General features: G+C 44.8%; 1 protein-coding gene across 1 annotated transcript; it reads left to right on the top strand.

The window, feature by feature from the left end:
* Positions 1-36084: 36084 nt before the first annotated feature.
* Positions 36085-133814, top strand: raph1a (Ras association (RalGDS/AF-6) and pleckstrin homology domains 1a). The gene is made up of 21 exons (XM_079733772.1): positions 36085-36218; positions 58350-58472; positions 58551-58659; positions 58980-59101; positions 70503-70679; positions 72407-72547; positions 91370-91549; positions 100620-100694; positions 105769-105846; positions 107351-107425; positions 108697-108781; positions 119024-119145; positions 120982-121047; positions 122803-122946; positions 123107-123217; positions 125849-125947; positions 126976-127096; positions 127387-127508; positions 128970-129101; positions 129153-129308; positions 129435-133814. Exons 1-21 carry the CDS (start codon positions 36114-36116, stop codon positions 131037-131039), a joined length of 3948 nt encoding a protein of 1315 aa, XP_079589898.1. The 5' UTR covers positions 36085-36113; the 3' UTR covers positions 131040-133814.
* Positions 133815-144179: the final 10365 nt, after the last annotated feature.

Raw genomic sequence — 144179 nt, 5'->3', positions numbered from 1 at the left:
CGATCAACATGACAATGAATTTGGCCGTGTGGAACCGAATGGACTGGCATTTAGGGATCACTTTGTGAATACACATTTTAGGTAAACACCTAAAATGTGTATCAGTCAACAAATCAGGCACAAATCAGTCAACACACATTTGTGTAGTTCATAACATTTATTTTCTTTCAATTTTTCAATTTTTCTATCTTAAGACTGTAATATTCTGTCTTCATTTTTATTAGCCACTCTTTCGCTTTGAGGACCTTTCTTTGCCTTTTTAAAACCCTCATTTCCATCCTCCATTTCTTCTCCAACAGTTAAGTGGCACCAGCAGCAGGAGGGAGAGGAGAAGCAGTGGGTGCACCGAGAGGGAGAGTTGGAAGAGGAAGAGCAGGGGGAGGAAGAGCTGTGAGAGGAGGTGCAGCTGGAAGAGGAAGAGCTGTGAGAGGAGGTGCAGCTGGAAGAGGAAGAGCTGTGAGAGGAGGTGCAGCTGGAAGAGGAAGAGCTGGCAGAGGAAGGGCTAGGAGGAGGAGAAGAGGAAGAGCTGTATGATGTGATGCTGCAGCTTCAGCTGGACTTTGATCTTCATTTCTCCTGTGGGGAATATATATATATATAATTTGTAACACAATTTTGGGAAGTGGGTTGACCAGTTGCACATTGTAATTCTTCTGTAAATATTAAACAGAAAGGTTTTTCATGTAGAAAATTGCAATCATTGCATGCATACCCCTCAATCTCTTTTAGCAACTCGACTGCAGGATCAGTTGCACCCTCAAGGCCAGTTATGCTTGTGTCCGAGCCTAGGACGGCGTACACCACCGATGCGACCGGGGACAACGGCTTTGGTGCAGATCCTCCTCCAACAAATTAAATTTCAGTTTCATTCACGTTTCATATCACTGTAGCCTTTGTTAATTGTAAATTTAAGACATGCAAATGCATTTCCCAAATGAATGCAAGCAATGTTAATAATGGACTTACCTGTAGCCACGACAGCTCTTTTATAGTCGGCAATCTCCAACCTACACTGTGATTGCAGGGCGTACCAACATTTTTCGCAATCGTCGGTAGAGCGACACACAGCAGGGAAGGAAGCATTTAGATTCACGCATATTTCTTCCCATGCCTCCCGCATCTTCTTACTGGTCACTCCAGCCCCGAATCTACCCTTTATTACCCCCCTCCGCTCCAGCACAAACTGGGCAAGTAGTAACAATTGGTCCTGGGACCAATTGGCCTTTCGCTTGTGTTTCACGTTTTCATCATCCATCATGATAGGGGGACTTGAACGGCGGTATGGGCTGTTATTTAAAGTGTTTAAGTGCTGAAATATGCTAATTGGATAATAGTTTTCAGGGTGCTTTTCATTGCCTCCTTGATTTAATGCAATTTACGTATTTTTATTGTTTGCTTTCTCTCTCTCTCTCTCTCTTGAACGTGCAGGCTACAAAGTCATTATCATGGTCTGCAAAAACTTGTCATCATACGTGTATTCTGCTAACTGCACTGTCCATAACTACTTAATAGGAATTCATTTCTAGCCTAGGCTATTTCCTTGTTTTTCGGGAGAATCGACGTAATCCATAGCAACGGCCACTCTTAGTTCACTCTTAGTGATTCATCCTTAGTAAGAGTAGGTCTCAGCGGCTTTGTGAATAACTTTTAAGAAAAAACTCCTATGTAAAATGTTTTAGCGCGAGTTAGGAGCACTCCTAGCGGTAAGATAAAATGCTTTGTGAATACGGCCGCTGGAATTATTTATTTCTATATATATTTCCATATATCCATATATATTGTAGCGGCGGCCAAGAAGCACACAGTCAGGCTTTAATAAATTGTAGTTCTGCGTCCCATACACCACACGACTGCAGACTACCTGTATTCATAACCAACCATACAGAAAACAGCACACCCAACAAACAAACATTCTCAGTGACAGGGGTGGCAACGATACACACATGTTAACATTCAACAACACACACAACCAATTAACACCCCAAACCCATTAACCCCACTTAACCTAACAATTACAATAGGGCGACAAAGCAACAGGCAACACGAGTTCCATAAGTCCAACAGTCAGTGTGATCCCTGACCCTGCTTGGCTTGGCTGAGCCTCAATATATAGCACTCTGAGGCACACATGCCTCAGAGTGCTCCGTCGTTAAACGACTGCGGGAGGGGCTGAGCACGTATTTCATGTGTGAGAATACCTGCTCACAGAGGTATGTCGACCCGAAGACTGACAGCAGAGCCATCGCAACGCTCCGGAGACAGCTGAACTTCTCAGGCAGGCAGGCGAGGATGCAGGCTCCGTGATCTTCGACTGCTGTGGTTTCCAGTTATTTCCGTAGCTCTGCAAACTTAGTCAACCAGAGTGTTGAGCTCTTCAGCTCAATCAGCTGCATTTCCATGTCCTGTGTATCCAACCAGTCTGTCAGGGATGAATCCAGTTCATGTCCATCAAAGCTTTCGGGCTTGATCAGGAAAGAGAGCATGGGTCCGAACCTCTTAAAGTCCCCAAATCTTGTTGTGAACTCCGATTCAAGCTCGTGCATATATGCGCATATATTTCAGCTTTGCTGATATTGCGCTGGGAGGACAGCTCTCTTAATTGTCGGAAGTAGCGGAAAGTGGAGGTAGCAATATCACTTGAAAATACTGCAAACTTGCTGACAAAAGCTGTCCATGTGTCGAACATGTCCAAAACAGTTTGCCCTGCACCTTGCAGTCGGAGATTGAGCTCGTTGAGGTGTCCCGTTATGTCCGTCAGAAACATGAGTTTCACCACCCACTGCTCGTCCGTCAGCTGTGGATAGTCTTGGCCTTTTTCGGACAGAAAGGCCCTGACAGCATCGAAGCAGCCGCCAAACCGCTCCAAAACCTTTCCGCAGCTTAGCCACCTGACAGCTGAGTGGAGAGGGAGATCGCTGTATGCGCTGTCCATCTCCTCGAGCAGGGACTGGAACTGTCAGTGCGTCAGTGCAGATCGCTTCACTATAAAGTTGATCACCTTCGCCACAGCAGCCATCACCTCATTGAGATCCAAATTGGACATTTTTGCACACAGGTTTTCTTGGTGTATAATGCAGTGCAGTTTCATTATGGGGTGGCCGACTTTTTCTTCAATCAACCTGACAGCTCCCCTGTGTCTCCTGACCATGGCGGGAGCGCCGTCCGTTGTTATTGCGAAGATTTTGCTAATGTTGATCCCCCGCTCGTTAAAATGATCCATAAACACCGTGGCTACGTCCTTGCCCTTTGTCGTGCCAGGCATTGGCTTAAGGCAGCAGAGTTCCTCTCTTACAGTTGAATCACAATATCTTGCCATGACTGCCAAACGTGGAATGTCATTCACGTCAACGCTCTCGTCAAGCGCAATGCTGAACACCACAGCATCTTTTAACCCCGCTGTTTGCTGCGCTGTGACATTTTCTGCCATTTCATCAATGCGTCACTGGACACTTCATGCTGACATGGGAATGCCCTTTATTCTTGCCTTAATACTTTCTTTGTTTGGCAAGCCTTCGAACAGGGCATCGGAGCAACCGAGAAAAGCTTCCATAATATACTCGCCATCCGTGAAGGGCTTCCCATGTTTTGCGATGCAATGAGCAATGCGATAGCAAGCTTCAGTGGCATGGTTTTTAGTGGTGACAAAGACTTTGAGGGCGTTTGCTTGCTTCCCATACCTAGACACTGCACGCTTAATTGATTCTGCCTTATCTGCATTATCTTTGAATGTTTTCTTGTGCTTGGTCTCAAAATGACGTTTCACACTGGAGGTTCGGCATACAACATTTTTGAAACATAAAGTGCACACAGCACGGTCTTTTTGAAAAACGAAACCAAAGTCTTCTGTCCATGATGGCTGAAATGCCCTCAATTTGATTTTCTTAGTTGGTGGCGCCATCATCTTAGACAAGTAGCCTACTGCTGCCGCTGAAATGTTAGCACTGAGGAAAGCGGCCATGCGCAGCGCAAAGCGTCCACCGTGGGAAATGTGCGGGGGAGGGCTCAGTTAAGACAGACATGTCTCGCTTAAAGCCGTTTCTTTTAATTGCAGGGGAGACGAGAAGAATATTAATTTATTTTTTGCAAGGTTGCAAATGATTATGCTTCCGTACTACGGAACCCGTAAAGGGACATGGGGTAAAAAAAAAAAAAATTGTTAACGTTTCTCTTGAGCACGAGAATTTATCTGGTGCTCACGAGAAAGTATCTGGTGCGCACGAGAAAGTATCTGGTGCGCACGAGAAAGTATCTCGTGCGCACGAGAAAGTATTGTACGCATTTCACTTATCAAGTATCACAGATACTTTCTCGTGCGCACCAGATGCTTTCTTGTGCGCACCAGATACTTTCTCGTGCTCACAAGAAACGTTAAAAAATATTTTTTTTTATGGGTTCCGTATTATGCTGCAAGAAATAAATAAAGAAATAAAGAGAAGAAAAAAAACATATATATATATATATAATATATATATTTATTTTTTGCAAGTGTGCCAATGATTATGCTGCTGCGTGCCAGTGGTGGCACGCGTGCCTAGGGTTGCCGACCCCTGCATTAGACTGATCAATGAAGCAGGATATTATAATCACACCAACCTCCTGTTTTTACAATCCCGTACCATAAAGTTCAATGACCTGGTTGACTATCAAGTGGCACAAATCATGTTAAAAGCAAGAAACAAACTGCTACCAGGTAACATTCCAAAAACTTTTTTTTGATAGAGAGGGGGGTTATAATTTGAGGGAACAGTTAAACGTTAAGACGCTAGCTGTTCGCAGGACTTTAAAATGTCAATGCATCTCAATTGGTGGTGTGAAACTGTGGAATGGTATGAGCACGGAGCTAAAGCAATGTCCAAACTTTATCCCGTTCAAAAAAAGGTTCAAAGCAATGGTTTTCAATAGGTACAGGGATGAGGGAGAGATTTAAAAAGGAAAATATATTTTAAAATAATAATAATAATTAAAAATCTCTCTCTCTCTCTCTCTCTCTCTCTCTCTCTCTCTCTCTCTCTCTCTCTCTCTCTCTCTCTATCTCTCTCTTTCTCTCTCTCTCTCTCTCTCTCTCTCTCTCTCTCTCTCTCCCTATTTTATCTTCTTCATCATTTTCACCAACACATTTTCAGAGTTAAATTTATTTCACAAACACATTTTCAAAGTTGACAATTTTTCACCAGCCCATTTGCAGGGTTTCAAATCTGGCACTGTTCTAACAGTGTATTACTTTGTTTCCCGGTTTTGAAACCTTGTAAACGGTATTCTGCAAACAGGTGTTCATACATTGAGAAATACGTTTTGAAAGGTTGAATATTTATTTTTTAAAACTTGTAAAGGTGTAAATTTACACCATTGCAATGTATTTTTTCAGAACTGACTTTTCAGCACTGACTTTTCAGAGATTTGACCACACAAGCGCAAGCTTGTGAGTCACGTGATTATTGGCAGTGTTCTGTCGCTGTTTCGTTCTGAAGCTCATGACAGTCAAAGGTCTGAAAACGTTGATCTGAAAAAAGGAAAAAAAAAACGTTCCTGGGGGCGGGATCATTTTGCTCCTAAGCCTATTGGTTGCCCAGTCGTACAGTCCAATCACATAGCCGTTGACCGGGCTGTGTGGGATTGACAGTGCTCTGCCGATGACAAGAATAACAAGCGACTTTGCGCGGTTGATTTTGTTGTCTATTTTCTGGAACCATGGCTGGGAGACAGGTGAATTTTTATTCTATATTGTATGTGTTCTAAATTGCCTTATTCACTATGTAGGCTAGTTATATAATACAGGGAACTTTACAGGGTATGCTGTTAAATTCGTTTGGCTTAAACGTTTTTGCAACTTAATGATACGTTGCCCAGTGCAGGCAAAAAAAAAACCCTTAAAGGTAAATATAAGGTGAGGAGCAAGATGACAGCAATATTTTTTTGACATTTACTGCCTTCTTGCTGTGCCATAGTTGTAGGTATAACAGGGAAATATTAGATTGCTAGTAGCCTAGTTTATTATATTTTTATTGTCAGGATTGCAAGTGCCCTGCCCCAGGTCAAGGCACAGAGGATGGCAGTCCAACAGCAGGGATATGGCGCTGGTTTGGCTTAATGGATGAGCTAATTGGCAGGTCAGCAGCCGTGTCACCACCAGTGGTAGTGGGCTCTCTCCCAACCAGGCCAGGCCAGGTTAGGGTCAGAGTGGAGGAGGAGGATGAGGAGGAGGTGAGAGGAGTGGGGGCAGGCACAGGAGCCAACACAGCGACAGCCGCAGCAGGAGCAAACCCAGCAGCAGGGGCAGTTGCAGCGGGCGCAGCAGGGGCAGTTGCAGCGGGAGCAGCAGGGGCAGTTGCAGCAGGTGAAGCAGTGGCCGGAGAAGAGGGAGGGAGGATCCCTTCCTGCTTCTGGTGAGTGAGGATATCCTTTACCATCGGCAGGCAGATGACAGAGGTGAAGTCAAGGGAGCGGTTTGACGGTTTCTTCTCTCTCCTTGAGCGTTTGGTTAAGAGGCGTGAATGAATGAAGGATGGTATGCATAAATGAATGAATCAAATCAGTTAAATAAAATATCCAAATAAATACATGTTTATCAACACTTTCTTTGTCTTCTTTCCCCTGCACAATAGTAATCAACCATACTGTAAATGTGATGCATAAATTAAGTTCTCAGACAATTTCACTTAGTTTTTCAAAAAATGAATGGAATTTCTTTTAATAAAGGCGATTCGGTCAACTGCAACAAAGCTTTTGTGACTTCCTCAAAGAGGCTCCATGCGAAGGTGACATGGCCGCATTCTTAACAGACAAAAGTGATTTAAAAATATCAAAAAAATGTATGTTGCAGGCAAATGTCTATTTGGTTCTTCCAATGTTTAAATGAGGTGGAATCTTGGTCCGGTCACAGGCTGTGAAAAGAAGGGAGATCTTCAGGTTAGTACTGAATCTGTGACACGGTCAGATGACATCCCTATGTTGGTTGTCATATTTATCGTATTTACCAGAACTAAGTAGTCGTGGTCCTGTGGAGCCACTTCAAGAGGCGTAATGGCATTGGCCAGGGCCGGACGCCAAGGAGCTCCACTCTGACTCCGTGCCACATTCTCCTTCAGGGGGAGGGTCATCTCCCTCCAAGGCCCCATCCTCCACTGTCTGGGACGTCATCGCCCACACCAACGCAAATGTTGTGTAGTACTGCACACACAGTCACCCCCTGCACAAGGAAAAGGTTTAAAGAGACAAACAGGAATGTTAATGTAAATGAAGGTGTAATAATTAATTAATCCATAAAAGTTTTACAATTATGATGTACAATAAGTAGACAAAGTTAATCAGACAAATATGGATAATTATGGAATTACATATACCTTTGGAACAAACTCACTATGTACTTCAAGTGCCTCAAAAAAGATGCACCTGAAGCGGGTTTTCATCATCCCAAAGGCATGCTCAACAATTGAGCGGGCCCGAGAGTGATAATTATTAAACCGTTGCTCTGCCATGCCTCTGAGTGGCCGCTTATATGGTGTGATAAGGGCCATCGGCTGTGTAAGGCATGGACAGCCACCATTACCCAAGATGAAATAGCCTGGTGGAGGCTAATTGCCAGCCAGGTAAATTAAACTATTTCGAAGGATGCGTGCATCATGCACGCTTCCTGGGAAGCCCACGAAGGTGTCAATGAAGCGACCCTGATGGTCACAGACTGCCTGCAGCACCATGGATGGATACAGCTTCCTGTTCAGGTAGTTTGACCATCAGGGCCGCCAGGACATTTAATTCGGATGTTGGACCTGTCGATGGCCCCAGCTGCTTTAGAGAAAGCAGGGTGCCCTGCAATCAGGGCAAACCCTTGCCCCATGGCCTTTGCCTTGAGCTTGATGAAACGGCCCCGGACAGCTACCCCCTCCTCTGCACTCGATGGACAGATGACATTGGTATGCCAAAAGCTCTGGACGCAACCCGATAGGCTGCGCCAGTAGCTATCCAAAACAAAAAGACCAGGGTCTCCATGGTCGGTCCCCATCCGTGCTGTCACTCTGTTTGGAGGGCCTTGAGGAGGGCCTGAATAGCCTGACGGCTAAGCCTGAAATCAGGGCGGGTGTCCTCTCCCTGGAAAAAGCGCTGCAGCACCGGCACGGTGGCATTCATTTGGAAGTAATGCCTGGCCTGCAACAACAGATAGAGTAATTATAGATAGATAGGTAAATAATATAGATATATTTTTCATACATGTAGTATTCTTTGAGATGTTTGTCATAAGAATAGGCTTGTCGTAAGAATAGCCTTCCCCCACCCCACTATGGCAATAAAAGTTGTATGGTTCTAACTCATCATGCCCAAAGAGAAGCAAGGGGGCGTTCACAGAGGGATTTAAACGTGTGACACTTGACGGGGCTAGCTGTCAGAAAAAATGTGCGCAAACTTATGAAGCTCAAACTCAGATTTTGATAAACCACCAGCTAGACCACCATGTTCAATTAGAATATGAGTTGGAATATGCGTTGCCCCAACAAAAACACATGAGAAGCAGCACTATTCTCAATGCAACAATTCAATACAATACAAGATTCAGAGTTTTCGGTTCAATAGATCATCAGTGAAACATCGTTGCGACACAAATGACACCTCTAGCTAAATGTAGTAACCTAGAGAACCAGCTACAACCTTGTTTTTCATCCAAACTAGCCGTCTTTAGAGAACGGTGAATTGCATTGGCTTCTATGAGCTGTCGGCTTTCAGCCGCGAGCTTAGGGACCATCTGCAAAGTGCAAAACAGAAAACGACCACAATGGTCAAATTTTAATAGCATCGCCATTATTGAATCTAGAGCCCCAAAACTTGCTCCATACAGGCATGGCTTCTACATGGTCTTACTACAACCTTACTTTGGAAAAATATATATCTTCTTATTTTTAAGGATTTTTTGTTTGCAATAATTTCAATAGCGTCGCCATTGTTAAATATAGAGCTCCTAAACTTTTTCCATATAGGCACGGCATCTATATGGTCGTACTACAACCTTTAGTTTTGAAAAATATATCTCCTCTTATTTTTTAGGAATTTTTATTTGGCAACACTTTCAATAGCATCGCCATTGTTGACTTTAGAGCCCCAAATCTTGTTCTACATAGGCATGGCCTCTATATGGTCTTACTGCAACCTTTACTTTGGAAAAATATATCTCCTCTTATTTTTAAAGATTTTTTGTTTGCGATAATTTCAATAGCGTTGCCATTGTTGAATTCAGAGCTCCAAAACTTGTTCTATATAGGCATGGCCTCAATATGGTCTTACTACAACCTTTACTTTTGAAAAATATTGCCTCTTATTTTTGAGGAATTCTTATTTGGCAACAATTTCAATAGCCTCGCCGTTGTTTACTTTAGCGCCCCAAATCTTGTTCTACATAGGCATGGCCTCTATGTGGTCCTACTACAACCTTTACTTTGGAAAAACATATCTCCTCTTATTTTTAAGGATTTTTTGTTTGCAATAATTTCAATAGCGTCGCCATTGTTTAATCTAGAGCTCCAAAACTTGTTCTATATAGGCAGGGCCTCTATAAGTTCTTACTACAACCTTTACTTTTGAAAAATATATCAACTAATATTTTTAAGGAATTTTTATTTAGCAACAATTTCAATAGCGTCGCCATTGTTGACTCTATAGATCCCCAAAACTTACTCCATTAAGGCATGGCCTCTATATGGTCTTACTACAACCTTTACTTTTGAAAAATATATCCTCTTTAATTTTTAAGGATTTTTTGTTTGCAATAATTTCAATAGCGTCGCCATTGTTGAATCTAGAGCTCCAAAACTTGTTCTATATAGGTAGGGCCTCTATATGTTCTTACTACAACCTTTACTTTTGAAAAATATATCTCCTCTTATTTTTAAGGAATTTTTATTTGGCAACAATTTCAATATCGTCGCCATTGTTGAATCTAGAGCTCCAAAACTTGTTCCATATTGGCCTCTATATGGTCTTACTACAACCTTTACTTTTGAAAAATATATCAACTAATATTTTTAAGGAATTTTTATTTAGCAACAATTTCAATAGCGTCGCCATTGTTGACTCTATAGAGCCCCAAAACTTACTCAATTAAGGCATGGCCTCTATATGGTCTTACTGCAACCTTTACTTTTGAAAAATATATCCCCTTTTATTTTTAAGGATTTTTTGTTTGCAATAATTTCAATAGCGTCGCCATTGTTGTATCTAGAGCTTCAAAACTTGTTCTCTATAGGCAGGGCCTCTATATGGTCTTACTACAACCTTTACTTTTGAAAAATATATCTCCTCTTATTTTTGAGTAATTTTTATTCGGCAACAATTTCAATAGCCTCGCCATTGTTGACTCTAGAGCCCCAAAACTTGCTCCATGAAGGCATGGCCTCTATATGGTCTTACTACAACCTTTACTTTGGAAGAATATATCTCCTCTTATTTTTAAGGATTTTTGGTTTGCAACAATTTCTATAGCATCGCCATTGTTGAATCTAGAACTCCAAAACTTGTTCCATTTAGGCAAGGCCTCTATATGGTCTTACAACAACCTTTAGTTTTGAAAAATATATCTCTTATTAGTCTTGAGGAATTTTTATTTGGCATTTTTTATTATATAGAGAGCTAGGTATGGGAGACAGAGGTAGGATATGCAGCAAATGACCATGGTTAGGATTCAAACCCGGATCACTTTGTTCAGGACTATGCCTACATGGTACATGCTTTAACCCAGTGCGCCAACCGGGGCTCCCAGATCCTGTGCCTTTTAAGGGTCATCAGCAATTATTTAAAATGGAAGGAGCAGCATGCTAGCCCAAAGATCTGATTGATTGGGGTCCAATTTGGGGCATGCTGCGTCTGTCGTATGACTTAATGATTTCAACTGGACTCATTGATGTCTGGACGAGAGGTCTTCCTGGGATGGTTGGATGAGAACAATCTCTGTATTTGGTAAATCATTATGCAAACAAGATATTTTTTAAAAAGTGGGCCTGATTGCAAACCGCAGTGCTACAACTTACTGAATGTACCATACCAGCAATATTGGCACTCCCTAAATCACAGTTGTTACTGCAATTAAATACATCAAACTTTACTCATTCTCTATTACACTATCAAATTTAAATGCGTAGATGTACATTCGCCTAACATGTTTTAACATAGATTATCCCCCCCCCCCCCCCGCCCCAAGAAAAAGCATGTTAGAAAACATGTCACAAAAATTACTAAAACATGCATTAACACATACATTCTATGTTCATATTCCTATAATACATTTACATGGAGTTGAACCGGCATAGTGTACCTTATAAGGCCCACTAGTTTGACTCCTACCTTCCTTCATCACTCCTGTGTGGGCTCTTTGTATTCAATGAACTATTCCCACCAGAATTTTTGGAAGACAACAGGCTGAAAGCAGTTAGGCGACACAACACTGCGTGATTGAAAGTTTATTGGCAAGTTCTTATTACAGTTACTCCAGTTCAGTCTGAGTATATTGTTGACATTACAGAATAACAAAAAAAAATGAAAATTCCATAAAAATAAGAGATATATTTTTCAAAAGAAAAGGTTGTAGTAAGACCATATAGAGGCCATGCCTATATGGAACTAGTCTTGGAGCTCTAGATTCCAAAATGGCGACGCTATTGAAATTGTTGCCAAATAAAAATTGCTCAAAAATAAGAGGAGATACATTTTTCAAAAGTAAAGATTGTGGTAAGACCATATAGAGGCCGTGCCTATATGGAGCAAGTTTTGGGGCTCTAGATTCAACAATGGCAACGCTATTGAAATTGTTGCAAACAAAAATTCCTCAAAAATAAGGAGATATTTTTTTCAAAACTAAAGGATGTAGTAAGACCATAGAGGCCATGCCTATATGGAACAAGTTTTGGAGCTCTAGATTCAACAATGGCGACGCTTTTGAAATTGTTGCCAAATAAAAATTCCTTAAAAATAAGAGGATATATTTTTCAAAAGCAAACTGCAACTGTCTGCACAGGATTTTGGGGTTTTCATGTCAACTCAAACATCACAGTTGTGCCAACTTAATTCTTACAGTTGTACCAACTAATTTCTTCTAATTATTATTCTCTTATTTTTCACAACAAATAACTTGTCTTTCATATCAAAGAAAGTTTCACAAATGTAGTTGTACACACTAAGAATTCTAAGTCAAAATTCACAAAAAGTAATTTCAAAGTTCAAAAAAGTTCAAAGGCTTTTATTCGCCATTTGTGCATAAACCAGACAGTCCAAACACATAGGAATTCTTGTGCAGGGCTTCCCAAGTCAAGTACAGTATTAACACACACACACGAACAGAGAGAGAGAGAGAGAGAGAGAGAGAGAGAGAGAGAGAGAGAGAGAGAGAGAGAGAGAGAGACACAATAAATAGTAATAATAAAAAATATGAAAAGTTGTAAAAATTGAGATAAGGACAATTAATTTAAATTAAATTTAAATTAAATTGAATTCAGCAGTGCAACCACAATGTATAACCACATGTAGCAGCATTATTGCACGTAGGAAGTGGGGGTAGAGTGGTGAGGGATATTGCACATTGTATTTTTTTCAGATGTTCTCTGTTAATGCCATCAGTCGCACTGTGGCAGGGAAGAAGCTGTTGAAGAATTCAAAGCTCAAAGTAAATTTCAGTACCTTTTATTGACAAAATGTCTATGTACTAAGACAATTTGTGTACAATATTTGCTATTCTTTGCTAGCCCATTTAATATCTAGATATACACATACACACACACTTTTAACAGGTATATTGTTGATGATAGGGGTGTATTGATTGATTGACTATAAATTCTGTGATCACAGTACAAGGTGGACAATGACTATGCAGTATTGAATGTTTGAAAAGGACATTCAGAACATGATGTTGGAGATTATGGTTCAATGTTTATATTATATGTTAAATATCTATCATTTAATATAAGGGTTATTAAATGGTTCGAGTACTGAGTTCACAATTTGTTAATGCAGTGTTATTTTGAATACACTTTGGCCTGCATGCTGACCTGGTAACGATAGTAAAAAGACAGAGTTGCTCTTTATGGAGTTAGGTAAACCCTATTCCAGAGATATGAGAGGTGGGGAAACTGCCTTTAGCCTACACCACAGACCTGTTGCTGACCACCAGGCTCAATCTTAAAGCAAACAGAGACCATTGCCATAGAAGACTCTACTGACAGTTGCGGTACCAACCTTGCATGTCCGGAAAAGCTCCTTTGAATTTTCACGGAGAAATATGGGAAGACCTTCTAGAGCCGCTTGTCTTCGATGAAGTGTCATATCAGATGTCTAGAATACAAAAAGGAAAAAATCAAACAGAAATGAAGTGATCAAAAGATACTTTCAGCATGTTTTAGGTTAGTCTGCAGTCAGTGGTTAGTTATGTTGCTTATTCGGAAACAAAACAATTATGCAGAATCAGTAGATATTTCTTTCATCACTTTCAATCCTTTCATGTCAAGAAATAGCCTCAGCTAAGTAAATATTCACTGCAACAACAAATCTACCTGTTTATCAAGCTTTCCCAAGAGGTCTTCCAGCTCTTGACCGAAGGCGCCCTTCCTAGCACAGTACAATTTCAGTAGTTGAGGGGAATACCTCTCGAGAGCAGCTCTGAAGGTCCCCAACAGGTCCTCCGTTGTGACACGTAGGAACTCATGACGAATCTGAATAACACAAATACAAAACAAAAAAACAGAAGCCTGAAAAGGTGTAATATTTGTGCTTTCAATCATTTGAACATTGTTTGACACATACACAAAGCACTTCCTGATAGATATAAGTCCATTAATGTCTAACTATTTGCATGACATGATTCCTGTTTAAAATGAGCCCGCAACTACATTTCATAAAGAAAGAAATTTCTTGCCTGTTCTTCAAGAAATAGACCTGGCCAGCTCTCCAGAACTTCTGCAACCATGGGCTCCATCTCCACAATCTCCTTCCTCCTAGGGCTGGGCGATATGGGCCAAAATGAATATCTCGATATTTTTTTTACTATATCTCGATACACGATATATATCTCGATATATTTTGAATCTCCTCTAGAGCACATCATAAATGCTCGAATCAACCATGTCTGGCATAATGTTACTACATGTTATAATAATTCGAGTATTCCTGAAACATAAGTCTGCATGTAGATTACATGAAACAACATATTGTTTAAACTCATTAGTGCTTTCTATTGGAAGAATTTAGAACTTGCACATAAGAAAAGGAAAATCACAGCAAGTTAGATTTACCAACACAGCATTTATTAAAACCGTTAATTATTTTCGAGCAAAAACAGAGCTCAAAGCCGTTTTTTGTTCCACATCTTCCTTTCGGTAGCCAAACCACTGCCAGACGACGGATTCTGTACTATTCTTTTTTTGAAACCAAATCCTCCGTTTCCATCATCTTTTCTCTCTTTCGCTGTTCTCACTCAACGGTAGGAAATGAGTGACCGGTCGCTGTTCTCACTCACCGGTCGCGTGTGTGACGTCACACACGCGACTGTCACACACGCGCGTAGAATCCTAGAATCTCGCGGGGGGAGTGAGTGTGTTTAATGCATATGAGTCTGTGAGGCAGAGAGCCACAGGAAAGAGCGAGAGAAGGGAACACAACGACTATGCCGGCGGCGGCAAAAAGAAAATTACGTGCCAATTTGTATTCGATGTTCGCGACAGGGGCATTTTATACATCGCCTGGAGAACATCTCGCGATACATCGCATATATTCGATATATCGCCCAGCCCTACTTCCTCCTAAGCGAGAATGTGAGGTCCATCTTCTCTTTGATGAAATCCATGTCCATGTTTTTCATGGCATCTACCAGGATACATCTAATGTCTTCCAGGGCATCATCGTCGTAGCTTTTGGGATGATCTGGCACATGGTTGACCTCACCACGCTTTGGTTTTTTCAAAGAGTACCTTCCCTCCGCATCACCATCCTCCTTGCTTCCTCTTTCCTTGTTGACACTAACCTCATTACATCCAGCCTGATGTAATTTATTCAGCATATCCAGTGCCGACACCACTTGAGGCATGGATGTTGTTTGACAAGCTCAGAGGCAACAGAATCAAATTCATACTTATCGGGGTAGGCTTTTAAAGCAAATATAGCTTGTGCCAATTTGTCCAGAATCTCCATTTTCCCATCTCTGGTTACATGTAATCCCGTTCCAGTTTTTTCAAACTGGTCATTCCCCTTGCAGAGTTCCAGCTCGACATGGTACGAGAATGTGGGTATTGGGAACGGCGTGGGCCACAGTGAAATGCTTCTCCTATAGGCACGAACAACTGAAGACGTACTGTGGCATGAATCTGGTGAGCCGATCCTGGCTGTATCAAGGGAAGAGATGGAGGATGCACAAGACTGAGGCAAGACAAGACTTTGTGATTTTGATGTCGATGGGGTCTCGTCATTGCTCCAAACAATATGTAAGACTGCCTTTTCCGAAGGCAACTATGTGATGTCTACTAAGTTGCAAACTGCATCGCCAAACTCTGGGTCTTCATACTGTATGCAGAATTCACCCTCAAGTGCAAGTTTCTCCCGTAGTCCGTCATGCAGTTCCTCTAAAGATTCAGGACCCCTGGTCAGCCGAATCTTCCATATTAGTTTGGGGTTTATGTGGATTAACAGTAAGAAAGCCTGTGAAAACAAAGATAAGAAAGAATGATTGCATAAGCATGTAAACTGTATTGGTACATGACGACGACAGAGTCATTTTAAAAAAGCACTGAATTCTGTACAACCATTCATAATTATTATGAATGGATGTTGCGACTTGTGTGAATTAAGAGAATTTTAAATGATGTCCAAGATGAGTGAAAAATGCACACTCTGTACAGATTTCTCTTAATTCACACAAGTCGCAAAAAAATGTCAATTTCTCTTGTCTTTTGGCAGTTTTGGGATGGGATCTAGTTAGGTGTGACTTTAAGGCACTTGATGTTTTGAAGGTACATACACAATTACTGTATACACAGGGCAAATGAGCTCCTCTTTTGTGCCTTAGTCGATGGTGCCTCAGCAAACTCTCTTGAGTGGCGCTGGCAAATCCACAGAAGCGGCACTTCATAGAAAAACTGCAATGAGAAGACAATACAAGAGCAACTGAACAGAGTAATTACCCCAGACACACAACAGTTCAACTTAACGCAACAGCATCACACGGTTCAAATATTGCACTGAAGCACTCTGAATAGTGGTAGCAATTAGGATATAAATTCCTTTATATGTTTATGGTTGTCGCCGTCGGAAAACGATTTAAAAAGGTGGCGAAGAAGCTGGAGGAAGCCGGTGTCGTGCCAAAGTAGTTACCCCCATAAGAAGTGTATCATCAACATGCATTCAGTACACACTACGCTTCTGTTAAGGTTCCCCCACACTGAACGCGTTAAGCGCGTAATCATTGTGTCACAAAATTGGTTCAACGCGCCTACGCAGCTAGATGAGCCCGCCCAGCGGAGGTGTCTTGCTTCGCCCTGAAGGAGCTTATTTTCGATAATGTCCGGCGACGTTCTATACATTATCCCAGCATTCGTAGTGTTGATTTGCAAAGAAATAGTCTGCCAAAGACGTTGACGTCGTTTAGCAATCGAAGACCCGAGTAATAAAGGCCTATAATATTTCTGTTTATGGCATAGATTTCTCCTCAGATTAGGCCAATAAAGCAATGATTTAAAAAAAACCCACAAACGCTCGATCAAAGGCCCGGCCCGACCTGGCCCGAGGATAGTGGTGGGAAATATCGGCTCGAGCTCGGGCAGAGAATCTAAACTCTAGTGCCTGACATCCTCCGTAGGCGCTCACAGCTGGGTGAGTTTCACCACCTCCTCATCGTTTAACCACACTGAAACGATGACTTGGTCGTCCATGTTCTTTCTGCTTCTGTGCGTCCTCCGTCTCTCTGCTAGTGACATCTCGTCAAACTCAATGCTGATTGACTATCGCGGCTAAGCGTCACGCGTAGGCGCGTCAAAAGTAAAAAAAATTGAACTCTGCGCGTTGGTGCGTTATTTAGGTGCGTAAAACACGTCACGCGCCGCTTTACCACGTGTAACGCATCTACGCGCCTAAACCAATGGTTCCCTATGCAAAAATGCCAATTTTTAAAGCCTCTAACGCGCGTAAAGCGTTCAGTGTGGCCGTACCTTTACGAGAGTAGCGTATGTGTGTGCGCGAGAATGGCAGTGTGTTTGAGTGACTTCAGCGAGTGAGTGAGTTGACGAGCGGGGAGAGCGAGCGGTTGCGCATGTCAGTTAAGTGACTGAACGAGTCCGGTTGTTTCTGTGCAAACATGTACTGTTAAGTCAGTGGAACTACGAATAAAGTACCCAGCCTGTCAATAATCGGAGGCCGCTTCATTCCGACCTGTAAGCAGACCCACTGCCGGTCAAAGTGAAGGGTGTTACCCCCAAAAGAACATCGGCCCTGGAGGGAACGTCTCTCCTGTGCTCCTCGACTACGGTCTGGGTACCGACAGCAGGAAAGGTGTAACACTTCGATACCAAAGGCTGAGTTTAAAATACATGCCTTTCTAAATGTTGGTCATCAACAAGGTTGTAAAGTAGTAACTTCGGGCACATCTGTCAAAATAAATGTTTTTTTTTTACGATCTTTATCCATTCACTGCGCCGCGGCCGAACTGACGGGGATATTCTCGAGTATACCCAATGAATCGATTTTCTCACTGCCACGAAAAACTCGGACAATAGGCCTTATGCGCAACATTCTTCCGGGTTCTACAAAACAGTGGTCTTGGCTTCCGGTCGTCCGCTGCTTAATAAGCTGAGTTTATTATGGCGACCTTCTACAGCCGGTGTTTACAGGAGCTACCCCGAACAACTATTAGCGATGTGCACAGTATTGCCAAACGGACGTCCAGAGCCCCGGGGACTCTGTTAGACAAGGGATTTAAGTTTTACGCCTCCTCATTTATTCATAATTATGAAGGTATTTACATTTGTAGCTTTTGCTAATAGCGCTCGTTAGCGTTAGTTAACTGTAAGTAGCCTAGTTGTGTACTTGTATGCTATCAGTTAGTTTAGCAGTATTTTTGCTCACAGACAATTAAGACAATCAGATGAAGACTGCATTTTAGCGATGGGTTTATACTACCAACAGTATAATTACTACGATGTCCTGTGTGTTTAAGCTGGTCTTTGTCGACGTGGTACGCTGGTCGTATGTGTCTAGTAGACGCATAAGACCAGACACTACTATCCTAGTAGACTCTACTAGGATAGCTGCTAGGTTTAATGTCGACTAGCTGCTACCGTTCTGGCAGGTGTTTCAGATTTCTAAAACATTGATTTGTATAAAGACAACTGTGATGAATGAATGAATGAAATGATGCTGTATCTTCTTTTCCACCAGTTTCAAACAAAGACAGGTTGAGAGGTACTGTCACTGTCAGAGCAGCTTGTCACAGGTCCATGCAGAAGAATGAAAAACCACACAGCTTGAGCGTAGGCTATGTTCAGGGATGGGTTTGTTAAATTGTCTGTTTCAGTTCAATGACTGTACAGAATGCGTTCATCAAGCCTCTCAGAATGAATATATTTACACTGCAACTGCTTTCATTTGGCCACCAGCATGTTCTCAACTATGTAAACACCATATTCACAAATACAACACATTCTTCTGAGACACTTGATAAATGGCTATAGTCTACCTGTTAGTGAAAGAAGGTAATTTGTGCAAAGTTGATTGACAGTAAATATTTCTATCGACACATATTTGGTATACCTCTACTCGTATGGTTAACAATTTTTGTATACTAAACACACACACACTATACCGATAACATCATTAGGACACTTGCCATGACATTACATTCGAAAGCTATATATATGGGTTTCCTCCCCTTTTGCAATTGCTACTACTTGCAACTATTGACACCCTGTAGTGGCAGGCATTCCAGTACTGAGCAATATATGTTTATTGTGGTAGACTTGTAGGAAGCCCCTTGTCTTAATTTAGTGGTATCTGTTCTGCCAACTGTCCAATTGTCTATTTGTGTATTGTATGCAGATAGTGCTTCGTGATTCAGATCCCGTCATCATGACCTCAAGTCAGTGTTCATGCAAAGCTGGCACAGCAGTATGCAATCACACTGCTGCACTGCTCTTTCAGACAGCTCATTACTCCGAGCTCAATATCCAGGTTGTCCCCCCTGTTCATGCCTGTACAGAAATGGAACAACAATGGCACAAGCCCAGAACTGCAGTAAGGGTTGAGGCAAATGCACTGTATAATATGTATGTAATAGTTAGGCTATGTGTGCTGCAATAAAATAGTAATTTGCTAAAATAAAGTATAGTGATCTAAGGTTAGAAGCATTAGAGGTGCAGCGTAATATAATGGCGACTCTTTACTTCATAAGGGAGTAAAACCCGGGCCTGTAAACAGCATGATTGTTACAAGACATCTTCTGGCATAAAATGCCGACTGCAGACAGTGGTGTGTCTCCTTATAACGAATTTATCACGCCTAATGTTTCGGACCCATATCGCCCTAACTGACTCATCCTTTGGAAACTGGTGGAAACTTACGCTAGAGTTAAATTTCCCCGACACAGAACAGCTCGGCACACAACAAAAACTGCTGTTCAGATGTTGCCGTTTCTGGTATTTTAACATTTTAACATTTGTGAAATTTTAATTTCACAAATGTTAAAATTAAATTTTAATCACACGAAATAGAAAACTAAATACTAAATAGAATACACTAAAGCGAAACTTAGAAGTTACCAGGAGATCACCTACCGCTGCAGTCAACCAGTGTACGGAAGTGAAAAGCGGAAATGATTAGACCCGTTTACACCTGTTTTCCGGTTCGAACGCTGGGCGCTCCGCATAACCTCTATTGCAGTTGTCCGATTGTGGATCATAGTCGAACTATGGTTTTAATCGGATTAAGCTGTGCATGTACACATACTGTCGGTCACATATCCATAGAACACCAGTTTGAGCACACTTCCACAAACAATCACAACAAACGCCGAAATTCAAAATGCTGTTGAACTTAAATGTATTGTAATTTACCTTTTAGGCACAATTCCGACACCTATGCTTGCGATGACACAAAATGGTGGAAGCAAATTCTCAACGAGGCCGAAAATAATCCCTGAGAAACTGCCCGGTAAACCGCGTGCCGCTCCTTGCAGAGCTTGTGCAACCAAGGAACCCAAATGCGCAGATTAGTTGACCCGCCTCAAGTAGGATCCAATTCATATTTGTTTATTTTGCCAACTCAGTTTATGTATTGAGATCAACTTTTAACAAGAAACGTTTGGAAGTTAGTTGAAACAGCTCAAAAAAAACAGTTTACAATGCAACTTGTAGTTTTATATTCACTTACTGTAAAACACCTTTTAAGACCAGCAATTTCAAGTTATCGTTTTTACAGTGTATAGAGGCCATGCCTATATGGAACAAGTTTTGGAGCTCTAGATTCAACAATGGCGACGCTATTGAAATTGTTGCAAACAAAAAATCCCTAAAAAATAAGAGGAGATATATTCTTCCAAAGTAAAGGTTGTAGTAAAACCATATAGAGGCCATGCCTTAATGGAGCAAGTTTTGGGGCTCTAGTCAACAATGGCGACACTATTGAACTTGTTGCCGAACATAAAGTCCTTAAAAATAAGAAGAGATATATTTCGCAAAAGTAAAGGTTGTAGTGAGAGCATATAGAGGCCGTGCCTATATGGAACAAGTTTTGGAGCTCTAGAGTCAACAATGGTGACGCTATTAAAATTCTTGCAAACAAAAATCCTTAAAAATAAGAGGAGATATATTTTTCCAAAGTAAAGGTTGTAGTAAGACCATACAGAGGCCATGGCTTTATAGAGCAAGTTTTGGGGCTCTAGAGTCAACAATGGTGACGCTATTGGAATTTGACCATCGTGATCGTTTTCAGTTTTGCACTTTACAGACGGTCTAAGCTCGCGGCTGAAAGCCGACAGCTCATAGAAGCAAATGCAATTCACCGTTCTCTAAAGACGGCTTGTTTGGGTGAAAACAAGGTAGGAGCTGGTTCTCTAGGTTACTACATTTAGCTAGAGGTGTCATTTGTTTCGCCACGATGTTTCAGCGATGATCTATTGAACCGCAAACTCCGAATTTGCTAATTTCTTTCCAACTTGACGGAAGTCCATAGAAGAGCATGACAGCGCGACGTGTTTTGGAACTATACAGGCTTACATGAACCACGTGACCACCCTGTCGGCGAGATCAGAGAGTGTCGCAACTCTTCTCTCTCTATGGCTCTGGGCCTGGCTCTCCCTGTGTTTGTAGATCTTCTTTCGTAGCCTCTTTGCTTCAGAGCTAGAAACATCACCGTTGAACCATTCTTCTGCAGGTGTAAACCCGGTCCCTTTTCTGAGAGTAGCAACGTTTTTGCTTTCCTACAAACTAAACCCGATTTTCCTGCCTTAATGTCAAGCCAAGTGTTGCAGTCTTTCTATTCGCCCACCTGCTTCGGTGTCCAACAAGCCGGCAAGTCACTTGTGCTAGCAGCAGTGGCAGTGTTGGGGCAAAATAACCTGCTGAGCACATCACATGTACATTATAAATATAGCTAACTCCTACCCTAGCTTAATGAGCACATCACATGGCAGTCACCTTATAATATAGTCAACTTTTAACACATAACACATACATGAGAATATAGTCAGGTCAGGGCCGGAGCCAGGGCCCCATATCTCCTCCCGGCAGATAGTAGACACTCAGACAATGCACCAGTCATCCTCAAGGACGGGAGGACCACAACGGATGATGCTCTGAAGCTCTCCCCCGTAAGGAGGAACACAAGAAGATATACATGCATACACTAGTGCCTGGGAACCAAGGTCAAGTAAAAACACACAGAACCACACACATCTCAAACGCACACACCTCATCACGAGGAGATACAGCATAAGACTGTATCACTCTGAGACTCTTCACCTTCTTCCGAAGCAGACCTTCCACGGAGGCGAAGCTCCGGACGAACCATCAGCGCTGATTAGGGACTTAGACATATTCGATTTCTCACGCTTATGACTCTGTATAACCGTTGCCACTTTACTTAATAAATCCAAGGTCCTCGTGCCGATAGACTTTATTACCTCTCCGTCTCATTTCATCTGGTCCAGTAACTAGACAGACCGTTTTTCCCAACAAATTGGTGACCCGACATGATTTTTTCTGAATTGGAGCGCAACTGGGAAACGAGAGACGGAGAGCGGCACGGCCTCGGGACCCCGGAGAACCGGACCGATTCCTGCAGTCTCACCTCGCGATCGCCCAACAAAAGGTAGGCAGAACCTGTTGATAAAATCCAAACTCTGCATAGTTATATAGGAACCACATTAGGAGATGAGACTGTGAGAACGGTTCGCTACGGGATATCTCGTGGGGACTAATAGGACTGCACCCCAGCATTTCCCCGTAAAACCCGATTGACCCCGAATGCGTGACACATCGAATATCGGCTCGTTGCATGGTGAAAGAATACCCTCGAGACCATAGGGCCTATAAGAATCGGTCAGTGATACAAGACTACCGATGGCCAAAATAATACATGCCTGAGCCATTGAGTGGACTCAGAGGGATGCCTGGGCCGGGTTCGGAACCCAGATGGAATATATGCCTGAGCCATTGAGTGGACTCAGAGGGATGCCTGGGCCGGGTTCGGAACCCAGATGGAATATATGCCTGAGCCATTGAGTGGACTCAGAGGGATGCCTGGGCCGGGTTCGGAACCCAGATGGAATATATGCCTGAGCCATTGAGTGGACTCAGAGGGATGCCTGGGCCGGGTTCGGAACCCAGATGGAATATATGCCTGAGCCATTGAGTGGACTCAGAGGGATGCCTGGGCCGGGTTCGGAACCCAGATGGAATATATGCCTGAGCCATTGAGTGGACTCAGAGGGATGCCTGGGCCGGGTTCGGAACCCAGATGGAATATATGCCTGAGCCATTGAGTGGACTCAGAGGGATGCCTGGGCCGGGTTCGGAACCCAGATGGAATATATGCCTGAGCCATTGAGTGGACTCAGAGGGATGCCTGGGCCGGGTTCGGAACCCAGATGGAATTAATGCCTGAGCCATTGAGTGGACTCAGAGGGATGCCTGGGCCGGGTTCGGAACCCAGATGGAATATATGCCTGAGCCATTGAGTGGACTCAGAGGGATGCCTGGGCCGGGTTCGGAACCCAGATGGAATAATCTGTGTATTAAATAATTCTATGTGGTGAGAAGTTTAGAGTCCTTTATCAGGGTTAAAGTCCCTTTGCAAAGGAAACAGTGTGTGTATGCGCGAGAATAAGAGAGAGAGAGACGGAGTGGCTGTGTGTGTGTGTGTGTGTGTAAGAGGCCCAGAGAGAGAGAAAGAAAGAGAGCGAGCGTATTTTTGGGCCGGCTAAAATATGGAAATATGTGTGCAACGCTTGCTTGCTTTGCTATGCTTAACGCTATTCTGCTGTGTCTGATGATTGTGGGTGCGGGACACAGAATGAGAAGTCTGTCGATATGTTTCTGGGTGCGTCTGCGAGAAAGAGGGAATCTGTGAGTGAATCAGTGGGTGTGTATGCGTGATAATCTGTGAGTGAATCAGTGGGTGTGTATGCGTGATCCGCTCTATCTTTGTCCGTTAAAACGGGTAAATGTAGGAATAGATAGATTGATAATAATGAATAAATGTCTCTCTGACGTATTGCGTTGCTCTATGGCGTAACCAGCGGAAATAGATAAATTGACAATGATAAATAACCTTTTTTACTGTGTCGCTTCAATTTACTGTTTGAACCGTTAAAACTAGACCTAGACAAGTTGACAAGGATAAATGATATCTCTTTTACTGTGTTTCTTTGAATTACTGCCGGACCTGTCGCATAGATAAACCACAATACTAAACAACATCTCTTTGCCGCGTTGGTTGACGGTTTAGTCTGATTGACGCAGATTAATCAATAAAGATAGATAACGATTATTGGCTATAAAGAATATCTGGATGTATTGAATAACGTCTATAGGCCCTGTTGTTGTTTTTTGCTTCCCTCCCCCCTGTTTTTTCCTCCTTTTTCTCGTTCTCCTCCTCCAAGAGTGACAAAAGTTACCCCCTAGTCTCTCATCCGCTCTTGTGTGTTAGACAGGCCACACAGAGTTATAGCATCAGGGCCGCCATTTTTTGAGTTCTCTCGCTCAGTCCGAAGCCACACCTCCCCCTCCGCCAAAAGTTTAGCCACTCCAACCTTACCCTTCCCCAACTAGACTGCCCCCTACTGGACCACTCAAACCTTACCCTTCCCCAACTAGACTGCCCCCTGCCGGACCACTCCAACCTTACCCTTCCCCAGCCACAGCGCCCCCCACTGGACAACTCCAACTCTACCCTTCCCCAACTACAGCGCCCCCTGCTGGACCACTCCAACCTTACCCTTCCCCAGCCACAGCGCCCCCCCACTGGACCACTCCAACCTTACCCTTCCCCAACTAGACTGCCCCCTGCCGGAACACTCCAACCTTACCCTTCCCAAGCCACAGCGCCCCCCACTGGACAACTCCAACCTTACCCTTCCCCAACTACAGCGCCCCTACCGGACCACTCCAACCTTACCCTTCCCCAACTAGACTGCCCCCTACTGGACCACTCCAACCTTACCCTTCCCCAACTAGACTGCCCCCTGCCGGAACACTCCAACCTTACCCTTCCCAAGCCACAGCGCCCCCCCACTGGACAACTCCAACTCTACCCTTCCCCAACTAGACTGCCCCCTGCTGGACCACTCCAACCTTACCCTTCCCCAACTAGACTGCCCCCTGCTGGACAACTCCAACTCTACCCTTCCCCAACTACAGCGCCCCCCACTGGACAACATCAATACCAATCCAACCCCGACTCTCGATCACCCCCTGCTAGAAGAATTATCCCGGTGAATAATAAAGATAAAAAGACAAACCTCCCCGCACCCGGCCTCCAGTGCAAAGGCGTCCACGACCCCGACCACCCCCACACCAGGCTGCTAAGGAACGGCGAACACACCCACCATGTCGGACGAGCAACGGACCAGAGCGCTGGGCTGGTTGTGCCTCAACGCTGAACCGGGAAAAATATTGAAAGGCCAAGACCGGAAGAAATGGGAGAACCGATGTGATGTCTACATTAAAACCTGGCAGAAAGAGGGCGTGATCCGAATGGGACCCCTCGACCACACCGGCCGGGCCGCCATACACGCGTACATTGGCAGCCAGTATGAGCGGGCAAAGGTCCGTCGCGACAACGCCGGAGCCATGATGGGACGAACGGATGCACTCGAAACCCAAGACCGGAAAAGACAAAAGAGAATCTTAGTATTAAAAGCATTGGCCTCTTGCCTCCCGCCCCACACCCTAAAACCAGCCCCCTCCTCCAGGAATCCCTTCCTAACGGACCAAGTAACCCCTACCCAACCGAGCCTGACAGCTTCACCTTATCCCTCCCTACCGAAGGCCGATGAGCAGGCCCGCCCACCTCCGTTCAACCACTCCCTCCCCTATGCCCCGACCGACTTCCAGGTTCCCGGGTCCCCCCCATCTCATGTGCCCAGTTATCGAAATAACCCACGCCACATCTCAGTCCCCGGTCACGGTGACCTGGCAAAGACCCCCCCCCCCGGAACCGGAACGAGCCAAAGAAGGGGTCCACTTCACAAGGACAAACCACCCACAAAGCAAGGAAAGCCCGAAGCTGACAACAGCTCCCTCCCCATGCCCGATGATACCAGGAAGGACCGGGCCATTGGGGCAAGAACCATCCAGCACCGAGAACTGGACACCCCCCTCCTCCAGCTACAGCCAAGCCCAGGCCCCCGAAACCAGGCCACCAACACCAGGGGAAGCCCAACCGGAAGCAGAAAGGATGCGTACGCGGATCGGCGTACCTGGCGCCAACACATTGGACTTGGCCTCCTTCCTGATCAACCTATCGTCTAAAGAAGAAGAAACGGAAGTGACAGTAGCAACAACAGAAATGAGAAGACACTCCGGGATTCCCCAGGGGAGATACGGAAGACACGAGGAAAGAGACGAAAGAGGTGAAGAAGACGCAGACACCGTGGAGTGGGACCCAGTGGGAACGAGATGGAAAGAAGAAGCGCTGGAAAGAATGTCCCTTGGCATCGAGACAGAAGTCCATCTCCTGTCTCGACAGCTGCGGGAAAGGAGCGAAGGCAGAGATCAGAGGTGGGGAAGAGGCGCAATCCACAGGACAATTGGCCCGGGCAGATTACAAGCCCGAAGTACCGCAACCCCGATCGCGACCCTGGCCATCACCAGCACTCCACAAGCTGGCCCCCCGACACAACGGAGCCAAGCCCTCGACCGCCGGACGAACCGCGACCTGGATGAGGGCCCAGGACTGATGTTCCCGCTAATGGACACCCCTGCAGGACGAGCGATGTACGTTCCCTGGACCCACCGCGACCTCAAGGGAGTAGTGGAAGACCTTCCCCCGATCAAACAGGGGGCGGGCAAGTGGATCAGAAACCTCGAGCGACTGACCACAGCTGACCGGCTCACCATGGGGGACATCCGAGCGGTCCTCATGAGAGGAGAAGGACCCCGGGCAGTCAACGACGTGGAAACCGCAGCCAGAACCACCAGAGAGCCGGACGACTCCCCTTTCGACCCCTTCCGCCCCATATGGTGGGAGGCCCTGAGGGGCCTATACCCCCCTCAGAACTCAGCAGCATGCATGACCGGCCTGAAAAGAAAACCCAGTGAATCAGCGGGCGAATACCTCACAAGAGCCACTGAACGATGGAAAGACGGATTCGGAACCCGACCAGGAGCCTCCGCCGCCACCGAGGCCATGTTCCGGATCGCGGTTGAGACGGGTCTCTGCACCAAGACCCGCGAAGGCCTCAAAACAGTGATTGGACTCGGAAGAATGAACGCCATGGACTGGGAGGAGGCCATTACACACCACGTGAACCTGGAGCAAGAACGGGAGGACGAGGACGTCAAAGAAGACCGCGACCTGAGGAAACGACTCTTGCGCATGGACGTCAAGAAAGCAACCCAGGAACACAACCGGGACAAGAAGGAGTCCAACAAAGACCACGCCTCCGAGATCATGCCCCTCGAAGTGGCCACGCCTCCGGCCCCGCTGCCTGCCCCCAACCCCTTGGTACAGCCCAGCGGACCCCCTCCGACCCAGATGCAAGCCCCTCCCGCTCAAGCATGGGGGCCCCAGCCCCCGCCGTACCCGTACCCGTACCCGTACCCATCGTATCCATACCCCACACACCCACCCTCGAACCCAGCAACACAGACGGGACCCGGGATGTACCAGAACCAACAGTCCAAACAAAGAGGCGGATTCAAATGGAGAGGAAGAGGCCGGACCCCAAACACAAACCCCCGGTCCTACCCCTGCTTCATTTGTGGGCTCATGGGACACTGGGCGAAGGAGTGCCCCCAAACGGGACAGCCAGCGATGCAACACGACCAACAGGATCATCAGCAGCAACCCGGCCCGACCCGCGGTAACCCTGGAAATGGACCGACACATGCCTCAAACCCCGGGACCCCGATGTACCCTCTCTGGGAGGACCCGGGATACAACGGCCAATATTGACGGGACCCGAGAGCCTCGAGAGGGACCCAGGTGGTGAACCTGGGAACGGGAGCCCCAATGGTGGACGGACTCGTAAACCAAACACCAATTCGTTTCATGGTCGACACCGGAGCCACAGTATCCACCATCGGGGACCTGAACCATGAAATCCCGCCCCTCTCCACTCGAACCCTGACTACCATGGGGTTCTCGGGAATAGAAAAGACCAACCCCTTCACCACCCCCTTGCCGCTCACCATCCTGGGACAAACCTTCTACCACTCCCTCCTATATGCCCCCAAGTGTCCCACCAACCTCATGGGTAGAGACATCCTGAGCAAAATCAACTGCCTCATCAGCTGTTCCCCCGCAGGGACTACAATGACGACAGAAGCCGACCAACCGCTCCAGATGATGCTGGTGCATGAACCCCCGCCCCGAAGCCCCCCGTCAGACGTATATTGGATCCGGAACATGACTACCCCGGACGGACTCAAGCCCCTAGAAGAAACATACCGAGAGTGGGCCCCCTGGATCCATCAACAGGGGGACTTCTACCCACCGCACGACCCCCTCCACACGACCCTCAATGTCCTTCGAGACCCAGACGAAAGCTACGACGAACAATGGAGACGCACCATGGAGGGAACTGGCCAGAAGTGCCTCTACGAAACAATGTTCATCGGACCTGAGGGGGTGGCGGCCCTCACCCTTCTCACCCCGGATCAAGAATATTGGTACCGCCTCAAACCCAAGTCCCGACCACACGTGACCCTGGCAGTAGCCAAGCACCACACGGCTATGAAGCTGGGGCCCATGGTCTGCCGAGCGACTCAAGTACGAGAGTGGGCCCCCACCGACAACCCACACATTCACCTAGCCCCTGACAAAGGCTTGATCCGGGTCTCCTTCCCCCAAACGGCCTCCTGGGGGTGGCAGAACGAGTGGAGTGCGACCGACCGCTCGCCCCTGAGGAGGTCGACACCCCCAGCCCCCTGGAAGCCGAAGACCCCGACGTAAAGATCATGCTAGACGGCCTCCCTCAGAATCTCTGGGCCACCGGCGCCTACGACATGGGGTTTACCCCCCAACACAACATCCAAATACCTCTCAAACCCGATCAAACCCCGATTCATCAGCCCCAATACAAGGTCAGACCCGAGGCAGAAGCAGGGATCACTGCCACCATACAGGGACTCAAAGAGGTAGGAGTGCTCCGGCCCTCTCAGTCCCTTTGGAACACCCCGATTCTCCCAGTAAAGAAGGCGGACGGACTCACGTGGAGGATGGCCCATGATCTCCGCCTAATAAACGACGCCACGGAAGGACCCCCCGAGAGGGTGCCAAACCCGCAGGTGGCGCTCCACGTGGTTAACCCCGACCACCTCTGGTTCTCTGCAATAGACCTGGCCAACGCCTTCTTCTGCATCCCCCTGAACAAAGACTCACAAGACATCTTCTCTTTTACCTGGAGGGGAGAAAAACTCACCTACACCCGAATGCCACAGGGGTACCGATCGACCCCCACCATATTCAACGACTGTGTGCGGAAGGACCTCAAGGACACTGTACTTCCCGACGGAGTGGTTATGGTTCAATATGTAGACGACATCCTGCTCGCCGCGCCTACCAGACAAACCTGTGTGGATGCTACCAAGACCCTGCTCGAAACCCTAGGGAAAGCAGGGTACAAGGTCAAGCGGCCCAAACTACAGGCTGTCCGGCCCAGGGTGAAATTCCTGGGGAGGCTGATCGGAGAAGATACCAGAGACATGACCCAGGATACCCGAGAAACCATCCTGAATTACCCAAAACCCGCCACGGTTCGGCAAATGTTGGCCTTCCTGGGCCTGTGCAACTACAGCCGCCAGTACCTCCCGGAATTCACAGAGCGAACGTCCGAACTCCGCCAGATGGTCACCACAGCCGGGGCCCGAAACCTACGGGCCCCGCTGGAGTGGGACTCAGGAAAAGACACCGCCTTCCATCAGCTGAAACAGGCCCTCCACTCAGCCGCCGCCCTCCAAGCCCCCGACTATACGGCCCCCTTCCATCTGGACGTCACACAGAGGAACGGAAATGTAGCGGCCACCCTCTGGCAGGCAAAGCCCGGCACCCGAAGGATCCTCCACTATCACAGCTCGGCCCTACCCACTCCGGGCCTAGGACTCCCTCACTGTGCCAGACATCTCATGGCCATCGCCATCGCCCTACGGAAGACACAGTTCCTCACCATGAACAACCCCACGGTAGTGCACACCACTCACGGAGTCAAGGCTGCAGTGGAGAGCTCACTCTTCACCCTGTCGGCTGCCATTACCCAGATCCGGTTGACCGAGGCCCTGACAGATCCCTCGGTGAGCTACTCAACAAAAGGAGTAAATATGACCGGAGAGTATCCCGCAGACACAGACGGCACCCCCCACAACTGCGCGCCTCGCATCCTGTCGGAACTCCGAGCACGACCAGACCTCCAAGGGACACCCCTAGAAACACCCAAAACAGTGTGGTACACCGATGGCTGCTGCTACAAGGATGCCCTGGGGACCAACATCGCCTCTTGGGCGGTGGTGGAACAGGGGCCGACAGGTGTCTGCCACACCAGACACTCGGGAATACTCCCGGAGTATCCCTCGGCCCAGAGGGCTGAACTCACAGCCATAGTCGTAGCCCTCGAAGCCGCGAAGGGCCTACGCCTCGACCTTTACACCGACAGCAACTACGTGTACGAGCTCTGCCACCTGAACGCTACCCAAGCAGAAAGGCGGGGTATGCTGACCTCTACAGGGGCGCCCCTGAAGCACAGGGACCTCGTCGTCCGCCTACTCCTCGCCATCCAGCTACCAGAGTCTGTGGCCATCATCAAGTGCCAGGGCCACACAAAAGGAGACTCCCTGACCACCCGCGGTAACAACGCCGCCGATGCCGCCGCCAAGAAGGGGGGGGGCTACGCACCGCCACTGGTCCTTTCCCTGATGGACCCCCTGGATGGGGAGCCATACCCGAGGAGCATGAGCGACTTCCTGATATACCTTGGTGAAATGCAAGGACACGCCGGTCCTTATGAGAAGAGCTGCTGGATCGCACGAGGATGCACTCAGGACGAATCCGAAATCTACCGCTACTCAGATGGCAAACCGGCACTCAGCTCCCGAGCTCTCTCTCTCATGGCTCGGTCACACCACTCCCGCACCCACCAGGGCACCACCGCGACAATGGAGACAATCCGGCGAGACTGGTGGCACCCCGAAATGAAAGCCAACATCCAGGAAGTGATCAAAGATTGTCACGCCTGCCAAATACACAACCCACGCCCAGCCCACAAACCCCCTAGAGGAATTTTCCCGGTTCCCCAACTACCCTTCCAAGAACTCTACATTGACTATACCGACATGGGGTTGGACAACCGCGCCCAGGGGAAGCGCTACCTCCTGGTGATCGTCGATAGATTTACCAAATGGGTAGAGGCCTTCCCCACCAAACGTGAAGACAGCGCGTCCGTGGTCAAAATCTTGCTAAATGACATCATTCCCCGTTGGGGCTACCCCAAGCTACTCTGCTCAGACAACGGGTCCCATTTCTCTACCGCCAAATTGCAGGAGGTAGAGGCCACGTTAGGAATAACACACCGTTTTGGCTCCGTCTATCATCCCCAGAGCCAGGGACTGGTGGAGAGAGCGAACCGGACTCTCAAAAGCGTGATCGCGAAGGCAGTTCACCCTGGGGACACAGGTCCCCAGCAGCAACAACTGCTGCAGGAAGAGCTAGCGGGCTACGCCTCTAAGAAAAAGATGAGCTGGATAGAGGCTCTCCCATTGGCGTTGTTCAGCGTGCGCTCCCATCCTAGCTCCCGTTGCGGGCTTAGCCCCTTCGAGTTAGTGACAGGTAGACCCATGCCCGGGCCACATTCTCCCCCCAGGGGCCCGGTACTAGACCATTATGATGAAGCCCTCTTAGAGTATGTACAGGCCCTGACTCTCGCCTCCCGAGCCTTGTACACACAGGTCACCTCCCTCCCGACCCCCGCAGATCCCGACCCCGTCCTTGTTAATCCCGGGGATTGGGTTTGGGTCAGGGTCCACAAGAGACAGTGCCTTCAACCACGGTGGAAAGGCCCCTATAAGGTACTTCTGGCTACTCCCTTCTCGGTCTCCCTTTTAGGAAAGAGCGGCGCCCGCTGGCACCATCTGTCTACCACCCGCAAGGCCGACAACCCACATGACCGCACCTTGACGACCGTTCAACGCGACCTCACCCGGTTGCACCATGAGGCCACCACTGACGCCACAGGAGGCCCAGACCAGTAGACGTTGCATCATCGGCATGGTAGGAATAACCGGGGCCATGATGGGTTTCTTCATCCTGTGGGGAATGGACTTCCATACGGCCGTTCCGGGGAAGTTCTCCAACGTCACGGAGTCCTCCAACATCACGTCCCCGTCTACGACGATACAACCCTCATCGGAACCCCCAACCCAGGGTCCACACCGCCACAAGAGACAGACACCCCTGCAAGCCGCCAAGTCCCCCAGCGACCCCTGCCTCAACAAATACGGTGGGCTCTCCCTAACCTACACTTATGGTTCCAGCGCCTATCCAACCTGACTCGCGACGCGGTAGAAGGGTTGGCCTCACAACTGGCCGCCACCTCTCTAATGGCGTATCAAAACCGTCTAGCCCTGGACATGTTGTTAGCCGAGAAAGGGGGGGGTCTGTTCGATGTTTGGGGCTCAGTGCTGCACCTTCATTCCCAACAACACGGCCCCTGACGGGTCAGTGACAAGGGCCCTGGCCGGCCTTCAAGCTCTTTCCGTCCAGATGGCAGAGGACTCTGGGGTCGACAACCCCATGGAGAAATGGATGACTGACATGTTCGGCAAGTGGAAGGGCCTTCTCATGGCCGTCCTGTCATCCCTGGCTTGCTTTGTCGGGATTGTGGTCTGCTGCGGGTGTTGCTGCATCCCCTGCGCTCGCACCCTCTGCTCACGCCTCATCACCACGGCCCTCGAAAAGGAGAAACAACAGCCCCCTCCCTACTCCGAAGCAGCCCCCCTCATGCCCCTGCTGGATTGCCTGGACCAGCTTCCCCTGGACGACCAGATGGTGCCTGCAAACTTTGACGGCGAGTATGGCCTCCCTCGCCCTGCAGCCTCTGACTTTGAGGACGAGCTCCCCTACACACTCCCAACCTACGCCTCCGAAGAGACACTCCCAGCCCCCGCCGACGACTGTGTCCCCGCCGAGCCGGACATCTACCCGTGAGTGCGAGTGGCCTCTCCAGATGCACGGCCCCGGCGTCCTGTTTCCATCACCGTCGGCTGACACCCCACCGCAACACCCCTTCCCTCTTCCCCCCCCCGCCTGTGACGTGCTAGTAACCTCTCCAGGTGGGCTGCCCCATTCCCGTCCCCGCCAACGGCATCACCCCCCTCCCACCTGAAGCACCCACGACGCCCGGACCAGGGATCTGCGTTCCGGTACCAGGGGCTGCGGCCCGCTCCCTTACGGCTTGAGGGCACCCCTGGCTGTATTCGCTTCTGTACGCTTCACTGTTTTTAGCCGCTCCCATATCTATGCCCGCGTCTACGCAACCGACGCCGGGAACGTAAATGTTGTTGTTTATATCGCTGTCCCACTAGATGGAGCTCGGGGATTCACACGGGCGAGATTCCAGGGGCCTTGATTGCCCGTTTATCAGACGAGGTCCTGAGCGCAGTTGAATAAAAGGGTCTAATGCTCAGGTGGCGCCTTGCGACCACCTGCCCATGATGACGCTCAGGACTATTCCATGGTTTCAGTTGTTCCCGTGCCCCGGGCCTACCCTGGATGCCCCATGCGTGTGATTGCTTGTTGTAACACGACCAGTCAACTCCTCCTCACATCCTTAGTGTGTGGTCCTCTGGGGATGGGTTGAGGGGGATTGCCATTCGCTATCTGCCTCATATCTTCGCTATTATTTAGGGACACGTTTCGTGGTTACATTTCTTTCCTGTGATCGTTAGTGTATTTGTGTGATTGTTGCATTTATATTGTTATTGTTTAATAATGTTATGATGGTAGTCCCGCGCTGGAGTCCTATCCCTCGTACCCCTAATGAGTAAAAGTCGTCTTGCGACGACTTGAGGGGGATATGTTGGGGCAAAATAACCTGCTGAGCACATCACATGTACATTATAAATATAGCTAACTCCTACCCTAGCTTAATGAGCACATCACATGGCAGTCACCTTATAATATAGTCAACTTTTAACACATAACACATACATGAGAATATAGTCAGGTCAGGGCCGGAGCCAGGGCCCCATATCTCCTCCCGGCAGATAGTAGACACTCAGACAATGCACCAGTCATCCTCAAGGACGGGAGGACCACAACGGATGATGCTCTGAAGCTCTCCCCCGTAAGGAGGAACACAAGAAGATATACATGCATACACTAGTGCCTGGGAACCAAGGTCAAGTAAAAACACACAGAACCACACACATCTCAAACGCACACACCTCATCACGAGGAGATACAGCATAAGACTGTATCACTCTGAGACTCTTCACCTTCTTCCGAAGCAGACCTTCCACGGAGGCGAAGCTCCGGACGAACCATCAGCGCTGATTAGGGACTTAGACATATTCGATTTCTCACGCTTATGACTCTGTATAACCGTTGCCACTTTACTTAATAAATCCAAGGTCCTCGTGCCGATAGACTTTATTACCTCTCCGTCTCATTTCATCTGGTCCAGTAACTAGACAGACCGTTTTTCCCAACAGCAGCTAACGTTACCTCAGCACCTGCGGCGTCTTCGGAGCACTCGGCCTCAATAACTTCACGTTGTTCTTCTGGGAACTCACTGGATGGGAGAGGATCCTCTGTTCTGGTAGAGAGTGGGCCCACTGTGCTAGCTGTACCAGCATCGTCTTCATCTCTGAGTGCCACCTTTTTGGATCTGAACCCAAAGTGTGCGAGTGATACACTCTGTTTCAGCTTTCGCTTGCTAGCCATTTTTTTTCGTGACTTTTCAACATTAAGTCTTTCTTCTGTTTGGCGCACATGGCTAATTTGCATGCGCGCACAGGAATGGTTGGCTCCGCTTGGCAAAAAATATAACAAATTTGTGAATAAACGTATATAATTCTGAATGCTAGACAAGGTGAGGTTAAACACATTTAAATGACCATTAGTGACAATAAAATATCTTTAAAAAAAATGTTTTGATGAAATTTGAGACCCCCCTCAAATTTAGCTTTTGAGGCGTTCGTATTTCGCACACTGGTAGTAGACTAATATTATATATATTACATTTGAAGAAGTGCCAAAGTGAGTGCCAATTTTATTGCCACTTTCAGATTACTTGACAAAAAATGACACCCTCAGAAAGTGGATTCTGAGGGTGAAACCCCATAGACTCCCATTCATTCTGCACTTGCCCACGATCACCCTTGCATGGACAGAGATGTGTTACCGCAACCAGTTCAGAAACCGGAAGCTACCAGAGAGTGCCATTTCTCTTCCAATAAGACATTCTCTGGTATGCTTTAGAAACATGGTTGGTGATTGTTTTGATATGTTACTTCCATATGAACTTCCAATAAACCAGTTTGTAAGGCATACCAATGTCATAATACCATACAGATCAAGCTCACCATACATATATCACCCTCTCCTTCTCTCTATCATCCTCTCTTTCTCTCTAACACCCTCTCTTTATCTGAGTCTCGCTGTCTCTCTTTAACCCCCCCCCCCCCCCACACACACACACACAACGCCACCACACCAGTAATAGCAGTTATTGACCACAAGGTGTCAGTGTCTAACCGTGTAGAATATTTTAGACTTTTGTTTACTGTAACAGGCAATAGGGAGCTGAAGGGAAAGTCAAACGTGATATTATCTGTGTGTGTGTGTGTGTGTGTGTGTGTGTGTGTGTGTGTGTGTGTGTGTGTGTGTGTGTGTGTGACATTGAGAAACAGAATAAAATAACAAAATTGATTCGTTTAAACGAATTGAGCAGCAGAGCCGGCTGTCCTCTTACAGCTCTTCATAATATTAATAATATAAGAAATCCGATATTAAACATGATATAGCCATTATGATACTATTAATAATCAGCTATATAATATCCCAGTATGATAATATTTGTAGTATGATATATGATACATGCTGTATTATAATAATATATGTATAATACATATTGACGACATAGTTACATAGGAACTATGTTACAAATGAGATTAGATATTATATAGGATGATATAGGATTGTAGTCCTATGGATATTATACATTAGGCCTTTATGATGAATATGATAAGCTATGATATATTGTGTATCATGTAACATTGTTTATGATATATTATTATGAGAAATAGTGTATAATATATTTTATATCCCAGTAAGATTAGCAACCAGCGGTCTAAACCATCGGGAGCGCGCAGGGAATCCAGGCGCGTCCCCGTTTTTTACGGTATGGAGCTGGGCTCTGAGCAGTGTGTGCATGCGTGTGTGTGTATGTGTGTGTGTGCATGTGTGTCTGTGAGTGGTATCTAGGAGGTTTACTCCATGCCGGTACCTCGGTCCAACCGATCAACAACCCGGGAATAACGCCGCCGATCCGCCGTCCCGCAGCGGTGAGTCAATCTCCCCTCCCAGCCACACAGCGCTGCATCCCGGCTGTAGCTCCAGCTAAACCCGCTATCTTACGAGGTGTGTGTGTGTGTGTGGGGGGGGACGCTCCTCTGTTCTCGGTACTGAGATGCGGGCTTCAGACAGCTGGGGGCCTGGGCCTCGGCCTTTATGTGTGTGTGTTGTGTGTTTGTGCTTTGGTGCACCGGGTAGCTCGTGCTAAACTTGTCGTCGGGCCTGTTCGGTGTTTCGGTTCGCTCCGTTTCGGCCTAAACACCGACCGACCACAGGATGATGACCCGGAGCACAAGGCGTGGCGTGCCGCGGATATGGGCGTGTTCTGTAGCCGCACAACCACACGGCCCTCTCTCTGGAAAACAGTGTGTGTGTGTGTGTGTGTGTGTGTGTGTGTGTGTGTGTGTGTGTGTGTGTGTGTGTGTGTGTGTGTGTGTGTGTGTGTGTGTGTGTGTGTGTGTGTGTGTGTGTGTGTGTGTGTGTGTGTGTGTGTGTGTGTGTGTGTGTGTGCACGGGTCTGTTTGTCTATCCGTCTGTCTGACTTCATTTTCGGATGTCTTACTGTCTGCTGTCACCCTTCATCACAAATGAGGTCTGGTTCTGTTGTAGCATCTGTATGAGAGTCCTCAAATCAGATAGGCAGGAGGTATAAGTAGCCTACGTAATTTTTTTTTATTATTATTTTTATTGGTTTTGTTATTATACAGGAAATATTAATGGTAACAAAGCTACAATTTAAAACGGGCCTGACTCAGTATAAAGCTGATTTACAGCAGCTTCCTGTTCTGCAGCACATATAACATATAACAGGTACAACAACACATCACACGTCACATTTACATACAGTACATCACATATACTGTGGTCTATAAACAGTCAGTGTTTGCAAGTGTAGGTATTGAGGAGTATAAGTTTGTATGCCTTTTTGAACTGTGTGATGGATAGTAATGCTGTAATGTGTTGATGGATGCCGTTCCAGACGTTGTTATTGTAGTAGTTTATAAGTAGTAGTGCCTTATTGTAGTAGTTTATAGGTATAAGTACGTTATGGTAGAAGTTTATAGGTCGTAGTATGTTTGTAGTAGTCATTTTGTAGGTCGTAGTATGTTTTTGTAGTAGTTTATACGTCAGTATGTTATTTTAATAGTTTATAGGTCGTAGTACATTTGTGGTAGTAGTTTATAGGTTGTATGTTATGGTAGGTAGTATTATGTTATGGTAGTAGTTTATACATCGTTGTAGGTTGTAGTTTATAGGTAGTAGTAGGAGATAGTTTATAGGTAGTAGTATGTTTAAGGTAGTAATTTATGGGTAGTAGTACCTTATTGTAGTAGTTCATCGGTAGTAGTACATTATTGTAGTAGTTAATAGGGCATAGTACATTGTAGGTAGTAGTTTATGGGTAGTAGTAAGTTATGGTAGTGGTTTATAGATCATAGTAGGTTGTAGTATATAAGTAGTATTTTATGGTAGTAGTTTTAGATAGTAGTAGGATGTAGTTTCCAAGGGGTAGCATGTTATGGTAGTAGTTTATAGGTAGTAGTACGTTATGGTAGGTAGTATTAGTATGTTTTGGTAGTAGTTTATAGATCATAATAGGTAGTAGTTTATAGGTAGTAGTATGTTATGGTAGTTTATAGGTATTATTTCATAGTAGGTAGTAGTTTATGGGTAGTATTTTTTAGTACATAGTAGTTTATGGGTAGTAGTAGGTAGTAGTTTATAGGTACTATTTCTTAGTAGGTAGTAGTTTATGGATAGTAGTACGTAGTAGGTACTAGTTTATAGGTTGTATTTCGTAGTAGGTAGTAGTTTATGATAGTAGGTAGTAGTGGGTAGTAGTTTATAGGTAGTATTTCATAGTAGGTAGTAGTTTATGGGTAGTATCAGGCCCCTTTCACACAATAGTCGAGGTAAATAACTGGGATAACACATCAGGCACCGTGAGTGATTTACACTAATCACTCATGCATCTTGTCTGTTGTTATATTCTACTGTGTGTGTGTGTATGTGTGTGTGTTTGTGTGGGTGTGTTTGTGTGTTTGTGTGGGGTTCTTGGAAAACAAACTGGTTTATAATCTCAAATTAGTATATTGTATAACTCGATAATATGGAGTTAACCTCTGTCTTTCTGTGTGTCTCTGATATACAGACAGAATATTGACCCCCCTCTTCCTCCCCCTCCATGCCTGTGCAGGGGGGAGCCTGTGTTTAAGGCAATTTCATTAAGTTATTGTGAAAGAGTGTGACTCATTCTGATCTCTGGCTCAATGGTATTCTTCCCTGCAGTCCCCGCCTCTACACTCCTCTCCTCTCTCCTCCTCCCCCCTCCTCTCCTCTCTCATCCTCTCCTCTCCCGCCTCTCCTCTCTTCTCCTCTCCTCTCATCTCCTCCTCGCCTATCCTCCCCTTTCCTCTTCTCTCTCCCCGCCTTTCCTCTCCTCTCATCTCCTCTCCTCTGCTTTCCTCTCCTCTTCACTCTCCTCTACTCTTCTCTCCTCCTCTCTACTCTCCTCTCCTCTTCTCTCCTCTCCCCTCCCCTCCCCTCCCCACCCCTCCCCTCTCCTCTCCTCTCCTCCCCTCTCCTCTAATCTCCTTCACTTCCCTCTCCTCTGCTCTGCTTTCCTCTCCTCACCTTCCATTTTCTCTCCTCTGCTTTCCCATTCTCTTCTCTCCACTCCTCTCATGGTATATTTATATATAGCTGTTTTTTGTGGTTCCTACTGCAGCTGTTGTTTCTGGCAGGACGTATTTGGAGGGCGCACGGCCAGCGTGGAAAGTGGGATCGGGACTCGTGTGTTTGTGTCTCAGTGGAAATTTCCACACATGATAAGTGAAATGAGTGGTTCTTCTTCTGTGGTGAGGAACTGTGGTAGTCAGAGCATCTGCAGACACTATTGTCCATCCTAACCCTGCACTCCCTGAGAACCGCTAGAGCCAAGCACTAGCTTGCTACTATTCTCTGTGTAGCTCAGTAGGGAGAGCAAGGTATTAACACTACATGGTTAGAGGTTATATTCCCTGTGTAGCTCAGTAGGTAGAGCAATGTATTAACACTACATGGTGTTATATTCCTGTGTAGCTCAGTGGGTAGAGCAAGGCACTAACACTGCAGGGTTAAGGATTCTATTCCCTGTGTAGCTCAGAAGGTAGAGCACATTCCATGTTTAATAGAAGTGGTCTCTTTCACTTCTATTAGATGTAGGTTATCACCTCAACAAGCAGCGAAAGACAAATTCAGGTTGATAGCAGCGATATGAGCGTCTAAAAGACATGACTTTAGACGGTAAGGAGGTACATTATGTATTTATTTAGAACAGCGGTTCTTACACCTTTTCATCTCAGGACCCAAATTACCATTTCAGTTCTTCTAGGCCCTATGGTGCTCAGAATTATGTGATGTGCATGGTTAGGCCTTGACCCGCCTCCAACTGGGTCGCCCACCATTTTGGGTCCCGACCCAGAGTTGAAGAAAAACTGATCTAGAGGGATCCGATCTGGAGGGACCTCAGTGCAGGATGTCTTTACAGCAGTTGGACTTCAGAATGTGGCATTATCATTGACTATGAATATCTTCTATATTTATATGTATGTATATATATATATATATATATATATATATATATATATATATATATATATATATATATATATATTTTGCATAAAGACAGCAATCATTTAAAGAACTATTTTAAATCAGCGGTGTTGCTGTATTTGTATATCATATTAAGAGGACCTATTGTGGAAAATGGCTTACTGCTGGCCCTTCCCCTTGTTCCAGATCTTAACCATGACTTTAGCAGAGGAAAATAAATCTGGAAGTCCATCTGTGTTTGTCTTGTTCTGAGGGGTCAAACCCCCCTGACCCCCCGTTCTGGGGAGGACTCAAACATCTACGGTGTGTTGGTTCTGGTTCTGGAGTCATGTTTATAGTGAACTACTGCATCAAGCTTGTTGATCTCTGTTCTCCGCCTCAAACCTGGCAATGAGGCGGCCAATCAGACCAGTGCTCATTAGCATAACCCCATGCCCTTTACAGCCTGTTTTTGAGAATTCTAAATATAAGCGACTGAAATACACCCTACAAAAGCTGATTTTAGTTTTTCTTTATGTATAGACTTCAAAAATGTACATTCTGAGAAAACTCTAAATGGTTGAAATCATCATGAAAAATACATTCCATTTGCACCGTTGTAGACCAGGGGTCAAGAAACTGGTGATGATCACGGACCACAGGGCACAAACAATCACGGACGTCAAGGAAAAACAAAGTGCATTTGTGGCGTTCAGTCTTCTTTGTAACTTTTTTTGGTGACTGTCAAGGTGGAAAAGCAGCCGGCCTTATGTATGTAGATGGGACAGGTGTTAAGATCCTTAGTGCTGTGTGGCTAATTCTGGGTATTCCGTCCTCACTTGAATCCAGAAGGACGGGAAGTGAGTGAAGAGAGTTTTTAGTCCTCCAGCTGTTTGTCCTCTTGTTTCGTATTAGGAGACAATCGTATCGTTCATCCTCAGTGCTCAGGTCCTGGTGAGAAACAGACCTGAAGCTCCACTGACCTGGTGGTCCTGCATCAGTCCACAGGTGTCTGCATTCGCTTTCTCCCAGACAATCTTGCGTGTTTATATCATAGATTCCTCTGTCAACTCGTTCTGCCCCTTAATCCAATTTGGCCTTAAAGGCAGACACTTTGTCCGCCTCTATCTGTCATCTTGATAGAAATAACTCACGTAAAATTGCCCTACTTTCCACGTCAGTGGATTCATCCACTTGAATGGTATACCATGGGGATGCACGAAGCCTCTCAAGTAACTGCAGCTCTACATCCTCGGCCATGTCATCCATTCTCCTTCTTACCGTGTTATCAGAGAGACAAACATGCCCTAGCAATTCAAGACATATGTACTTTGCTGTAGGAAGAATTTATTCCTGTAACAAGGTTCCCTTCCCAAAGGTGAATCTGGTGGCCTATCTGGTGGTGTTTGCCACCTGATAGGAAGCTCTCAAAGCAGCTCCATGGACGGGAGTTGTTGATTTCAGAATCTCCTTCTAGCTCTCTGGTTCACATTTCTTCCTCTCATAATAATCCGCTGGTTTCCCTTTCAGGGCCGTACCGCAACAAAGGGGTTGGGCGTGTCAACATCACCTTTTGCGGTCAGGCCATATTTGATGTAGCAGCTGTGGTATCTTCGATTGAACAATTCCCTTTTCCTCTTGGTTACTGCAACCTCTTCATCGCCTTTGTCTGGTCTTTGACTGGTTTGGCGGCAGCCCCGGTGAAACAGTCAGTATGTTTACATGCACAGCTTAATATGATTAAAGCCATAGTTCGACTATGCTCCTCAATTGGACAACTGCAATTGTCCGATTATACCAAAGAAAATCGATTAATTGGACGAAGCATACCGTATCGTACCTGACCAGAATTCGTAGTGTATATTTGCAGAGAAATAGTCCACCAAAGACGTTGACGTCGCTTAGCAACCGAAGACGCTGGGGTTGACAAGTTACCGGACTACTACCAATGCAAGTGAACGGAGCGTACCACGGCATTGAGAAGACCCGTGTAGTAAAGGTCTATAATATTTCTGTTTATGGCATAGATTTCTCCTCAGATTAGGCCAATAAAGCAATGATTTAAAAAAAAAAAAGGGTTAGAAACGCTCGACCAAAGGCCCGGCCCGAGGATAGTGGTGGGAAATATCGGCTTGGGCTCCGGCAGAGAATCTAAACTCTAGTGCATGACATCCTTCGTAGGCGCTCACAGCTGGGTGAGTTTCACCACCTCCTCATCGTTTCAGCACACACTGAAACAATGACTTGGTCGTCCATGTTCTCTCTGCTTCTGTGCGTCCTCCGTCTCTCTGCCAGTGACATCGGGTCAAGCTCAACGCTGATTGGCTATCGCGGTTAAGCGTCACGTGTTGGCGCGTCAAAAGTTCAATTTTTTGAACGTTTTTTGAGCGTCCGTTGGGCGCGTTATTTAGGTGCATTGGGCGCGTTATTTAGATGCGTAAAACGCGTCTAACGCGCTGCTTTAGCGCATCTACACGCCTAAACCAATGGTTCCCTATGCAAAAATGCCGAGTTTCAACGCCTCTAACGCGCGCGTTCAGTGTGGCCGTAACTTTACTGTGAAGGGGGGGAACCTCACTAACCACCACCAGTGCGTAGCACCAACTTGGGTGATGCAGGGCAGCCAATCAGCGCCAGACACCACACACCAGTTTGAGGTGGAGGGTGAGGGAATTAATGAATAAGCCAATTATACAGGGGGATGATTAGGGGGCAGATTAAATGAGCCTGGTTGGGCAGTTTTAGCCAGGACACCGGGGAATCCCCTACTCTTTGCGACAAGTGCCCTGGGATCTTTTATGACCTCAGTGAGTCAGGACCTTGGTTTTACGCACCTTCAACAGCACAGTGTCACTGCACTGGGGAATCGATGTTTTTGGCCAGAGGGAAGAGTGCCACCTACTGTCCACACCCGACACCACTTTCAGCAGCAACTCAGTGTTTCCAGTTGGTCTCCCTTCCAGTACTAACCAAGCCCACACCTGCTTAGCTTCAGAGATTTAGCTAAGCCAGGGTTGCCATTGGTCTGGCTGCTGGTAAACCACTATAACATTACAAAAAAAGAACAGTGGCAAACAATATAAAGTGCAAACTGAGGCATTATTATCATTATCATTATTATCATCCTTCTTCTTTTTAACATGGATAGTAAATAAAATAAAAAACCTGTGTCCAAAGGAAGCACAGCAGACCTGGATTTACAACTTTAAATACATATTTTTTTCATCAAGTATCTTAGCGAAATACAGTTTCTGTTATGTTTTATTTGGCATTTTGTAAATCCATTGATTTCTGTTGGAAGACTCATTACTCGTTGACCGGATATGGAAAGGGGGCTGATTGTAGTCTTTTCGCTCGGTTCTAGCCCTAAGGTTGAGTCGGAGAACCGAGGGAAAAGACTACAACCAAACATAAACAGCCCCCTGTCCTGTTGGATATACAAATGAATGCATTGTTGATGGCATGAAATATGTATCATGTTGAGTAAATAAATGAAGTGGATTAAACTGACGTGTGTGGTTGTGGCGCTATGCAAATGGTAAACGGGGCTACACAGTAGGCTCTGTGGAAATGGGACCCTCGCTTTTCGCAGTGGATTTCAGGATAAGGATAACCAAGATAACACTGTAACGTTAACATGACATTGAAATTCACTCAGCTTGAATTCTTTGAATAAATCTGGATGTCTGTCTTTGAAGTGCTTCGATAAGTTGGAAGTGTTTCCTCCTTTCGTTTGAAAAGCTTGATGGCACCGTTTGCATATAGGTTTTTGCAAATCTATTATTAATCCCTGATCATCCGCCTCAAACACAAAGTACTTCCAGACACGACTCTTGCTATTATTTTTTTCGACGAGTCGAGGCGGAGCTGTCGCACTCGCTGCAGCTGCAGTTGCCATCTTCCGCGTTCCTTTGGCATTTAACCGCAGACCTCAACACTCGTAGGTGTATATGCTGCCCACGTGATGTCCGGAGGAATTGCATCCCCGGTACCTACGGTACTGTAGAAAGACGAGTACAGTCATGTTTTTAGAATTGTGCATCGACTTGGTACCGAAATATCGGTTCTCGTGACATTCCTAGTAGACAGCTGTCAGTTCACTTCGGGTCCATGTAATTTCTCAGACTCTCTGAAGTCCAGATTGAACCGCGACTTGGAGGAGAAAGGGATGTTGCATACGGCAACAATCCCTTTCTCCTCCATGTCATGGTTCAATCTGGACTTCAGAGAGTTAAAGCCAAAGTTCCTTTCCCCCAATATCTTCTCCACCATGGGCGAGATAACCCCCACTACGAGTCTTTACTTGTTGTGGAAGGTACCAGAGAGTCAGAGAACCCGACGCAGTTTTTAAGATTCAAAATATCAGAGAATATCCCCGTCAGTTCGGCCGTGGCGCAATGAATGAATAAAGATCGTAAACACGTAGGAAGAAAAAAACATTTATTTTGACAGATGTGCCCGGAATTACTACTTTACAACCTAGTTGATGATCAACATTTAGAAAAACATATACTTTTAATTCAGCCTTGGGTGAAATCGAAGCGAAGTGTGTACTGAATTAATGTTGATGATGATACACTTCTTATAGGGGGTAACGACATTGGCACGACACTGGCTTCCTCCATCTTCTGCGCCACCTTTTTAAATAAATCGCAGTTTCTAGTTGTCCGACGTGACAACAACACGACTACCGTCTCCTTCTACTTCCTGCTCACAGCCCCCGGAAAAGATCTCGAGCAAGCGCAGGACGTAACATCCAATTCCAATTCGATTGACCGTAAACATGCATGCTTAATGCGACTATCAATTGAATAATCTAGGGCAGTGTTTCTCATAGTATGGTACGCGTACCACTGGTTGGACGCGATGCGCTATGAAGTGATACGCAGAGGAATTAGAAAAAAAAAAAAAACGTTAAATTAAAAACAATAGGCTACTATCAAAATACTAGTATGAATGCAGTGGAGGCTTCTCCAGTGAGGAGAGGAAGATCCTCCTTAACATTGTTGAGAATAAAAAATGTAGATTGCCCAGACTACTAATGAATTAATGCCCTTAAATATGACTACTTGAATGCCTTTGTATATGTAATTTTCGGTTCCCTCGGTAAAGGGACATTAGCACGCCCTATTGCCTATTGACAATTACTTTAGGGAGGACGTTCCTCCCTCAGCCTCCATTGACTCCCATTCATTTCCCCGAAAGTGTTGGCGGCTCTGAGTGGGTGTGACTAGCTAAGGGATCTGGATCCCGCCTACGTCTGTTATAGCGCATGGCTGTGCTATGAACCAATAAGCTGGAGCCCTGGCTGTGGAGCAGCCTTGAAGGAGGGGTTATCCATCAAGTCTATGCTATGAGAACCAACGAACCCGCTCAGTTGTATGCCTCATTTCCACCGAGCGGTGCAACACTGTTCTTTTCGGTACAGTGCGGCTCTGTTCGGTTATATTGGTGATTCCGTAGCCCGCGGCCGGGCTGCTGAGCCCGCTGCTGGGCAGGGCTGCCCGCGGCTGTGCTGCGGTTCCCGCGAGGAGGATTGACTTGATCTATAAATGAAGTCCCTCAATCTTAATTGGCTTAACACCATGACCAACATTCCGAAACATCCATTAACATCCACATTTGCCTCAAACAATGTTAGGCTTACAGCCCATGCTAATAGTTGTGAAATAATGTTCTTGTTGTTCTTTTAATTTACTCTGTTACTCTGACCATTCTGTTTGATATTGCGGAAAGGATGTTAGTGAATGATTCAGAGCATAATGCATTTTTAATGGCATCACTTTTGGTCTTGTGTCTTCATTTTTCTTAAAACAATTGTAGCTGAAAATCAACATTGTAATTAGCCAAATTACAACCAATAGCTTCAGTCATTGAGGGCAAAAATAGGCCCAATGCTAGGCCCAGATCTTTTTATTTAGTTTTACAAATCAAGAGTAGGCCTGATTTGACTAATTGGCTTTGCATCCTTTCCTTCTGCCCTTGTAGTCCAAGACATGCTGCCCACCAGCTTTCAAAGTACAATGCTGCCACTGGTGGATCAATTCACATAATTATCCCTCCCTGCTACTTTGTAGTTCCCCAAAACACCCTGAAACTACATGAGTCTCACATACTTATGCCACTATATGCCAATAACAGTGCAAGCAGTCCAATGGCAACCAAGCACGCAGTCCTTCCTCCTTCACTTTAAAAACCACCAGCCGCCACTGTACGAATGGAAATACATTTATTTATGAGATCATGTTCGCACTTGCTGTGTGTGTATGCGTATGTGTTTCCGTGTCTCTGTTCTAGTGCTACCACTTAGTACAGCTGACAACAGCTAACAATAAATAATATTATTTTAAAGAATACATGTGCCTCCTGCATGAGTTGTGCGTAACTGAATAGGGCCGCAGGCCTACGCTACTGTATGTTGTTGTATTTTATACCATCTGTCATAATGGTGGTACTTGGGGAGACAAATATTTTCTGTGGTGGTACGCGGTATAAAAAGTTTGAGAACCACTGATCTAGGGCTCTTAATCCGACTATGAGAAACCCAATTTGATTTGATTTTTACTTTGGCTAAGGTGTATACATGCATCTTAATAATCCAATCATAGTTCTTTTTTTTCAGTTTTATATATGCAATGTATACAAACATATCAGTATACCAACAGTATAGAGACATAACAAAGTGTGGAGGATAAACCCCCCTCACCCTATAACCCTCCCCCCCAAAAAAAAATAAAAACAGGAAAGAAGTCAGTGTGAAGGTCAATACAAATGATATCATTAAGTACTTGGAGTAAGAGATGTACCGATATGGTCTAAATATGGCAAAAAGGTGCTATATCATTTTCTGCGACAATAAGTGATTTTTTTACAGGGTAATGCAGCTATTCATATCAACAGACCACCTGTCAATAAGAAGAGAGGAGTCAGATTTCCATGACACTGCAATGCACTTCTTAGCCACAGTTAGAGCAATTTCAATGAATTTGAGTTGTGCACTGTTTAGCGAATGACGAATACTTGTAAAGTTCCCCAATAAACAAAGTTCAGGGTCGACAGGAACATCAACTCCTGTGATCCTGGTTAAAGTAGAGCTTATATCATGCCAAAAAGGCCTAACTTTCATACACAGCCAGGTACAATGCAAAAAGGAACCAACTTCAGTATCACATTTGAAGCACATTTCTGACAGGTTAGATTTGAATGAATATTATAGTTAATCAATCTATACCGGGCATTGATAATAGTTGACAAGCTGTTTGGACATAATTCCGTCCAAAACTGTTCATCATTTGTAACATTGAGATCTGACTCCCATTTCATTCTAGACTTATGCTAGAATGAATGGCTTTTGGCCCTCATTCAACAAAAGGCGATACATTTTGGAAATAAAAGTATGCGTGTTCCCATCGTAAAGAAATCTTTCAACATCATTCATGACAGGCAGGGTCAATTCAGGACCCAAATTAGCTCTCAGAAAGGATCTTAGTTGGAGATAACAGCAAATAACGATCACGGTAACGGATAACGGTACGGTTTGATTGGGCAAGTTAAATTTCCTCTTCAGGTGCTCAAATTACATGAAAAGTCCTTTGTCAAAGCAATTTTCCAAGTGTTGGATTCCGTTATGATGCGATATGCCCAGAATCTTATTATCAAGAGTCATGGGTATAAGTTCATTTTGCTTTAAAGGTGTTTTAGGTGACAATCCCACCTTCAATCCAAGACTTTTGTGAACCTCATACCAAATTTTTATCAGATGCCTCAATATAGGGTTATCTGTCCTGTTGTGTACCGTTCTAGAATCATGCTCATAAATGAAGTCACCGTGGAGCTTTTCTTTCAGGGGGGGGCAGTCCGATTTGTGTCCAAGAAGGGGCGTCACTGCCCTCAAAAAAGGATGAGATGAACCTCATTTGAGCTGCCAAGTAGTAGTTTTTAAAATTTGGTAGTCGAAGTCCCCCTGAGCCATAGTCCCATGTTAGCTTTCCCATGGATACCCGGGGTACTTTACAATTCCATAAAAATTGTCTGACATATCTATTGAGAGCTTTGAAGAAGGATTTTGGTAATGGAATGGGCAGGGATTGAAACAGATGTTGCAATCTCGGTTGTACATTCATTTTAATACAATTAACTCTGCCAATCAAGGTGAGGCAGGTCCATCCATCTACGTAAATCATCCTCAATCTTACTGAGCAGTGGGAGGTAATTCAATTTGTACAGGTTTTTGAGGTTGTACCATCCAAAGGACACCTAAATGGACTTGCGCACTGGAGTTTGAAGTGATCAAAATTTGTCAATTTAATAATTTCACTTTTTTCCACATTCACCTTATAGCCTGAAATATTACCATAAGTATTAAGTACAGTTTGCAATTTGGAAAGAGAGTTACCAGGGTCTTTTAAGTACAAAATAACATCATCTGCCAGAAGATTAATTTTATGAACTGTCTGACCCACCTGAAAGCCCTTTACAGTGGGGCAAAAAAATATTTAGTCAGCCACCAATTGTGCAAGTTCTCCCACTTAAAAAGACGAGAGAGGCCTGTAATTTTCATCATAGGTAAACCTCAGCTATGAGAGACAAAATGAAAAAAAAATCCAGAAAATCACATTGTCTGATTTTTTAAGAATTTATTTGCAAATTATGGTGGAAAATAAGTATTTGGTCACCTACAAACCAGCAAGATTTCTGGCTGTCACAGACCTGTAACTTCTTCTTCTTTTAGAGGCTGTTTACCTGTATTAATGGCACCTGTTTGAACTCCTTATCAGTATAAAAGACACCTGTCCACAACCTCAAACAGTCACACTCCAAACTCCACTATGGCCAAGACCAAAGAGCTGTCAAAGGACACCAGAAACACAATTGTAGACCTGCACCAGGCTGGGAAGTCTGAATCTGCAATAGGTAAGCAGCTTGGTGTGAAGAAATCAACAGTGGGAGCAATTATTAGGAAATGGAATACATACAAGACCACTGATAATCTCCCTCGATCTGGGGCTCCACGCAAGATCTCACCCTGTGGGGTCAAAATGATCACAAGAATGGTGAACAAAAATCCCAGAACCACACAGGGGGACCTAGTGAATGACCTCCAGAGAGCTGGGACCAAAGTAACAAAGGCTACCATCACTAACACACTACGCCGCCAGGGACTCAAATCCTGCAGTGCCAGACGTGTCCCCCTGCTAAAGCCAGTGCATGTCCGGGCCCGTTTGAAGTTTGCTAGAGAGCATTTGGATGATCCAGAACAGGATTGGGAGAATGTCATATGGTCAGATGAAACCAAAATAGAACTTTTTCGTAAAAACTCAACTCGTCGTGTTTGGAGGAGAAAGAATGCTGAGTTGCATCCAAAGAACACCATACCTACAGTGAAGCATGGGGGTGGAAACATCATGCTTTGGGGCTGTTTTTCTGCCAAGGGATCAGGACGTCTGATCCGTGTGACGGAAAGAATGAATGGGGCCATGTATCGTGAGATTTTGAGTGAAAACCTCCTTCCATCAGCAAGGGCACTGAAGTTGAAACGTGGCTGGGTCTTTCAGCATGACAATGACCCCAAACACATCTTTGGAGAAAATCTTTGGAGGGAGTTGAAAGTCCGTGTTGCCCAGCGAAGGCCCAAAAACATCACTGCTCTAGAGGAGATCTGCATGGAGGAATGGGCCAAAATACCAGCAGCAGTGTGTGAAAACCTTGTAAAGACTTACAGAAAACGTTTGACCTCTGTCATTGCCAACAAAGGGCATGTAACAAAGTATTGAGATTACCTTTTGTTTTTGACCAAATACTTATTTTCCACCATAATTTGCAAATAAATTCTTTAAAAATCAGACAATGTGACTTTCTAGATTTTTTTTTTTCATTTTGTCTCTCATAGCTGAGGTATACCTATGATGAAAATTACAGGCCTCTCTCGTCTCGTCTTAAGTGGGAGAACTTGCACAATTGGTGGCTGACTAAATACTTTTTTGCCCCACTGTATGTCAGGATCTTGTCTAATTGCTTCAGCTAAAGGCTCAATTGCCAAGACAAAAAGTGCTGGAGACAGAGGGTATCCCTGTCGACTTGATCTACCTAAAGGGAATGTAGATGAAATCTGTCCATTGGTGCTAATTTTTGCCTGGGGTTTATGGTATAGAGTTTGAACCCAACTAATAAATAATGGGCCGAACCCAAACTTAGCAAACACTTTAAATAAATATGGCCACTCTAGCCTATCAAAGGCTTTTTCAGCATCTAAAGCCACAGCTATGCTGGGTTCCGTTTCAGATTTTGTTAAATTAATAATATTAAAGAGCCTACATAGGTTATTAGCTGAGGAGCGCTTTGAAATAAAGCCACAGTGGTCTGAATTTCTTAATTGTGACAGGTATTGGCTAAGTCTGTTAGTCAGGGCCTTGGAAATTAATTTATAATCTGCATTTAACAATGAAATTGGCCGATATGAAGAGCAATTCAATGGATCTCTATTTTTTTATATAATTTTTTTTAAATATAATTATGGCTGTGGAGAATGATTCAGGGAGTGTTTGAGTCTTAGAGGCCAAGTTGATGACATCCACGAGAAGTGGGAGGAGTAAATCCTTGAATTCCCTGTAAAATTCTGGAGGAAACCCATCTTCTCCAGGAGATTTGTTTGCTTGTAATGAGCCCAGAGCTTTTTCAATTTATTTTTGTGTAAAGGGCAGATCAAGACTCTTTTGATCTTCTTGGCCAAGTTTGGGCAGTTCAATCATGGACAAAAATCCATCAATTTTACTCTGATTTTCTAGTGGTTCTGATATGTACAAATGTGTATAAAACTCTTTGAATGCATCATTAGTTTATGTTGGTTTATATGATACAGAACCTGTTTCAGTTTGGATTGAATTAATCATCCTAGAGCTTTCTTCTTTTCTCAGTTGCCAAGACAGAATTTTGTGCGACTTCTCCCCCAATTCATAGTACCTTTGCTTGCTTCTCAGAATGTTTTTTTCAATTTTATAAGTATGCAAAGTATTGTATCTAAGCTTTTTATTTACTAATAACTGATGTACTTCTTTAGACCTTGATTATTGAAACTCCATTTCCAAATTCAAAATGTCTGCTTCCAATTCTTCTATTTCTGCTATGTATTTATTTTTGATACCTTTGGTATAAGAGATTATATGTCCCCTTAAAAAAGCTTTTAGTGTGTCCCATAATATAAAATTATTGGGAGAAGAGGCACAGTTAGTCTCACAGAATTGCCCAATCTGATCTCTTATAAATTTGCAGAAATCTGGCTTTTGAAGGAGAGTAGGGTTCAGACGCCACCTATACATATGATTCGTTTTTTCAGGCATATAAATGGACAGGTTCAGAGGTGAGATATCTGATAGTGTTCTAGATAAGTACTCAAATTCTACTGCTCTGTGAATCAGCTGTGTCAACAACAGGAAAAAATCCATCCGAGTAAAAAAGTTGTGGTGTCCACAATAGAAAGAATAATCTCGGGTTTGAGGGTGCATTTGTACACATCAGCTAAATTTAATTCCTTCATGAATTCTATGGTGATTTTGGCTGCTCTAGATTTGGATACTGATAGAGCTGACTTATTATCCAGAACAGGATCGAGGCAGAAATTAAAGTCACCCCATAAGAATTTTTTGCCGTCCTCCTGACACCTTCAAGAATATGTCTTGAACAAATGACTCCTCGTCATAATTGGGTGCATAAACATTTAAGAGAGTCCAGGGTTCTGAGTAAATTTGACAATTCACTAAAACATATCCCCTCAATGTATCAACAATGGTTTCTCCAATTGTTACGGGGTGTTCTTATTTATCAAAATGGCCACTCCCCTGGCTTTAGAGTTAAAGGATGATGATATTACATGCCTTATCCAATCCCTTTTCAATTGTCTATGTTCGAGGGGTATCAGATGGGTTTCCTGTATAAAGGCAATGTCTATTTTCAGTTTTTTCAAATGTGTTAAGACTCTTTTTCGTTTAACAGGTCCATTTAACCCATTCACATTAAAACTCACAAATTTCACCACTCTGTTCATCAATAGCAAATAATTGTACAAAAAATATTGCCCCTTCCATAAGACAAATGTGTCGCTTACAACCAAGTAGTGTAAAGTAAAGCACTGACCATATGAAAAAACAGCGAGAGACCAAAACAAAGAGCAATAACATCCCTCCCTTCCCACCCCGCCTTGTGCCTCCCCGAGCCTGGCACATAGCATCCCGTATTCATCTCGTAAGGAGCTACTGGGCAAATAACTAGAATATGTTCTCACTAGCATAACATGAACTATATGATACCACGATCATATAGTTCATGTTAAAAGCAATTAAAGCAGTGGAAATATTCTCAACACCTCAGGCTGCGTGAACATGGCAGCATTTCAAAGTGGGCCATTGAAATATAGTGTATATAAAACAGAATTCAGAGGGGGCCCCCGTGCTGCGAGCAGCTAGTTAGCTACTTTGAACAAATAGTTGCCTCACCTCGGTGCAACCATGAGTTAAATGAAGAATGTCAGTGTATGGATCTACTCCCCTTCTCGTACATTATTCCTTTCCAGGGACTTCGCCACCTCCTTAGGGTCCGCAAAGATCTTCGGCGCTCCGCCGTCTCTGGGGTAAACATAGAGTCTGGCCGGGTATCACAGTGTTTTATTCGTCGCGCAGGGCCTGTTGCACTTCTCTGAAGGCACGGCGCTGAGCAATGACCTCGCTGGTGTAATCCGGGAAGATAAGGTCCTTGCCTCCCTTGTACTCCATGGACTGTTGTCTGCCGAGGCGAAGAATCAACTCCTTCTCCTGAAAGTGATGGATGCGTGCCAGGATGGTACACGGTCTCGCGCCTGCGGCCGGCTTCGGCTGGAGGGAGCGGTGCGCCCGGTCGATTTTGACTGGGTGCGGAAAGTGTTCGTCACCGAGCAGTTTGGGGATTAATCTGGAGACGAATTCGGAGGGTCTACCTTCCTCCTCACCCTCTTGTATCCCCACAATTTTGATGTTTTGCCTCCGAGAGCGGGTCTCCTCCTTAAACTCCTGCTCCAAGGATTTGAAGGGCAGTTGCAGTTAATTGGTGTTCCCGTAGAGTGAGAGGCTGCTCAGATTCCTCGGTAATCCAAGCCATCTCCAAAGGTAGCTACTACCCTCCTCTCAAAGTAGGGCTGTGCGATATATCGAATATACTTGATATATCTCCGAAATAGCTGTGTGAGATACCTACAATTATTATTTCGTAAGTATTGAGTATGTTACGGTCATCTGGGTTTTTTCAAGCGGCAGCCGAGACTTGCCTTGGTTTCGTGTTTAAAACATTCTCCGGCGTTCTCCCTCTCCCTCACGCAGTGACGTGAGTGAGGGGTAAAAAAAACACTCGTGTCACACACTCACCAACCAATCCCACACGACATCTAGGTGCGGAAGGGAGGGAACTAATTTTCAAGTTTCTTACGGTTTGCAACGCCAGCCGTCTCAGTGTAGCATACAGTGTATCCTAAGCCAATTAAATCGACAAATAAAACATGGAAGCGGACGAACTGCTGGTTCCTAAAAGAACTAATAAGGGATCAGTGATCTGGCAGTTTTTTGGATATCGAGAGGAGGACGTGGAGCAAAACAAGCCAATGCTTGTAACGTCTTGTCTGATCTGATGTCGTCATGGTTACCAACTGCACGCTCCGTAACAGTCACACACACATTCGGAATACAAGGTGTTCCCTCGTCTTATGCTACTTCTCTAGCTATAAGTTAGCCTCGGAAAACATTGTTGTTTATCCTACTTCAAGCAACCATAAAGAGTTAACTGGGACGTGTCTGCGTGGTTTGTTGGGTAGAGGAGTTATCTATCTGTCGTCCCCTGCAAGGTGCTGGGGGTAGAGGGCAGCACACCTACAATTCATAAATAAATTAATTCAATAGGCTCAAAAATATTGAACACATTGTGTCGAAATGGGTTTATAATATTTTAGTTTAATTCATTGCAATGGCCTACATATAAAGAAAATGCTGCCTAAATTTGTCATTTGTGTAATGCATATATATATATATGTGTTTATAAGCCTCTCTCTCTCTCTCTCTCTCTCTCTCTCTCTCTCTCTCTCTCTCTCTCTCTCTCTCTCTCTCTCTCTCTCTCTCTCATTGTTCTGAGCTGCTCAGTTTTATATTGCCCCTTTTTGGTAATTTTGAAGATTGTTTTTGCAGTTTGTGCTTTGTTTGAATAAAAAAAAGTCTTATTTTAAATCAATTGTGATTAATCACTAACACGAAAATATAAAATGTTTTGATGTAAACCAGGCGTTTTCAAAGTATGAGAGTGAGCCCCCCCTCAGAGAACAAATTTCAGCTGAGCCCCCCCCCCAAAAAAAGTTCTAAATCCCTGTGTTTTGAAAGATCTTCTAATTATTTTACACATTTTAAACAACTGATCATATTTTAAACATTTCTGATCATATTTTACGCATTTTAAACATCTCTGATCATATTTTTTTGAAACATTTTAAACATATTTTTGAAACATTCTAAACAGCTTTGTGCGTTTTTGAACACATTTCTTAACACATTTTAACATCTTTATCTAAGCATGTTTTTGCTTAACGTTTTTGAAATACATTTGAACATCCTAATCTGTAAACTGCCAGTTTAGCCTCCTTTTTAGCTCACCTCAACTTTAGTGGGAGCAATGAGTTTGCGTAGCTGTGTTCGAAATCGTTCCCCATCACGGATATAGTGCACTGTATAGGGTGCTCGCCATTTTGTAGTGGTGTTCGAATTCTCAGTGGTAAATTTCACGCACTATAAAGTAGACTTAAAATACCCAAAATTTGAGTGAACATACGATGTTCCCTACATGTTACTCCCGTATACCACAATGCAATGCGGCCGTATTTTTACGGAGAAGAAGAAGAAGCTGAATAATAACGAAAACGTATACATTGAATGTTGGAGTTTCCGGCTTTCGTTTAGAAATGGCAACAATTTATTTGGGATTTAACAAAATATAACATTCAAAATTAATAAAAAAAAAACTTGAGCAAGGAAATGTAACATTCAACATCAATACAACCTCCAGTTTTCCTCATGGGTGCCCGGTTTGTTTACATGATTTGGGCGCATCTGTCTGCGTCACACAAATACCCGGCGCATTTACTGATCGTTCCCTATATAGTGCACTATATCATAAACACTATATAGGGAATAGTGAGTGAGTGAATAGGGAATGATTTCAAACACGTTTCAATTTAGGACGATACAGTGCATTTTAACAGCGGCGCCTCCACACTCTCTGACCTTTTCGCACACCAAAGGGGCCATTCCTTTACACTCGCCTGTCATAGCCGGAGCCCCATCAGTTGTTACTCCACACATCTTGTCCCATTTAAGTCCGGTCTTCTCAATTGCATCTTACACAGCTTCAAACATGTCAGTTCCCGTTGTTGTGCCCTTTCAACTCCTCAGATCAAGCAGCTCCTCCGTAGTGCAAAAGTTGTCGTCAACTCCCCTCAAAAATATCAATAGCTGAGCGGTGTCGGTGGCATCTGTGCTCTCGTCACACGCAATTGAATAAAAATCCAAAGAACAGGCTTTTTCCAACACTTGGTGTCTTACGTTTGCTGATAGGTCTTCAATTCTCCGCACAACTGTGTTCCTGGACATGCTAACATTGTTAAATTCCTGCATTTTCTCAGGGCACAGTATTTCAGCAACTTTTGTGAGACACTGCTTTACAAATTCACCATTGGAGAAAGGTTTCCCATGTTGTGCAATCAGTTTTGCTACCTCATAGCTAGCCATTGTGGCACTTTCTTGTGTTTTGTTGGCCCGGCTTAAAAACTGTTGTTGAGTTTGCAAGCTTGCTGCCATCTGTTTCACTTTAATTTGTCGCTCGGCACCAGTATAGGACATGTAGCTGCCCTGATGTTTAGTTTTATAGTGTCTTCTTACATTGTAATCCTTCATCACGGCAACACTTTCCTTACAAATGAAACAGACACACTTCCCCTTGACTTCTGTGAAGAAGTATTCATTTTCCCACCGTGGCTGAAATTTTCTACACTCACTTTCGGTCTTCAGTTTCTTTCGTTCTGCCATCTTTTCTTACGGGCGGGAATTTTTTCTTTGATTGCTCTTGTAATGGGGAGTCACCTGACTTGTTCGAACAATAGCTCCACCTAGTGGGTTTACTAAGAAATGCAAAACTGCCAAAAAAAACAACATAATATTTTTAAAATGTGCTGCGGGCCAATCAAAAGTGGGCCGCGGGCCGCAGTTGGCCCGCGGGCCGTAGTTTGGACACCCCTGGTCTAAACCAATCAGAGACAGAGATTGGGGTCTTTGCGTCAAATATCAATACTGAATGTTTGAGACGGTTTCAATAATCATTCTCTGCAGTATCGATACACAAATACCAGGTGCACTTTCTCGCTCTCTTCTCTACGACAGAGAGTTAACACACACACACATGTCACAACAGTGCCGACATAGCCCCTCCTCCTATCACTCACTCACGGTCTCTCGCGGTAATTCGGCACTAGTCTCAATGCTCTGCATGACTGTGTTAGCTTAAAGTTAGCCAGCGCAGCTAGCATGTCAAGTGCAGCGCCTCTGGAACCGGTTTAGGTAGAGGAAGAAAATGGCAGGAGTGCTGTTTAGAAGTACTTTGGAAAGTCAAAGGAAAAGTCAAAAGACGCATTTATACCCATGCAAGAACAAGGTTTTGGGTTTCATTGCTGTGCACATGCACAGCAATAACGATATTTTTCATGAAATTTGACCGCACAAATATACATTATATGAAAGCTAAGCCTCCACGGATTCCAACAGTCTAAAGCATATCACTCTCTGACAAAAACTCGCAAATAACCAATCAAGATCAAACTTCCTCTTTCCTTTAACAATCAAAAAGGGTTGTTAAAGTTTTATTATCTATTAACTAAGGCTCATTAAAAAGATCTTAATATAAAGCGTTACCGTTCTAGCTTTATCCACTCTAACCAAGTAGTTTCCCCATTGAATATTAAACTTGCACAACAATCTTTCTTTTGGCACCAAGATGAAAAAAAAACGTACATTTTCCCTGTGGTATCGAAAATGCTATAGAATATCGTTTTTTTTTAAGGTATTGTATCGAAGATAAAAATTCGAGATAAAAGATAAAGAAAATTGGAACCATTGCAAAAAAGTTAGTCTAGAGCCCTGCTTAAGCCCCCAACCCCTTGGGAAGAAAAAAAGATGAAGCATCCACTGATGGTTCAAAACCGACCGTTAATTACTTTTTGAAATGTGCAATATTAGTTTGATTATATCACTGGTTCTTGTTTGTATGATATTTATTTTTTACATTGATGGCATACTACCTCAAGTTCTATTTATTCTGGTTTTATATATTTTCTTTTGGTACAATGTTCGATGCAAAATAAAGTGCAATATGCAGTTTCTAACAGATTGTGAGCATGAATACGATTCTTATATAATCATACCGTGTTTTACCGTGTAGGTAATAGTTACATTCCTGAGACATTCAAACTAAACAGTACAATTCCAGAGACAGATATTGTATCAAAAGATTTATTCTGAAATTAAAGTTTTATAAAATAACTTGTACACAAACCGGATACAAGCAATAAGCAGCCTCTGCAGAACATGCATGGCTCTTCTGCTGAGTTGGAAGTCCTGCTCCAGCTCAAGCTCTACGTTGAACCACAAAAGCAGATTGGGCACCTTTACATTTAACTTCAGTACGAAGGAAATAAAATCACATCATTAAGTCTGAATTGGAAGGACTTTTACTACATGAAACCAGTAACATACAATGCATGTGTATGGTATCCTATCAGACCTGAACACGGATAGAAACACAAATCAAGGTAAACAGTTTATTTTACATTAGGTGTCACAAAGGGGTTGATCCAACAACATTATCATCAGTTAATACTAGCAATACTGACATGCTATCATACTAGCATGTTGTGTAGCTAGGCTAAGTACAACGAAACGTTTTTCAGTATATTCTACATACCTCAAACGGATCCACCAGCATTCCCAGGCGTTGAATTCGGTATTTTTTTCACATTTCTCAGATTCGCTGACAACCGGAAATAATGTTTGAAACCCACGCAAGAAAAAATCACCACAGCTGAAGCCGGTATTGTGAAACTCAAATCAACTGCCAACAAACTTGTCGCGTCTTTTTACATAAACGCTGTCGAAGTCTACAAACAAGGCAACATGGACTTGAAGGGTTGTCCCATTTCGTAGGGGAATAATTCCCCTTGGCCCTCTGCTTCAGGGGGCAAGTCCAAGCCACCCAAAAACTAGGGCCACTCAATAACGAGGGGTAGGGCTAAAAAAGAGAATTGAGATTGGGCCTAAATCTCTCCTCCTTTCTTCTTTCTCTTGACCTCTGCTTTCCTCATCCTCTCTCTTCCTCCTATCCCTCCTCCTCTCCTCTCCTCCTCTCCCCCTCTCCTCTCCTCCCCTCTACTCCTCTGACCTCCTCCCCTATCCTCTCCTCTCCCCCCTCCCCCTCTCTCCTCCTCTTCTTCTCTAACTCAGATGGAGCAGGTATCAGATGAGGAGGTGGAACATGCGGGTGAGGAGGCGGACAGCGATGAGGAGGACCAGGATCTAGACCAAATGTTTGGAGCATGGCTAGGGGAGCTGGAGAAACTCACCAAGGTACTCACACACACACACACTCACACTCACACTCACATTCACACTCACACTCCTCTCTCTCTCTCTATCTCTATCTAGAGTCTGGATGACGGCCGCCCTGATCGTCCAGGCCAGCAGAAGGCTCCTCTCAGACAGGAAAGCAACATGGCCAACCTGTCCTACCGCTTCTCCGTCTACAACATCAACGGTAGGACTTAGAGCTCTCTAGATCTAGATACTGTATATCCATCTAGATCTACTGTGTACCTGTTTAGGTGTGAGGAGATGTGGATATGTTACAGGCCATGTTAGTGTTAAATAAAGTGTTGACCTGACCTGACCTGCTGCTGATGTGATCCACATCAAAGGAAACTATGAATTTAGTTGAATGAATGATTAGAGGATTTTGAGAACTACATATTATTTGACGATGGTTAATTATGCCTATAAAAAGCATTGTCTAATTCTTATGAAAGGCCTTATATATGTATAAAGTTCCATCAAATATGTCTAATATATCCACTGCAGAGGCTCTGAACCAGAGGGAGGGCGTGGACCTGGACTCTCTGATGGCCGACCTGTGCTCCATAGAGCAGGAGCTCACCACGGACAGCAGCAAGACCAGCCGGCTGGGCCTGACCGACACCAAGGTACACACTCATCACACAGACAACAAGGTACCACACACACTCATCACACAGACACCAAGCTACCACACACACTCATCATACAGACACCAAGGTACCACACACGCTCATCACACAGGCACCAAGGTACAACACCCACTCATCACACAAACACCAAGGTACCACACACACTCATCACACAGACACCAAGGTACTACACACACTCATCACACAGACACCAAGGTACTACACACACTCATCACACAGACACCAAGGTACTACACACACTCATCACACAGACACCAAGCTACCACACACACTCAGCACACAGACACCAAGGTACCACACGCACTCATCACACAGACACCAAGGTACCACACACGCTCATCACACAGACACCAAGGTACCACACACACTCATCACACAGACACCAAGGTACCACACACACTCATCACACAGACACCAAGGTACCACACACACTCATCACACAGACAACAAGGTACAACACCCACTCATCACACAAACACCAAGGTACCACACACACTCATCACACAGACACCAAGGTACTACACACACTCATCACACAGACACCAAGGTACCACACACGCTCATCACACAGACAACAAGGTACCACACACACTCATCACACAGACACCAAGCTACCACACACACTCATCACACAGACACCAAGGTACCACACACACTCATCACACAGACACCAAGGTACCACACACGCTCATCACACAGGCACCAAGGTACAACACCCACTCATCACACAAACACCAAGGTACCACACACACTCATCACACAGACACCAAGGTACTACACACACTCATCAAACAGACACTAGATGATGAAATCCATGTTTTTACATGATGGAACGTCGGATGTGCATGAAATTTATCACTTCTGGGATGCTTGGACCTGTTGAACCATACCAGAGTTGATCAAAGCATTTATTGGTGATGTTTGCAAATTTCATCAGGTCATTGTTTCTATTCACTCTACCACATGTGTGATGCATCTTCAGAGCTGTGTGTACATTTAACCTTGATGTCTGTACATTGACCCTTGATGTGTGTTCATGTTCCCCCGGAATCTACGATTGGCTTGTGCTGTGTTCCAATATCCATACTATCCATACTTACTATACTTAGTTTGAGTACGTATGGCGTTCCAATTAAGATTGGGCGAAAATAAGTGTACTGAAAGGACCCGGATGGTGTACTCAAAACTGTCAAACCGCGAAGTGTGGATCGATGTACACTTTTCGTACTCAACAGCAGCCATCTTAGCTACGTAGCGGAAGAGGGTGGAGCCAGGCTGAGCCAAAGCCGGCGCATTTTTCACATAGCCTACATTAATAGTCATTTTGTAGTTTTTATAGCTTTTATAGCTTTTTATAGCTGCTAGGCGTAAAGAGTTCACCGTTCAAAGCGGGATGTTTATTGAGGGGGAGGAGCCGCGGCGGCAGTCATGATCGTAATTTACGGTAAGTGCACCACGGAGTATTCGATTTGGAACAACACTGACATCTAAAAATTAGCGCACTTAGTGAGTGCAGGTAGTGTACTATGTTTAAGTGTACTCATGGAAGTATGGATATTGGAACACAGCATTGGTCTGGTAATAGCCATGCTTGGCAAAGCATTTTTCAGAAATCAGTACATTAAGATAAATGTAGTTGTCACACAAGCTATTTTAGATTTGTAATATGGAATTATTTCAGGGGGGAAAATGCAGTGAAAAAATGTACGCACAGTGCGTTCAGGTTTTGGACTGATATAGTATATGTCGGCCTAGGACTAATCAATTGTGTTTTAATATCTTTAGCATTAATATTATTGCAATCTATTATTTTCGTAGGCTACTCTGCTGTTGGCCTTGATGGGGAGATATTTTAACCCTTTTTAACCCCATTTTCCTGCGACATTCCTGCGTCTCCCCCTCTTACAGAGGCCATTTCAGCACCGTGTCAGTGGACAGTTACAATCCCAGCAGTGCACGCGAGTTCATGTTAAGAGGAGTTTCGGGAAACGCTCCAAAGAAATTTACGACGGGTCGCAAGATCAATCGTGAGAATGATCATACGAGCGTGGATCCATCGTTATTCGGGAAACGAGGCCCTGATGTTAACATGCAGAGAGAACAACAACAACAACACGCTGTTCATCTGATGATAACATACAGAGGAACCAACAACAACAACAACACACTGTTGCTCTGATGTTAACATACAGAGACCAACAACACGCTGTTCCTCTGATGTTAACATACAGAGGAACCAACAACAACACACTGTTCCTCTGATGTTAACATGCAGAGAGACCCACAACAACAACACGCTGTTCCTCTGATGTTAACATACAGAGGGACCGACAACGACAACAACAACACGCTGTTCCTCAGATGTTAACATACAGAGGGGTTAGTTTTCCAAAAGCATAGTTGCTAACTTCCTTGGCAACCTACCTCTTAAGGACTTAACAGTTAATAGGAAAGTGTTCCCCAAAACCATTTCACCATATTATGCCACATGCTTCCTGGATATTCATGGTCACATGACCGATTTCAGTCTTTGTCTTTTTTATGCAATTAGCATTCTGAGTTAGTGCAGTACCGCCTCTAAATGTTAGGGTGTGGAACATCACTGGACATTTAATGGCTCACAAATATTTACTTTAAAATATGTGATAAGATTCTGGGCAGCGGGTTTTAGAGAAGTGAATTCAGTGTTAGCCTGCAATTTAAAATTATATTAAAATATAGGCTAGGCCTGTATCAAGATGCTGCCCCCCTGTCAAAATGAATAGGCTATCAAAATATTGTAGGAGGGAAATATACAGCCTAGGCACTGTTAAGAGATCGACAGACTTGAAACATCAAAAATCTAACATTAGAACTGAGGAAACAAGACGCATCTGGCAAGGCTTGAACTGGTGGCAAAAAAACATCAAAACCTGTTACTCTCAGCGCAAGTACTCTAACTCATCCAATTGACCCTTGCACAGCATTGGGGAGAAAATAAATTATTTTACTTATCCATATCCCAGACTGAGAGAATAGTGTAGACCAGTGATCCTCACTATTTTTTTGACAAGAGCCACATTGGCATTGCAAAATCAAAAGGAGAGCCACTTTTATGACAACATGCTAAGTCACCTTTGCAAATGTGCATTTCTTCATATAAATTGGTGTTACGTCCCAGACTTAAGGGGATGAGGGGAGTAATAAAATTATGTTATTCCCAGGACTGGTCAGCGAAAGAGAGGACAAAGAGACATGTGCCTTGTTTAAAAAACAGGAGTTTATTTTATTTAACAAAAATAAACAACAACACCGTCAGGTTGAACTCAAAACGCTGGCCTGCAAAAAGGTACCAGGATAGTCAGTCATGCAATCGGTTAACACAAAATACCGGTCTCCAAAAAAGAACCAGGAAACCAACAGAACAATGTTAAAAGATTCCCTGGCCACAGTCACCTTTCCACTGAAAGGGAGACATCAAGGCTTAGAACACACAGCTCACCCTTACCACTGCAAGGAAGTGACACACTGAACCAACCGAACTGCAGGCATCGGCCCACAGGCCGTAATAACAAAACAACAAAAAAGTAATAACGATGGATTTTCATTTAAATCCAGATTTAAATTAATACTGTGATGAGCGGAAGCTGGTATGCATGTCCTTGACTTTCTTCATGTTGTATTTGTATTTGGTTGTTGCAATCACAGTGAGGCATTCAAGATGACCATGGGTCAGTCGGTTTCTCTGTTTTCTCTTGATAGTGTTCATGGTCGAAAATGTTGACTCACAGGTGTATGTGCTCATGAAGAAAGACATCACTTTCTGTGCAAGTGGTTTCAAAGTGGGAAAGTCTGCTTCAGAAACCAAACTCCAGAAGTGGCCAACACCTGCTCTGAGTTCAACTTGGAGAATGTTGTTTGTTTGCAGCTCAATTATTTCACTCTCCAGAGCAGCACGATCACCAGGGCAGAGCTGTGTGATGGTTGACGTGAGGGAGGACACATCCACATGGAAGGGGTTTTCAATAAAATTGAAAATCTCCTTATGTTCAGTCACATCACTGAATCTGGATTCAAACTCACCCTTCAGCTCCTCCAAAACTTCAACAAATCTGCTGTAGCTGAAATGCTGCTGCAGAGATGGGTCACTTGTGGTTGTTGCTCTGAGTTTAGGGAAGTGGATGAGTTCTCTGTCAGGTATCCACAGAGCAGTTATTTTGTTTTGGAATGCTCTGACTGCCCTCAGCATGTCACTTGGAAGCTTGTCTCTTCCTTGGAGCTGCAAGTTGAGAGTGTTCAGGTGACAGGTAATGTCAGTAAGGAGGGCCAGCTGTATGATCCAGTGTGGGTCTTTCAGCTCTGGCTGGTGTTTCCCCTTGCTGTCCAAGAAACTGTTGATTTCAGGAAGCAGGCTCAGAAATCGCACCCTTCCACGGGAAAACCATCTTACTTCACTGTGCAACACTAAATCGCTGTACTCTGTGTCATAGTCCTGGATTAACTCTCTGAATTGTCTGTGGTTTAGTGCTCTTGAAACAATGTAATTGACCACATGCACAACCCTTTGCATCACATTTTGGAATTCACTGTTTCTGAGCTTTGATACCAGTGCCTCCTGATGAATGATGCAATGGAAGCTGATGAAATTGGGAATTTCATCTCTTTTTTTCATGAGGCCAACAAGACCCTTCTCTTTTCCTCTCATGCTTGGAGCACCATCAGTACACGCACTTGCAAGTTTGGACCAGCTGAGATTATTTTCCTCAAAAAATACTAAAAGTGCATTCAGAATATCCTCAACTCTTGTTTGGCCATGGAGTGGTAGTAAGCACAACATTTCCTCTTGAAAACAGTTTTCTTTTAGGAACCTCACCCAAGTGCACAGCTGAGCAACGTCAGTGACGTCTGTGCTTTCGTCCACTGCGATGCTGAAACACGATGCAGCGCGCAGATCAGCCAACAACTGGTCACTTATGTCCTTTCCGATGTCTTCCATCCGCCTCATTATTGTTGAATCTGACAGCTGTAACCCTTTTATTTGTTTAAGGATGGCGTCCTTGTTGTCAAAGTCTGTGAACAGTATTTCTGCTGAAGCCAAAAAACAGTCTTTCACTATTTCTGAGTCGGAGAAAGGTTTTTTAGCCCGCGCCAGAATCCACGCTATCTGATAAGACGCCTCTGTTAAGCGCTCTGCAGTGGAGGTTGTGCGGTGGATTAGATTTTGCTGCTCACACAGTGAAGCAGTGAGCTGTGCAGTTTTCTTAATTCTTAGTTCACTGCCAGGCGGGTAAATTTCATTGAATTTTGGATGCGCCGTTTTGAAATGGCGCTCCAGATTGCTTCGTTTGAAACCGGCACGGGTTTGTTTGCAAATCAAACATAGAGGGTTCATACCATGCAAAACAAACAGGAATTCGTCCGTCCACTTCTCTTGAAATTCTCTGTGCTCATCTTGTATGCTTCTTATTTTTCGTTTTTTACTTACACCTGCCGTTTCTCTGCCCGTCCCCTCTCCGATGTCTTCCTGCTGATTTTTGTCCTCAGACTTATTTCCCTCATCCACTCCACTAGCAACACTGTCTGTCTGTTCGTCTGGTTTTTGAGTTCTTTTCTGTCCCTTTTTTATTAAAAACCGGTCCATTTCGTATTTCAGCTGGCAAGCGGAGCGTGCAGAGCTAGCGGAGCTTACGTAGCCCACCTTTAAATTTTGAGCGGTCACGTGTTGTAAACAATGCCACACGCTTGCGGGCTGCGTTGCCAGGTTTGACAGGTTGACAATTCCCCCTTTAGGGATCACCATTAAGGCTTAATACTTTTAATTTGTCCTTCATTATTTGGGTGAAGGGAGAAGTATAATTCAGATGTTTGCGTTTTTGTAGTGCAGTGTTGTACGTTTATGAAGCACATTTGAAAAAATGTATTGGCTGTGTTACCACATAGGAAGCTACCATGCGAGCCACCAATTATAGCTTGACGAGCCGCATGTGACTCGTGAGCCGCGCAATGAGTAACGCTGGTGTAGACAAAGCAAATTTCGCACCAAATTCATTGTTTGAATTATTTTTTTTCCATAAACGTATCAACCGTTTGCAGCACCTATATTCTATTGCATAGATAGTGCCTATGCTGATGAATTCGCCAATGTCACTTCCAAATTAATAATTATTTCCGAAATTGTTTCTAATGTTGATGAAAAAGGATAGGTAGGCTAGACACAATCAAGTTGGCGAATATTAAGGCAAGGCAACTTTATTTATATAGCAATTTTCATACACAAGGCAGACTCAAAGTGCTTCACATATAAACATTGTCCTACAATAAAATAAAATAATAGAAAGTAAAAGAAAATATATGCAAAAAATGACTAAAATAGATCAGCATTTTAGAAAGTGCAATGTATTTAAGATCAGATCAACAGTCTCTCTGGTACCCACGTCGGGACACCAACCAGACCTAAAGGAACTTTGTCCTTTCTCTGGGACTTCAACCCGACCTAAAGGAACTTTGTCTTTTCTCTGGGACTCCAACCCGACCTAAAGGAACTTGGTCCTTTCTCTGGGACTCCAACCCAACCTAAAGGAACTTGGTCCTTTCTCTGGGACTCCAACCCAGATTCTGGGACTCCAACCTGGATTCTAGGACTCTAACCAAGACAGAACTCGGGTCTCAAACCCTTATCCTTTCTCTCTGATATCAGATCATGTATCTTTCTGGTAAAAAATAGAAAATAAAGGCAAAGTTAAAAAAGCATTTTAGAAAGTGCAATGTATTTAAGATTTAGCAGAAAGCTAAAGCAAACATAAATGTCTTCAGTCTTGTTTTAAAAGTAGTCAGAGTTGGGACAAGTCTTAAGTCTTCAGGGAGTTTATTCCAGCTATTTGTTGCATAGTAACTAAATCATGCTTTCCCATGTTTCGTGTTTACTGTGGGGATAATTAATAGATTGGTCACAGAAGATCTTAGTGGTCTAGAAGGCTTATGTAGTGGAAGCATATCAGTTAAATATTTTGGCCCTAAACCATGTAGGGATTTATAGGTTAGCAACATGATTTTAAAATAAATTCTCTGACCTACAGGAAGCCAATGTAATGAATTAAGAAAGACCAAAGACTTTGGTCTTTGTTAGAACTCTGGCAGCAGCATTCTGAACAAGCTGACGTTTCCTTAGAGTTTTTGGGAGACCTGTAAGGAGACCATTGCATTAATCAAGCTCACTAGTGATAAAGGCATGTACAAGTTTTTGTAAGTCTTCGGTGGACATGAGCCCTCTAAGTCTTGCTACATTTTTAAGGTGATACTATGCAGATTTTGTAACTGATTTGATGTGACTGTCGAAATGTAAATCTGAATCCATAATAACCCCTAGATTTCTGGCTTTGATTGAGGTTTACATAATACAATTATCTCAGATTTGTCCTCATTTAGTTGAAGGAAATTTCGACACATCCAGTCTTTGACTTGCTCAATGCACTGGCACAGCAGATCTATGGGCCGATAGTCATTTGGTGATAGCGATACATAGATTTGCGTGTCATCAGCATAGCAATGATGGTCAATATTGTTATTTTTGCATGATTTGCCCTAGTGGGAGCATGTCAATGTTGAATAAAGAGGGTCCTAAGATCGAACCTTGTGGGACTTCACATGTCACGTTGGTTGAATCTGATACAAAGTCGCCAATGGAAACAAAAGTTCCTATTTTGTAGGTAGGACCTAAACCAATTTAAGACTGTGCCTGAAAGCCCCACCCAGTTTTCTAACCTGTCCAAAAGTATTGTATGGTCTACAGCAGGGGTCAGCAACTAAGTTTGGCCTCGGGCCAATTTTTTTTCCCGCCAGTAGGTGGTGGGCCAGAACATTATCAAAGGCTAGTTCAAGGAATTGATTAATGAAAGTGTATCTGGAACTGCGACGCAAGCCCGTCAGCTTGCTAAGTCATATGCCTACCAAGCACTAGATGACTCTTAAAAGACGTACATATAAACAAGTGTATGCCCTAATCACGTAAATGTCATGCCTGATCACGTTGGGTAGAGGTGTTGCTGCCCTGTCTCCACAGAGACAAAGCAGCGATATCATCATGAGCAGTTCTAACTGGAGAGAAAGTGAAATCCGCAAACTGCTGATCATGTGAGAGAAGGTGATGCAGTCGTATTAAACAAAGACGTTGAAAGATGGTGAGATCTACGAGAGAGACACAGAGGAACTGTCCTTACGAGGCTTTTGTCCCTAACCCAAAAGTGGTCAGCAAAATAAAGAATATGTTGACGTTTTTGCACTTGTAAATAGTTAATCGTGTTTGTAGCCTACACTCAGACGTGAACTCATTCTTGCATGCGGGTGTCTTCATTCATAAAAACATAAAAACATTCAGGAATATGCAAATTATTCTAAAGAGGTCTAGACTCCGTGCGCAGCCCCGCCTTCTCCAGTGAACCAAGAAAGCACGTGCCGTGACGAAAGGGGGATTTAACCCCCTCGGTTTTACATAAGAAACTTGAGATAAGACGGTGAAATCGCCGGACGTGCCAAGCCTCAATCGAACCGGCTTGGCAGTGTAGAAAGGCCTTATGCTGGAGAGAGGGCAGTAGTGCGCACCTAAATAAGCAGACAACCACTGTTAAAACACTTCACACAACACAACACACACCACGGCAGGTGCTGACTGACTGCACACACACAAACACACAAACACACACACACACACACACACACACCACGGCGGGTGCTGATTGACTGCGCGCACACACACGCACACACACATATACACACACCATGGCGGGTGCTGACTGACTGCGCACACACACAAACCTCTGTTCCTAGCCTACTTAACGTTAGGAGAGCTGTAGGCAAAGTAGCCTCATCAGAGACTCTACTTGCGTTAAACAGCATGTCTCAGAGCTTGGAGTCTTAAATCTTTTTTCGACTTTTGTCAACAGCTCCTGCCTTTCTCTAGATGCAGTATCACACAAAAATACGTAATGTCGGGTCGCCGTGGTTGTTGTATATAGACCTATAAAGGGGAGTTCCGTTTCATTTAATATTGCATAGTTTCCAATAACTCCCGCTCAGCCCCTCGCAGCTTATGCGTGACCGTGACGAGTGTGTCTCTAACCTTACTGGAGTAATAGCAGGATTTGATACAATTAAATTAAAAAACGGTTGTGAAAGAAAAAAAAGTTCACTGTATCCGGGCCTTTAAATTTAAGCAAACAGATATAGATAATAGATATTCTATAAATAAATAAATAAATAAAACATATAACTTCAGAATCATCTGGTGGGCCAGATATTATGTCTGGCGGGCCAGTTATGGCCCGCGGGCCGCCAGTTGCCGACCCCTGGTCTACAGTGTCGAGCACTGAGGTCTAGTAGCATTAGTATTGAGGTTTTGCCAGAGTCTGTGTTAAGACGGATTTCGTTTACAACTTTAACATTGAGGCCCTTTGTGATAACCAGTTCTAGAATGTGCCCCTTACAATGAGTAGCCTTTTTCACATGTTGAGACAGTTCAAATGTGTCCAAAATGGTAAAAAGGTTTTTTGCACACTTGTCATTCAAATCACCAGTATGAAAATTGAAGTCACCAGTTATAACTAGACAGTCAAAGTCTGTGGAGATGCTAGACAATAATTCTGTAAAGTCATCGAAAAAGAGTATGTGGGTGGCCTGTAAATAATTAATAGGAGATTTTGGGGGAGCATTTCAATACAGCACAAGGGTATTCGAATAATGGAAAATCACCAAAGGACATCTGTTTCCCCTGAAATACATTTTTAAATAAAGCAGCAACCCCTCCACCTCTTTTTCCAGATCTACATACATCTTAAAAGTTATAGTTGGGAGGAGCTGTCTCTATCAGCACTGTTATTTTGTTCCAGCCATGTTTCAGTTAAAAAATAGTTTAAAAGAGACCTAACATTAAAGTGTAATGCCGTTGTAAATTGAACCCAGGGTCATTTTTTTGGCATGAAAACCCATCAAATAAGCCGTCCAGATAACTTTTTCATTGAAAATTGAGTATTAGAGTTTGCCCGGCGCAATGTTTGGCGTCCATGTTATTGGCTTGGGGCATTGAGTTTCACTTCCAAATCGGCATTTTTGAACCACTAATATTGTTAAAAATAGCACCAAACCTCTGCAGTAGCATGAATAGGGTCCCTACACATAAAACGAAGCACCCACAACTTAGTTTGCAAACCCGGAGTTTATTTAGAAGACAGTTTAACAAGCATTACCGGTAGATCCGTGTTTACAGGAAGTCCACACAAGTCGATTGTCGAATGCGCCAGAGTTCAGTTCAAGGAGGAAAGTTTTGGAATTTATAATTTATATAATTTATATTTATAAATCATATAACACGACAAATAAGCAACCAACTTTACATCAAGTCTATCCGTCTATCTGTCTATAGAGATTAATATGATGAAAGAATTTTGAGTCCAGGTCAATCTGGTAAGGAGAAATAAGGCTAGTTCATATTTTTTTTAAATAGTGCCACCTTTGGGTGCAGTACCACAATTTGAGTTTATTAGTAGTGGGGGGTATTGGTATCCACCGAATAATAGTTGTATGTTTTTTTATACAATAACAAAGTGGTCATATAAGAAAAATGGGCTAACTGCTCCAACTTTGTTGGCCAATATTTCTCAAATGAAATTAAGTAAAACAAATTCTGTTTGATGATTTTTGTGACGCTTGGTCTAAAGATTTTATGTGGCGATTTTGGTGAATTTTTTACTATTTTTGTACCCTGTGAATCTTTTTATCATGTTTAGCTTTAATATGAAATTGTGGGAAAAGTATAAATTTTTAGGGTTTTATAAATGCGTCTGATTCTAGAGATTAATATTCTGAACGAATTTTGACTCCAAGTCAATCTGGTAAAGAGAAATAATCCTAATTCATGATTTCTTACAACAGCGCCACCTCTGGGTGCAGTACCACAAATTTGGGTTTATGGGTAGAGGGGAGTTTTCGATTTACGTTATAGGCTGCAGTATGACTTTTACAGAGTTTGAGGGAAAAAAAAAACTTCACAGAAACAATAGGGGCCAAGCAGCTTTGCTCGGACCCCTAATAAAAAAGAGAACATGCGTCAATTTGTATTAATCGCGTTAAAATTAGATTGTGCTAACACGTAAATAACACATTAACTTGCCCAGCCCTAAAAATAAATAAATAAATAAATGAAATAAAATATGAAAGGCAGCGCGCAAATCCAAGCTTTTCTGAACGTTTTAAATGAGAAAATGGAGTCAAATGGAATGCAATGGAGTCTCTAGGTGAAAAATTATGGAAGGAGATAGGTCCTTAATCTTCCCAAACTTAAGAAGAATAATAGTTGAGTGCTGCATTCAGTACTCACCTAACAACACGCTGTCCTTGGTGTTTGCAGGTCCGTCAGAAGCCCCCCGCAGGTCGCAGTGCCCGAGCAGACCCAGCAGGGGACGGGGGGGGGAGCAGCGCCCGCGTCTCTCCGGCTGGCACAGTGCGCGGCCCCAACCCCACTCACTGGAGACCCCCCCTTGCATCCAACTTCAGCCTGGAGGACATCACCGCCCAGCTGGAGAAGGTGAACACCTCCTAGACACCCCTACTGGGGTCCTAGTCTATGAAGGTATTATTGTAGCAAAAGTCTTTAGCACCTGTAACTGCAGATTTTGAATGCGTACACTAAAGTCACAGTAAATTTGAAGTCGTAAATATTTATTTTGCATGTGTACTCTAAAGTCACAAATGTGTAACAGTACATTGGAAGTCGTAAATATTTTTTCGATCATTGTAAACACAAAATAGGGTCTACAGTTCCCAAGTTTGTGTTACAGACTTGTAGCAAATCCTTTTGCTACAATCATTGCAGCGCAGTTGGTGCAAAACACATTCGCACACCCGTGTTTCATAATCTGACAACATGCCCAAAATGTGTGCATTCGTAAACCCAAATGGGAACTAATGCATCAGAAGTTGCACATCTGTGAAAAATTTCCTCAGAAATAAAATGATATAGAACGCTATGTTGATTCAGCATTTCAATGAGCGAGCACAAATCCATCATTACAACTTCTTTGAATCTGCTCATGCAAGTCACAGCTGTGGGTTTTTTTGCAGGTAGTTTTGCAACACGTCTGTGTGTAGCAAAAGTGATTTGTATCCGTATGAGGCAAAGCGTTCGTGGGCGGGACAAAATTGCAGGAGTAACCAATGAAATGCTTGGATGGTCCCAGTGTAGTTTGAAAAATGCACCCCCTGCCGGCGACTTTCATTGGTTAATGCCGCAATTTTGTCCCGCCCACAGACACTCTGCTTCAGACAGATACATATCACTTTTGCTACACTTGTACCACATAGACGTGTTGCAAGAAAAACAACAGCTGAGACTCGTAGCAGCAAATTCGAGCAGTTGTATCATGGATTTGTGCTCGCTCATTAAAATGCTCATTGAACATAGTGATCTATATAATTTCATTTGTGAGGAAATATTTCAAAGATGTGCAACTTCTGATGCATTAGTTCACATTTGGGTTTACGAATGCACACATTTGGGCATGTTCTCAAATTATGAAACACGGGTGTGCGAATGTGTTTTGCACCAACTGCGCTGCAATGATTGTAGCAAAAGGTTTTCAGCTCCTGTAACACAGACTTGTGAACTCGTAGACCTTATTTTGTGTTTACAATGATAGAAAAAATATTAATGACTTCAAATGTACTGTTACACATTTGTGACTTTAGAGTACACATGCAAAATAAATATTTACGACTTCAAATTTACTGTGACTTTAGTGTACGCATTCAAGATCTGCAGTTACAGGTGCTTAAGACTTTTGCTACAATAATACCTTCATACTAGTCACCTCTCCTACTCACCACTCCTAGGGTCCTAGTAACCTCTCCTAGTGTCCTAGTCACCTCTCCTAGTTACCTCTCCTAGGGTTCTAGTCACCTCTCCTAGTCACCTCTCCTAGGGACCTAGTCACCTCTCCTAGGCTCCTAGTCACCTCTCCTAGGGTCCTTGTCACCTTCCTAGGGATCTATTCATCTCTTCTAGCCACCTCTCCTAGGCTCCTAGTCTCCTCTCCTCGGGTCCTAGTCACCTCTCCTGGGGTCCTTGTCTCCTCTCCTAGAGTCATAGTCTCCTCTCCTAGGGGCCTAGTCACCTCTCCTAGGGTCCTAGTCACCTCACCTAGAGTCCTAGTCCACTCCTTGTGCAGTTACCTTCATTCCTTAATGTTTTTCTAGATTATAAATTTAAATAAAGACGTTAGATTGGATTCTAATGATCTAAATGTTGTTCCTCAGGCCTCTCTGAGTATGGACGAAGCTGCGCAGCAAAGCTCTTCCCACTCCTCCACCAGCTGGTCTGCTCCCATGAGAGGCCAGGCGTCCTCCCAGCACCACCACCGCAGGACCGGATCTGTAGGCACCGTCAGCGAGCACGAGGTACACACACGCACACACACACAGACACGTCAGAGATGGGGACTCGAGTTTGCAAATTAGCCTCAAGTTGCATCTAAGTCGCTCACACAGTGACTTGAGACTCGTCCTCTAAAGACTTAAGGCTCCACTTGAGATTGTTAATAATCGTTAACAAATATATTTTTATTTTTTGCCCCATAACCTTAAAGCCCATGTTTCAATTTGAAGACCCCTGTGATGAACGTGTAGATAAATAATGTAGGAACTTGATTTGCGTGAAATAATTAATCATAAATGTGCATTTAAAAAGTTTTTGAAAGAAATTGTGAGTAAAATTACTTCTCGTCTCAAAAAATTCTCTGACCAGACGTGACTTAACGACAGGTAAACATCATCTCTTCGTAATGGAGTCAGACAGTGAAGAGATTGCAGTAGGGGTTAATGTCAGCTCTTACGATGGGCCATTGCCATACAATTATGAGCCGCCTAGGCAAGAGAGGGGTTAGGCAGAGTTAAGGGGAAGGGTCAATGGACAGAGGATAGAGATAGAGTTGTGGTGTGAGGCGAATCGGTGGAGAATTGGGCAGGTGTCTTGGTGATTGTCCACGGGCTATAGCTAAAGGTGGCTAACGTTGTCTTCATGTTTATCACATTGCAGTATTTGTAAAAAATCATATTTAGCAATATTGCTGTCGACTTTGTTGTTTTTTAAGCATCCATGTAGATTGTCACCAGCAACATGTGTCTTAAATTTTATATTTTAGATCACAGATGTTAAATGAATGCTGTAGGCTATAGCTTTAGCTATAGCTGTATATGAGCTAGCATATACAGTACTGCGGAGGACGTGTCTGAAAGCAGTTAGTGTTCCGATTAGGACGGGAATATGCTGTTCATGTAAATATCGTCATTGTTACAAGGCCAAAAAACTTTGGTGTTGTGTAGTACAGTAGAATATCAGCCAACAGGACATGCAATATTTACTATTGAAATTGTTTACTATGAAAACATGGTATGATCAAAATTAAATTATGTCCCCATCTCCACCAGACAGTTCCGATACACAGCATACAGGCAGGTTGTCCGCTGGGCATACAGAGTTCTAGGCAGGGACATCAGGAAAGCCATACCTTCATGTGTTGTTGCAGCAATAAGGAGGCAGTTTGCAGGATGAAAAGGATATAAAGGTTTCCAGTGGCCCCGTTTGGAAGATGATGAATAAATTCATAGTGAAACAAACTGTACTGGTAAAATGTATTAGATTAGATTAGATTTATTTGTCATTGCCCAGGAAAATCAGTGCCATTGTATGCATTCTTTTTTTTTATTTTTTTTTTAGGCTAATAAACTAACTAAAGAGTACCGATACATGTGTTTTCTCACAATTTCTTTCACGTATGTTTTATTACATGTTAAAACGCAAGTGTCGTGCGAGATGGAGGCTGACTGCCTCATCCTTGGCAACCTTCTGGAGGGGAGAGGTGAGGGGGGGCGGGGCAGCAGAAGACAAGACAGCACTGCTTTCTTGTAGGGCCTGTGGTGATCTAGAGCAGGGGGGCCCAAATTCTTCCCAGTGGAGGGCCAAAATGTAATCGTGGGGAGGTTTGTGGGCCAAAATTTAAATTTTTCAGTATATTTAGTCAAATATGTGGGAGGCGGCTGAACAGGATAGGAGCTCAACAGTGCCACCCTACCATCAATGTATCACAATGTTATTCTAGGGTCAGGAATGGAAGTGCACCAATAAATAATATTCAATGAGAGCGAGCGCAGATTCCGAGCGCTGATGGCGGAAAACAATAATATATACAGTGGGTAAGGCGTGGGCCAAATAAAATCGGGCCAAGTTTGGCCCGCGGGCCCCAAATTGGGCAGCCCTGTTCTAGAGTATTCCTCTACCAGAGAGACCATAAGATTTGTTGCGTATCCTTGAGGAGAGAAATGTTAAGAACACATTTAGTAACATGGTTGACTTGCATAAAAAAAGATAGATTCACAAAAGATATTGAGAAACTAAGTGAAACTACTAACCGTAAGATGGTTTTCCTTGATGGGGCGGACTACCTAGCCACCTTTCCGAAACCGCGGGTAGCGAACGGCGTAGCGTGCCTCACCCTCACTGGTTCGAGCTACATCTCTGTTGCCATTACTGTTGAAATGTAGGGCCGCCAAGAGAAGTCTGTAGGAGACAAGTAGATAGAACATTAGGTCTCCAAAGTTCCAATGCAACAGAAATACAATACATGAGATTAATGTTTTAATTTCAAATGGGTCTAAGACAAGGACTCAACTTTTGCACACAATATATAATGCTGCTATCAATAACATTTTGGTCTGCTATACAACACTACATTACTTTTGAGCCATATTCATTCCGTCACCATTTACCTGCTGTTAGTGTTGCACGTGCACAAAAGTATAGCAATATCCTGAAATTAAAAAATGTCACAATACATAATTGTATTAGTATTGAGACTTTTAAGTGATAACACTACCTGCTGTTCATCCCAAGAAAAGAGAAACCAGTGTGTTTGTGAGCAAAGTGCAGAATGAGGGAATGGTAGGCCTCCAGGGAGAATGTCTGATGCTGAGGTGACAATTGTCGAACATCTTTCACCAGTGCTTTCCTGGCAGCTACACTCTCAAGTTTAGTGGCTGCTGGTGATCCTGCATGAAACATATTCTGTCATATAGTCTGCCGCATCTCATAACAAAAGTAATTATTATTACACATACTTTGTTCAGGACTGGCCAGTGGAGTCGATCTTCGTATCTTAAACCTTTCGGTTTGAGTCCCCACATCCACCATCTGAGGCTTTACCTGAACAGCTTAGATGAAAGAGATTCATGTTAATAGTTGTTCACCATTACACATTCATTGGTAACAACACATGTGTAACCGATGTGTTTCTGCGTTGTGTCTTGTATCTTTGAGTGAGGCACACACACAGGAGTCGAGTGATGGAGGTTTATTCTTTCAAAAGGAGACAAAACAACACAGGCGTCACACACAATCCGGGATATCTCTCTCCCTTGCTCCGTGCATCAGCGCTCACCGACCTTAACTTAATATATCGTGTGACTTTCAATGAAAACATGTAGGGGATAAATTATAAAAATGTAAACAAAGCATAAAATGAGCTTAAATAAAAAGACAGTATATAAAATATATATACACTGATAAAGGAAATAAAATATAATAAGGAATTGTCATTTTCCTCTCACACTCATTTTACATATTATACCATAAACAAAAACACATAACAGGCATACCTTTCAAAAGGAGACAAAACAACACAGGCGTCACACACAATCCGGGATATCTCTCTCCACTCTACAAAATAAAGGAAGCAAACAATTGACCACACATACTGGATCACACAACTGCATTTGTAATATCAACGTGGGAAATACAGCGATCTTCCTCCCATGCCGAATCTCACGCGGCCGGGAAACCCCGTAGTAAGCTAACACCAGCTCAAGCTAGTTCACGAGTTAAAAGTTATAAAGTCCACCCTTCCAACAATTCAATGACTAAAAAAATTGTCTACGAACCAGGGAGTTTCTCCCGCGTGCCTAAAAGCATGTCGCGAAGCAGTGTGAACCACCACAACCGTTCAAGGGCAACCAACAAGGGGTTAACATAAAAATCTAACGGAGAGAGACGCAAACGCAACTCACCAGCTCCGTGCATCAGCGCTCACTGACGCTAGACACACAGGTGCAACGCCAAACCACTCCCCAGGGAAACAAAAGGCATGCCATAGGAAACAACGAAACCAACTTACTTAGGAACCAATATTTGGTGGAGTTCACAATAAAAAAGGTATGAACAATGATAAAAAAATGACAAAATCAAATTAAATTTAGCTCGGCTACATACTCCCCTCTGAACTTCACCAAAATACCTCAAGACTTTAGCAGAACACTCCAATACATTCACGTCATGCAACTTATTAGTTACTCATATTACTGAGAAAATGGCCGAGGAGGGCGGCGCAACCCTCCAGGGTACACTTGCAAAAAAAAGGGTGCCCTTTACACCACCTTACACATTACTTCATAAAGGTAATACTTAAATATACCTTTCACAAAACAAGGAGTACCTAATATTTATCACTGCTACTGTAACACATGTCCAACCCAAACACTGGATTAAAGAATTGTCTTAAGGTACTTGATGGCTTACAGAGGTTCATCACTCAAGCTAGTATTTTCCTCTGGGTCATGTTCTGAATGAGTCTATCTACAGGTTTCACCAGCCTGCCCACCCTTCTAATACGGGAGACAACACTGATCACAGTGCTTGGGGGGTCGTTGCTACAGCCTGTTTCATCGGCCACACTTGACACACTCATTGACCTCCGGCTATCACTTTCACGCAGATCAATGTCTCCAAGCTCTTTATCATCGTCAAGACATGTTGGGACAACAGAAGCACTATCCAAAACCCAACTGGATGTCCTGTCTTCTGTGACATCACCTGTCGCCACATCTGACACGCAGCTTTGTGTCTCGTCATGGCTCGACTCAGACGACTCAGTGAATGATGCGTCAACATCCTCCTCATCTTCCAACTCAAGCGGAAGAAAGTTTGCGCACAGGAGGCGATTGCGATGCACAACCTTTTCACGGCCACTGCTTGTATTCCTTATCCGATAGGTATGACACCTAGGATCTCTTGAGATCACCATGTACGGGACAGACTCCCATTTGTCCGACAATTTCTTGCGTCCCCTTTCACATTTGTTTGACAAGAGCACTTGGTCTCCCTCAGCGATGTCATGACCTTTGGTCCTCTTGTTGTACAGTTCAGTTTGGTGCTGCTGACTGGTGACAGCATTGGCCTGAGCAGATGATAATGCTTCTTTTAACTCCTCCCTCAGTTTAAGGACATATTTATCATTGTCAGCGATGTCACAGTCCCTCTCCACATTGTGGAACATCACGTCAACTGGGAGTCTGGGGATCCTCCCGTACATTAGATAGAACGGGGCGTAGCCTGTTGACTCGTGGGCAGTGCAGTTGTAGGCGAAAGTCAACGTCTGCAACATCTGGGGCCATTTTTGCTTAGCTCTTGGAGGGAGAGCTCTGATCATGCTTCCCAATGTCCGGTTGAAGCGTTCAACCACACCGTTTCCCATGGGATGATAAGCCGTTGTCCTCGACTTCTTTACACCAGAAATCAGCAGTAACTCTCGGATCAACTGGCTCTCGAAGTTGGCTCCTTGGTCGGAGTGAATTCTCTCTGGGAAGCCGTAGACACAGAAGTATCGATCCCAGAGCTGACGGGCAACCTGCTTTGCTGACTGATCATGACATGGAAAAGCGTGAGCCATTTTTGTGAAATGGTCAGTGATGACCAGGACATCCACAGTTTTTCCATTTGGGATTTCGGCTGACCAAAAGTCAATGCAGACCATCTCGAGAGGGCTTGTTGTTTTGATGCTCTCGAGAGGCGCTCTCCCTTCAGGTTCGGGTGTCTTGCTTACCACACAGCGCTTGCATGTCTTGACATATTCACAGACATCTCGTTCCATGTCAATCCAGAAGAACCTCTGCCTCGCAAGATATAGAGTCCTGTGCTGTCCCTGGTGCCCAGCCTCATCATGGACACCCTGCAGAGCCTGCTTGGTCAGTGATGCAGCCACGACATACTGGTAACGCCTTCTCCCACTTAGTGAGTCTTTGATCACTCTATACAGGATGCCATCCAACATCTTGAGCTTTTCCCACTGCTTTAGAGTTTTCTGGACTTTGAGAGGCTCTTTGACTCTTTCTCTCCTCGATGGTCTACTACCACGTGACACGTAGTGTATGACTCTTGCCAGTATAGTGTCTTCCTGTTGCTTGTCTTGGAGCTCTTTAAGGGAGAAGACAGGTAAGGCCCTTTCACCTGGTGGAACGAGCTTATGCACATTGTTTGCCAGCCAGGAGATCACTCGTCCTTTGGGTCCCTCACCCCACTCAACCTGACCATCCAAGACGGCTGTCACTTCTTCACTGCTCATTGAACTGCATGCCACTTCAGATCCACCCATTTTGACCTCTTGGCAGTTGGTGCTCAGCCGAAACACATCCTGTATCCTGTCATCTCGGATCTGCTGCGCTTCTTCCAGCAGAGCTCCATACAGCTCTGCTATAAGTCTCTCGCTGACCCGTGGCTTGACAAAGGGTTGTCTACTCAAGGCATCCGCGACGATGTTCTTGCTGCCTGGGATATATTGGATACTGAAGTCGTATGGAGCCAGCTTCGACACCCACCGCTGTTCACAAGCATCCAACTTTGGCTTTGTGAGGATGTAGGTTAACGGGTTATTGTCGGTCCAGACGGTGAAGGAATGTCCCTTTAACCAATGGCTGAATTTATCACACACAGACCATTTGAGAGCGAGGAACTCCAACCGATGAGCTGGATACTTCATTTGAGGGCGAGTGAGGGCCTTGCTTGCGAAGGCTATGGGACGTGCCTTGCTCCCTCCTTCGGGGACTTGAGAAAGTACAGCGCCCAATCCATCCAATGAAGCGTCGGTTGAGAGAATGAAAGGGCGACCAAAGTCTGGATGAGCCAACACAACTGAGTTCAGTAAAGCAGCCTTTAGTTGGTTGAATGAGTTGCTCTGTTCTTGAGTCCAATCACCTGGGCTGAGCCTTTTGAAGTGAGAAGCCCGTTTTGCGTTGGCCTTTCCAGTGGCAGCGGCGGTCAGGGAGAACAGGGGCTTTGCCATACTGGAACAGTTTTGTATGAATCTCTGGTAATACATTATCATACCGAGGAAAGACTTGATCCTTTTTGCTGAAGGTGTGACTCCATCCTCCATCATCAAATCCGCTTCACTCATGTCTGTGATGACTTGTATCTTTTCAGAATCTGTGGCAACTCCGTTCTCGTTAATGATGTGGCCCAAGAACCTGACGCTTCGCCTAAAGAAATGGCACTTTTTCGGTGCCAACTTAAGCCCATGTCCTCTCAACCGCTTAAAGACCATTTCGAGTCTGTTCAGGGCTTCCTCTTCATTTGGGGCAAAGACCAAAACATTGTCAAGGTAGCACAACAGGGTCAAGAAGTTTTGGTCTCCAAAGACACTCATCATGAGGCGCATGAAACTCGCCGGGCTGTTGCACAGACCTTGTGGTAGTCGGTTGAACTCATGGAGGCCTACTGGTGTAGTGAAAGCAGTAAACTTCTTGTGCTGTTCATGCATGGGGACATTGTAGAACCCCGATGTCAAGTCCATGGCACTGAATACGGCATTTCCCCCCAATGCAGCCAAACAGTCAGCTTGGTGGGGTACTGGGTGGGCATCCTTCACTGTGCGTGCATTAAGCCACCGGTAGTCCACACAGATGCGTAGCTCTCCATTTTTTTTCCAAACCAGTACTAATGGCGAAGCCCACTCACTTGATGACTGGCGTATGATGTTCTTCTCTTCCATCTCAGAGAGGACTTCTCTTAGTTTCTGGTATTGGCTTGGTGGGACGCGACGGTATGCTAGACGGAAGGGGTGCTCATCAGTCAGATGGATCCGATGGACAAAGTCTTTGGCCAGGCCACAGTCCAGCTTGTCCTTGGAGAACACATCTCCATGCCGCTGTATGAGTTCCACGAGCTGGTTCTTCCAATACAGGGACACTTCACAAGAGTTGATGTCTATATCGTTCAATCCGAGACCAGCAAGCTTGTCCTGAAGGGTGGGAGTTACAGAGGTATCAGGGACATGGTCAGTGCTTACTCTTACGCTTTGGCCTTGTGCTTTTAGCTCTGTGTCGGCGACATGGTCCACTCCGAGCTCGAAGTCTTCCAGTGCCACACATGGTGAAACATCAGCTAACTTCATGTTCCTCCTCAGTGTTACAGGCTTGTCACTTGGGTTCACGACCTTCACAGGAACCCACCTGTCTACACTCATTGATGCCACAGTTCTCCCTACCATGATGCTTTTCCGGTTTGAGTGGGACTTTGAAGGTTCCACCAGTATGGTACTTCCCTCTGAGATAGGAGCCTTTCCAGGAAGCTTTCCCCACACTATGTGCTCCTGTTTGGGCATCAGCGTCACAGCATTGGTAAGTTTCACAGTCCCAATGACCTCTGGGATAGTGTCACCTTTCCATCTTGTTATGCCCGAGAGCATGCTCAAGAACTGTTCGATGCCTGGTTCACCAGTGGAGTCAGCTTTACTCATCACGCGCCAATAGCTGGGATCTTGCTTGAATTGGCGTAGCAGGTGTTTCAGCACATTGGTGCCTACTATCATTTGGTCACGCTGACCTGGCACGACTAATATGGGCACGATTGCTTCTTGTCCATAGATTTTCAACTTTAACTGATGAATGCACTTGGGCCGCACATGCACACCACCACAACCCACCAGAAAGATGTCTTCGCTGGACTGAGCACCCTCTGAGAGCAACCCTTCCTTGTGGAGCTCCTCTTCTGCTTCTTCACTCATTGTACAAGCCATTGAACCTGTGTCTAGCATTGCGTGCAGCGCAACTTGGTCATCCACCAGCACATCAGTGTAAAATAGATCATCTGCTTTCTCGAGCTCGTGTGTATTCTGGAAAATCATGACGCTGCCATTCGGTGCAGTCTTGCAGCTCTCTTCATATATTGAACGCGAGTCTTCTTCAGTTTTGAGGGTCTGACATAACACACTCACACTTTGCCCTCCGTAGTGTGAGCGACTCAGTTTCCCTGGTTAGGTGTGTGGTTCCCTGCTTGGGTTTGCCTTGGTACAGCTCGTGTGCAATCTCTCCTTGCGTGGCCAGGTTCCAGGCACCCGAAGCACCTGTTCTCTTTCATGCAGTGTTCACGTGTGATGTGAGTCTTGTCACCACATACACGGCAAGAAGTGGGGCGTGTCCACGGGGTCGGCCGTTGGACCGGTGAAGCTGCTCTGGCCATGATGCCTTCCAGCATGCTCAGTACTCGTTCTAAGGCCCCTGCTTCTGAAGAGGTGACTGCACTCACCTTTGGCTGTGTAGGAGGTTCTTGAACTCCAGCCCTCATTGCAGTCAGCTCTTCAACTACAGGCAAACAGGTAGTGGCAGCTGCTGCCACCATTTTGAACTTCTCTGCTTTAATGGACCTCCTCCTTGCCTGGTGCTCCCTCTGGTGTTCATCGATAGCCTCTTGCACTTCCACGGCTGACCATTTGCTGATAGGCTTACACCGGAACACACTGGAGAGTTCGGGGTTGGGGCAGTTCCTGATGAACATCATAGCAATTTGCGCTGACATGGTCTCCCTCTTTTCTCCACTTTTCCCCAGATACCGGTCAGCATGCTCAGCTGCTGCATTGAGCCGGACCCAGTAATCCACTGGGTTCTCATTTGCATCGGGCTGTGTAGAATAGAAATCAGCCATCGGTAAGCTGGACATAGGAGAATCACTGAAGTATCTTCTGAGTATGTCGTATACCACTTCAGGGTGTGTGTTGATATCGGCACTACTCTTCAGCCCCACTTTAACGATACTCTTAGCTCGTCCCAAAAGGTGACTGAGGATTTCATCGGCCTGCTCTGAAGTTGGACAGTTAATTTTATGCAGGTAACTGTCCATCACCTCTATCCACTCTTGTACTGTGTATTTGTCAGAGCCATCTCCTCTATACATCACTGGTTCCTTGACAACTGCTTTTACCATGATGTTTAGTTGAGACATATCAACTGGGGAAGGCATGGGCTCGAGCGGAGGGGAAGTCATGGGGGGTGGTGAATGGAGCCCCAGCGGTAAGGCGAATGGCGGAATGGTGGAGTGGGGAGTCATGGGGGGTGGGCAATTGAGTGTGGGGGTAAGTGTTTGGTTGGCTAATATGCGACTCACAACAGTGTCACCAATGTGGGTTCCCAGCTCCCCTAAGAGGTCACGCAGTTGTGCCAGAGTGTCATTATCAGCAGTGGCGGGAGTGGAAAACATCTGCCTTGCTACAGGCGTACCATTATCTGTACTCTGAGGGCTGCTAATGCCTGGCATCCTAGTTTGCTCTGCATTCCCTGGTTGCAAACACCCTCTACCCATCCCAAATCGCGTAAAATCCATTATAATTAAAACACAATGAATATAGTGGAATATAACAGTCGAAATGTGATGTTAAAATAATATTTAACTGTACAGGGACACTGTATTTGAGGAAAAAATAATGATAAATTGTGGAAAAACACAGCCACAAATAAAAAAAACTTTTATGAAAGGTCTCAACAATCAACGGATCCTTCCTGCTTGCTGTACGATACGCTTACTTGCTCACAGCATAACCTCGGCGATCTGCAGCGGCTGATCTGAAGAATCCGGGTCACGGCACCATTTGTAACCGATGTGTTTCTGCGTTGTGTCTTGTATCTTTGAGTGAGGCACACACACAGGAGTCGAGTGATGGAGGTTTATTCTTTCAAAAGGAGACAAAACAACACAGGCGTCACACACAATCCGGGATATCTCTCTCCACTCAGCTCCGTGCATCAGTGCTCACCGACCTTAACTTAATATATCCTGTGACTTTCAATGAAAACATGTAGGGGATAAATTATAAAAATGTAAACAAAGCATAAAATGAGCTTAAATAAAAAGACAGTATATAAAATATATACACTGATAAAGGAAATAAAATATAATAAAGAATTGTCATTTTCCTCTCACACTCATTTTACATATTATACCATAAACAAAAACACATAACAGGCATACCTTTCAAAAGGAGACAAAACAACACAGGCGTCACACACAATCCGGGATATCTCTCTCCACTCTACAAAATAAAGGAAGCAAACAATTGACCACACATACTGGATCACACAACTGCATTTGTAATATCAACGCGGGAAATACAGCGATCTTCCTCCCATGCCGAATCTCACGCGGCCGGGAAACCCCGTAGTAAGCTAACACCAGCTCAAGCTAGTTCACAAGTTAAAAGTTATAAAGTCCACCCTTCCAACAATTCAATGACTAAAAAAATTGTCTACGAACCAGGGAGTTTCTCCCGCGTGCCTAAAAGCATGTCGCAAAGCAGTGTGAACCACCACAACCGTTCAAGGGCAACCAACAAGGGGTTAACATAAAAATCTAACGGAGAGAGACGCAAACGCAACTCACCAGCTCCGTGCATCAGCGCTCACTGACGCTAGACACACAGGTGCAACGCCAAACCACTCCCCAGGGAAACAAAAGGCATGCCATAGGAAACAACGAAACCAACTTACTTAGGAACCAATATTTGATGGAGTTCACAATAAAAAAGGTATGAACAATGATAAAAAAATGACAAAATCAAATTAAATTTAGCTCGGCTACACATGCAGTATCTAATGCAACCCAATATCCTTTTCTAAAGTTATGAAGTTCATAATTTTCAATGTCGGCTGTCTGAAAAGTGTAAATTGCAAAATAGTAACCATGGAGAAAATGAAAAATCTGACATGTCATCCTTATTTGTGATTGTATATGGCATGTATGGTGAATGCTAGATATAAGCTAACTACCTAATGAACGATGGAAACATCGTATGTTGCACTGAGATCCACGATGGACCACTACTGGCTCAGGGTCCATCGTAGAGATGTCTCCATCTCCATCATCTCCATCATTTTCAGGCTCTGAAGTGGTAGTTGCACGCGCCCCATCTTTGCTGGCAGCACTCTCTCCCAAAATCTGAAAACAGACCAAAATCACAACTTTAAAAAATGTAATCCTTTCATGAAAATCCCCCATTCATGCATTATTTAAAAGACTGCTAGCAGCCAATATTTTCGAAATCTTTTCAATGTAGTCCGATGTATTTTTTTAGAGGTAGGTTTAGGTATTATAAGACTTACTGTGCAATGCTCCCGTTTTCGGGGCGCAGATTCTCTGCTAGTGCTGGACTCACTCCCGCCAGATGTTGCTGGTAGACTTGCATGCACAGATGGCACAGCTCCATTTGCGAGCCTAACCCACTCTCTTCGTCGAAATCCCAAGCGCAATTCCATCAGATCTCCTTGGTTGTAGCTGTCCGGTGTGAAGTGTTTTTCACACAACACCGTGTGTCTCGTCACCGAGGAGGCAGTGAAGTTGCTTCTCTTTGCCTGGACGAAACGTATCCAAGCACGGAAATGGTTGTCTTTCTTGTTTGGAAATCGGCGGACCCGATGGACAGACAAGTTGGAGTTGTTGCATCCAAAACAAACACAAGAATGAACCATTTTGACAACTCAAACCTACTCAACTACAACGATATTGACAAGCTCTTTTCTCCCTTACAACACTCCGACTACTAAACCCACACTGAGAATAGGTACAGCAGCGCCAATGTTTGCCTGTCGTTACATCATAGGCGCGTTCTCGAGGAAAGGGGTGGTTTTTGGGAGCCTAGCTTAGAATAGGTACATTTTTTTCCGTGGGTGTTGTAAAACATTTGTATTCCTGTGTATTTATTTTTAAATGTACATTTTCATACAATATTCTGTATGAATTAAGTTATACAGTTAACTAGAAAGTTGCTCTTTAAGGAAATGTGGGGATGAATATCATTCTCTGCGAAACTTTGCCTCTGGTGCGCAGACACATTTCATATAAGTGGTGTAATTCCCTGTAGCGTGGACATCACAGTTGGACATGCACGTCTTCAGGATCAATCCAGAATCAGTGAATCAGTTGATCTATTGATTCTATACAAACACACACTAATGGCGCATTTCCACCGAGCGGTGCGGTTAGGTCCGGTAGGTGTAGTGTGGTTAGGTGCGGCTCAGTTACGGCTCGCGTTTTCCACCGCCGACCGTAACCTTACGGTAGGGCGGGGTTTGTCTGGATGTGAGTATGCGTGCATGCTATGCGTAGGCTGAATCACAATCGCGTCAAGACAAATCTGATTGTCCAATACACGTTGAAGATGTGTATTGGGAGAGAGCCAATACGCATCTTCAATGTGTCTTGTCTCTCTCTCTCACCCCACTTAGCTAGCCTGGTTAGTGTTCCATTGGTAGTTGTGTTCCTACAAAGCTGAAATTACATGTTTAGTGTAAATTAGTTTGATGGCCTATATATTCTGTCTCTCTGTCTTTCTCTCCCTCTCTCTCTCTCGCTAGACGTTTTTACACTACCAAATATGCCCGTCTTATGCACGCCTATTTCCCGGCATGGTCCGCGCGTTTACACTGCCTGAGGTTAATCCCCGGCTTCAGCTAGCACCCCAATTTCCCCTCCCGGACCCTACACACATTGGTGGTTTCATTCTGATGTAAATGCCATTAGACAGCTCCGTGGTTCCAGGGGCGGGACTTGGGTAGACGTGTTGTTGTGTTGTCTAGACAGAGACAACACAGCGATATCAACATGAGTAGTTCTGACTGGAGAGACAGTGAAAACCGCAAGCTGCTGATCATGTGAGAGAAGGTGATGCAGTCGTATTTAACAAAGACAGGGAAAGATTGTGCGATATACGAGAAATATGTTTTTCATCCTCTAGATATAAAACAAGTGGTCAGCAAAATAAAAAATATGTTGGCGTTTTTGCACTTGGAAATAGCTAATCGCGTTTTTAGCCTACACTCAGATGTATACTCATTCTTGTATGCAAGTCTTTTGAATCAAAATAAAAAACATTTGTTGTATGCAAATTATTCGAAAGAGGTCTACTCTCTGTGCACAGACCCGCCTTCTCCAGTTAACCAAGAAAGCCCCATCGGTTTTAGACAGGCAAGGCAGTGAAATTGCCGGGCGTGCCAAGCCGCGACGAACCAGCTTGGCAGTGTAAAAAGGCCTTCTCTCTCTCTCTTTCTCGCTCTCTCTTAGCCTGGTTTGTGTTTCATTGGTAGTTTTCCTACAAAGCTCTTGCCTTTTGTCATATGCACAGAGCTGAAATTAATTTACATTTTTAGTGTAAATTTGTTTGAAATTGCATGAAATGACATTTTTTATGGTAATATATTGTTGTATGCATTTGTAATGAACAATACACATAATGAAGCAACTTGTGAAGAAATGTTTTGAGAGTGCATCTCTTAAAACTAGATTTTGAAAGACGTAATTGTATTTTCAGTACTCTCCCACCACTGGTGGCCTGCTAATAAATCCAATGAAAAAGAATAATGCGACACACTAAACAAAGAGCAACAATGTAGGACGTAGAAGAAGGAGCAAACTTTATCGCGACACTTTCTTCAATAAATGAAGCGTTCGCCGTTGTCCAGAAATACCTTGCGGGCACTGTGTTTGTTTGTTATTATCCCCCTGTCGCTCGGAAGTGACGATTCTGTTGACCAATCAACAGACGGCATGTGTATCTCCAACTTTTTGGCACCCTTTCAGACCGTTTGGTTCCCCAACGGAGGAGTACTGACAAATAGGTACGGACCCCGCCCACTTTTGGCAGTGGAAACGCGAACCGTACCGCACCTAATCGCACCTAACGGTACCGCTCCGCTTGGTGGAAACGCGCCATTACAGTCCGTGGTATTATCTGTTAAAGCTCCATTACCTACCTAGTCCAAACTGAACTCCGTACTGCTTTGTCTGTAAATGTTGTCAGTCTTATCTTAAAGCCATAGTACGCCTTTCAGCTGAACAATAACCAGACGCAGAGCACATATCACATTAACACAGCGTTTATCATGTTAACATAACATAACAACAATAACATAACGCATAGCATATATCATTTAACATAACACAACAACAATAACATAACGCAGAGCATATATCATGTAAACATAACATACCAACAATACCATAACAACAATAACACAACGCAGAGCGTGTATCATTTTAACATAACAACAATAACATAATGCAGAGCTTATATCATGTTAACATAATATAACAATAACATAAAAAAGAGCGTATATTATGTTACATAACAATAAAATTACGTGGAGTGTATATCATGTTAACATAAAGTAACAATAACATAACGCAGACATATATCATGTTAACATAATATAAAATACCGCAGAGCGTATATCATGTTAACATAACATAACAATTCAGTGTGTTTTAATGGCCCCGCCATCAACAAACTCTCCCAGGTAAGATGTTCTGTCTATAAACTGTATAAATTCCAATAATAAAAGCGAATAGATAATTCTCACGTCGACAACGCAACGGCAGGTCATTCATTTTATCATATAAAAACGGTTAAATTCAAACATCGCGCCGACCAGCATATCAACTCAAAAGTCACTTGAAAACATATAGAATTATGTCTATAGAGTCCACCACAAGACTACACTTTGTTGCTAAAATGTAATATTACTCTTCTCCTTGAGCCTCCCGAAATGTCTTTACACTTTGTTGCTTAAGCTTAATATTACTCTTCTCCTTGAGCCACCCGAAATGTCTTACGATATTGATATCCCCCCTGCCGACTGTTTCAGTTCAGTTTTATATTTCTAATTTTTTGTGTGTATGCTATGTGTGACTGTAGGCTACTGCTGCCTGTCTTGGCCAGGACACTTGAAGAGATGTTTAATCTCAATTGACGTATTCTTCTGGTAAAAATATGAATGAAATTAACATCTTAAACTCTCACGTCAGGCAGCCAATGTACAATCCGCAATCTTGATTTGCATGAATAGTATAATACTCTTTCCATTGAACAATTACCCCTGTAACCCATAAATTGACAAATTTTATAATGTAATCAAATGCTCACACACTAGCTGCTTTCAGCTAGTCTTTCTACTCCTTATTCACATAAAAGGTCATTTACATTTCCTATGGAGAAAATACTACCTCAGGGATAGTATTATTCAGGAGATCTTCAGGGTCTCCTGAATAAGAGATTTTAAAGACATAATTCACCATACTGTGTTATTGACATGACAGTGAATGCAATGTGTAAGTGTGGATTTACGGGTAGAACACTAAATAGCAGTGTAACGTGAGCTAGGTATATCATGGGCGTTGTGGTGTGACGTTTGGAAGAAGTTACTTGCGCATCAGATACGTGATGAAGATGGTCTCCTTAACATCTCACCCTTCTCTGTGTTCACGACATCGCTCTACCGTGTCTCACACACTCTGAGACACACACACTGAGCCATCATATATATTTGAGGAAGAATGATACCTTGAGGTGATGTAGAGATTAACTTTTTTGTTGCCTTGAATGTTTACGGTGCCTTTCAAAATAAATGGTAAACTAAGCAAAGCCTCACCCTCCCAGACCCAGGAGTTGAATGGGAGCTGTGATTACCACAGACCCTTCAGACAGGGAAGTTCTGGTCCCCCAATCAGTGCCATTGCTCTCTGACAAATAGAAAATGGCAATGAGGTTGGGTCAACCCTGATCACCTTCAGATGGACATGGCCTGATCTGTAATGGAATACCAGCAGATGATATAAACCGTTCTAAACAATGTTCTGTAGTTAAACTCATGTTACCATTTTTTTGCATCCAATGTTTTATGTTTACAGGCACAGATAACAATAATTAACAATAAGAAAACAGTACCACAGTCACTGATGGTACCTCCATAGAAGTTGGCAACTAATTAGTTGCAAATTACAAATTGGACAGGCAGTGTGGCTCATGTTGAAGAGATCTCCCAGCAGCAAAGTGGTCGGGTGTTTAGTTATTCTTTACCAAACACTAAGAACAAAACAGCAGTACATTAAGAGTAAATACTAATAGACCCAACGTGCAGGTGTGCAGTACTCTCTGCTCTATTATATAACAGACTACTGACACAATATAGTGTCACTACAGTACTGGCTGAACCTCTGGGCACAATGATCAACCTTAGAACACGTTTCAATTAGCCTCCACCTAGCAAAGGGCCAACATGTCAGTATTTGTCAGACCTTAGGAAAGAGCAATGTTTGAAGATCCTAATCCTAATGTTAAAGTCCAAACAAGATGGAGTCTCCTGTGGGGAGCCACAGAGAGGATGGTGGAGTGAGGAGTGAGGGAGGAGTGAAAGAGCTCCAGAGTGAGGAGTGAGGGTGGAGTGAAGGAGCTCCAGTGGGAGGAGTGAGGGTGGAGTGAAGGAGCTCCAGTGGGAGGAGTGAGGGTGGAGTGAAGGAGCTCCAGAGGGAGGGGTAAGGATGTGAGGGTGGGGTGGAGTGAGGGAGGAGTGAATGAGGAGTGAGGTAGAGTGAGGCAGTAGCTGTATGGGAGGGTGGCTTCAAATAAAAAATGGCATTCTCTGCGATCCAGGAAACTTTTATGATAGTAATGGATTCATCACCTAGCTCTAATCCACACTTAAGCAAAGCAAGCAAATAGGGTCTCGCATATTGACAATGATATGCATCTTATTTTCTCTATTTTTTTCTGTATTGATCGTATTGATCTTTTTGTCAACACATTTTTCCTGAACAACAAATACATTCAATGTTTAGCCTTTTCTTGTCTTCATTTGTATAAATCTAGCTACACACATAAAACAAAGCCTTAGCTAGTGTGTACTTTATTCAACTCGTCTTTTATGACCAAGCTTTGAAGACGTGACATTTCAATCCATACATCGGCATCTTCTGGTGCAGCCGCATGTTACAGCTCAGCTGGACAGAAGGTCCACACTGCCTCTAGAGCAGGTCATGTTACACCACTAGGGGGTCCACACTGCCTCTAGAGCAGGTCATGTTACACCACTAGGGGGTCCACACTGCCTCTAGAGCAGGTCATGTTACACCACTAGGGGGTCCACACTGCCTCTAGAGCAGGTCATGTTACACCACTAGGGGGTCCACACTGCCTCTAGAGCAGGTCATGTTACACCACTAGGGGGTCCACACTGCCTCTAGAGCAGGTCATGTTACACCACTAGGGGGTCCACACTGCCTCTAGAGCAGGTCATGTTACACCACTAGGGGGTCCACACTGCCTCTAGAGTAGGTCATGTTACACCACTAGGGGGTCCACACTGCCTCTAGAGCAGGTCATGTTACACCACTAGGGGGTCCACACTGCCTCTAGAGCAGGTCATGTTACACCACTAGGGGGTCCACACTGCCTCTAGAGCAGGTCATGTTACACCACTAGGGGGTCCACACTGCCTCTAGTATAGGTCATGTTACACCACTAGGGGGTCCACACTGCCTCTAGAGCAGGTCATGTTACACCACTAGGGGGTCCACACTGCCTCTAGTATAGGTCATGTTACACCACTAGGGGGTCCACACTGCTTCTAGAGCAGGTCATGTTACACCACTAGGGGGTCCACACTGCCTCTAGTATAGGTCATGTTACACCACTAGGGGGTCCACACTGCCTCTAGAGCAGGTCATGTTACACCACTAGGGGGTCCACACTGCCTCTAGAGCAGGTCATGTTACACCACTAGGGGGTCCACACTGCCTCTAGAGCAGGTCATGTTACACCACTAGGGGTCCACACTGCCTCTAGAGCAGGTCATGTTACACCACTAGGGGGTCCACACTGCCTCTAGAGTAGGTCATGTTACACCACTAGGGGTCCACACTGCCTCTAGAGCAGGTCATGTAACACCACTAGGGGGTCCACACTGCCTTTAGAGCAGGTCATGTTACACCACTAGGGGGTCCACACTGCCTCTAGAGCAGGTCATGTTACACCACTAGGAGGTCCACCTCTAGAACAGTCATGTTACAGCACCAGGAGGTGGGTCAAATTCTGTTCTGAAAGTGAGTGTGGACTGCCTCTGTAAATTCCATAGAGTAGGTCAATTGTGGTACAGCCCTTAGTCTCAGTTCCCTCTCAGCCTTCAGACGACACTCACCCCACCTAACAGGCACACCCACACATCCCACTATAACTAACTAACTAGAACTAGGTCTTTGTCTCACTCATCCCCACTATACTAATTAACTTACTATAACTCTGTGTCCCACACATCCCCACTATACTAACTAACTAACTATAACTAACTCTGTCTCTCTCTCAGGCCCGCCTGGTTGCCCACTCATCGCGCTCCTCTGTGGCCTCTGCCTCGGGGGCGTCTGTTAACTCCGCCTCCTCCATGGACTCATTGGACAGAGTGCTGCGCTGCGCCCAATCAGACGCCAACCACTCTTTGGCCACACCCCCTCCCGAAGGATCCAATCAGGGGCCGGCTAGTACAGAGGTACACGCCCACACACTGTTCTCCTGTCTCAAGTGACCTTCCTCTCTCTGTATCAACGGGAATACCCTGATGCAGCCATGCTCCCAGGAAAACCAGGATATCCACCGGTTGTACTGGACACCACCCAGTGTCCACTCGTAGGGGAATGTGATTGTTCTGGGCAGCTCCCAGTATAACCAGTAGAAATCTGTGGTTGTACTGGCAGCTCCCAGTATAACAGCTGCTGAGAGGGAACGGACAGTGCTGCCTAACTACATTCTGGTTGAAGAAGACCAAACGATCTTACTATTGGGACCTGGTGACCTGGTAACCATGACAACCAATAGCCTAAAGGGACCTCTCAAACAAAGTCATGATGCCTGATTACAATTAAACACACCTGCTTTAACAGACGCATCCACCAGCCTTCCCCAAAAGGCATACGATACGTTAAATTTACAGCTGCTTTAACGGTGCTTCGGCCAATCAGACATCAACCAGCCTTCACCTAAAGGCACACGTTTCATTTACAGCTGTGGGCTCCAGCTCCTGCTCCAGCTCCTGCCCCGCTGCCGGCCACTGCCGCTGGCAGTGGCCCGGCAGCCCCGCCCCGGCGCTGGCGACGCCCTGCTGGAGGTGGTGCTCCGGTGGAGGTGCCCCCCCGCGGCGTTGCTTTGGTAGCGGGGCTCCGGCTAGAGGCAAAACCGGGCAACAATCGCACGCAACAATCCCTTTCTCCTCCATTTCTCGGTCAATCTGAACTTCAGGGAGTCAAAGCAAAAGTTCCTTTCCCCCAATTCCTTCTCATCCATGGCCGAGATAACGGCCAAGTCTCGTGGTTGAAGTACCGGGAGTCCGCAAACGGCAGCAATCCCTCTCTCCTCCATGTTGCAGTTCAGTCTTTAGGCTACTTCAGATTGACGTGGAAGTGGAAGAACCAGAGACGTTGGAGAGCCTGACGCAGTCGTTTGAGATTCATAATATAATATCATAATATCATCCGGAGACACACACAGCTTTTGGCCGTGATAATATATATTATATTATATAGATATCTATATATTATATTATATTATTTTAATATAGAGCTCCAGGACTCCCGCCGGAGCACCTGGAGTGTTCTTTTGGCCAAAAGCTGTGTGCGCCTCCAGATGATATAATGAATCCGAGCCACTGCGATACATCCACTGTAAACACTAGCGCATGTTACCTTGGCTGCAAGCTGCTCAGGGCCACATCCCCAACCTCCACCTTGACCCGCCTCTCTCCTCCTCATTAGCAAGACACAGATACAGAAACGGAACGTTTGTGAAAAGCTTGTTTCAGGACTGGGTCGTAGTGGATGTAATTCTGCACCAAGGCTGAATTTCTTTAACGTCTTCAAATACTGTATTAGGGGCCCACTAACACCTATATAAAAGCATCCATAAAGTAGCATGCCATGGGACCTTTAAATGATAAAATCATATTTCATTGTAGAGCTGCCAGCAACGCTCTGATTGGTTCTCGCTCTGTGAGTAGCCCCTCCTCCCGTGCTCTGAATCATGCTCATCAAGTCCTATTTAGTAGCCGATGAGTGTTCTGACCACAGATAACAGCACTGGGCTATCCCTCATAACGATCTATACCGGTTAGCTGTAAACTACACCTCATAACTATCTATAACGGTTAACTGTAAACTACCCCTCATAACTATATACCATTTAGCTTTTAACTACCCCTCATAACTATCTATAATGGTTAGCTGTAAAATTCCCCTCATAGCTATTGTGGCAACCCTGCCCCAGGAATGTCTCGGTTGCTCAGGAATCACCAAACGCCCAGGTCCGTTCAAAGCCAAAAAGAGGCATTAATTTGAGGAATAACAGAAACCGCGTGGGTTGGTGCCCAACGTGGGATAAACGAAAATAATACTAATCACTCCGTGAGCCACGGGAGACTCCAAGTGATTGTCTCTACAGCCGGGCCGGTCTCGTCCCTGGAGAGGGAGGTCGCTCCCGTCGGTAGCGCTGTTCCAGCGGTGCGTTCCTTGTCGGCGTACGCCGTCCGGGTGTGCGGGTTCCCTCGGAACCGCTGGGGAAAGGTCTGCTAGATCCACTCGTCTACCCGTCCGTATCGGGTCCTGGGGGTTTCCTGCTCCGCTCGGGCTCCCAGTTCTCTCCCTGGACGCTCTCTGGCTCCGACTGGGGGATGTCGGCGGTATACGCCATCCACCACCACTCCCGAGGGTTTGGGACCGGGTTGCCACACTATCTATACTGGTTAGCTGTTACCTACCCATCATTATCTTCAGAGGTTTTGGTAGTCAACTCATCTAACAGTCAGCAAGTTAACGTTATGGAACTTTCTATTTCGTTATGGAAATTCCATTTGAATTAAATTAGCATTAAATGTGCCTAGGCTTAACTAGAATAAGCTTTTAAATAAACTTGATTTCTGAGTCACGACAGATTGTTTTCCACTGGCAATGATGGAGAAGACCACAACTCCCATGATCCCCCCCTTTCTCAGGCTCTCATCAACTTCTTTAGTTGTTGTTTTGATGAGCGACCTCCAGCGGTTAAAATAATGTGGCGATCATACCAGAAGCGGAGGCAGGTATCAGGTGTAACAGCCGGTTGGCTTTATTCCACGAACTTCGCAAACTTTACAACAGTTAACAAGGCACATATGTATCGCTCTACACCCACGTTTCACACACTCCTACTCGGAGCTCGCACAGGAAGACACCCACACACACTGCGCAACCTCCCCCAATCACAAGCCCCCATGTTGCTGGACCTAGTAACCCTGCTTGTGATTGGACTACAGCGCTGTCACTCACTAGTACACATACCAGGGTCGCTACACTACCCCCCCACCACAAAGATCCTCGCCCTCGAGGATCTTTTTTTTTTTTTTTTTTTTTTTAATGTCCAACATTTCTTTTACTAACTAGGAAGATCTGGGCAGACTGCCATCACTTCCAGTGAGCCCAGGGCGCATTCTTGCCCTTCTAAGAACTCGGGTCTCACTCCTAACTACTCCTCTTCCCAGAGAGTGTCTACAAAGTCCCTGTAACGCCCCGGGGGTCTCCTCTGACGGCGGGGCCGCCCTCCTTCCTGGGCTGGAGCACCTGGACCAGGGGCTGAGTTGCTCTCCCCGTGAGGAGGGGACTGTGACGGTGAGGGGGGTGGTTCAGCTGGGTCTGGGCCTGACGGGGGCCTCAGAGTGAGCTCTGGCGGAGTTGGGGGTGGGGGTCCTGGCGTCCCAGGCCGGGAAATGGAGGCGTCGCCATTTGGATGAGACGTGGGAGGCTGAATAGGCGAGGCTGGTGTCCCCTCTGCTTGCCCCTGTGAGCCCCCACGGTACGGGGCCAACCGGTCTCGATGAAGCGCCACCCTCCTCCCCCTGCCGGGGAGCTGCACCCTGTACACCACCTCTCCCCACCTCTCCAGTATCTTGCAAGGGCCCACCCACTGGCTCTCAAGCTTAGGGCACCGCCCCTTTTTCCTCTGAGGGCTGAAGACCCAGACCAGTTCCCCAGCCCGAAAATGTCTCACGTCATAATTACGCTTCTGCCTCAGCCCAGCTTGCTGCTGCTGTTTCCGGGCAAAAGCGTGGGCCAAATCCAGGCGGTCCTGCAGCCTCCTGGCATACTCTGGACCTGGGGGGGCCTCTGGGGAGTCTGGTGGACGGCCAAACGACAGCTCGGCAGGGGTACGGAGCTCTCTCCCCAGCATGAGAAGAGAGGGCGTACAGGAGGTGGTTTCCTGCATGGCAGAGCGGCAAGCCATGAGCACCAGGGGTAGGTGGTCGTCCCAATCTCGCTGGTGCTGTGACGTGATGATGGCCAGCTGCTGGCCCAACGTGCGATGAAACCGCTCCACTAAGCCATCGCTCTGAGGGTGCAAGGGCGTGGTGCGGGTTTTGTGCATCCCTAGGCGCTCACACATAGAGGCAAAAACCCGGGACTCAAAATTCCTCCCCTGGTCGCTGTGAATGGTCTCCGGCACTCCAAAACGGCTGAACATGCCTTCCACTAGCGCATCGGCCACCGTCACTGCCTCCTGATCGGGAATAGCGTAAGCTTCGGGCCATTTAGTGAAGTAGTCGATGGCCGTGAGTACATAGCGGTTACCCTTGTCGGAGCGAGGCAGCGGCCCTACTACATCCACCGCCACCCTCTCCATGGGGGCTCCCACTGTATGCTGCTGGAGCGGGGCATGAGAACGACCGGGGGGACCCTTACGTGCTGTACAGGCATCGCAGCGGCGGCAGAAGTCCTCTACGTCCCGCCGACACTGGCCCCAGTAGAAGCTCTGGCGAAGGCGTCTAAGTGTCTTAGTCACCCCAAAGTGCCCCGAACCTGCAGCTCCATGCATGGCCTCCAACACTGCCTCTTGCAGGCCATGGGGGACCACGACCTGCCATCTCTGTTCTCCTGTTGCTGGTTGTGACCACGCCCGCTGTAGTACCCCCTGACACAGCCGCAGAGCCCTGAATTTGGCCCACAGCCCCTTGGTTATTGCTGAGAACCTTGCCACTTCCTCCCATGGTGGCCGCTGCTGAGCCTCCACCCACTGTAGCACAGGTTTAAGGTCGGGGTCCTGCTCCTGTTGCTGCCTCCATTCAGCTGGGTCGACCATCTGCAGCTCGCGGCAGATGAGTTCTTCTACCCGACGCACAGCGGCACAGCCCCCGTTTTCCTCCTGCAGTTCTCTCTCACGAGTCTCTCTCCGCTCGCAATACTGGCACCCCACCGCGGCACACGGGCGATGTGACAGGGCATCGGCGTTGGTGTGGCGGGCCCCCGGCCGATGCTCCACGGTGAAGTTGAAAGCCTGGAGCTCTTCTATCCACCTGGCGACCTGTCCCTCTGGCTCTTTGAATGTCATGAGCCACTGGAGAGCCGCGTGGTCTGTCCTCACTCTGAACAGTGGGCCGCACAGACAGTACTTGAAATGCCTGATGGACAGCACTACAGCCAAGAGCTCCCTGCGGGTGACACAGTAGCGCCTTTCAGCCTTGTTGAACGCTCGGCTGAAATATGCCACCACCCGTTCCCCATCGGGGCCAGTCTGGGACAGCACACCACCCACCCCCGAGCCACTAGCGTCCGTATCCAGGAGGAATGGCAAGGAGGGATCAGCTGGGGCAAGAACCGGGGCTTCGCTCAGAGCCCGTTGAAGGCTGGTGAAGGCCTCCTGACACTGCTCGGTCCAGAGAAAGTCGCAGTCTTTTTGTAGCAGCTGAAACAGGGGGGCAGCGGTGCAGGAGAAGCCCCGTACGAACCTCCTGTAGTACGAGGCTAGGCCCAAGAAGCTCTTCAGCTGCTTCTGGTTGGTGGGTGCTGGCCAATCGGTGACAGCCTGCACCTTGTTCCCCAGAGTGCCAATGCCCTCCTCTCCCACCTTGTGACCCAAAAAGGTTACCTCTCGCTGCATGAAGTGGCACTTTTCTGGGTGAAGCTTAAGGCCAGCAGTCCTTATCCTCTCCAGCACTTGACGCAGGGCTCCCAGAGCTGTCTCGAAGGAACTTCCATGAGCCAGGATGTCGTCGAGGTATACCAGGCACTGTTGCCGGGGGACCCCGGCCAGCACCCTGTCCATCAACCTCGCGAAGGTGGCTGGGGCATTACAAAGGCCAAAACTAAGGACCTTGAACTGCCACAGCCCCCGCCCTGTGCAAAACGCTGTTTTGGGTCTTGCCTCTGGGGAGAGGGGAACCTGGTAATAGCCGCTGCGGAGGTCCAAGGAGGAGAACCAAGAGGACCCGGAGACCAGGTCCAGAGACTCGTCTATGCGCAGCAGGGGGTAGGAGTCTTTCCGGGTTATCCCGTTCACCGGCCGGTAGTCCAGACAGAGCCTCCAACCGCTCACCTTCTTGGGGACCATGACAACGGCGGCGGCCCAGGGGCTGTCTGAGGGCTCGATGATGCCTGCCTGCAGTAGGTTACGAACTGCCTCATCGCAAGCCTCTTGACGAGCCAGGGGGAGGCGGCGAGGCCGGCACTTGATGGGGCGTGCGTCCCCCGTGTCGATGTCGTGATGTACTAGGTGAGTCAACCCCACCTCCTCGTCGCTCATGGCAAAGCTGTCTTTGAATTCTAGTAACAGCTGCCACAGCTCCTCCTGCTGTTGAGGGTCCAGGCCGCCACAGTTCTTCCTCCATATATCTCTCACAGCCGATATTTCCCCCTCTCTCTCTGTATTGGTCGAAAGTGACCGGGACGTGGTCGCGTGTACGGTGGACGTGGTCCCTGAAGGGGTGCTGTTGACTCCAGCCTCCACCGTTCCTCTGGGCTGCAGCTGTGAGGCTTTTGTAAGAAGAGGGGGAGAAGGTGAGAGGGGGGGGGTCGCACCTGATGGGGGGGTCGAGTTGAGAGAGGGGCCGACACTCCGAGTGGGAGTGGCAGGAGGGAGGGACGCGGCGGGGGTGATGTTGAGAGCTGCCCCTATTGATTCACCAGCCGGTGTGAAAAGTCTGACAGGGGGTGTGACAAGGGTGTCTATGGGCAACATAGTGACGACTGGTCCCCCTCGGAAACTCACCAGGCCCCTCCCAAAGTCCAGGACACATCCTGTAGCTTTTAGAAAGTCCAAACCCAGAATACAGGGTTCCTGAACGGCAGCTATCCATAGCAGGTGACGTACCGCCCACCCCCCTATAGTCACTGAAAACCTGCTTTTTCCTGTCAGGGGAGCTAGTTCCCCGGTGACGGTGCGCAGCCACTTGGCGGTCGGCTCCAACTGGGTCCCCCCAGGCACCACATCAGGTCTCACCAAGGAAACTGTCGCCCCAGAGTCTACTAGAGCCAGACATGGTACACCCTCCACAGTGACTGAAATATAGCACGACTCACCCACCGAGGCACGCCCCACTAAGATGTCAGGTACCAAGCTGGTGTCATCGTCTGCTGTGGAGGCTGGCTGGGAGGTAGGGGAAGGGGGTGGAGTCCGCATATTCCCTTCTACGCGGACCCGGAGCCGTTTCCCTGAGCCGGGCGCTGTTTAGGGCACTCTCTAGCCAAATGCCCTGGCTGTCCACACTCCCAGCAGACTCTGGGCCCTGGCCGCGGCCGTCGTACGGGCTGTAGTGACATAGCTCTGATCAGTTCGGTCATTTCAGCCGCCCAGGCCGGTTTCTCCTCCACTGTGGGGCCCCCGGCTGCCGTCCTCACCGCCAGCGGGCTTTCTTTTACGCTGCTCCCTGCAGCTACTCCCCATACGATCTCCCTCTCTGCAGCCATCTCCAGGGCTGACTGTAAGGTCCGTGGGTGCTGCAGCTGAACCTGAACCCGCAGTTCAGAGGGGAAAAGGGCTCGGATGAACTGGTCACGGGCTAGTTCGCTCTGTACCCCCGGTGGCATGTGTGCGTAAGCCCGCCTGGTCAGACTCTCTATGTCGTTGGCCAGTACACGTAACGGCTCCCCGGTCCTTCTGCATCGATTATTTAGTTCATTACGAAGGAGCTCTGGTTATAAACATTGTCCAAAACGCCTCTGTAGGGCCCCTACTAAAGCCGTGTAACAGTGTCTGTCTTCGGGGTTGAGCAGTAGGAGACAAGTCAGCGCTTCGTCAGTGAGGCAGAGTGCTAGCTGTAGGGCTTTAGCTTCTGTCGACCACCCCACTGCATGAGCTAACAACTCAAATTGTGCATGAAAAGCCTCCCAGTCTGACCTGCCAGAGTACTTGGGTGTTTTAACGGAGGTAACAGAAGCGGGAAGATGAACGCTGTTTACCTCGCGCTGTTCTCTCTCTCCGGTAGAGAGAGGGTTGTTGCGCCGCGTGAAAGACGGCGTCATGCTCGACTCGTGAGCTATTTCCACCACCGTCTCTCTCCGGCTCTCCTTCGCCTCACGTGCAGCTCTCTCGTACCCGCTGGCGGTTCCCGACCAACCGTAGGCTCCTTCCTCCACGTCTCTCCTCTCCTCCTTCACTGTTGTCCCGCCAAAGTCCTCCATAACGTGCAGCTAGCGAGATGGCTAATCTTCTGCTGTGGCTAGGCTAGCTCCCGACCGGATCCTTATTTAACGTCCGAAGTCACTTCTGACACCAGTGTGGCGATCATACCAGAAGCGGAGGCAGGTATCCGGTGTAACAGCCGGTTGGCTTTATTCCACGAACTTCGCAAACTTTACAACAGTTAACAAGGCACACATGTATCGCTCTACACCCACGTTTCACACACTCCTACTCGGAGCTCGCACAGGAAGACACCCACACACACTGCGCAACCTCCCCCAATCACAAGCCCCCATGTTGCTGGACCTAGTAACCCTGCTTGTGATTGGACTACAGCGCTGTCACTCACTAGTACACATACCAGGGTCGCTACAATAACTTCATAAACCTCCAGCAGCTCTGTTGTTAAACTCTGTGAGGATTCAAGTACCCAGTGATCAACACCGGATCACAATAAGTCCAAAGGCTTTTTGTTTGTTTCTACGAATTGCAGACACACAGAACTTGCATGTGTGAGCACATAAAACATTTGAACCCACAGGTACTACTCGCACATGATTCAAAACTCTTCAAAACACTGAAACACTTAACCCTTACACACACGCTAGACCTGTGCACACACACACTGTACCTGTGCACACACAGGCTGTACTTGATACAAACTGGTGTTGGGAGGAGTCGGTGAACAAGATGACAGGGGAGAACAAGGCTTTAAGGGGAGCACTCGAGAGACCTCAGTGTTTCAGTTTGGCATGTCGGTGTAACCAAAATTCACTTAATTATTCATTTTTTGTGATACAATATTGTTGATATATCAGTTTAGTGTTCATATTTAGTGTATGAATGCATTTATTGTTTATATTGTTTTGAGTTTATTGTTAAGATATAACCTCGATTTTGGCTTGATAATTGTGTGTCGTATTGTTCGCAAGTACTTTGGCCAAACGTGTCTGTGAACTGTCTCCATCTTCTTCTCTTAATCACACAATAGTTCTTGCAGCCTGTAACAAAGCACTCAATTTATCCATTGCTGCTATTTAACAATCTCCTCTGTTCTCCCTCTCTCATGCTCTGGCTTTCCCTCCTTCTATGTCTCTCTTCCCCCCCCCCCATGTCTCTCTCTCTCACTGTCTCTCTCTCCAAAGCATTCCTATCTGGACAGTGAGACCTCTCTGATTCTAAAGAACATGGCGGGGAAGCCTTCCCACCTGCTCACTAAGGTGACGCCTCCTCCTGCCCTATTAGTCACATTTAACCCCTTCTGTATGAGCCAATAAGCATCCATTCCCTTCTCTGAACAACTGTTATCGATATCCTCTGTATGTCTGTCTGTCTTTCTGCCTTTCTGCATGTTTCTCTATCTGCATGCCTGATTTACTCTCTGTCTGCCTGATGACCAGTCTATCTGTATGTGTGTCTGTTGTTCTCTCTGTTGGTATTCAGGTTTGTTTCACTACCCAAACACATTTGGGTAGTGAAACACATTGCTAGCATGTTTGAGGGCAAGTTAGCATGGTACAGAAGCTAACTTTGTAGCTCTAGTCTGTGTGTGTGTGTGTGTGTGTGTGTGTGTGTGTGTGTGTGCGTGTGTGTGTGTGTGTGTGTGTGTGTGTGAGTGTGTTTACAGGGCTGATCTGGGTACAGTAGTGAGGTAATGAGAAGTCACAGCGTGCGTTTACAGGGGTGATCTGGTATACAATAGTGAGGTAATGAGGAGTCACAGCGTGTGTTGACAGTGCTGATCTGGGCACAGTAGTGAGGTAATGAGGAGTCACAGCGTGTGTTTACAGGTCTGCTCCTCCGTAATGGTCTGTAATCCTCTCTGCTCCTGGGTTATGGTCTGTACTCCTCTCTGCTCCTGGGTAATGGTCTGTTCTTCTCTCTGCTCCTCGGTAATGGTCTGTACTCCTCTCTGCTCCTCGGTAATGGTCTGTTCTCCTCTCTGCTCCTCGATAATGGTCTGTACTCCTCTCTGCTCCTCGCTGTTAGCTGGCTTAATGTGGGTCAACAGAATCACAAACTACACACAATATACAAAACATTTCAGCCATACAGAATATTGGAGCTAGTCGACTATATAAGTCGACTATATAAGTCAACAATTTAAACCTTAGTCACAGCAGGAGCTCAGTGTTATTAATATTAAATTAAGAAGGATTAACTGCTTTACTTAGTTTTGTTAAAATAAACAAAGATTATAAATGTGTGTGTGTGTGGAGGTGTATGCCTATTGGCAAAAGTGGAACAGCCCTAACCCCTTTAAGCCAAACACATGTGCACAGTTCACACATACATATGGGCTTGCACACACATGCACATGCAAGGTACACGCACATATATGCATAACACCACCAATAAGCTAGTGTTTTTATTATGGGGGGAGAGAGGAGGATGAGGAAAGAAAGAAGGTCAATAGATTGAGGAAGGACTTTATGAATAGAGAGGGAGGGAGATACAGATTGTGATAGATAGATAGATAGATAGATAGATAGATAGATAGATAGATAGATAGATAGATAGATAGATAGATAGATAGATAGATAGATAGATAGATTGAGATGATAGATAGGTAAAGAGAGAGAGAGAGAGCGAGAGGAAGAGTGAGGTTGAGGATAGGATAGATAAGGATAGATAAAGAGATAAGCTCTAGATAAGCCCCTCCCTTTTATTCACTCTCTCTCCCTCATCCAGGACCAAGATGTTGAATATGTTCCAGTCAGATGGACAGACACACAGAGAGACAGGAAGACAGAGTGTCAGGTAGCCAGAGAGACAGGCAGATACAGAGATACAGGAAGACAGAGTGACAGGCAGATACAGAGAGCCAAGACGACAAAGATACAGAGAGACAGAGAGACTAGAAGACAGAGAGACAGGAAGATAGAGAGACAGGCAGACAGAGAGACAGGAAGACAGAGACAGGCAGACAGACAGACAGACAGACAGACAGAAAGAGTGACAGGAAGACATACCTGGGACCTGGAATGTGTAGTCCTGATGAGTCGTGTGTAGGTCTGATATATTGGTTGAATATCCAGATAGTGGCATAGGAGCTCGGCGCTTCATGAGCTGGGAGCTTCAGGAGTTTGGAGCTTCATGAGTTTGACCTGTAGTCATGTGCATCTGGAGGGGAATCCAAGGGACTTTATGGACCTTTGCTGAACCTTTCCTCTGAAGAGCCAGAAGCCTGATGTCACGATGAACTCCTATTGGAAGAATAAGGTAAGACAGACTGAGATAGAAACGCTGAGTTAGACCAGGGGAGGGAGACCAGGTCAGACAGACCAGGTGAGTGACACCTGGTCACTTAGACCAGATGAGTGAGACCTGGTTGCTTAAAACAGGACAGACAGACCAGGTGACTGAGACCTGGTCACTTAGACCACGTCAGACAAACCAGGTGAGTGAGACCTAGTCAGTTAGACCAGGTGAGTGAGACCAGGTCAGTTAGACCAGGTTAATTAGACCAGTTGAGGGAGACCTCATCACTTAGACCAGGTGAGTGAGACCAGTTGAGTGAGACCTGGTCCCTTATAACAAGTCAGATAGACCAGGTGAGTGAGACCTGCTAAGATAGACCAGGTGAGTTAGACATGGTCACTAAGACCAGGTCAGATAGAACAGCTGAGAAAGTTATATCTAGTGAGTTTGTTAGACTAAGTTAGTTAGACCAAGTAGCCTAGTAACACAAGGTGAGATGGACCAAGTGAGTTATACTAAGTGAGTTAGTTAGACAAGGTTACTTAAACCAGGTGAGGTTGACCAGTTGAGTCACAGCGTAGTCCAGTTAGTCTGAATCAGAATGAAGTTGATACGGTTACTTTCTCATCTTGAGCAAAATTAAATTGATACTTTAGGTTAGTTTCTCTATAGTCTGGAGAGAATGAAGTTGAAACTTCAGGTTAGTTTCTCATCTGGAGCAGAATGAAGTTGATACTTTAGGTTAGTTTCTCATCTGGAGCAAAATGAACTTGATAATTTATGTTAGTTTTTCATCTGGATCAGAATTAACTAGATACTTAAGGTTATTTTCTCATCTGGAGCAGAAAAAACTTGATACGTTAGGTAAGATTGACATCTGGAGTAGAATGAACTTGATACTAGGGATGGGAATCGAGAACCAGTTCTTGTTCAGAACCGGTGCCCAGTGAACCAATTCCTTGGAATCGTTAGCATGCCTGCTTAATGATTCCGCTTATCGGTTCCGGTCGTTCCAAATGCGTCACGATGTCACACACGCGCTGCTTTGTTTTGGTTCAGAACGCAGCAAGCATGGCGCTGTCGCACCAAAATTGTACCGGGTGCGAAAATTGTACCGCCTACATAATCCGCGTTCGAAAATTCCAAACCTGCCTGGCAACGGACGATCGCGTCGAACGTTGCCTGGCAACGGACGATCGCGTGAACGATGACAGGAATGTTCATGAACATTCGCGCTCATTCATTGAGCGTCACAAGACGAAATAACATTAAACAGATAATTTATTTTACTAATGACATTTATAAGCGTTGCTCACTTTATATTTGTATTGTATTTAATTATTTAATCGCATTAAGTTAGTAAACTGAGTGTATTAACACAAGCTAGCTAGACTATGATACACTTTAAACACTGTTTACTAGCTAAATTCAATACAATACAAATATTAAGAAAAAATAAGTTATCTGTATTATGTTATTTCGTCTTTGGCAACATGAGCGCGAATGTTTTTTGAAACCTGCCTGGCAACGGACAATCGCGTTGAACGATGACCTAATGTTTCGAACGCGGATTACGTTGGCGGTACAATTTTCGCCCCCAGTACAATTTTGGTGTGACAGCGCCGAGGCAGAAGCGCTCTTAAGCTTGGTTGTATTTCACATGAAAAGACGACAATATGGCCAACAATTGTAAAGTTTCAATTTCGTCAAAGGAGGGAACTGTAGTGCCGGAGGAAAAGGAGGACGTAGGCAGCGTAATAATAACTGTTTTAATCCAAAAACGACAGAGCAGAACAATCACTCGCAGCGCATGGCTAGAACTCGTGCAACCGCATAACCCGTCCCCCTAGACCCCCGTGACTCATAGCCAGTTCCCTCCCTCTCGATCAGTAAGAGGGGAACACGAACCCATAATGTAGTCACTACAGAACTACCTCCAAAATGCAGAAACATTTGGCTACACAGCATGCAATTCATTTGCAGGAATGTCGCGTGTTTGATACACTACTAACTAGAGACGCAAGTGAGTGAAGCAGCAGCGGAGCTATCGGGACGCCATCTGTTATTAATGCCGGATGTGTGTGTGTGTGTGTATATATATATATATATACTAAACAGTTATATATAATAATTGGTAGTATAAAGGGTATGAATACATAATGTGGAAAGAATACGTAACTGAATTCACATGTATTAAAAATGAGTAACGTTATTACCTTATATAACCGATCCACCGTCTCTTCACAGAAGACTTATTTTTTTATGTCAGTTGAACTTTGTTACAAGTTGAATGCAAATGAGCACTGTTAATATTCTAAAAGGCACAAGCTCTTACTTGACTGCTTTCAGTCTGTGTTTTTAGTTGTATGGCACATAAAGATGGCATTTGGGCTTAAAAAGCCAAACATATCTTTTATCGTCTAGACAAATTAATGTGAAAATGTACAATTTCCTCTTCTGATCAGATATTAAAGAGAGTTGATACAAACAATTTTTTTTTTACTTATTTTCTCAACCAATGAGAATCGATAAGGAATCGGATCGATAAGCAGAATCTGAATCGTTAAATTCTTATCAATTCCGATCCCTACTTGATACTTTAGGTTAGTTTCTCATTTAGTCTGGAGCAGAATGAACTTGATACTTTATTTGTCTGAAATGTTACAATACATATTTTAGGTCTCACCGGTTGTTTCCTCCATGCAGAATCCTGTAACTACGGTCAGGGTGTGTTTACCTCTGCTCGGCAGGTGTGGAGCTGTTGCACTCTCTGATCACTTGATGTCGAGGACTTTAATACATCATAATGCTTATGGACTTTATTCAGCACATTGTGTATGTGCTCTTTCGCCCAAAAGCCCAGCAAAAAGTTATCCCATTTCTGTCATTTATTGCGTGTCATTCATATACAGATATTTTTGTTGAATCCTGTTTTCCCAGTCCAGCCAATAATATTAGGACTAGCAGAATGCCTTCCGATAATTACTGTGTGCTGGACTGTGTGTGTGTGTGCTTGTGTGTGTGTGTGTGTGTGTGTGTGTGTGTGTGTGTGTGTATGTGTGTGTGTGTTTGTGTGCGTGCGTCCGTGTGTAGGAGGAGCAGGCAGCTAAGACTAAAGCTGATAACATCAGAGTTGCTTTGGAGAAGATAAAGGAAGCTCAGGTTAAAAAGGTGAGTCTGGCACACACACACTGTTACACACACACACACACACACACACACTATACAAAAGTCCATTCTGTGCCTTGGGAGTCCTTGTAGTTGTCAAGTCTACCTACCTGTTGTGAGAAGGACGATGTTATGCAGGACAATAGCAGTAAATGGTTGAATGTGATCATTTGGAATCAAAGACAAAGTCAGAATGTTAGATATAATGGACACATGAACCACAGCCCAATGTGGGCTTTGTTTGACATTGTTAAAAGAAGGTCAGTTACTGGTACTACAGTACTGCTTTCCAGGACAGAGATGTGTGTGTGTGTGTGTGTGTGTGTGTGTGTGTGTGTGTGTGTGTGTGTGTGTGTGTGTGTGTGGTAGTGCATGAGACCCCCCCCCACACATACACACAGCACTCAACAGAATGACCAAATAATCTCAATTGATGGTGTACTCTCAGTCAGTGGATTAGCGAGGAATATAGGTTGAGAATAGAGGAGTAAAGGTCAAGCTAATTAAGGTCAAAGGTCAATAATTAATTGTAATGTCTATGGTTCATACATTGAGGCATCGATTAACAAGACAAAACAACAGACATTAACCTTGACAAAATGGGAACAGTTCATCTTACTATGACAGAGTATGAAGATAGATTTGTGTCTTTATATCGAGTGCAAAACCGTTGCAATCAAGTATTATAAAATGAAGATCAAAATATCATGCATTCCTAACAAAAATATTTATAGGTCAAACAAAAAGGATTTCTTTAAAACTTTGAGAGCAAAAGGATTTGAACGCAGAAACATTTGGCTGATTTGGTCAAGCATCACGCAGGTTACATGAACATGCAATTTTAAAATGTCAATTGGTGGTCTGTTAGTACCTTAAAAGCTTATTTTGCTTTCAAAATAAATATTTTTCATTGAAATGCAAAAAGTTTTACACTCAACATAAAGAAACGTACATCCATCCCACCATGACAGGTGTGCTCAAGTTAGCTCCCATGGCCTGATATATTATCAACCACCCCCTCACATTAAGATCTCCTTTTCTTATAGTCATGAAAACATCCTGTGTTAACTGTATGGCATATTGTGAGTGTTCTATGGTTAAGGAAAGCAAACAGCTGACATCAGGGTATCAGCCCTGTGTACACCTCCTTCCACTTTTATCAAACCAATAATGTTTCTCTGTGTCTCGCTCTCTCTCTACCCCATCCATCTCTCTCTCTCTCTCTCTCTCTCTCTCTCTCTCTCTCTCTCCCTCTCCACCCCATCCGTCTCTCTTTCTCCCATCTCTCTCTGTCTCTGTCTCTCTCTCTCTCTCGCTCTCTCTCTCTCTCTCTCTCTCTCTCGCTCTCTCCACCCCATCCGTCTCTCTTTCTCCCATCTCTCTCTGTCTCTCTCTCTCTCTCTCTCTCTCTCTCTCCACCCCATCTGTCTCTATTTCTCCCATCTCTCTCTCTCTCTCTCTCTCTCTCTCTCTCTCTCTCTCTCTCTGTCTCTGTCTCTGTCTCTAGCTGGTGATCCGTGTTCATCTATCCGATGAGAGCTCTAAAACCATGATGGTGGACGAGCGACAGACGGTCAGACAGGTGAGTCCCTCGCTCCACTCCCAGCTTAAAGGGTAATTCCGGTGTAAAATGGATTTGGGATATGTTTTGTTTGATAACGAAATCGCTATTTTAAACCACTTAATAGGCTAAAAGTAGCCCAACACTTCTTTGGTAGTATGATAAGGCTCTTAACGTATTAAACGAGGCATTGAGAACTTCAGTAGTTTAGTATCACTGAGAACCATCAGTAGATCACCCGTCGACGCCATTTTGTTTTTAAGACTCGATAGGTAGATTGACGAACACAGAGATTGTGACATCCGTCAGCAACAGGCAAGCTCTGTGTTCGCCACAAAATGGCGTAGACGGGTGATCTACTGATGGTATTGTGTGTATAAAATGTCCTTTTTAATAAACAATTTGTACACTTAGAAAGTTCTCAATGCCTCGTTTTATACGTTAAGACCCTTATCATACTACCAAAGAAGTGTTGGGCTACTTTTAGCCTATTAAGTGGTTTAAAATAGCGATTTAGTTTTTACCATAACCATTGCCCCCATCGTTCCAAGTTTATAGCGTTTTGATAGAATCGGCTAAAAACAGCCAACTGAAGAAAGCGTCTATATACGTTTTTTGTGCTCCAAAACGAACGTTTCAACTCGTTATCATACAAAACATATCCCAAATCCATTTTACACCGGAATGACCCTTTAAAGGGGAATAATACCAATAATAATAATTGGGGTAACACTTGACCTGGATAATCCACATGAAGTGTTAATTTAGTTTCAATTTAGCATCAGTTGAGTATCAGTTAAGTATTTACATTATCTCAGTTTAGCCTAATCTCACCATAACTGAGACAGCATTGATCATCGATCATCAACTGATCATCAACTGAAAATCAACTGGTACTCCCCTGATACTCACCTTATTTTCAACTGATACTAATCTGATACTTAACTGATACTAATCTGATACTTAACTGATACAAACCTCATACTAACCTGATACTCAACTGATACTAACCTCATACTTAACTGATAGTAACCCGATACTCACCTGATACTCAACTGATACTCACCTGATACTCACACGATACTCAATTGATACTAACCTGATACTAATCTGATCTTCACCTGATACTCAACTGATACTTACCTGATACTAAACTGTATCCAGGTCCAGTTTCTCGTTAATGGCCAGCTGATCTCTACTGTGTTGTCCAGGTTATATCTAACAGCGTGTGTAAAGATAATAACACACAGTACTACCAGTAGTATTACTTAATGTGACCATGTATTCTGCAGGTTCTAGACAATCTGCTGGATAAGTCTCATTGTGGCTTCAGTCCCGACTGGTCTCTTGTGGAGACCATCCACGAACTGCAAATGGGTAAACACACACACACACACACACACACATACACACACAAACACACACACACACACACACACATCTTCTCCCCTGCGTGACAGCTCGCCGGGTCTGTGTTGTATCCGTCGGCCCTTTTCCCTTTTCCCCCCTTCCTCGGTCAGATTTCGATAAGTGCTACGTAGTCACAGCTCGAGCCTATTTGGATTATTCTATTGTCCTAGCTGATAAAATTGGACTTACCTGCCTGCCACGGACCTGTCGCTGTTGGTACGCCGGCGTTCTCAACGGCCTAACCGAGCTGTCCCTGCCATTGACAGAGTGCAGGCAGAGATCTGTTCATCTGTTAGGCAGTTAGCCTATCAAAGTTTTGATCCAACTAGGCGGTGAGTTCTGCTGGCTATCCCGGCAATCCATGTGGAGGTAAAATGCGCCCGCCGCATACTTCTCTCGTCTTCCTCATCAACGCCTTGCTGTCCTTGTGGATTCATACCTGTGGATCAATCATGGGACCGCAGGCCACAGGGTATTTAACCTACTCTGCAACTGACTTGCTTCAGCACTCTTCGTCCCGTTGGCTGCCAACTGAATTTTGAAAAACTGAAACTTTGCACCAGCCTCTGTATCACACGTCGGCCCCAGTATCTACACTGAGGCGGTTGGCGTAAAATCCACTTCCATGCCGCATCTGATAGCACTATTCAAACTGTGCTGTCAGCACCGCTCTCCCGATGGTCAACCAGACAACTTGGAAATGGGGGCATTTATCCTTGCAACATTATCTCCGTGCTCAGATTACCCCGGCACAGCGTTTTCAAAACATTGAAACGGTTCACTCGACTCCCCGCATCCCCCGAAAACCGACTGGCCCTGGTTGTGGAGCTAATGGGGATAACCTCCGCCATCTGGAGTTCGTACGCTGTACACAATCCTCTATCTCACTGGCGGCAAAAGTGGCACTACTCAACACCAGGTTGGTGTCTAATAAGACTTTCCTTTTAAATGACTTTTTCACTCAACAACGCTTGGATTTGCTGTTCTTAACGGAGACTTGGTTAGGTGTGGGCGCGGGTGAAACATCCGTCTTTGGAGAACTTTGTCCAACTAACTGCTCCTTCCTTAGCACGCCTAGGTCTTCCGGGAGGTATGGTGGTGTTGCTTTGGTTTTCAGGGATACATTCAAATAACGGCTACTTTCTGTGGGGTCTTACTCCACCTTTGAAATTCAATGTGTAATGGTGGAATCTACTTCTACTCCTTTAGTGTGCGCCCTGTCGCATATATATTATATATATTGCATGATCGTCTGTTGGTTTTGGGTGATTTTAATATCCACGTCTGCTGTCCAGATAAACCTATGGTCAAGGAATTCTGTCATGTGTTGGATTCTCTTGGCTTTATGCAACATATTGATCAGTCCACTCATGTACTCGGGCACACCCTAGACTTAATTTTATCCCATGGCCTGTCCATTGATAATGTGAATGTCGAGGATGCTTACTTATCTGATCACAAACCTATTGTATTCAATTTCTGACCCTCAATGCACAGTCAAATCCCCTGATCACTATTCACGCTACATAGACCCTTTCACTGCTGAACAGTTTGCAGATAGCTTTCTGGCTAGTGATATTGCTACCTCCATTTTAACTGCAAGTGATCCCCCCCCCCCCTTGTGCAGATGAACTACTGAGTATTTTCAACTCCTCATGCTCAGCAATTTTAGATTCTGTTGCCCCCCTTGAGCTTAATCGCCCCAAACTCATATTTCAACAATGCATGGATGACAGTACCCGCTCTCTCAGGCGAGCCTGTCGGACAGCTGAGCAAAAATGGAAGAAAGATCACCTCACTGTTTCTTTCCAGATTTTCAAGAACTCTCTAGCAACATTCCAAACAGCAGCTTAAGCAGCTAGAGTTATACACTTTTCCGATATTATCAGTAAAAACGCCCATCGTCCCAAAATCCTTTTTAGCACTTTAGAAATATATTTATTGAGTTTTCAAATTTTTCAACATACAGACAAATATAATTATTCACATATAAAACAAATATAAAATAAATACAAATACAAAAACAAAAACAAAGTACAAGCAAATAATAGTAAGAAGAAAAAAAGAAGAAGATGTATAAGTAATTACAACCTGCACTTTCCATACAAGGTTAAGCTTGGAAATATTGCACTTGCATCAGAAATGTCAATCTAAGCCTCAAGCAAACCCCTGGCATGGTGGCTCTCAAGAAATCCCATAAATTGTCCCCACACTTTAAAGAAAATTTTCATTTTCCCCTTGGAGGCATATGTCAATTTTTCTAAAGCTAAACAGTTGGAGAGACTTTTGAGCCAATGGCTCACTGTCGGAGTCTCCGTACTTTTCCATGTGACTGCAATGCAGTGTTTAGCCACTAGGGAGCAAAGAATAACAATTTTTTTGTTCATACTAGACAACTTTAAATCTGGTAGAAGTACTCCAAGGATAAAAATGCGGGGGCAGACAGGCAACACAGTGCAAATCACATCTGAAATTGTTTTAATGACCTTTTCCCAAAAACATTTAATATCAGGGCAGCTCCAGATGCAGTGAAACAATATTCCCTCTTCAAGACCACACTTAATACATAAATCTAGGTTATTATTATCAAAGCGATGTAACAGAGAGGGAGTTATGTATGTACGCATGATCCAATAGTCATGGGTTAATAGTCTGGGTTTGTGCATCATGACAAACTCTCTTCCATTCGTCCTCAGCAATCTCTACATCCAAATCTCTAGACCAGGCCAATCTACATTTATCTGATGATTCTTTAGATTCATTCACAAGAATCTTGTATATCAAGGAGACCTGTCCACGTCCTTTAAGATGGTCAAGAACAGCCTTTTCCAGACTGGACAATGGTGGTCTATAGGGGGACTTTTTGAGTGCCGTTAAAATATAACTACTAATTTGTAGGTATTTGAAAGAATGTTTTGAAGGGATATTATAAATTGTTTTTAAATCATCAAAGCTATAAAGCACGTCATTCTCATTATACATATCCATAACTTTACTAATCCCTCTCTCTGCCCACAATTTAAAGCCAAGGTCACTTCTGCCAGGAGCAAATCTGCAGTTTCCCCAAATCGGTGTAAAGCCTGATATATCTGGTTCTATTTTAAAGTAAGACTGGATTTTATACCAGACTCTTATTGTATTCTTGACAAATGGATTATGAGTGTCTTTAAGCAGGTTTTTCAATGTATTAGAATACAGATAGAGCTTTAGTGGGAGAGGAGATGTAGTGGCGTTTTCTATTGTGACCCAGGGTATTGTGGAATTGTCTGAGAACCAGAACATTGCTGCAATAATTTGGGCCGCCCAATAATACCAGACAAAGTTTGGAACTTGGAGTCCTCCTCTTTCGAATGGCAAGTAAAGTAGGGTGAGTCTAAGCCTTGGTCGTTTGTTGTTCCAAATAAAATTTGTTGTAATTTCTTTCAATTTGGGGAATAGATTAGATGGGGGCTGCAAAGGGATAGATTGGAATAAATATAAAAGTTTTGGTAAGATATTCATCTTAATAATGTTGACACGGCCAATCATAGAAATGGGAAGCTCTGACCATCTTTTAAGGGATTCCGATACAGATTTTAAAATTGGATTATAGTTAGTAGGAACTATGTCATTGATATCTGGCGTTATTTTTATTCCTAGATAGGTAAAGCCATGAGGCGAGTTATGAAATGTATTCACTAATGGGGGATTGTCCCTCTCAGTTTTCCTAAAAAACATAATATTTGATTTTGTGTTATTCACTTTATAACCAGAGATACTTCCAAAAGTCTCCAACAGTTTTGTAAGTGATGGTAAGGATTGCGTTAGCTGTCTCATGAAAATAACAACATCATCAGCAAAGAGGCCCAGACGATGTTCATAATTTCCAATTGTAACTCCTGTTATTAAAGGGTGAGATCTGATTGCCATTGCTAGGGGTTCGATCGACAGGACAAATAAGAGAGGTGACAATGGGCACCCCTGTCGTGTACCCCTGGTTAGGGTAAAGGGTTTTGATATAATTGTGTTCGTCAGAACTTCAGCAGTGGGATTGTTGTAGAGCAATTTTATCCATTTAATAATTTTTTCTCCAAAACCAAATCTAGGCAATATTTCAAATAGGTACGGCCATTCGACTCTGTCGAAGGCTTTTTCAGCGTCCAGGGACAGAATGGCCGCATCTCGTCTTTCCTTTTCGTTATGAACAACATTGAGCACCCTTCTTAAATTTTGAAACGCCTGTCTGCCTCTAACAAATCCATTTTGGTCTACATGAATTAGACCTGGCAGGAGATTTTCTAGCCTCCTTGCTATGACCTTAGCTATAAGCTTTGCATCAGCATTTAAAAGTGATATGGGTCGATATGATTCACATTTAGATGGTGGTTTACCAGGCTTCAGAATGTTCATAATAAGAGCTTTAGAGAGAGAAGGTGGCAAGGAATTTGTTTTGAATGCTTCTTCAAGCATGTCCAAAAAGGGAGGCAGCAGCTTATCTTTAAAAGTTTTAAATAAATCGATGGGAAGTCCATCAGGGCCCGCGGCTTTCCCCCTCTTCATATCTGCAAGTGCAATATCTAGCTCTGAAAGCTTCATGGGACTGTCGAGAAATTTCTGGTCCTCAATAGAAAGCGTTGGAAAATCAAGACTATCAAGAAAACTGGTTCTTGTGATCTTGTTCGTGTTACTAGGCAGTTCAGATTTATAAAGTTTTTCATAATATAATTTAAATCTCTCATTTATTTCCTTTTGGTCATTAGTAACAACTCCAATTGAATTTTCAATTTCGTGGATCATTTTTTCATTCTGTAATTTTTTTTATTCGCCAGGCAAGCAGTTTACCAGCTTTTTCCCCTTGGTCATAGAAGGACTGCTTTAATTTATTTAAATTAGTTAGGGCCTTGTTTGCTGACTGTTCATTATAATGGGCTCTCAGTATGGTTAGTTTATGTTCAAGTGCTGGGGTATGGTTAATTATGACCTCACCTTCCAACTCTTTAATTTGGTTTTCAATTTCCATCATTTTGTTCTTGAATTGTTTAGATATTAAGCTGGTATAACTAATTATCTGGCCTCTGATATACGTCTTAAAAGCTTCCCACCTAATTAAAGAAGAAGTTTCAGTGGTATTGACGAGAAAGAACAAATCTATGTGTTGGCCAATGAAACAAATGAAATTGTGATCCTGCAACCATTTATTATCAAATTTCCATCTGGAAGGTCCACAGAATTCTTTGGTAGCACTGTACTCAATAGATACTGTAGCGTGATCAGAGATGATTATGCTATTGTAATAACAATTTTTCACATTTGGTACTAAAGTTTTAGAAAACAGGAAAAAATCCAATCTTGAGAACGTCTTATGCGTGGTCGAATAACATGAAAATTCTCTCTTGTCTGGGTTACGCTCCCTCCAAACATCGCAAAGGCCCAACTCTCCCATGAAGTTAAGGATTATTTTCCTCGATTGATTGTGGGAGGAGTCCTGATTACCATTACGATCAAAATCGGGATTTAACACGCAATTGAAATCCCCACCTATAATAATATCCCCTCTTAATGAGGCAAGTGTTAGGAAAATATTATTATAAAATTGTGGCTCATCTTTATTAGGTCCATAGATATTTACTAAAATAAGATGTTGACCAAAGAGAGTGCCCTGTAAAATAATGAACCTACCCCCGGGGTCTAGAGTGGTGGTATTGACCTGAAATGGAATTGACTTGTGAATTAGGATGGCAACCCCTCTAGCATGGGATGAGAAATTAGCCACAAAGACCTGACCTTGCCACCTTCTCCTTAACCGGACAACTTCACCTGAAGTTAAATGTGTCTCCTGTAGGAGTACAATTTTAGAACCTAAGTGTTTAAGCCTTGTCATAACTTGTTTTAGCTTGACCAATCTACCCAGGCCTCTGACATTCCAAGAGGATATTTTAAATAGCTGATTACTAGCCATGTAACCTTTTATAAAGAGATCTGTCAAAGGGGACCATCATGTATCTGAGTGGCTGTATCACCGTTTGCTTAACAAATTTTACAAAAGAGGTTGAAAAACAGGTCAAAATAACAATAAGACAAATTGAAAGAAAGACAAAAAGAAAAAAATAAACAAACAAACAAAAAAGCAACAGCAACATATAACATTTTGCTAGAACCTGCAAAACAACCACAGTTAACAACTGTGGCATCGACCTAACGACTGCCTTCTATCTACAGTCAAAACTAAATTATTGCACCAACTTCCTTGGCTTTTGTTGATCCTGCAGAGAGGAGCAAAAAAAATAAAACTAACTTGTTTACGCTTTATCTCTGACTCTTAGTCTATGTAATTTAATGTAAAGACCCTTTAAATATACAGGATTTCTTATGGAACTAAAATTGTAAATGTTGTTTCGCCCAGGTTGACTCAGATTAATAAAAATGACTATAGTTTAGCACAAACTAGGTGTAAATAATAGCTTATGTTTCTGTCTCTTAATATTGTTGCTCGAGACAATTTAAAGGAAGATGGAAGAAACAAACAGAAAACTATGCACTGCACAAATTAACATATAGTATATAATAACAAAATTACCACCCAAAGTGTGTTATATTTGCATGTGCTTTCTAATGATTAAATAATTTGAACGTCCATGCTCACAACCCAAAAGAGGAGGAATTTCAGTCATCATTGAAATAAAGTCTAACCTAGAAAGCTACTCCAACGTTTCAGTAAATGCAGCACTTTAACATAGGCTATGCAAATACGTACTCACTTATTCAACCTCTTCTGGATGGCTACTATTGATATTTTTCCGGAGGAAGACATGCACATCTTGAGGAGAGAGAAATGTGTAGTTCTTTCCACCGTGTGTGATGCGGAGCTTTGCAGGGAACTGCAAGCCGTACTGGATTCCTTCAGAGCGGAGCCTCTGTTTCACCGCGTCATAGGCTTTCCTCTGGCGTTGCACTTCAGCGGAGAAGTCCGAAAAAAACTTCACTTGTCTGTTTTCGTACATGACTTTCCCCTTTGCTTGAGCCGCTTTCATCACACAAACTTTATCCTTGAAGTTTAAAAACTTCATGATCAACGGCCTGGGAAAGGGGGCAGAGCGCGTGGATTTTGCTGGACCGGTGGGGAAACTGGGGATACGATGAGCGCGTTCAATCCGCACCGCCGTCGGGAAATTCTCCGCACCAAGAATATCGGGGAGCCACTTCTCCAGGAAAGCTTCTGCATCCCTGCCTTCTGCGCTTTCTGGGAGGCCGATGAGACGTAGATTGGAGCGACGTGAGCGATTCTCCAGGTCCTCGTTCTTCTCAGTAAGAAATTTAACTTGCGTTTCCAATTCCGTCATCTTGGCTGTAAGCTGGGCTGCTGTATCTTCCGTGTCACTTATGCGGGTTTCAGCTGTGGTTAACCGTCCCCTGATTGTATCCAGATCCGTTCTAATGTGTGCTATACCGTCAAGTACTTCACGATGCCGCTCTAAACTTTCTGTCTTTAGTGAATTAATGGCCGCAAGTATAGCATCTGGCTGTTGGGGACGAATGGCATGTGGAGTATCTTCATCGGAGACTGCGGCTGTGTCAGTCATAATGGTGTTGCAATTATCCGCGAGCGGGCTAGCAGCCACCTCGTCCTCGCTAGCGCGACTCTCGTTGCTAGCTAGCGTTGACCTTGTAGTTGGTAATTCAGCATTAAACTGATTTTCAGTTTTTTGTCTTGTTGAATTTTTGTTTTTTCCCATTTTGGTTTGCTTTACCCGCTTTAGCTGCCGTTCAGGACTTAAAAGGGTCTGTTTTATAATTCACTTGTCAGAGACTCACGAAGTGCGACTGTCTAGCTCAACGCCATAACCGGAAGCCCTTTTTAGCACTTTAAACTCAATCATCAATCCACAAGGCACCTCACAAGTCGAGCCATCCACCGACAGCTGCATGACATTTTTGAAATGTTTTATTGACAAAATCAATCTCATTAGGCAGTCTTTCACCCCCTCATCACTTAGGCGTTAGGCCTTCAGCTCCTTTTGACCATTTTCTACCAGTGTCACTAGAGGAACTGAGGGACATTGTTAGGGTCATGAAGCCCTCAACTTCTCCTAACGATGCTGTCCCCGCCCAAATAATGAAAGACGCCTTTGACTCCATCGGCCCAAGTATTCAGGTCATCCTCAACTCTTGCCTGACCAGGGGTTTTGTTCCAGCAAGTTTTAAGCAAGCGGTTGTCCAGCCACTGCTTAAAAAGCATAACCTGGATGCAAAATTTCCAAGAAACTACCGCCCTATCTCCAATCAGGTTTTAAATCACGTCACAGCACTGAGACAGCCTTGCTGAAAGTAACAAATGACCTGCTCCTCACTGTAGACTCTGGAGAAAATGCCATTTTGATCTTATTAGACCTCAATGCTTTTGTCATGACATTGTCGACCACAACAGCCTCTTGTCGCGCCTAGAGCAGTGGGTTGGTATAAGTAGCACAGCTCTTCAATGGTTTTCCTCTTATCTTAGCAATAGGTCTTTCACGGTGTCTATCGGCCAGTTCACCTCACCCTCTGCCCCTGTGTCCTGTGGGGTCCCCCAGGGGTCAATTTTAGGCCCTGTCCTATTCTGCCTATACATGCTCCCTCTAGGTCAGGGGTCTCAAACTCGCGGCCCGGGGGCCAATTGAGGCCCGCGGGATGATATTTTGTGGCCCCCTACTTGACATTAAAGTTTAGTGTTAGTGCGGCCTGCGCATTGTTGTCAAACGCACATTTATGCTGAGTGGCTTGCCACGCTTTTTTATCACTTGTGATAGGGTGACCAGATATCCGGGTATTGCCGGGACAGTCCCAAAGGACGTTAAAATGTCCCGGTTTCCACCAACCACTATGAAATGTCCCCTGCTGTCAGCGATTACATAACCAATGTGATCTAATTATAGCCCGATCATTAACTTAGATTTGGTCAGTTGTGCTCCTTTTTTCTGTGGAATAATTGATGCGGCCCAGCTTGACCCAGACTCTACCTCCGACGGCCCCCAGGTAAGTTAAGTTTGAGGCCCCTGCTCTAGGTAATATAATCAGGAAGCATAAAATCTCATTTCACTTTTATGCAGATGACTCGCAATTATACCTTCCTCTCAGATCTGCGGACTCGCTCCAGACCCTCCTTGACTGCCTTGAGGAGGTAAAAGTTTGAATGGGAAGTAACTTCCTCCAAATTAACAATGACAGAACAGAAGTCATTATTTTTGTCCCTTCCAAATCTAAAGCCCCTCAAACGGCCGACCTAGGTATTCTCTCCCCCTACGTCAAACCCCACACCAGAAACCTGGGTGTCATCTGCGACTCGAAATTCTGCTTTTTCAAGCAAATTGCTGCTGTAGTCAAGAGCAGTTTTTACCAGCTCAAAGTCATTGCTAAGATAAAACCCCATTTATCATTTCACAATCTGGAAAAAGTAATACACGCCTTCATTACATCACGGCTGGATTACTGCAACTCCCTTTACCTAGGATTCCCTCAATCACTCCTCTCTCGCCTTCAGCTGGTCCAGAACTCTGCAGCAAGGCTGCTGACTGGATCCAGAAAGCGGGATCATATAACCCCCATCCTAGCTTCCCTCCACTGGTTGCCCATCCAGCACAGAATTAATTTTAAAACCCTACTTATTTTTTTAAAGCCCTAAATGGCCTCGCCCCGCCCTATATCACAGAGCTCATCCACCGCCACTCAGCTCCCAGGTCCCTTCGATCATGTAGTATGGGTCTCCTGCACGTTCCACGCACTAGATTAAAACAGAGGGGCGACAGGGCTTTTGCTGTGGCTGCCCCCCGCCTTTGGAACGAACTGCCACCTTCAATTAGAGACGTCACCATTTTTAAATCTAGGCTCAAAACACACCTCTTCTCCCTGGCCTTTCCTCCCCTTTTGTGATATGTTGTTTATTTTTATGTTTTTCATATACTGTCTATGTATGTGGTATGTGTTATTTTATATGCCTTTTTGCACCATGTACGGCACTTTGGCCAGTGAAAACTGTTTTTAAATGTGCCTTATAAATAAATTGTACATACTTATGTATATATATGGACATACATGTATATACACACACACACACATGCTGAAGGACTGAGCAGTGCTGTGGTTAAACTAACCTACAGCTGTAGGGCTTCCATGGTGTCCTGTATAAACTGTGTATGTCAAATCTGTTTGTCTGTGTGTGTGTGTGCGTGTGTGTGTGTGTGTGTGTGTGTGTAGAGCGTGTTTTTGAGGACCATGAGAACCTGGTGGAGAACCTCCTGAACTGGACGAGAGACGGTCAGAACCGGCTCATGTTCACCGAGCGCATGGAGAAGTACGCCGTCTTCAAGAACCCTCAGGTACGGCTCACTGGACGAGGTGAGAGGAGGCGGTTTGAGGACGGGAAGAGAGCCTTATCCGCGCCACAATCTGCCAGAACCTATTTGCCAGTCTTTGCCACATGACCCGCTTTGGTCCACATGCGGGGGGCTCATGGCTGTTGTCCACATGCTTGGGGCTCCAGGCTGTGGTCCACATGTTGGGGGCTCCAGGCTGAGTTCCCGCTGGGGGCTCCAGGCTGTGGTCCACACGGTCCGCCACTTCCTTGCCTTCAGACCAGGACCTTGGTTTTCATGTAACTTCATCAAGACTATCTGACGTGACGTGATGTCCATTTATTTATTACATGGAACATTCGATTGGCCCTCAACACACAACATATGTCATCATATGGTCCTGCAGTAGTCCATATAGATATTTATATATATATACATATAGTCATATGTAGTCATGTATAGACTGTATGTATGTACATAAATATCCAAAAAATTAATATTGTTTTTACCTGTTACGCGTTACAGTAACAATATAACTTTTTTGGGTAACGAAGTAAATTAACGCATTACATTTAAAATATTGGTAATTACACTACTTTATTAGACTATTGTAACGCGCTTTCCTGCGTTACCCAAGCCATACTTGCCTGCGTGTAAAGTTCTGATCTGTTGTGGTGCGTTCATGCGTGCTGCCTGTGTGTCTGCAGCGCCTGCTTGCCTCGGCACGTTGCCATAGCAATCGATTTGAGTGACGTAGCTGCTTGTGCGAAGGAGTGTTCAAGTGTTGGAGCGCAGAAGCAGGTGACGCAGAAAGACAGGCTGGTTGCAGGGTTCATTGTAGAAGACATGCTTCCCCTGTCGACTATTGAATCGCCCAGATTCAGGAAAAATACTAGATAAAATACCCACGACGAAGCTCAAAATTTCTTCGAGTCCTCCCTGGATCATGTGTCCACCGACGCAGACATTTGGTCCGCCAACAACAAAAGTTACTTAGGAATGACGGTGCACTGGATAGACAGCATTACTTTAAAACTTGAGAAGGCTGCTCTTGCCTGCAAGAGCAGCCTCTCTGCCAGGGCTGGACCACATAAAGTAACAGCATGTGTCACCGCCGCTTAAGTGCATTTCTGTTTTAATTGTATGGGATAAAGTGACCTTTTTACATTTTTCATTGACCACTTAATTTTTGTTCTCATGTTTCCAAAAGCCTGTGTTTTGAAACTTGTGGCTTGCTACTGATTGACCTCAACATAGCCTACTTTATCCTGTTGTTTGTGGATTTTACAGTGAGGCATTTCTTTGTGCAGACAGGGATATTGTTCTTTCATATGGTTTTATATGCTATTTTGTATAGATTTATACAATAAGCACTAAGTGATGATAGGGCTATGATGTTTGTCCATGTATCTAGGCCTACAGTAAATTAAGAATTGGGAAAGAAAAGTAATAAGTTGTGAAGTTTCAAATGCAGTAACTAGCAAAGTAATCTCATTACAATTTACAGAAGTAACTAGTAATAAGTAACTTATTACTTTTTTGGAGTAACTACCCCAACACTGCATACAGTATATATTATATTTAACTACCTGGTATTTATGTGTTCTTTGTAGTACCAGTGTTTCCCAACAAGGTGTACGCACACACACATCAGGTTGGTGTACACAGACATTAGCACAGTACATGCTTACATCAACATAGTGCCTCTCAGAAACACCTCTGGAATCATCTCAGTGGAAACACTGGTAGGACTATGTCATATAGTGTGAACGACTTTATGAGCTGTGTGTATTTGTGTATAGCTACATGATATTTTGTGTATTTGTGTATAGCTACATGATATTGTGTGTATTTGTGTAGAACTACTTGTTGGGGCGGAAGGAGACGTGTGAGATGGCTGACCGGAATAAAGAAGCCTTACTAGAGGTGATCATCATTGATTTACCTTCACCTCCCTCTGCCGCTCTCTCCCCCCTACCTCCCAACCCTCTAATGCCCTCCCCCTCTAACACTCTACTGCCCTCTAACATTATACTGTCCTCTCCCTCTAACACTCTACTGCACTCTACCGTTCTCCCTCTAACACGCTACTGCCCTCTCCCTACCTCCCTCTAACACTCTACTGCCCTCTACCGTTCTCCCTCTAACTCTCTACTGCCCTCTAGCGGCAGTAGAGAGTTTTATATATATATATATATATATATATATATATATATATATATATATTTTTATATATATACATTAATATTAATATTAATATTATATAAAATTATATATGGCCATTATTATATAATGAATACCTAGTTAGTTGGTAGTAAAAATATAAACTGATTGAATAGAATCAATGGATCTAGCAAGCGGAGCTTAGCGTCTGTCCTGCTCGCCTCACCCATATATTTATTAAAGTAATGATCTCCTATTTACTTGTATCTCGAACATTGCAGTAGGAAGCTTCTGTGTCAATCTCATGGAGATATAATGTCTCTAATGTAGATCCTATTTAAGTTAACTCGATGCTAATGTCTCTGCCGTAGACCCTTTTAAGTTCACTCAGTGCCAATGTCAATGTTTAACACCAGGGATTGTTGATATTCGTAGAACTTCTTAAATTTCGTATTTATTAAATAAGACCGGTTTCATATTGCAGAACTGTCTGACACCATGGCACTCTTTCAAATAGCTGTTTTTTCCCCAACAAAGCAGTTAAATCATAAGTCTCCGCCTATACCACTCTCCAGAAGTATTTTAAAGAGTCTGGCTGTGACCCATTTGTGATTATTTTCAAGCACCTTCATTGTGTTCTAATGATATAAGGGCTGTTCTACATGAAATGTGCCTGACATGGTGGACTTAAATATACGTTCCTAGAAGCTTAATCCCCTCTCGAACGTCAACATCGGCTGCTGCAAAGCTCAACACAACTACACAAACCGTTACGTTCCCAAGCTTAACCCTCTGGGATGTGCTTCATGTGAAGATCATACTCCTTCTATTCACCAACAACCCTTTCACCAACAACCCTTTGACCAAAAACCCTTTCACAAAGAACCCTTTCACCAACAACCCTTTCACCAAAAACCCCATTTAGAGGATTCAATTAAAACAGTTTCTCTTTTTTAATCTTTTTTAAGTTGGTGTTCATCCTCTAATGCATCCATGTTTTGGAGAAGTTAGTTTCTGAGGTAGTTTCCCTGTTCGATAACTCAAAGTTTGATTCCACTCTTTCTGAGAAATAACAACTGCAAACCGTCATGTTATCAAAATAAATGTTTTCACGTAGTGCAGTGCAAGCAAAAATTGACTTGTAGCGCCAACTGATGGAGAACAATTATCAATACATATAACCGATAACAATAATTATAGGTCTATGAATGTATTTGACCACTATGGATGATCAATACATAGTAATACTATACAGATAGTGATAATTATTGGTCTATGTATCTTCTTTGTGCCTTTAGACACCTGTTTTGAAAACGCTTTTTGCCTCACCTTTTTTCTGCAATTTTCTTTACAAACGGTTAGGAGCACATAGTATTCTTGGTATCACATATCACACACACACTCTCTCTCTCTCTCTCTCTCTCTCTCTCTCTCTCTCTCTCTCTCTCTCTCTCTCTCTCTCTGTGTGTTGCATATTAATGTGTGTGTGTGTGTGTGTGTGTGTGTGTGTGTGTGCAGGAGTGTTTTGGCGGTGGCTCTGTGTCGGTGCCGGAGATGGAGGGTGTGTTGTGGTTGAAGGAAGATGGGAAGAAGTCGTGGAAGAAGCGCTACTTCCTTTTGCGAGCGTCGGGGATCTACTACGTCCCCAAAGGCAAAGCCAAGGTCAGCCCTCCAATCCCACGCCCCTAATATAGACCACCCCCATCACCCATGACACCCAATCAGACACCAATGAAAACTTGTAGTGTACACCTGTAACCTTTATTATAATCATAGTCATGATTATTATTTAGTGTGTGTGCTTTGCCTGGTGTGTTTGTAGGCATCCAGGGACCTGGTGTGTTTCCTCCAGCTGCACCATGTCAACATCTACTATGGTCAGGACTACAGGAGCAAATACAAAGCGCCCAGTGACTACTGCCTGGTGCTGAAGGTAAGGCTCACACGTTCTGCTCTCTGCCAGAACGCACAAGGCTTGTGAGGCCCTGACATAGCTGATACTACACATGTGCATTATGCGTGTCCACATATCCACTGGAGGGCTAAACCGGCCAGATGACCGTACTGAATTAAATATAAGACATTAGTTTCCTCTCTAGATGTTCCATATTTATCAAGTGGGTGGCCTTTCAGTCACGACTAGAACTCATGCAATGAAGCCCATGAGGCCTCCCCAGTGTAGTAATGCCAATCCCACAACACAACTGCTGTCGTGTTTTTGTTTGAGGGGTTACAAAAGGAAAGGCCTACAAAAGGTTAGTAGGAGAAAGGTAGGATATAATAATAATAATGGCAACACTGACATTCAACTTCTTAATTATATCATTATGAAAGAACAAATAATAATCACTCAGTTTAGAACTCTAATCTGCCCATATCACACAGTTTTTTTTATAGGCACTGTTAAACAATTAAAGAGAAGTATTCGTTTGAGGGAAATGTCAATACTGGTATTATAGTTATATGAACAAACTAATGAGAACAATTCAGAGCAGTTGATAACACTTTTCACATAGAGCAGAGGGGAGAAATATTGATGTAAGAATGATTCATCAAGAGGCACACAATTAAGAACTCTTCACACACACTTGTGTGTGCGCTAAACCTTTTATATTTTAGCCTATTGTACATTTGATTGTTTTGTTTAAGACTTTATATATAAAGTATGAAATATATATATTACATTTATATTTTGTTTGTTTCAGGTAGAGAGAATATGCACAACTGTATCAGCAATGATGAATTCAGTTTGACCTTCAATATTCCTCCTTTTCTGCTTCCTAATCTCAGCAGCTCATTTAGATCTGATTTATTTCATATTAGTCCTTTTCATTTGTAGGAAAGGTTTCACACATATTTTCCCAAAGTGCCATACGATGTCCTTGATATGAGGAAAAAACGTGTTGAATATCGATATCAGCGATCTAATGTCCAGTTTTTACAATATAGAATATATATGTCCTTTTTCAACAAGCCATTTTGTTTTGCATGCAAACATCCTGAAACTAAAATGTGCTTCTTTTAAACCTTCCTTAACCTTTGGAATTATAACGTTGTAGGAAGGAACAAACAATAAAGAATCAAGCTGAGAACTTTAGCGTTACTCTGTGTGCATGGCGATGCCTCTAAAGGTACGACCACACTGAACGCGTTACGCGCGTTAGAGGCGTAGAAAATCGTCATTTTTGCATAGGGAACCATTGGTTTAGGCGCGTAGATGTGTTACGCGCGTGAAAGCAGCGCGTTAGGCGCGTTAGACGCGTTTTACGCACCTAAATAAAGCACCTACGCGTGACGCTTAGCCGCGATAGCCAATCAGCGTTGAGCTTGACCCGACGTCACTGGCAGAGAGACGGAGGACCTGCGGAGGACGCACAGAAGCAGAAAGAACATGGACGACAAAGTCATTGTTTTAGTGTGTGCTGAAACGATGAGGAGGTGGTGAAACTCACTCAGCTGTGAGCGCCTACGGAGGATGTCATGTACTAGAGTTTAGATTCTCTGCCCGAGCCCAAGCCCGAGCCGATCCGTGGGCCGGGTCGGGCCGCGAAGCAAGACACCTTCGCTGCGAGTCGGTGTCCTGTTCGCCCTGTCGGGGCTTATTTTCCAACCCAGTCTCATGGAAATACGTGGCACTGTGACGTCACGTCATTTCATCTATTCATTCGTGATCTGGGACACGTAATTTCAATTTTTTCGTGCCAAAAGCACACATTTCAAACTCATCCTAAAAAGAAGAGATGAAGCAGCTATCTTTTTTCCGTCGCGGTTTGCCTACAGAGCAGCGCACCTGCATTAAATATATCCGTGAATTGTCACAATTTCACAGAATCAAAGGTGAAAGTAGAAACGGGTGACTAAAAGCTGTCATATTGTTAGAAATTTGTGCTTTTGGCATGAAAAATGCCAAAAGCATTTTCGTGAGACTGGGTTGTATTTTCCCGATAATGACCGGCGTTCTATACATTATCCCTTACATATAGATTTAGCAGAGTAGGCCTAAGTAACAAATGTGTACAAAGTTACACATGTATTACACATGTTACACATGTCGGGTTGAAAATCGGGCTCGGGCTCATAATTACAGTTAATGTGTCGGGCCGGGCGGGGCTCGGACAGAACGTGCAGGGGCTCGGGCTGGATTTTCCGGGCCCAATCCAAGCTCTATCATGCATCCAAACATGGCGTTTGGGATTTCCTACTCTCCTCGAACTCCGCAACAAATACAGCGCAGCGATGGTCGTGATCTCAGCCATGTTTGTGGAGCAAAAGAAAAGTAGTGGGGGAAAATAAGTTTTGGGCGGGCTCATCTAGCTGCGTAGGCGCGTTGAACCATTTTTGGGACACACAATGATCAAGCATCAGGTTGGGCGCGTTATGCATGTAATCTTACGCGCGTAACGCGTTCAGTGTGGCCGTACCTTTAGACACCACCTCTTTCCTGCAGTACTCATAGTTCTGTCTGTTGCACTCGGTATTGGTACACATGTACCTGTGTGTGTGTGTGTGTGTGTGTGTGTGTGTGTGTGTGTGTGTGTGTGTGTGTGTGTGTGTGTGTATGCAGCATCCTCAGATACAGAAGAAGTCTCAGTACATCAAGTATCTCTGCTGTGATGACGTCAGAACGCTCCAACAGTGGGTCAACAGTATTCGTATCGCCAAGGTAACAAATTCAATTGAATCACTATTTGTGTTATATAGCTATATATAATCTGAGTGACTATATGTGTGTGTGTATGTGTGTCTGTGTTCTATAGCAATACATAATCTATGTTATACTACAATATAGTTTCCAGTATTACACATTGTATATAATACTTATACAGTAGTATACAGTATAGTACAGTTCATTAGTAGTAATTTGTGTATTATATAATATGAGTTGTACATAATATATGGTAATTTGTGTCTGTGAGTTGTATTTTATCTGTAGTAATATGTGTATTATACAATCTGTGTCAATCTGTGAGTTGTTAATAATCTGAAGTAATCAGTGTATTAAATAATCTGTGAGTTGTATATAATCTATAGTAATCTGTGTATTGCATAATCTGAGTTTTATATAATATGTAGTAATTTGTGTGTTATATAATCTGTTATCTCTGGTTTGTATAAACTCTGTAATAATAGTTGTATTGTATCATCTGTTAATATGCGAGTTGTTTATACTCTGTGGTAATCGGAGTATTATTTAATCTGTTAATCGTTGAGCTGTATACAATTTTCAATAATAGTTGTATTATATCATCTGTTAATCTGTGAGTTGCCTATAATCTGTAGTAATCTTTGTGTTATATAATATGTTAATCTGTGGGTTGTGAATACTCTGTCAAAATAGTTGTATTATATTATCTGTTAATCTATGAGTTTTTGTATACTGTGTAATAATAGTTGTATCATTTTATCTGTTAATCTGTGGGTTGTAATTTTTAAATTCTCTGTCAAAATAGTCGTATTATATAATCTGTTAGTCTATGAGTTTTTGTATACTCTGTAATAATAGTTGTATATATATTGTCTTTTAATCTGTGAGTTTTAAATACTCTTGAATAATAATTGTATTATATTATCTGTTAATCTGTGAGTTTTTGTATACTCTGTAATAATAGTTGTATTATATTATCTGTTAATCTGTGAGTTTTTCTATACTCTGTAATAATAGTTGTATAATATCATCTGTGTTTATCTCAGTACGGGAAGCAGCTGTACCTGAATTTCCAAGAGGTCACTAGAAGATCAGACGCAGCATATGATTGGTCCTCACTGTCTTCTTCCTCCATCCAATCAGGATCCAGCAACTCAAGCCTGCCAGGTACCTGCCTGTCTCTCCAGCTCTCTCTCTGTCTGTCTTTCTGTCTGTCTCTCTCTCTAGCTCCCTGTCTGTCTGTCTCTCTAGCTCCCTGTCTGTCTGTCTCTCTAGCTCCCTGTTTGTCTGTCTGTATCTCTAGCTCCTTGTTTGTCTGTCTGTATCTCTAGCTCCCTGCTTGTCTGTCTCTCTGTCTGTCTGTCTCTCTAGCTCCCTGTTTGTCTGTCTGTCTCTCTAGCTCCTTGTCTCTCTGTCCGTCTGTTTGGGGTTAAAGGTCACATGTCTGTCTCCTCCAGAGTCTCAGTCAAACCACTCCAGCCAATCAGACAGTGGCGTCTCAGAGATGACATCATCATGCCATGCCCGCTCTCAGAGTGTGGTCAGCTCCATCTTCTCTGACGCCTGGAGGAAAGGAGAGGTACAGACAAACCCACACACACACCACCTACACACACAACAACACACACACACACACCACACACCACACACCACACATCCACACACCACATATAGTTGGGGTGTGACTTTAAAGGGGACATATTATACCACCAGGTGACGGATAGATGAGCAACGTTTGCTACAGTCCACTGGGTAGGCTTGTAGACTGATCTATCCAGCACACATCTAGGTGGACATGCCCACCTGTGATGTCAGAAGCTGCACATTTTCAAAACGGCTTGTAATGGCTATTCACACTCACACCTGATGGTATATGTCCCTTTAATAATAATCAAACTATAGTTGTGGTGTGACTAGACTTTAATAATAATCAGCCTAGAATCAAAGTCTCTATGTCCGTCTATCCTTCCTTTTCTTGACGCCCCTAATCACCCGATGGACTGACCCCTGGGCGGGGGCAGGACCCTGGCAGGGCGGGTCCAGTGGGAGGGTGGGTCCAGTGCGAGGGCAGGTCCAGTGGGAGGACCCTGGCAGGGCGGGTTCAGTGGGAGCACCCTGGCAGGGCGGGTCCAGTGGGAGGACCCTGGCAGGGCGGGTCCACTGGGAGGACCCTGGCAGGGCGGGTCCAGTGGGAGGACCCTGGCAGGGCGGGTCCAGTGGGAGGACCCTGGCAGGGCGGGTCCACTGGGAGGACCCTGGCAGGGCGGGTCCAGTGGGAGGACCCTGGCAGGGCGGGTCCAGTGGGAGGACCCTGGCAGGACGGGTCCAGTGGGAGGACCCCGGCAGGGCGGGTCCAGTGGGAGGACTCTGGCAGGGCGGGTCCAGTGGGAGGACCCCGGCAGGGATGGTCCAGTGGGAGGACTCTGGCAGGGCGGGTCCAGTGGTAGGACCTTGGCGGTGAGGGTCAAGTGGGAGGACCCTGGCAGGGGTCCAGTGCGCGGTTGTTAAGATGAGCGGTTTACCAAACACACCGCAGGTCAAGCAATCAGCCGATTCCAAACAGACCCGTTTTGAACAGGCTCTGCACTTTTTATATTGTTCATAATAATAATGTATCCATTGCTCTAACACAGTGCTGATATATGTTTTTTTTTTATTATGTTTATTTATGTGATGCTTTAAAGGACCACAACGGAAACCATCATTACATCTTTCCTGACTTCACTTAAACGGCCGTTATCAATTGAATACGATTAAATTGAACACTGGGTACCGACCGTCTGAGGCGATCCTGTATCTGGTGAATCACTGGGTACAGACCGTCTGAGGTTTAGGATCCACCCGTGGATCCTAAACCTCAGCCCATAGATCATAGCAGGGGACCCTTCAGTGATCCTTGCGGTCTTCTGCTGGAACAAAGCGTTTTGTTTGAAGGACCAGAGCAGCCTGAGGCTGATGTTGACTAACCCTGACTCTCTCTCTCTCTCTCTCCCCCTCCCTCTCTCTCTCTCTCTCTCTCTCTCTCTCTCTCTCTCTCTAGATGCTGAGGATTGACCCAATCAGTCGACCAATCCCAGTCCAGATACCCAGCATGCCGCAGTACCCCCCCTCTCAACCCCCCCCCCCTCGAAACAGCTACACGGGCAGCCCCTCCCCCTCCGAGGAGTGTCCCCCGTCCCCCCCCCTGCCCGGCTCCTCCCCCATGGCGGCCCCCGGGGGGCAGGTGAAGTACAGCACCCTGGCCCACCCCCTCCCCCGGGCCCAGTCCGCCGGCCCCCTCCCCCCTGTGGCCCCCGCTCTGCCCCAACGCCCCGGATACAACACCCTCCCTGCTGCCTACTGCACCCCCCCTCCCCCGCCCCAAGCCCTTCCTGCCCCCGTCTTCTCCGCCCTGACGCTGGGACTCGCTCCTCCTCCTCCCCCCCCGCCAGAGGAGGAGGAGGAGGAGCTCCTCCCCCCTCCCCCCTCCCCTCCCTCGCCCCCATCCCCCCCCCACTCCTCTCTTTGCAACGCCGGCCTGCAGGAGTTCCTCTCCCACAAGTTCCCCCACATGGAGTACGACTTCAGCTCCCGCCAGGAAGACTCCCCTCCCCCTCCCCCTCCCCCTCCCCAGCTCTCTCCCCCTGCCTCCCTCCAGTTCCTCCCCCCTGCTCCTCCCAAGAGCTTCAGCGGAGGCTTCCCGCCACAGACAGCCCGCAAGCCCTCTGGCCCCTCCTCACTCCCCCTCGCCGTCTCCCCGCTCTCCCCCCTTTCCCCGACTCCCCCATCACACAGCCATGGACCAATGAGGAAGCAGCAGAGCTTCTCCGCAGGTCACTCCCCCAGCCAGCCGCCCCCCACCCTCCCCAAGCAGCACAGCCTCTCATCCCGGCACCTCCCCCTCTCCACTCCTGCTTCCTCCCCCTCCTCTTCGTCCTCACTCTCACTGGTTGCCGCGGCGACCTCCTCCCTGGTCAAGCAGATAGTGAACCAGTTCCCAGGGAACTCCCCCCCCTCCTCCTCCTGCTCCGCCCCTCTATCCCCCCCGGCCGTCAAAGCCAAGCCCCGGTGGGGGCGGGGGGGCAGCGTGGCGCTCCTCTCCCCAGAGTTCCCCCCTCCCCCCTCGGAGAGCGACTTCCCCCCTCCCCCCCTGGGAGTGGGGGGCTGCTCCTCCAAACCCCGGCCCCCCGCCCCCCAGAGGGCCTCCACCGTGCGGGTCGACTCCCAGGAGGAGCGGCCCAAGAAGGTGGACAGCCTGGTCAGCCTGTTTGCCCAGACCCCGCCCCCATCCTCCTCTGGCGCCGGCTCTCCTTCCAAAGACTCCTCATCCTGCCCCTCCTCCTCCACTCCTCCCAAGCCGGGCAAGCTGAATCTGGCCACTCTGCCCCTGGTGCTGCAGGGGCTGCAGACAGGACAGCACCGCCAGCCCTCCCCCCCGTCTCCCCCTCCCCAGCACCTCCACTCCTCCCCCGACTACTTCCCTCCTCCTCCCAGCGACTCGGAGCTGTTTCCTCCTCCTCCTCTCCACAGGGCAGAGTTTGCCTCCCCTCCCTCCCGCGTGGCCGTGGTCAACCCCCAGCCCCAGCAGCCCTCCTCCTCCTCCACCCCCGCGTCGTCATGGAAACAGGGCGGCTCTCTGAAGAAGGGGGCGGGCGCCGCGCCCAGCAGGAGGAGCGGCGGCACGCCCCTCTCGCCTCCCCCTCTCTCCCAGACCCCGCCCCCCTCCCTCTCCTCCTACTGCCCCTCCCCTGTGCCCCCCACCTCCCCCAAGGCGGCGGCGGCGGCGCCCGGCCTGGCACTGCAGCCCCACTTCCTGGAGGATCTCAACCGCACGCTGAAGAGGAAGTCGGTGTCCCGGCACGGCGTCCTGGCTGCCGCCGGCCTCCTCCCCGCGCCCTCCAAGACTGAGCCCACGGGCACGGTGGACGATCTGGCCCTGCTGCCCCCCCCCCCTCCGGAGCTGCTGCAGAGCCAGAAGAGGGCGGGCCACAGCCAGACCCTCTCCCGCCACCACGCCCGCTCCCAGTCCGCCAAACACGCCCACATCTCAGGCTATGCAACGCTGCGCCGCGGGCCGCCCCCAGCCCCGCCCAAACGGGACCAGAACACCAAGCTGACCGGGGAGTGGTAGGGGCCCTGGACCAGGACTCAGACTGGCCCACAGGCGGTCTGGACCCCTGGACCAGGACTCAGACCGGCCCACCAGGAGGTCCTGACCCCCCCGGACCAGGACTCAGACTGGCCCATAGGCAGTATGGTCCCCTGGACCAGGACTCAGACCGGCCCACCACGAGGTCCGGAGCCCCCTGGACAAGGACTGGAGGACCGAGCAGACCCAGGAGGTCCTGACCCCCCGGACCAGGACTTGAGGACCGAGCTGACCCAGGAGGTCCTGACCCCCCGGACCAGGACTTGAGGACCGAGCTGACCCAGGAGGTCCTGACCCCCCGGACCAGGACTTGAGGACCGAGCTGACCCGCTTCCATCTCCCTTCCGTCTGTCCCCTTGTTGTCCTTCCACTGCGTGTTTACCCCCCAGTCCTCATATATAATGCCCTGATCATACTAGAACACCCACCCAGCTTTCCCAGGTTTAGCAGCTTAGCATTAAAATATAACGGAGTGGACGATGGACGGAGGCTTTGTGCTCCGAGCGGCATGAGCCAGGAAGAGGTATCATTACCGTAGCAGCCAGTTCAGACCAGTGTGAGTTGGGGGGGGGCACCGTTGGAGGGAGCATTGCCATTTAAAGTTCAAATTGTGTGTTTTTATATTAGATTATTTAATACCTAAAAGCTATTGTTGTTTTTGAATTTCTTTATGTTTATGGGAAGTGTAGTACGGCCGTTGACGGGCAGTGAATCTGTGTTCTGGAAGTTGATCCATTGATCTGCGAGGTAGCCTAGCCAGCTATTCTAGTAAGTTAACCTAGTTAAAGGGATACTTCACCGGTGAAGATATGAAGGTTACATGAACTAAATAATTATATGTATTATAAATGTGCAATTTTTTTTTAAATCGTTTCATCCTAGCCTGAGAAAAGGCAAAAAGTGTCTCTCTGGCTCAAAAGTAGGAAATCCTCCAACTACCACAGTGCATTGCGCTCGCTGCACTGCCCACCTGTTTCCGTTTGGAAGGGGAAGGACCCATGGTCCTAGCGCGAGTGGTAGCGCGAGTGAACTTTGTGTAAACATATCCCCGTGATGATACGTTCTAGTTTAGACTTCTGCCCCCGTTTTTTTTTTTTTCAAACGCATCATTTTTATATTACTGTACAGCATAAAAACATTTGCTAATTACAGTAGCTCAGCATATCAAGTATTTGTACTCAACCTTTTCTCCTCAGTTGAAAGTGTTTATCTTATACAGTTGGCGTACTTTAGTATAACAGCACTTGGGTTAGTAAACAAATCACAACATCCAACCTGAATTTGAAGTTGAAGTTTCATTCATGAAAAAATATGAACTATTTACAAAAATGAAACGTGTAGGGTGCGTTTGCTAGAGTCAAAATAGTCACAGCTCATCTTGAGCATCTTCTGTCTCCTGGTAGCCACAGTACTGCCCATCTTGTGCTGGGTAATTAGCTCTGATGGCCTGGACAACACAGGAAGCCGATACTGTCTAAGAAAGAAAGAGACCAACATTAGCAGAGCAAGATAAATTATGCCTTGAGTAGCCTATACAGCATTACACAGACTTCAAGCTATCATAACATAGCCTATGCTCTGCCAATATGATCGGCTACTTTCGAATAGCTAAATTGTTACGTTCCCCGAGACTCAAAACTATTGTAGCAAATGTGTTAGTAAAAAAACAAACAGTTACTCTATGCTCAGACATCTGTTTCTCCCGGCGGGCTTTGGCTGGCGTTTCCAGTTCACTTTCTGTCCGGAAATATGTATCCAATACCCATCTGTTCAGATGAGGCTAAAGCCTGGGTGAGAGGTTACACACATGGCCCCGTCCTCGCCAGATGCAGCCATTTTTTTTATTCTAGAAGAAACTGGCATCGCTGAAATTCGCTGCAGCACAGGGACTCTGTGTTAGTGTCTATAGGTGACCAGAGCAAACCGGCGCGCTCCGGCTCCTCGTCCTCGGCAACAGGCAAGGCTTGTTCAGCTGCAGCCGCAGCAGCCTCCTCCTCTATTGGTGTCAATTCTTCCAGGCTGTATTCTGGCTAGTACTAAAAGCCCTGAATGTCCGAATCCAACAATTGATTTTCAAAATCCACTTGGGCTGTTTCACATTGCAAATTTGTTCTCTAGCTAAGCGGTAAGGAACCATGGCGGACATTGTGTTTACATCTCGTACGCGAGCCCCCGCCCCCCCCTCATTCCTTATTGGTGGGCTCACAAATTTGCGGAACCAGTGGTTTGTAGTCCTCGGCCCTTCTAGCAGGCAAGCAAAGTTCTCCCGAGATGACGTCAAACGCGTCATTTGACGTCATCTCGGGAGAAAATTACATCAGGAAAGCTGGGCCAAGCTGGGTTAGACTGAGGGAAAAAATACTTTTTTTTTATATTACAATAGCGATTCTATAATGATAGAACACCGGTTCTGAATGGGTGAAGTATCCCTTTAACTAGCCCAGTGAGCTAGCCTTCCATTTTTGCTAGCGCCATGAACAACCAATTATATAACTTTATTCATGTTAAATCATCGACTATATATTCCTTGAGTCCCAAACCAGCTGACGGTAAACTATGCTAGTATTTAGTTAGCTTGTGTTTCGACTATAGATAGTCTTTTCTAGTGAGTTTGTAAAGTACCCTTTACAGGGTCCGTTGTCTGAGACAATCTCATTTGATTTAAATGTGTGTTTCAGCTCTCCAGACCCTGTATTCCTTGAGTGTCAGGCTTCCTGATCCGTTCAGACGTATGCATGTTGTGTCTACATTGTCACTCCTGCCAAAATGAAATAATTATTATAATGTTTCAATTCTTGTTCACGTTTTTATTTATTTTCATTGATATTACAGCATTGGGTGAATAAAGTGAACCAAAACATTAATGAGACAGGAGGTCGGGTTGTCGTCAGATCTTAACATGAATCCTTTTCCTTTATGCATCTCTATCCTGATTGGCTGCAGACACTCACATGTTCTGTTACTTTTCTGGTCAATAAAGGACAACTTTCACCTTATGAGCCAACTCTGCTGCACATAACCACGACTCACTTATCACACACACACACTCATATAATTGTTGACCGGGGGGAGAGAGCAATTGTTGACGCTAGGGGATGGTAGAAAATTCTACAGACTTTTTCTTTTTTATTCCCATGGGCCCCCCTCCGCCTTGGGCCCTCCTACAACTGTGTAACTTATACCTGAAGTCTGGCGGCCCTGCATATAACACACATTAAACAAACATAACGTTCACACTCATAACACAAACACATAACACACACACAACACACATAACCTACACACTCACATAACACACAAACATAACGAACACACTCATATAACATACGTACACACATAACTCAAACACAACGCAAACAATTCACACACATATTACAAACAACACACACATAATGTGCACAAACAATGTACACACATATCTTACACAAACATAATGAACACATTCATACATAACACACACACAAACATAATGTACACACACATAATACATACAAACATATTACACACACAAAAATAATGTACACAAACATGATGTACACATTGTGGCAACCCCCCTCGATGTCGGCTTGGACTTCTTAATGGACACGCTCAAACAGGGTTGCGGTGCAACGGTTTATTTCGTGCAGCTCATGCAGAAAACGGAAAATATAATGTAACTCAGGTTTCTCCCACAATGGGGCATAAGGGTGAGGGGTCTCCGGGTCAGGCCCGTCGTCGAGTTCGGCGTGGAAATCGCTCCCGACGCCTCCGGTTCAGTCCTGTGGGAAAACGCTCCGACGTTAACCCAGCATGCGGCATTCGTCCAGCATCTTTCTCCGACTCGTGTTCCTCCCCATCTGCCTTTTGCCCAGCCCTTAAAGCTCGTCTCCCTCCCCCAGGTGGTCCCAATGCCCATGATTGCCCGGGTCCGCTTGATGAGCGATCTAGCGCAGCTGCGCTGAACGGTAAGTATCTCCCTTTGACTACCTGCCCGCGGAAAGGGCGCTGTTCAGGGTGCTGGCGCGGTTTGTCCGAGACCGACTGCGTGGGGTTGCCACAACATACATATTACAAACACATAACACACACAAACATAATGTACAAATATGATGTACACATGCATATTACACACAACACACAAACATGATGTACACAAACATAATGTACACACAAAAACATAATGTACACACACATTACACACACAAACATAATGTACACACATATTAACACACGAAAACATAATGTAGACAAACATAATATACACACATATATTACACAAACAAAGTCCTAGCATAGAGCAGGCACAGCCTCATTCAGTCAGGATCGCTGGTTCATCACACAGCTGCTCCAGACTTCTGAACAAAGACCAAGTGAGAAGCACTGGATTCTCATTGGCTGTGAGCATTCAGTTAGTCTCAAACTCTCACTATCCAGTGTTGATGCTGTACCCTAGACCCAGTAGGTCCAGTATCGATGCTGTACCCTAGACCCAGTAGCTATGTAGACCCAGGCGGTCCAGGCTTGGAGACAGATAGACAGACAGACAGATCTCACCACAGGTTATCAGGTGACTGAGCTAAACGGAGCTAAACAATTTGACTATTTTTGGGACAAAGCATTAGCACAGACAGATACCTCCATGAAACAGCAGTGCCTTGCTCATGAGCAGGTCAGGGGTGTTGTGTCAGGGGCCCGGCCCTGGGAGACACGGGGACCCAGTGGCCCCTGGAGAAGAGCAGCAGCCTGTGGGTGTCTCTCCTCACGACCATCACGTTCTCAGAGGAAACGCCGCGCATCTGCTGCTCGCCCTCCACCACGTATACCTGGACCACAGACAGGTAACAGACAGACAGGCAGGCAGGCAGACAGACAGACAGACAGGCATGTGTGACAGACGGACACGCAGACATACATGCAAGTAGGTCCAGAAAGACAGACAGACAGGTACGTACGGTAGGCACCACAGCTATGGCTCCTAGTGTGAACAGATCCTGGAATCGAACTTGTGAACAATTACAGCTGTGTGTGGTCCCTACATTGCCCCTGTCACCCCTCAGCCCTGGTAAGACATGTACTACTCAAGCAAAGACACACACACACACACACACACGCACACAATATCACATCACATCATTAGTGAAACAGCAGCAGATATGAGATGAAGCAGTGAGTTGAGAGATCCAGAGATGTACTCATTTTGTGTGTGTGTGTGTGTGTGTGTGTGTGTGTGTGTGTGTGTGTGCGTGCGGGGTTGCGTGCGTGCCTGCTTGTGTGTGTGTGAGTGCGTGTGTACCTCTTCCAGCGTGTCCAGGCATTCCAGGTAGACCCAGCAGGCCCACCAGCCCGGGCCCCCCGGCCCCTCCTACAGGCCCCTGAGCTCCTCTTACACCCTACACACACACACAAACACACTGTATATAATACACACACTGTGTACAATACACACACACACAGTGTGTATAACACACACACTGTATATAACACACCCAAACACACACACACACACACACATACACAGAATGTATAATACACACACTGTATATAAAACACACCCTGTATAACACACAAACACACAGTGTATATAATACACACATTCTGTATATAATACACAAACTGTATATAATACACACATACTGTATATAAAACACACATATAATGATAAACAGATAATGATAGATGTAAAGTGTGCCTGATAGGTAGATGTTGTGATAGTGATTGAGAAGGATGAGTGATAATTAATTGAGTGTTAGATAGATAATGGTACAGTATATAGATTGATAAATAGAGTGATAGAATGTTGAGTGATATAAATAGTGATATGATATTGAGGTATAGATGGAGTGATATATGGATAATGATATATATAGCGTGATATATACAGTGATAGATAGATGGATTGATATATGATGGGGAAATATGGAGTGATATATAGAGTGAAATAATGTTGATTGATCAATGGAGTGATAAATGGATGGTGATACATATAGGTTGATACATAGTGATAGAATGCTGAGTGTAAGATAGATGGAGTGATTTATTGATTGTGATATACATAGAGTGATAGGCCTCAGACTTTCCTGCTGGAGGTCCCCGACGCGTGTGGGGCAACACGGCGACAATCAGGTCACATCGGTCAACAAGCCTGCACAGCCTAACACCCCAGCCGTACTGTAATTACTGTAAGTGAGCGAGACAAGTGATGTCCCATGTCGTCCAATTGAGTGGGGACAAAATAACTTAGATAATAAACAGGAATCACTCAAAATTAAATACTCTGAACGAGACTCCAGACTGCAAAACAGACTGCAAAACAAACCATCAGTCCCAACAGAATAAACAATCGACTCGGCCTCTAAGCAGGCAGAAGCAATGATAGAGGAGAACATCAAAGAAATTCAAAGTAGATAACAAAGAAAGCCGAACATCATCGTATTCAATCTACCAGAAAGCACTGAAGGAGAAAAAACATCCCGAGATCAATCTGATATAGATTAAACAAAGGAAATATGTAGTCTCTGTGGAATAACACCCTCACACAATCTAGAAGTCATAAGACTAGGAAAAGCTGGAGAAGGAACCAAACCAAGACCAGTACTGGTCAAGATGAAAGAATCACAAACCAAACAGCTCCTCCTAAAAAATCTGCAAAAACTACGAACAGCAGGAGTGCCCTATGATAAGGTCCAACACGATCTCACTCAAAGACAAACAAAAGATGAAAGAGCCCTTATCGAATAGTCAAAATAATTGGAACAGAAAGCAAAAGGGAAATATATCTTCAGAGTCAGAGGCCCACCATGGGACAGAAGGATAAATAAAACTAGAAAATGCATCTCCTGCAGAAAGTGCGGTGAGTGCTGTAGTACAAAGTGAGGTTGAAAATATGTTTTAATAAAGCCACATAGATTAAGACATAAAGAAACGTTAAATGGCTTAAATCAAGTGAAGGGATTTGAACAGAGTTCAAAAGTATAAATGGAGTAAACAATGTAAACATGCACACCATTTTAAAAAATGTAAATGGTTGGAAACAAATAAAGTGACAGCTGAAGGAAAAGCGCCGAGCATTGCTAAAAATGCAGAAATGTAAAAGGAATTAAACTGAAGAATCTGAAAGGTCAAATGTATTGCACTGCACTGCTGAAAAGCTGGAAGCTGAAAATGAAAACTGACAGACGCTGAACTGCATTATCTGAAGAAGCAAAATGCTGAAATACATTGTTACAAAAGCTGGAAGCTAAACTGTAATACTGTCAAAGCTGGAAGATAGTAGTAATAGTGGTACTAGCTGCAGTAGTAGTAGTAATGGTAGTAGCAGTAGTAGCTGAAGTAGTAGTAGTTGAAGTAGAAGTAGTAGTCGTTGAAGTAGTAGTAGTAGCTGAAGTAATAGTGGTACTAGCTGCACAAACGATATGCCTTATGAAAGGTATGGTCTTGATTGATGTTGAAATTGTATGTACTGTACTGTGCTAATTTTTCCAGCCTTACGTTATTAAAAGTAGTCAAATTGAGCGAGAAAAACTGCTCACACTGCCTGCACGTCCTCGCGCTCTTACTAGTGATGGGAATTTCAGCTCCTTTCAGGGAGCCGGATCATTTGGCTCAGCTCAACAACAAGAGCCGGCTCTTTCAGCTCCCAAACGGCTCTTCATATTACCACTTATACCTTTTATAATTCAGCCAAATGTAGCCCGTTTTGACTTATGATTCGTTTGTGTATGTATATATATATCACTTAAATTATTCAATACATCCTATTAGTATTCAAATGTAAAAATTACATTTTCTAATATCAATAAATTGCTGTAGCCGATTGTTTTCATTGCATGAGTGCAACGCACATCCCCGCCCTTCGCTGCTTGCTTAATAGTATGATCCTTGTCTATCCATACTTTATTTGTTGAATGCATGAACCTGACAGTCACTGCACACATGCATAGCATGCACGGAGCACCCATAGAGCGGATATCTTCATATCATTCTGCCTAGGAAAACTTTATAGATATATGTATAAAAATAAAAGAAATGGCTCGCGGCTGGGAGCCGACTCCCATCGTTCACTTAAAAGAGGGTTGCGAACGGATTTTAAAAGTAGAATATCTTAAAAAGTATAACATATTTTAAAATCTGAAAAGAAGCACGCGATTCCAAGCTAATATGAACATTTTAATGGCGTCTCTAGGTGAAAAGTTGAGGAAGGAGATAGGTCCCAAAAATTGTAGGGAATAATAAAGAAGAAAGAAGAAAACTTAAGAAGAACAATAGCTGAGCGCTGCATGCAGCACTCACCTAATGACCCCCAAAATGCCCCCAAGCCAGGCAGGGGAGCAGGAAATAGAGGAAATGTAGGTAAAAATTATAAATATGCCATTGTAAATAAGTTGCTTGAAAAACCCAATCGCACTGCATCAAGGTCATCAAGAGCAAATTTGCACTGTTGCTACACAAATGCGGACCAGTTCAAAAACAAGTTCAACAAATTCAAACTACAGAAGTCAAACCAAAAAACGACAGATATCCAATTATCCGGTCACAGATGCAGATTATTACCTACACAACTATAAAATGTGGACCAGAAATATAGACAACATTGTCAGTGGCATGATAATATACACTAAAGAAGGTCTAACATGCCAAGAGGTTAGACACCCTGTTCCAGGAAAACATCTGGGTAGAAATATCTCTAGAAAACAATGACAAAATCCTGACCGGCTGCATGATCTATCGATCATACAGCGGAACTACAGCAAACAACAATCACCTCCTGGAATGCTTACAAAAAGCTATAAGTAAAATCTTCACCAAAACAATAATAATGGGCGATTTCAACTACCCAAATATAAATTGGGAGAATTGGACGACTATAAGCAACATAAACTTCAATGAATACAAACTGATAGAGTGTCTGAGGGACTGCTATATGTATTAGCTGACAAACAACCATTCCGGGTTTGAGGTAAAAATAAACCAAGCATCTTGGACCTAGTCCTCACAACAGATGATGCACTGGTAAACAGCATAGAATATCTGAGTCCATTTGGTGCCAGCGACCACTGTGGCTTATACATTGAACTTACATGTAGCCCCGTGGTCCCACCATATCTTAAAACATTATACTACTACAGCTGTAACTATAACTAACTGTAACTATAATCATATCCGACAACAACTACAGCTTCGGGATTGGACAGAAACATTTAAAAACTGCCATTCAAACGTCAAAGAACAGTGGAACATCCTTGAAGGTATCATCAAAGATCTAATGGACGAAAAAATCCCCAAGGGAACCATAGACAGCAACCAAAGACAAAAACGGGATATGCCATGTGACATCGAGACGAAAAAGCTCATACGCAAGAAACACCGCCTATGGACACACTACAGAGAAACAGGTGATGTGCAAACCCTCAGAGAATTTTGCAAGCTACGGAATAAAGTAAGAACAACAACACGCAAACTGAGAAAATGTATGAAAAATACCTTGCATCAAAAGCTAAAGAAAACCCTAAATACTCGTGGAAATACATCAAGAACAGAACAAAAACTAGAAAAGATATAGCTGATCTCCATAAAGAATTCAGCACTCTGATTACAGATTAACATGAGAGTGGTTACACAACCGATGGACCAAATCAATATAACCCCAGAACTAATAGAGAAGAAGCTACATTAATTAAATCCCAACAAATCTCCAGGATTTGTAGGCAAGTTGGCAGAGGCACTTAGTGTTCCAATATCCTACATCTACAGAAAATCTATAAAACAGTAAAAATGACAAACAAAGGAAACAAGGTCAAATATCAGCAATCTATAAGAAAGGTAATAAAAAACTGGCGAGTAATTACCGACCAATCAGCCTAACAAGTATAATTTGCAGAACCCTGGAGAAATTAGTAAGAGACCACATCACGAAACATATGGACAAAAACAGCCTCTTCAGCAGCAAACAATTTGGATTCATGAAAGGATGATCAACCGCACTCCAGTTACTAATCATACTTGACAAATGGACAAGCCCTCGATGAAGGTCAATCTGTAGACCGCATCTACATGGATTTCCAAAAAGCCTTTGATACGGTCCCCCCCAACAAATTACTACACAAGGTTGAAGTATACGGCATAAAATGCAACATTTTAGGATGGATTAAGGCATTTCTGACAGACAGAACACAACGAGGATCATCAAAGGATCATCATCAACATGGCAAAACACCTTGTCGGGCTTCCCACCATGATCCATACTGGGATCCCTTTTATCCGTTATATTTATTAATGATCTACCAGATAATGTTCATCCAGACATCTTCCTATTCACCAATGAAACCAAGATATTCAGAACAAAAAAAACAGAATCACACCAAGATTCCCTACAACAAGATCCAAACAATCTACAGAAGCGGAGCGACACTTGGCTTCTCAGATTCCATCCGGATAAATGTAAAGCTGTCTCTTATGGAAAATCCGATGATAACACATACCAATACCATTTCACAGACAACAAAGGAAGACACGATCTGGAATACACAAAACAAGAAAAAGAACTAGGAGTTATTTTTTACCAAAACCTCCATTTGACATACACATCAACGGCAAAATAAACAAAGCCAATGCCATGTTCGGACTCCTCAGACGTACCTTCAGTTCGATGGATGCTGACATCCTTCTAACCCTATACAAAGCACTGCGTCGTTGTCACCTCGACTACAAAATATATATACGACATGTAATGTTGAGTGTTAGGTCGATGGAGTGATATATATATTGTGATATATAAAGAGCAATGTATAATATAAAGTGATAGAATGTTGAGTGATGGATAGAGAGTGATAAAGAGGGATACATACTGGATCTCCTCTGTATCCAGTGGGTCCTCGTGGTCCGTCCTCCTCGTTCATCCCTCCATCTCCCTCCTTGCCTCTGTCCCCCTAAACCAGTATATTACAATAGATTACAATAGATCATTCATCACTTTCTGCAAATTACAGAAGATTATTAATAGATTAGAGTAGATTACGGATGAGTAGATCATAGAAAATGACTTATATATTACAGTCGATAGATAATAGTTAGTAGATTACAGTAGAGTACAGTAGATTATAATAGATTGAAGTATATTATTTCAGATTTACAGTAGAATACTGTGGATGTTTATAGATGACAGCAGATCAGTGACCGATAAGCGTAGTTCAGTAGTACAGTAGTTTAGGAATCATAGATGTGTCCTGAGAATGCTCACCCCCTTTCCCGGGACCCCCGGTCCTCCACCGTAACCCTAGAACACAGTGAGTGCATGTGTTGAGCCGTGTCAAAGATGTGTACTCCTTGTCCAATAGGGGAAGAGAAGCTCCTCACCTGATCTCCTCTGGCTCCCTGCAGCCCTGGTCTCCCCCTCACCCCCTGAGGAGGACACAACCTGGTCTCACAGGAATCCGTGAAATGACCACGGACGCTAACTCAAAATCCGTGGAATCCTAACGGAAACACGCCAATTTCCGTGATATGGCCACGGATTTTGCTCCAATGCAAGTTGAAGACACTCTTATTCCTTGGCACAAACACAGATCCCCGTTTCAATGAACGAGTCGACCACGGGCACTTAACTCAAAATCCGTGGTGGCCTCACGGAATCATTTAAATTGTCCCTGATATGCCAACGGAATTTGCTCCAATAAAGGTTAATGACACTCATATTCCGTGGCACACACACACAGATCCCTGTCTCAACGACCGAGTCAACCTGGTCTCACAGGGATCCGTGAAATGACCATAGTCTATATATATATATATATGAATGAAATTCATATTGACGGTATGGCACTATATCCCTGTTCTCGCCCATGCACCAATCTTGAATTTAATAGACCATTTTCGTTGCTTCGAGGAGGTCTGGTGGTCTCCGCATATAATAAATAAATAAACATCTATATATAACGAAATAAATAAATATCTATAAATATATATGTGTATTTATATAGGTATATATATATATATACACACATACATATTTATACATAGGCCTAAATATTTATTAATTTTTTGCTCCGAGGAGGTCTGGTGGTCTCCGTATATAGATAAATAAATAAATATAAATAAATAGGTAAGTAGCCTATATACCTATTTACATACATACATATTTATGTATATTTATTTATTATATACGGAGACCATCAGACCTCCTTGAAGCAACGAAAGTGGTTGGCGAGAATAGGGATATCATATGCCATACCATCAATATGAATTTCATTCATTTTCGAGAGGATGGTCAATGGTCAGATACAGATCTCATTATAACAATAATTTATATCGATGTAACGAGAAAAGATGTATTGATAACGCCAAGAAAATAAAGGCTACATGGTTATAATAATTTCAATATAATGAACTTATAAAGCGTATAACGAGACAACAAGACGATCTAGTTGTGGGCCAGCAGAGGCTGCATTTTAACCGAATTCGGCCTATAACCTTATACAATAGTCTAACATATGTCAAATGTATGATATGCTGTAGGCCTACGTATAGGCTAGTTATTTATATTATAAATATTTAATTATTGTCATACCTGAACCACATTCCCCATAGAAAAAGTACACCGTGTTACTTGGTGTTAAAACCCTCTTCGTTGATTGGATTGGTGTAAGTGGAATGATAATAGCTACATGGTTTACTACTAATTAAGTCAATATTAAAGCAATGCATTTCAATCTGGAGATTATTTTCGACTTCAGAAGGGGGGGCGGGCTGCGCAGGATTCGTCAAAACAACAATCCTATGGTGGTTGCCATCGACCACCCCCCCCCCCCCTCCCCTTTCCCACAGTTATCGTATACATCCATGTGCACTTCTTTACCTATGGTCATTATTTCATTTTCTGTAACATCCACGCATATATCCTGCATTTAATACATGTTCATGTTATATGCAGAATATTCTGAACAAAGCCCCGAACATATTGATTCTAGAGTCCTGTGATAGGAGCGGGATGCTTTGATGAGGGACTTTAATGTACACAATGTATGCACCGTTCACTTTGCAAACGACTTCATGAGTTCAAACATCTCTGCTCCAAACCACGTTAACGATTTTGTAATGACACAGCCTAGGCCTATAACCTATTAGTGAAAGCAAAACACCAAGCTCCTT

Source organism: Pollachius pollachius (genome assembly GCF_949987615.1).
Source record: "Pollachius pollachius genome assembly, chromosome: 3".
Lineage (NCBI taxonomy): Eukaryota > Metazoa > Chordata > Actinopteri > Gadiformes > Gadidae > Pollachius > Pollachius pollachius.
This window is presented reverse-complemented; position numbering and strand designations above follow the sequence as displayed.

Excerpts from the sequence above, each read along its gene's own strand:
- raph1a (XM_079733772.1), top strand. The coding sequence starts at position 36,114 with ATGTGTGTCTGTGAGTGGTATCTAGGAGGTTTACTCCATGCCGGTACC. Across the intron at positions 70,680-72,406 it reads TCACCGCCCAGCTGGAGAAG|GCCTCTCTGAGTATGGACGA; the intron begins GTGAACACCTCC and ends GTTGTTCCTCAG. Across the intron at positions 91,550-100,619 it reads AGGGGCCGGCTAGTACAGAG|CATTCCTATCTGGACAGTGA; the intron begins GTACACGCCCAC and ends CTCTCTCCAAAG.